At 51.7% G+C, this 141,193-nt stretch overlaps 1 protein-coding gene and 2 long non-coding RNA genes across 6 annotated transcripts; 1 reads left to right on the forward strand and 2 right to left on the reverse strand.

The window, feature by feature from the left end:
* Positions 1–15,090: 15,090 nt before the first annotated feature.
* Positions 15,091–18,101, reverse strand: LOC105065293 (uncharacterized). The gene is made up of 2 exons (XR_012509072.1): positions 17,953–18,101; positions 15,091–16,589 (listed from the first exon to the last, which is right to left on the reverse strand). It is a non-coding gene; the product is annotated as an uncharacterized LOC105065293 (long non-coding RNA).
* On the forward strand, positions 16,957–110,323 carry LRRC8D (leucine rich repeat containing 8 VRAC subunit D). 4 transcript variants are annotated; one of them, XM_074369896.1, is made up of 2 exons: positions 16,957–17,635; positions 106,908–110,323. In XM_074369896.1, the coding sequence occupies exon 2, from the start codon at positions 106,910–106,912 to the stop codon at positions 109,484–109,486; it is 2,577 nt and encodes an 858-aa protein (XP_074225997.1). In that variant the 5' UTR covers positions 16,957–17,635; positions 106,908–106,909; the 3' UTR covers positions 109,487–110,323. The 4 variants fall into 4 exon arrangements, with proteins under 4 accessions (XP_074225997.1, XP_045369109.1, XP_074225996.1 ...); XM_045513153.2 differs by lacking the exon at positions 16,957–17,635 and adding an exon at positions 37,286–37,340; XM_074369895.1 differs by lacking the exon at positions 16,957–17,635 and adding an exon at positions 37,595–37,733.
* Positions 110,324–135,313: 24,990 nt separating this feature from the next.
* On the reverse strand, positions 135,314–137,543 carry LOC141578749 (uncharacterized). Its single transcript, XR_012509406.1, has 3 exons — positions 137,292–137,543; positions 137,077–137,200; positions 135,314–136,953 (listed from the first exon to the last, which is right to left on the reverse strand). It is a non-coding gene; the product is annotated as an uncharacterized LOC141578749 (long non-coding RNA).
* Positions 137,544–141,193: the final 3,650 nt, after the last annotated feature.

A 141,193-nucleotide genomic window follows, 5' to 3' on the forward strand; every position in this document is an offset into this window, starting at 1 on the left:
TGGAGGAAACTAATTCAAAAAGACACATGCGCCCCAGTGTTCACAGCAGCGCTGCTTACAACAGCCAGGGTGTGGAAGCACCTAGATGTCCACTGACCAACGAGTAGATAAAAAAGATGTGGAATACGTATATACAGTGGAATCCCACTTAGCCAGAAAAAGCAATAAATAATGCCATTTGCAGCCACATGGACAGACCTAAAGACCATCACACTAAGTGAAGTAAGTCAGACAGAGAAAGACAAAAATCATATGATATCACTTATATGTGGAATCTAAAAAAATGACACAAATGAACTTATTTACAAAACAGAAACATACTTAGAGACATAGAAAACAAACTACCAAAAGGGAAAGGGGAGGGGGAGGGACAAATTAGGAGTCTGGGATTAGCAAATACAAACTACTGTATATAAAATAGATGAACAACAAAATCCTGGGGTAGAGCACAGGGAACTACATTCTCTATCTTGTAATAACCTATAATGAAAAAGAATATATGTGTGTATAACTGAATCACTATTATGCTGTACACCAGAAGCTAACACAACATTGCAAATCAACTATACTTCAGTAAAAAAAAAAATTAAGTATATACAATTCAAAAAAAAAAAAACCCCGCAGGTCTCTGACCCCTACCTGCAAGGTGCCCACCCCCTGCACAGCCTTACTGCTCCGGCGAAGAGCCACGTGCTGGAAGAGCCCTGAGCATCCGTGCCGTCTGCGTCTCTCATCGCACATTTGCAGGAACTAACTTAGCCGAGGTCACCCAATTAGCCAATAACAGAATTGGCGGAGAAACCGGACTCCTGATCACCGAATGTCCCAACTTAGTGATACTTCCATTCTTTCAAAAAGGAAACTTGTTAAGTAAAATGATCAATAAAAGATCTACCTGTGCGAAACACATTTCAGTCATTTTGGAAGCATGGAGAAACTCTGTCTTTGGTTCTGTCTTCAACTTCACAGAGATTCTGTTTTGAGAAGAAAATCATTCATCGGTCACTGGAATTATAGCTATAAAATTACAAAGTAACTTTCCTTTGGTGTCCGTGTGCAGCATCCTACTAGAGACGTATTTTTATGCAGGTTATCTTAGCTCTAAAGGACAGTTTCTGGCCAAACTAGGAAACACCAGCAGCCGCAGTTCCACACCTGAACGCGCCGTTGTGGCCTCGAGCACCAGGGGGCGCACGTGAGAAGGCTGGCCGCGCGGACCCCGGGAGCCCCGAGCAGCCGCAGGCAGACGCGCGGCGGGAACGCGGGGACGGCGGCGCGGGCGCTGCCGCGGCCAGACGTCGCCCGCCTCACGACGCGTTGGGGAGCTGTGCGCGCTGCGTTTAGTCTTCATTGTTTCCGTGTGGCGTTGGTCCAGAGCGGGACCGGTGTTTCACACGTCGGCCACTCGGCCCTCACAGCCCGGAAGGCAGGCGGCGGTAGCTCGCTTCACGGATGAAGAAGCCGAGCTGCGGTGAAAGTAAGCGAGATGCCCAGGGTCGCAGACGCAGCCGCGTTTTGCCGTCAGCCGCCCTGGCGCCCGCGTGCGCGCTGCGGCGGGAGCGCCCCCTGCGGCCGTTTGCCGTCCTGCCGTCTCGCCACGTGCCTCCCCCTCGCAGAGCTCCTCCCGCAGAGGTCGTTCGGCGACGCCTGTTACCCACAGCCCTGCTCCCGCTCCAGCCAGTCCGGGGTCCTTGCTGCCCCGCGCACACATCTTTTTGGACTCCCTGGTGACTTCGCTCAACCTCACCTGCTAGAAATACCCTCCCATTCGTTGTCCCCCTCTGGGATGACCACGCCGCCATGCCCCAGGGACAGCGCGGCCTCGCTGGGCGTCAGACCGTTCCTCTGCGACAGGCCCAGGAGGTGCCCAGTGCTGGTTCACAGTCTTTCTCAAACCCCCCGGGTGCTCGTTGGACTTGCAGAGGCCCCGCCCCTGCCTCAGACGTCACGGTCCCCGGGGTCTGAGATAACGTCCTTGCATATCTAACCAGCAACCCCGGTGAGTCCGACGCAGGTAGTCCGTGAAGTGCACTTGCACGAAGCACCTCCTCCTGCATTCTCCTGGGTGAGTTCACTCCCTTGTGCATCATCGGAGGTGATGTGCCGTTTGTTGCTGCTACTTCAGGCATGTCCTCAGGTCGCCTCGTTGCTGTGCATTTGGCTTCTCACCAGTGTGAGCCCTGCTCCCCTCTTCCACACCGTCAGGTCCCATTCGATCAGCAGGTTCCCAGCGCGCTGTCGGCGTGAAGCCCGGCTTCCCCGTGTCCCTCGGCTGCGGGCTCTCCTCCCCTGACGACCCAGGGACTCGGTTCCAGCTGCTCCTCGTGAGCAGCCTGCCCGGGTCGCGGCGCGGCGCTCCGGCCGCTCGTTGCCATGGCAGCCCGCGGCTCTCCCACGACGCACGCGTCACCCTGCGTTTCCTTGCCGACTCTGTCCCAGCCTCCTCTGCCGGGTGCTCGCTGCTGGGCATCCCTTTGTGAGGACAGGAGTTTGGTTTTCTTGTTCTTACTGTATCTCGGCACCAAGGGCAGAGCCTGGTACACCAGGCTCTTCATGATTATTTGTAAAATAAGTGAGTGAGAAACAGAGCATAACAACTGAGAAGAAAGAACCGCGGGAGAAGAAATTTCAGAAAACACCTCAATTCACAGTAGGCTGGGAAGTGTGGCGACAATGACGTTTGGGGCCAAATGCGGCAGCCAGGGGGCGACCAAGGGTGAGCTGTAAACCCCTGGTTACTTGGCCAGCTTCGTTCTCCCTGTGGACGCAAGTCAGCTCAGCTCAGCGCGTGTGTGGCGGGTGCCCGCGCCGCGACAGGCATCCTGCTAGACGCCGGGGAAGCAGAAACGTGTAAGCCGCGGCCCCCAACCTGAAGGTGGTGTTTGAAGTGAAACCGTCTCGTGATCTGTCTGGCAGTGTGTTTAACTGTTAGTAGGAAACAAGAAATGACACTGTTCCGCTCTCAGGAGAGTTCAGGTGGTTCTGAGTCTTAGAATTGCCACGCAACGTGAGGGAAGACCTGAAAAGGCATGAGGCATAATGGGGAAAAGACAGGCTTCGACGTCCACGCGCCCAGGTCGGAGAGCGCCGAGTGCACGTGGAAACAGGTCTGACGGCAGGGATCGCCCTCCCGGCCTGTGACAGCGACGGCTGCCGTGACCGAGCACAGTGCTGCGCTCCCTGCGAAGCTCTTTTCGCTCTTTTCATTCATCGAGTCATTCAATCTCCTTGGCAATCTAAGTGCTTTCTTTTCACATTTGGCGACTGGAAGAAACTGGCTCAGAGAGACTGCATAATTTGCCCAAAGGGACACCCGATGACAGATGGCACAGCCGGGACTTGAACCTCGGACTGGCTGATGAGTAAGTGCGATCATACAGGTACAGCCCGGTGTGGTTCCTGGCAGATAATAAGCCTTTGACAAAAGGCTTCTAATGTTCTCACTACATGCAAGAACTCCGGGCCTGTGGAATCGTCGCCGCTGGGCTGAGTTACTCTGTGCAGGGGTCAGCAGATGGGGAGGGGCCTGGGTCCCCGAGTCCGTGGCACAGACTGGAGGCAGGAAAGGAGCCCATCGGCCACCGGTGCTGATGCAAGTCCTCCTGCACTCCGCCTCCCAGACTCAGGAGCCATCGCCCCGGCCCCACCCCTGGGGACACAAAGCATCTTGGGGTTCCCAAGGCCTCCCAGGCCACCCAGCTGCGGTTCCAAGCTGATACGTGCCTCCCGGACCACGCCCCTGCAAACGGCTGTCTCTGCTTCCAGCTCTGCCCCGCCTTCTGCAGGCATCTCCTCATTGCTCTCTGCAGGGATGGCAGGGCCTAGAGCCCAGCCCCGGGAGTCATCGCTGGACAACACTTTCAAGATCTCAGAGGTCAACCCCGCGTGTCCTACCAGTGGCCTGCCTGGAGTGGGGCCTAGGAGGGCAGAGCCTTGGGACAGGCTGGAGCTCTTCCCTCCCTCCAGTAGAATGTGTCATTCTTTGCCATCCCAACCCCACCCTCTTCCATCTCTGTCCCTCCAGGAGGCAGGGAGAAGCAGGGAAGATTCACGTGTCCATGAATCCAAACGAAGATCGGTACAGGCCAGAGAGGTCCTCAGTCCTGGGACCCTGGGGTGATGGAGGGCATCACTGCCGAGGGCAGGAGGCATGGTCAGAGGAAGGTGGCTCTCAGAAGGCCAGGGTCACACCACCTTGCTGCACTGGGTCCAGAAGCCGTCACACACAAGCCCTTGTGAATGCTCTCGGGCCACCAGATGCTCACTGGTGACTAATTTCCATCTTCTCGGCTCTCCTGGCCCTTCCTTTCACGGACAGGAAAACCTGGGGAGGGAGGTGTCAGAAGAGAATTTCCTGCCCCGGGACCCTCCTCACTTAGCTGTCAGCACCAGGACATCAGTGAGGGGCAGAGGATGGAACCCCTTCCCGCTACATCCACACCCAGTGCCTGTTTGTCTTCTCATTTCCGTGCGCACACTGCAGGCAAGGCCAGGCCTTAGCCACCCTTGGTGGGTCAGGACAGCAGTCCTCTTCTAAGGGCTGGTGCCTCCAAATGGGACATCTTTCAGATTCTCCTGTCCCAGCTCTCATGAAACTGTACCAGGATCCTGACCTCCTAGGCAGACATGAGTTAGGAACTTATTATCATTTGGTATTTTGTACATTAACAGGTGTTTGATAAAAGCAAAGCTGAGTAGAATTCGAGTGTGAGTCTATTCTTGGAACCAGTGCCCTGCCCCCAGAGCCCCTCTCTCCCAGCCCCCAGCCTCCCTGTCGTGCTGGGGTCCTGCATTCCCTGCAGAGATTTGAGTTGAGTCTGAAAGCCCTCCCCGGACCTCATCTCCAGTTCTTCCTAACAACCAAAGCTTTCATTGCCTCTAAGACTTGTTCTCAGGCTATTTTTAACTTGTCCTTTCTTTATAAAAAAAATTACACCAAGAGGAGCTTAATGAGCCCCATTTAGCTTTTTGTCGAGAAAGAAAATTTGCAGACATTAACCAGGAAGTGCTCCTGAGCGCCATGGCTGGCTGGCGTGCCTCTTCAAACCAGCCTCTCTCCCCCTCAGCTCAGGCGTTGGGTTTTGGACAGCAGCCTCCACACAGCATCACAAACACGCCACACAGGGCTCATGGTGAACTTGGAAGAAGGTGGAGATTTAGGTGAGAGGTTCAGGAAGAGAACTCGGGGCTGCAGAGGATGGGTGGGGGAAGGAGGGCAGAGTTCCCGTGGGATGGGAAGTCCTGACCTCTTCCAGCACCTCTGGCCGGCATGATTCTGTGCTTCCAGTCGGCCGCAGTATGAAGGAAATGACTGAGGTGGGAGATGGAGACAGACCTTTGTTCACCATGTAAAACTAACACACACACACACACCCCGACAACAACAACAACTAACACACATACACACACACCACCACCAACAACAACTAAAGCAAAAAAAAACTAACAAAAAAGAGCTCACGTGTTCTTGCCGAGAACAAGACACTGTGGCAATACACCTCTCAGCCGTCCACCCACCCAAACCCAAGAGTCCTGCTGGGTCAGAGCAGATTCCAGGGAGAGGTTCTCCGCCGTCCTGCCGGGCAAGAGATCCAACTCACAGGTTACAGTGCTGCCCACTTCAGGGTCACTTCCTCTCTGGATTTTCCAGCTGCAGGATCACAGAGGCCTTTCCGGGTGTGAAAGCACAGCCCAGGCTCCTGGTGCCCACACCGAGCCTCTCCATCCTTCCAAAGCCTGCAGCTGCCCTTCCCAGTCACGGCACTGACGCTCTTCACTGGGGCTTGGCCGTGGCTTTGCCTGGCGGGCTCACAGCGAATGCTCCCCGGGCAGAAGTGTCTGCATGCAGTTAGAGGAACGTAAACTGAGTCTGTCGCTGTTGCTGGTCTACTGAACACCCAGGGCGAAGAGAGGGAGCCACCTGGACATCAGCAAAGGAAGAACTTCCTCCTTGGATAAATAGCCCACTCTCTCTGAACTGTGTTAGTGTCACAAGGCACTAGTCTTTAGAATCCACGTTATTTCAAGCATTCCATGATATCTCAGAAGATAAAACGGCTCACTCAGAGCTGGATAAAGTGCTGTCGGACCATCTTAGCTAAATGAAAAGATTTTTAGGATGCTGAGAAATAAAGGAGAACTCTAGATAACAGGACTCATTTTTTAATTTATTACTGCAAAAAAATTTTTGTGGTCAAAATGAATATGAAGTATCTACTCAAGATGTATACAACATAGGTTAATTAATCACAGCAGACAAGATGAGAAGAGTAGTTCTTTGGAGTTGCCACTCAAGTCTAGTGCTCATAGTGAAGAAGGCAAAGAATCTCATGTTTACAGACTCTTGATGAGGAATTTAAAAATCTGAACAGCCCCATCAAAAAAGCAATTAGCTGAGGGCTTTACTTCCATGCTTGTGAGTGAGGCAAAAGAATAAAGCCATGGTTTTCACTTTTTGCACAGCATAAAAAGAGACTGTGTATTTGTTCTTATTCAAGGACTTGTTGAATTTCAGTGTGGAAGAGGTCTTGTCCCTTGTCCCACGGCTACAGGATAGAGCGGAGAGGACTCAGTCCATCTCTGTGTCTGTGTTCACACTGCTCCCTCCGCCCACGGGACTCTCCCTGCCCTCTCTACCTGCTGAACTCTTATCCATTATTGGGGTCCAGCAAAATGACCACCTCTTCTGTGAAGCCTCCCTTGCTTCATAGAACACCAGGCAGAATACATTTTTCTATTTGCATTTCTGTCTCTCCCCACAAGATTGTGCGCTCTCCAGGGACTGAGAGTATGTTTTATTGATATGGGGTTTCAGCTCCCAGCACAATGCTTGACTCACAGCTAACAAGTTCTCAATAAATGTTATTACTTATAGTGTATAAAAATAAATTCCTGTTCAATGCATGCATGTCTGGCAATGCCAAGGGGAACAAATAATAGAAAGGATTGATGGTAGGCATTAATTCACAAATTAATAACCACTGGCTCATCACTGTTCAAGACAGGGCTCGGAGAGATGGAAGAAACAAAAGACAGAGTCCAGATCCTGGTTGGGAGAGTCAGAGAAACACGAGTGACACAGCAGGGGAAACACACAACAACCTACGGTCACATCCTGCAGTCAACAGTCCAGGGCAGCGGGCGGCGGGGGGCGGTCAGAGCTTGTACATTATGTTCTGTTCCCCCGCCCAAGAGAGTTACACTAAACCAGTGTTCAAATGTCCACTAGCTGTTAGAATCCTTTTTCCGGGTTACTCCTGATTCCACTTGGCACTCACACCTCGTTAAACTTGGCTTATTTTCTGAACCGTCCAGCCCCCTTCTCATCTCCCCAGGCCCCACCCCATTTCTTGCTTTTGCCCTTGAAATCTCTGCAACTCCAGCCCCGACTCTCCTCACCAGCTCCTCGCCCGGGGCCCCTCCCCTCCATCCTGGCTGTCCTGACACCCAGCAGGCGCCCTCCCTGGCAGGACTTCAGGACCTCACTCAGGAGCCAGGGCAGACCTGGCGGGGGTGGGGGTGGCCCAGGGGCTGGCATTCACCCTTCCCTCAGCACCAGAGGGTTTTCTATGAGGATCAGAGTGGTTATGGAAGATCCTTGAAGGGGGAGCTGCCTTAATGACCACACCCTCTGGCTCCACACAAAGGAATGTTCTGCCTCTAACCCAGGGTTTGCAGGCATGGGGTCTGGGCTGTCGGTCCTCGCCCTGCAGTTACTCACCTTTCCTGTGTCCTTTTCTAGCCAATGATTCTGCTTGCTTAACGCCAGTGTAGGCCTCCTGCTGCCCAGCTCTGTGTCCCTGGCTTCTTAGCCTAATTTGTCCCTGGAAACTTCTGAACGTCCCCTTGCCTCCCTGGTGCAGCCCAGGACTACAGCAGTCACGAGACTGTCACCATAGGTTTTAACCAGGCCCCTGGCACCACCCTGGAGAACTATGTCTCCCTTGGGCCCCTCCCCACCATATACCCAGGTGATCTGAAAAGCGGGAGACTTCATGAGAAAGGCATGATGGAGTCCAGTGTAGAAGGGGAACAAGGAAGGTCAGCAGGCGGCGAGAACACCAAGGAGCAGGTCTGAAGAGAGCCAGCTCTCCGTGAGACGGGGGCCTTGGAATCGGCGTTCTGACAGTTTGATCCTGGGACTGGGCCATACTTCTGGGTGGCCGCTGCTGATGCTGCTGTCCAGATTAAGGACATCAAGTGTGCAAAACAGCCACCAAGGCAGCAGCTAGAGGTCAAGAAATCACAGACAGCATCCAATTTGGAGCAAACCAAGTTGGTCACTTAAGTTCTACATCTCTGAGGAGGAAGCTGTGGATTCTGAAGCTTGCAACCCCACGTGTCCTGAATGGCTGGACGTTTAGGAGTTCTGTTTGATTAGTGCACCAACCATTTGGTATTAGGGTCAGATCGTATGGTCATTCTGCTGTGTGCACTAGCAGAATGTTACCAGGTTCTAGATCTCCTGTTGCCCGAAATCCAGAGCCAGCGATCTCTAATTTGAGCACATCTCTGGGACTAAGCTGACACCAAGGGAAATGATAGGTCCAAGTGAAGTGGCTCTAATTCGAAGAGCGGTAGGAAGGCTGTGGACAACAGGCATGCGGTCAGAGCCGCGGGAAGGGAGCCCGCTGCGTGGAGTCAGGGAAGCAGACTGCCTGAGGAGGCTGCACCAGCGCTGTCTCTGGCTGCCTTCTGACAAACAGCTCCGCACTCCCAGAGGCCACGGCAGCAGAGGGTGATCTCTTGCTCATGTGATGTGAGCACGTTATGTAAACAGGAGCCCTCCTACGAGTCTGCATGGCAGTGCCCGAGGATCAGCCGTCATGCGGGCTGTAACCCTGCTCCACATTGTCTTCATTCCCAGATCCAGGCTGAAGGAGCAGCTCTAATCTGGCATGCTGACATTCTCCAGGAAGAGGGAACCGGGAGATGGTGAGAACCTGCATGGCTCTTACGGCTCCTCCTCGGGAGTGGTACATGTCACTGTCACTCAGATTTCACTGGCAAAGCAAGGCATGCGGCCAAGCCGGAGTCACTGGTTGGGGAAGTATAAATCTCCCACAGAGGAGAACAGTGGACATTGGAAACTAAATCCCAGCTGCCACAAAGTTGGACCTTGAACATCAGAGCCAGGGGTTTGGAGCCAACTCACAGGAAATCACCGTACGTTTCTGAGACGAGCAGAGGCACGAGGAAGCTGTGTCCCACGGGCAGACACAGGCGTAAATACAGATGCGGGGAGGGGAGCAGAGAGTGCTGTGCGGGGGCCACAGCTGGAGGCCAGACATTGATTCAAGAGTGAGTCAACGGGGGACAGGGTGCAGCTCAGTGGTAGAGTGTGTGCTTAGCTTGCAGGAGGTTCTGAGTTCAATCCCCAGTCCCTCCATTAAATAAACATATGGATAAACCTAATTAACACCCCCCCACCTCCCAAAAAAAGAATGAATCAATGGATTTGGGTAGAGGAAATGGAGAGAAACATTTGGGTAGAATAGTTATTTTAAAGGCAAAATAGACAGGACCATTTACCTGGATAGATACGGGGGCTGAAGGGGTGTGCATCAAACGTGACTCCAAGATTTCTCCTCACCAGCTGGGCTGGGAGGCACTGACACGAGCTGGTGGTCGAGAGCGTTCTAAAGACTTCTCAACAGCACAGCACACTGATTTTCAGGGGTGACGCGCAGCAGCTACGGTGCAGCTGCTATAAGGAGCGTTGAGCTTGGCCTCAAACATCTGGGCTGGGTGGGCTCCTGGGTCCAGCATTTGTGAGCTGTGTGGCCATGGGCTGAATCCCTTCACTTCTCTGCGCCTCCGGTTTGCACTTGTGAGAAGTGGGGCAGTGAGTGACTCGCACCCCAGGGAACAGCCGAAGGACTACCTTTCTAAGAAAATGACCTGTCACGAGCTCTGTGGTCCGAGCATCAGAGCCCTGGCTGCCAGCGCCTGGTAATGGTCATACACCATCTTGGATTGTTGGGGCTTAAGGCGTGCCACCACCTCATTTTTGAATTCTCTTCAGAGCTTTCCTTGTGGAAAACCTGGGCAGACAGCCAGGTAACATAAACCACGCATCACAGCCTAAAGCACCTGGAAGAGCCAGACAGGTAGTTTAAATGTGGGTCGGGCACAGGGAACACGAAGCACTTGTGGAGGAAAGGTTAGGAGGTGGTACAAAGGAGTGTTCCTCTGTTGCAGACAAAACAATATGCACAAAGTGATAAAGGCCACCCCTCCCCGCGAAACCAGGGACAATCAGGCGTGGCCCCAGGCTTGAGGGCTGCTGAGCGAGAAGCAGCTGAAGGGAGCAGTGCGGTTCGGCCCCAGTGCAACTTTGCTGTGCAGGAGTTACTCCAGCGAAAGTGTTGGAAATCTGGATTTTTCTGTGACATTTCCTGATTATTAAATATTGGCAACTAATTAAAAATAATTTTTTTAAGAAAACATGCTGCAGGTAAAATATATTTGCAGGCTGGAGGTTTACAGGTTGTCACACAGAGAGAAGGGGGACAAACCCAGTTACTCACAAAACTCTCACTGCACGAGAAAGAAAGAAAAGAGCGAAGATTTTAAGAGATGACGCAAACGTCGATGAGGAAGGTGGCGAGAGGAACTCTCAGTGCCCTGGAGATAAACTCCGGGGAATCTCAGGAATGGGAGGGCCCTGGACACCTAGTCTCTGGTATCCAGATTTAGACTCGTGGCCATAGCTCCCACGTGGCTCAGACGCCCCACTGGGCTGAGCAATGGCTCTGACTTGGAGAGTGCCCGGGAACATGATCGTGGACTGTTGCCTCCTCTTATCCGCACGCACTGCCAGGGAGCAACTCGCCCCAGGAGAAAGGGGACTTTCAGTTCCATGACTACCTCTCCATCTCAGCTTTATTTTCAAGTCATCTCCCGGCCACGCTGTTCTGAAGAGTCGTCAGATGAAGTTTAGACAATGGTCAGACATCATAATCTCTCAAACCCAGAAATGCTGGCATCTCACCGGGGAGTAAGGAAACCCCACGAGCTGGCTTCTCTCCTCCTGGGCTCGCCTTCCTCCCTGCAGCCCCAGCCCTGCTCAGACTCATCCTGACAGCTCAGGTGTCTGGCTGTACTCGTCTGCTCTTCCCAGAGACACAGAGCTCGGAGGAGACACCCCAGCAGAGGGAGTTCTGAGCGGATTTTTAAACAGTCAGCTCACTATTTGAAAAGGGCCTTCATTCTTCCTTCCTCTTTTCAAACAACCATACAAATCAGTTTGCTTTGGGAGCTGGTTCTGTTTTCTTTTGTTTCAAAGTATTGCCCAGTTCCTCTTCCCAGTGCGTTTTCTCAGGATTTTTGTGTCATTTCAACTTTTGGTGGCCAAAACTGTAATTAAGATCCCACTTGCTATTCTGTGTCACATTTGTGGTCTTTTATGTCACTTAGACCTTACCTTGTAGCCAGACTAGAATCCATGGCAACTTTGCTACGGAATGTGGCAGTTTTAAAGTCAGTAATGTGTCACGAGGAAGCGAATGTTTAACCTTCTCTAACTTGTTCTCGTCACTGCTGTGTTACGGTGCTTAAATGTTCTCCTCGGTAAGAATGTAATTGAGGACTTTGGAATTATTATTTGGCATTTTCCCTGCTAACTCAGGTCAGCTCGTTTTCCTTTTCCTGTTGGCTAGGGGACTAACAAAAGGGTAGCATTTTCCGCTAAGTTTCTTCTTTTGCCGCACAAACTACTAGGTGTTGTTTTAGCAAAAGGTCTGAATTTGGAGATTCTGAATATGAATGCCTTTTCTCAGTTAACAAACACCTAGAGAACAGAATTACATGAAAAAAATCTCTTCCTAGGAAAGACTTCCCTGCATTTATATTGATTTGAAATCTGCAATAAACTCATTCGTTCTTTAAAACCCAGCTACCGAGTGCCTGCTGTGTGCCCACCACTATTCTGAATGCCTGTGAACACAGCAGTGGGCAGGACAGATACACTTTCCCGTCTCCAAAGGGCTTGTGTTCTAGCACAGAGAGAGATACTGCACAAAATGTATGTAACCAGTAGGTGGTCAGTGCTCAGAGGAAAACGACAAAGCCAGGGAAGAGGAAGGGGAGCAGGCAGGGGGTTCCACTCTTAGACGCGGTTATGCGTCGGGGACGCAGGTCGGGGGAGAGCCGTGCAAGCCGCTGCGAGCACCTGGGCTTTACTCTGAGTGAAGTGAGGCGCTGTCGCAGGGCCCGGGTGAAGGAGTGAGGTGACTAGACTTAACGTGTTAAAAGGGTTACCTGGGCTGCTGCTGAGAGTAGACTGCAGGGAGGGATGGGACAGCGGAGTGGAATGGAAGCACGCAGACTGGTGCAGTGGCTGGTGAGTGCGTCCAGGAGAGAGAACGGCGGATGGAGCCAAGGTGCCGCATGGGAGGTGTGTATTTAGTAAGAAGAGCCAACAGGATTTCCTACAGTTTTGACACAGGTTGTGAGAGAAAGAAGAGCCAAGGGTGATTCCAAGGCTTTTAGCCCAAGCGAGTGGGAAGATGGGCTTGCGATTTGCTGAGAGTGGGAAAGTTGTGTGTGTTGCACAGGTTTTGGAGGGAAACCGGAGTTTGGTTTTGAACTTAATTTTGAGGTATCTATTAGGGGTCTGGTGGGAAAAACAAATAAGCAGTTAGAAACGCAAATTAGCGCTCAGGAGGGGGAACCATGCTGGAGCTGTAAAGGTGCAGTTGTTGGTGTGGAGAGGGAATTCAAAGCTCTGTGATGGGATGAGCTCCTTGGAGGGAAGGCAGGAGAAGACAGCTTACCAAAGAGCAGGGACCGGTGAGCAGTGCTGCTGAGAGGTCAATTAAGGACCAAGAACTGCTTTAACAAAACGGAAGCTGTCAGTGTCCCAGGTAGCATCAATTTCAGTGATGCAATGGGAGTAAGATCGTGATTAGATTGAGTTGAAGAGAAAATGGAAAGAACTAAATTGGAGACAATGAGTATAAACAATTCTTTTGAAATGTTTAGATGAAAAGGAGAGGGAAGTGGAGTGCCTCCTCCCACCTTCCTCTTCTTTTTCTGTTTCTCTAGATGGGTTGAACCCATTTCACTTCTTGGACCTGTTTAAACCTCAGCCTTGGAGGCAGGAAGCACATGGTCTCCCTTCTTCATAGCTGAGGAAACCTAAATGCTGGGGACCGGCTAGAAATGAGCAGGTGGAGGGAGGAGAGCAGGGTGGAGAGGATGGAACCAGGCAGGGAGTGTGGGGTAACTCTCCACAAGTCCTGACGTAACGTAAGGTCCAAAGGGGAAGGGAAATTGCCAGACTGCTGTACTTAGAAACAATATGGCGAAATTGAAACGAGAAAAACTAAGGGGGCATGTCTTAATCAACCACAATGAGAAGAAATAAATGGACCTATGCCTTCTCAGATGGAGTCAGGGAGAGGTCAGATCAGGCTTGCCTGTCTGGTAAGCCAGTGCTTCTTAATCGGTAGCCCTGGACTAAGCAGTCCCTTCACTGGGGAATTTTTTTTTTAAAGCATAAACACCAAATTCAACCACTTGAGAGTCCGCACCACATTCTCTGCCTTCCTGCCTGCTGCTCTTAGGGACGGACTTAGCCATGTTCTTGTCAGAAGCCAGCCCCTTCGCTTTTGCACCAGATCTCATCTAGTCTCAAATGAGAGCTCTGACAGTTGACTCCGGCGTCCTACGACTTCCCCCTCTCCACAGGATGAGGACACTACTGCTTTACCACGTGCCTGGGCTGAGCCCCGACTAGGATGTATATGAGCTCCCAGGTGTTACAATATTACGTTAGCTGTTGCATTTATAATCACAAGAGACTAAGAAATCTGGTCGCACTTACAATATACGGACACACTTGGAATGGGTAACGTTTACTGAGCAAAACCTTTGTTCTAGGCACTTGGTTAAGCCTTTTCATATGTGATTGAATCCTTGGCCTCACAGTAACTGCAGAGATGTGCGATTACGCCCTTTCCAGAACCCAAGAGAGGTGAGAGAAAGAGAGAAGCTCAAATGATTTGAAATCCTGCAGCTCTCCACTCTCCAGCATTACTGCAACTTTCCAAGCCGAATATATTCCACGTGCACTTGTGTGTGGTTAAGCAGGTACACCCAGATTCAGCTCTGTCGCCCTAGGGATGTTCTTCACTCGATGGGGAGGAGTTCATCATGATATTATTCATGAGCTACCCCAGTGTACCTGGGGTCAATTAATAAAGCTTGATTTCTGTACAACTTTTCAAAAACATGTTCACAGATGACTGAAATTCATAGTTTACCACACGTTGGACACACGACTAGGTGACAAACAACGGAACAATGCAAATCACCCCTCCAAGGAGCTCAGATTCTCCTCTAGTTGGAAAGTCAATTGTTCACTCATTCAGTGAGTATTACCGAGTGCCTTAGGGCATGCCAAGTGCTATAATTTAGGTAAACACAAATCAGCTTAGAACTGTAATACTTGGTAGAAAGAGAGGCACGGATAAAGGCCTTTATCTTCCGTGGTTCTGTTCGATGGCACGTTGAGTGTTCGGACCTCTGGAGCCGAGCTGCCAGGCTTAAAGCCCAGCCCTGCACCTCGAGGCTGTGTGGTCTCGCACAGCTTAGACAACCTCTCCAGGCCCGCGTTTCCGCTCCCCAGCACGAGACTGGTAATGGTATTGACGTCACCGGGCGGCTGTGAGGGCTGAGCGCGGACACGTGTGCAGCACTTTGCGCAGCGCCTGGCCTACCACAAGCACCGCGTTAGCTGTTGGCACTATTACTGTGACTCAGCGTCAGCGTGTGCTGGAACAGTTGCTGACGGCTTGTGACCATCACTCAGCAGAGGACAGTAAGTGCTCTGCGAGTCTTTTGACCAGAACTTCCTTGCAGCCTTATCACGTTTCCCCCACCTCATCCCTGTAGTCAAGTCCCGAGTGGCCCCGAGTGCCTCTTCTGTCACATTTCTGCATTTTGAATCCAACGCCACATCAGTTATCGTCCTCTGCTGCCTCCTCTCTGTTTGTTCTCCTGGGGAGCAGGGGAGGCTGACTTTTTTTTGCATCTTAGATCCTCAGAGTGAGCTTCACTATCTGTCTTTGATACAGCTCTTCCCAGTTTTATCTTTAAAATGCTTTATTACTTTTCTTATTATCAAAATAAAAGGTGCTCAACATAAAAACAATTCAAACGGACAGAAGTTTGTAACAGAAAGCACACGGCCCCAGTAACCCCGCGTCCAGAGACAACCACTGGTCATCGCTTTGTGATGTATCTTTCCAGAGTTCCTCTAAACATACTTTTCGGACAGAATATACAAATAAAAATGGGACCACACTATTCATATTGTCCTGCGACTTGCTTTTTTCACTTACAGAGTTTGGACATTCTTCCATGTCAGTACAAATAGATCTCTTATTTTTATAAAATAAGTTAAATTTGTTTAATCAGCTCCCTACTGGGATTTTGTTATTAGGCTTTTACACCATTATGTTTCCTCTATAACAATGTGGCAATGAGCATACTTGAACATATATTTTTATACATTTATGTAAATATCTCTGAAATATATACTTTTTGCACACATATACCCAAAGTATAAAGTCCTAGATGTGTAACTGTCAAAAAAACCACACACATTAATTTTATCCCAATTTGCCAAATTGTCCTCTAAAGGGATTTACCCAATTTGCACTCACATTTATAGTGTATGAGAATGTGTACCAGTTTCTCCACATTTGACTGTTTTTTGAGTATTACTTTCTTTCTTTTCTCAATTTATCCCAATCGTAAAATCACATTTCTCTCAAGTCTAGAATAGCAGCTTTAAACACAAGGGAAGATCAAAACGCGGAACAAAATGTTTTTACAAACAGCAAAACATTTCAAATTAATTACAGGGTAGGGAGGTGTTTTCAATCAGAGTGTCACCCCACTAGATACTAACAATTTTAAAACAGCTCTCACCGCCCAGATCGGCAAACTCGGCACGCGATCAGATCACTTGCCACACAGCTGCTGCCTACACGCCTCCTTCTTGGCTGGGCGTGGGGAGCAGGAGAGGCTGCTGCCAGGAGGGACAGGGCCCAGAAAGTGAGAAAGCAAGAGGTCGGAGGGGCTCAAGGCCTAGTGTCGTCTAGTCAGTCGTCTAGGACGGTCCTCGGAGTGAGCTCTGGCCCTCTGTTCGCGCTCCTCCTCCTCAGGGCGGCTCTTCTTTGTTTCCGGGGCCTGATGAAAACGCGCCCACAGCTAAGGGTCAGTTCTGCCCCCTCCTCTCTGAAGCCTTTCCTGAAGCCCTGGATAACCGCCCTCTTCACTGCCTCACGGGTCTGAGCACACACCTCTCTGAGTACCTGTAACGTTATGCGCAGCGTGCTTGTGGGAAACCAGATGCTGACTGAACATTCACTGACACGGAGAGATCTTGGTAGAAGAGAGATGAGGTTTCCCATTGTTCACAGAAATGGGTGGATTCCGAGTAAAGGCGATGTTGAAGTTCTGGGCTGGAACCAGCTGTCTTGATATAAACCAACAATGCCAAACGCCTCTCCCTCCTGACGTCACTCCTTGACCTCTACTTCTCGCCACCCACGAAGAAGACTGCAATACTCTTTGATCTTAAAGCAAAAACGAGAGGGAAAACCATCAGGTTGGAAAACACCGTTCAGTGGAGGACCTCCTTTCACCTGCCTGCTTCTGATGCAAGACATTTTTGGCAAAAAGTGAGAGGGAAAAAGGGTAGACTCAGATTAACACACGAATCGACTCTCTAGTGTATCTTTACTAGCGGAGACAGAACCAACGAGGCTGGGAAGCTACTCGCGTCGAGAAAGTTGTATGTGCCCCAAGTCCCAGGTAAGTACGTCCTCCTTGGGGTTGGAAGCCGCTGAAATGACTTTTACAAAAATTTCCCCACCATTTCACTGCATCCCCCTCCACGCCCGGTCTTACTGCCAGAGTTCTAATCGCTAGGACAGCCCCGGGAAGGGAGAAGGTGCCCGAGGTGGCCCCGCGCCCTGCCCGGGGGCAGTGTGGCAGGTGAGCGTCCGTTGGGGCGACCGCGACCTTCGGCGGCCGCCCCTCCCCGCCGCGCGCCCCTGCGCGCCGCCCCGCAGCCTCCCGCCGCCCAAGCCCGGCCCTGGGCCCCCGGACTGGCGGACCCGCCACCCCCTCCCACCCCCGGACCCCCGCGCGGGCCAGCCCGCCCGCTCGCCGGGCGGCGGAAGCGCGCGGACCCTCGGCAGGCGCGGGACAGCGGCCGGGAGAGAGCGCGCCGTCACATGGAGGCCCGGGCCCGCGCCATTGGCTGCGGCCGAGCCAGTCGCGGAGCCCGCCGGCTGCGGTTGGTCCCGGGGCTGCGGCGCCTGCACGGGCCCGGAGTCCATGTTACGCTTTGTCTAATTCCCCCCGTTACAGAGTCATGTGCTGCTGCTCCCGCCGCCGCCGCTGCCGCCGCCCGTGGTGCCCCGGCTCCTCCGCCGCGCTTCGAGGTGGCAGCCGCGGGCGGGGCCGCGGGAGCAGGGTCCAGGGCGCCGCGCGCCTCCGCCGCCCCGGCGCGTCCCGGAGCAGCCGCCGCCCGCCGCGGGTGATGCCGCCGCCTCTCGCCTCCGCCTAAGCCGGGGCCCGGCGGCCGAGCTGCCCGGGCTGCACCCGCGCCCCCCAGGTGGGTGCGCGCCTGTCCGGGCCGGGGGCCGCGGGCTGCGCGCGGGGGGGTGGGGGGCGCCGGAGCCCTGCTCCGCGGCGCCTCGGCCCGAGCTGAGGCCGCGGCCGGGACCTCACGGCCGTGGGGGCGGGGGCCAGGGGGCGCGGGCGGCGAGCGGGGCCGGGCCGGACGCCTGCCTCCGCCCGCCCGGGCCCGAGGGCCGTTCCGCTTTCGGCAGTGTGAGCGGCGGGCGCCGCGGCCGCCGGCTGGGCCCTGCGGGAGGACGGTGCCTGCGCCCGCCTCCCGCCGGCTCCCCCCCGCGCGCTCGCTTCTCTCGCCTCCTTCCGCCTCATCGGAAGGGCGGGGAGACCCGGTTGCGGCTCCGCTGGCTCTTCGCGGAGGTGGGTGCTGGGCGTCTGGCCTCGCTGGCCCGCTGCCCGGAAGGTGAGCCCTCCAACTTCTCCAGAAACGCCTCCCCTTCGCCTCCTTCCCGCGCCGGGTGGGCTGGGCGGGGCGGCGAGGGCCCGTCCCGCCCCCGGCGCGAGGGGGAGGGAGCCGGGGCCCGCAGGTGCACCCAGCCCGCCGCGGGCCGTCTCCGGGTTGGGTACCGGTATAATCCGCTTCTAGCTTGTTTGGAAGCGTGGGCCCTTGGGAGCCGGACTTCGGCTCGCATCTCGTGCAGGGGCTTGGAGCGGAGGAGGGTTGGGGGTGGCTGCTCAGAGAATCAAACCCTCCGTTTACCGGAGGGTGGATGGGGCCTTCCTCTTTCCGCCCCCTTTACTTGGGGTATCCCTTCCGGATGCAGAGATGAGGCTTTTTGGTTTCTTAAAAAGCCAGCCGCAGTAAAGAAGAGCTGCCACAGGTCGAGGAAGAGAGGTAGGTCCCTGCTAGGGAGGGAGCGGTGGGGTGCGCGGTCTCTCTGGGACGTGCAGTTGGGGGCGCATGTGGCAGAAGGTGGGGAGGCCGGGTTTCGGGAAAGAAGTGCAAAGGTGAGAGGGTGGGAGCACTTCGGAGGCAGGCAGAAGGGCAGGGCGTGGGCACCGGGGAGCCCTAGCGACCGCGGGCCCAGCTTGCGCCCCTGGGGCTCCTCAGACGTGGCTCCTGCGGATTTCCTCCCTTCCTCCTCCTCGACTTTGGGAAGTACTTCTTGTTGGGCAGAGAAAGCTCCGAGGACATATGCTGAAGGAGATTCAGGAGTAAAGACGGAGAGCTGACTTCTGACAACTCTCCGTAGCAGCTTTGATGATGCAGTTCCGTCCAGGCGGCGTTTACCGAGCACCTATTACGTGTTCCGTGCGGGACCTTGGAAGAGCCTGGACAGGCCGGGACTTCCCGTCTGCAGTAGTGCTGAGGGCTCCTGGTGTCATAAACAGCCAAGGGCGCTTCCAAGTGCCAAGAATGGCAGTGATTCAGCCCCTCCCCGCCGAAGCCTCTGGGACCTCTGCATGGGGCAGGCCTCTGGAGAGAACCTGCATCATAGCCAGTGAAAGGGGTCTTCAGGCAGCGTTTATTTTTACAGTCCGTTAGTACTGACCAGACACGTCCCACCAGCTCCGGGAGGGTGAGAATTGTCTCTCCTCCTGTCTCCTATGTCGGTTGACTAAAGCCCTGTTAAAATGTAAGAGCAAGACAGGGAAACTCCAGCAGTGAAAAGAAGGACCCGGCCAAGCTGGAGTGTTCGGCCCCCATAGGCTAGGAAGGGAACCTCCCATAAAATGATTAGGTAACCCACGCAGCTGGGGGGAAAATCAAAAACCTTGAATTGGCAGGGTTTATGTATATGCTTGGACCTTTTATCTTAGATTTGTCTGGTTTATATTGAGGGCGTATGCGCGAGTGCTTTGTTGATTAAAACTTAACACTTCAGAAGATTGGAGAGGAAACTGTCCTTACGTGACCCAGTTCCCCAGTCTCTTCCATTCCCATGCTGAGTGATGTATGATGCAACGGTTCAAGTATTGAGCCATATTTGTATCTTTTTCTTTCTGCCAAAGTTTACAGAATTTTAAAAACTTGGTCAAAACTTGGCCTTTTAAAAAATTATACTGTGCAGAGCTTTTTTGATTAATTTAAAAATTTTGGTGTGATTTTTATATCCCAATAGCTAAATTATTTTGGCAGCTATTTTAGAAATTAGACTTGGTTTAATCTCAGATTGAAGGTGAATTGGCTATGAAAAAGTCAAAATTTCGTCAAACCTGTGTGCTCGTGATCACATACGTTCTTGAAGTGGCAGTTGCTGAAGGATTTCGTGTATTTTTCATGTATCGTTGGAGCTGATGTTGATGTTCTGAGGAACACCAGTCATTATTTACCGAGTGCCAGCAGTAAGCCGAGAGCAAGAGTGGGCACTGAGGTGCCTTACCAAAGGGCAGGTAAGCCAGGGCCACGCGAGACCACCACCAGAAGCCAGGGAGTGCCTCTGTCTACCGAGGTGGAAAGGGTGTTTGGAACCAGCTGGGAGTGCTGTGTGTGCTTGGAAAGGGGGAAAGAGCACTGTTAGGGGAAGCTTCGAGGTTGGCCATAGGTCAGAAACAGGTCTGCCTGGCTGGCGCAGAGAACATGGCTGATGAAGGGAGGTCGGGGGCATCTGGTTAGTGGGAACCTTGAACCACACAAGTCAGCAGTGTTAATCATTTGCCTCAAGAAAAGTAGTTCTCAACAGGGGGTGATTTTTGTCTCCCAGCAGACTTTTGGCAATGTCTGGAGACATTTTTATTTTTGCTTGTCCTGGCTAGGAGGCAGGTGCTACTGACACCTGGTGCACAGAGGCCAGGGGTCCTGCTAAACACCCTGCGGTGTGCAGGACATGCCCGCGGCAGAGTTGTCCTGCCCAGAGTGTCCCTGTCAGAGCCAGGGCGGAGAAACCCTGCCTCGACAGGGAAGGTAAAGGCTGCTACAAGGTGGACTTACATCTCAGAACAGGTCTTGAAGGAGGAGGTGTTGACAGGTGAGGAAGGATGCTGAGGTTCGGAAGCAGGTCTAGGATGCTTCGCGGTGCTCAGGCCCGAAGTGATTAGGATCTGGGCAAACCCTAGTCAGAGGAAGGGCATTTCTGAGAGATCATGGCAGCAGGGCAGTGTGGCAGGGTCGGGGCGTCCTGGAACCAGACTGGGGTTTTAGAGAAGTCTTGGTCTAGCTTCCTTGCTTTAGTGCCCTTCTTACACTCGCGAGGCAGCCTCTGTTTAAACACCCCCAGGAGCAGGGACCTCTGTACTTGTGAAGACTTGTCATCGTATCTTTGGATTGTGTGTGTGGTGACTATTGGAGCTGAAGGCTGCCTCCTCAAAACTTGGTTCTGTTGACTCCATTCCTCTAGAACTGCCCACTTCCCCAGGACAGCTCTTGGGATGTGCAAAGACAGTGTGACGTCCCCCTCCCCCATTACCGTTCCTCAGTGCAAAATCACCCCTGTCCTTTCCACAGTTCTGCGTGGGGCTTGGCTCCTAGGTGTCATCTCAGCTTGTCGTCCTCTCTCAGGGAGAGCCCCGGCGTCTGGAAGTGAGTGTGGTGATCGAGACCTGATCTGGTCCACGAGGAGGACAGCAGGACAGCTACTGTCTGAGACCAGGGCGCGAGCGTCTGCTCACCGCGGCTCAGTTTACAAAGCTGCCGAGCAGAGATACTTGTGTGAACTGCTCCGTCCTGTGTCCACTGTGCAGACCTGTGTATGTGTATGTGAAGTTGAGTGGATGTTCTCTGTTTTTGACCCTGTTCAGTGCTCTCCTGTTTGTTCTGGTCCAGTCTCCAGGCCTTTTGAGATTTTAAAATCTTAATTCTGCCTTCTTAATCATATGAGAAAGGAGGGAGGGTTGACTTTGCTGAAAGCTTTGTAGTCGCCAGTATTGACACTTCATGGAACCCAGTAGTTGGGCGCTGCTGGTCCTGCTTGAGAGCTGGGGTGCTGGGTGGTGGAGGCGAATTCCAGGGCTTGCTTGGCCCCAGGTTTAGGGGCTTCTGAGAAATTCGTGTTCGTGGCCAAGCTCCATGTTTGCGCCTGGGGGTGCCCTTTGGAAACTGAGTCTGTTGCAAGCTTCTGAAATCTGTGTCCCATCCTCTGGGGTCTTTGCAATTCCGTTTAGACGTCTGGAAGAGAATCTCTAATGTTCTTTGCGAGTCTGAAGCTTCCAGGTCAGAGTTACTTTTGAAATTTGTGAAGAGGTAGACGGGGTAACTGACACTGGCAAAAGCCACTATGTATGAAGGTGGTTCCCACTCGGGCTAAGCTGGGTTTTTTTTTCTTTTTCTTTTTTTGCAAATGTGCCTGAAATTAATCAGTGACAGCTTTACATTTGGGGAAGGAGAGGGGACTGGGGCTTAGAGACGAGCCTTTTTCCCAGAACTGAGCTTTAGCGTGTCGTTGGTATAATGTCATACTTACCAGATTTCATGTCTTCACTGAGAAGACGTTAGAAAATCACCATTCTCAGATGTCCTTTGAAGCAGGCGGGTCAGAGATCCTAGGTAACTTAGTGCCAAGTTCTCCACGTGTTCTAGATCGATCTAACAAGCTGGATCTGAGTAAATTACCTGGCTTGGGTGGTAGCCACGCAGCAGTGTTGAGAGAGCGGGAACAGAAAGCCAGACCTCACAGCAGCGTGGCCTCTGTTGTGACTGCCCATTGTGCCCCAGTCCGTTGCTGGTGTGTGGCCTGTCCAGGTGGTACAGTCTGCTTGTCCTCACTTCTGTGTGGGTCCACGTGGGAAACCTGGCTGTGCCCTCTGGAGATGAAGGATGTTCCTATGAGAAGGGATGCTTTGCTTAAGGGGGGACATACTTGAAAACCCTTAGAGATTGTGCTTTTGCACTTTCAAAGGCTGTGTCAAAGTTAAAGTCACCTTGGAGTTAAGGATGTGGTGTATCATTTTGAGTAGAGAGAGAATTGCATAGATGGGAGTGATCACCACTTGAAGTTGATGAGTTAGGTGAGAAGATTGAGGCACGGGGAGGGGAAGGGAGGACTGCAGCTTAAACATGCAGTGACCGGGCAGGCGTGAGAACCCATCTGCCTTAGAGACCACAAGTCAAGGCTGAGGAGGAAGATTTCTCTGCTTGGAGGCACGTAAACAGTGGGTCCCTTAGGTCTTGTTTACGTAATTGATCCAAAAGCAGGGGCACACAGTGGAATTGCTAGGTTTGCAGATGATGGTAAGCTCTCTCTGAATTACGAAACAGCCAACGGTGGAGGGGGGAGGTTACTGCAGGGAAACCGTACGAGGATGTGTTAATCATCAGAAGACTTGCAGGTGAGTTTCTTTGTGGGCAAATCTGAGGTCAGGTATTAAGTGAGAAATTATGGGACCGTCATAGGGCGGTTTTGGTGGGAACAGCCAGGAAAGGACTTGGAAAGTACTTTCACAATGTTGCCCCAAACTTGTTGCAGGTTAAAAAGGACAGGAAATGCTAAGCTTCTTCAAAAAGAGTTTGGCAACAAAACAGAAAACACTATCTGAACTGACTTTGTACTGTGCTTTGTTCAAAGCATGGGCACCTGACTTTAGGCAAGACACCAGAGCAGGAATGACACTGTGATGGTGCCTAGAAAGTCTGCAGTCCTGCTGGAATGGAAGCTCCCTGAGGACAGGGCCTTGCCCATCTGTTTTTCTGATTGAAAATAGCAGGGTTTCTAGCATCTGGAAAGAAGACGGCTGGGAGGAGATGACAGTGAAGCCTGTGAAGCCGCTCGGGCAGGGACACAGGGGACTGGATGGCTCCCTGCCCCAGCAAGCCTGACACGCTGTTTCGCTCTCCTGCCTCCCTGCCTGCCAGCCCGCTACTTGGCCAGTGCGTGAGGGCAGGGCGGCATCTGTCTTGCGCTCCGCTGGTTTCCTAGCGCCCTGCCCATGGCAGGCCCTCCTTCATATTTGATGTCTGAAGGAACGAGTGAGGAGGTATACCTACCTGAAAGCTTTATAAGGCATAAATTCGGGACAAAATGCAAAAAACAAAAGGGAGGGGCACAGGTTCTTCTTAGCCCTGGGAGGCGTCAGAGCCCGTCTGGGGAGCAGTTTAGAGTCACGTGCGCCCAGACCCTCCCTCACACCTATTGGATCGGAGTCTCTGGGAGTGGAGTTCTGTTTTGAAGAGTTCTTTTCACCCCCAGGTGGTTCTGACGTGCAGTCCAGACCGAGAACCGCCGTCTCACGTGGTGGGTGGCGTCGTCTGTGATACCATCTTACGTACGGAGAGGCTGGTGCTGACTGAAACACCTTCAGAAAAGTTCTGGAACGTCTGTGGCTGACGGGCTCCCAGCTGGTTATTAAGACAAACACTGAGCTTTTAGGTACATCTGTGTCCCTGGAAGGCAGTGGCCGAGACAGCAGAGGGTCCACCGTGTGGCCCTTGGTGCCTCCGTGCGGTGCTGCACCCTCGTTGGATGGCGTGACGGGCCACCCCGCAGGCCTTTCCCGAGTGGGTCCATAGTGACAGTTACACCAGCCTGTGGGAAAATAAGAAAAGGGCCATGCAGCAGGCTTTTCAGGTTTTAGTGCTAAATTTGTTCAGTTTAGGGTTTTTTTGTTGTTTATAAAATCTGGGCTGTCCTTCCTACTCGGAGGGGTTAATCCCCCCCACCCCCCTTTTATGAAAGGATGGTGATGGTTTGCTTTTTAGTATCATTTCTTGGTCACCTAAACCTGGCAACTTTGTAACAGTCTTCTGCAATTTTACTGGCTTGTGACGTGCACAGTCAGGGGGTCACTGCTTCTCTGAGGTGGTCGGGCGGTCTGTGCCCTCCTCCTGCCACCTGCTGCTGGGGAGGGCTCACAGATGCCAGAGTTAGATTCTGTTTGGAAATTTGCTTTCCTAAGTGTTCCTTTTGACTTTCTTTCCCGGCTTGCTGGTAATAGTTAGGAACATGGCCAGAGAAGGCTTCACTTCCCCAGCAACCCATAAATCCCACTGCTGAACCTCAGCCTTGACCGATCACCAGCACTGCAGGGAATTCCGAAGCAGGGAGGAGGAGGGAAGCGAGCGACAACCCTTCTCTTTGAAGGGTGTTGCCACCAGGAGGCCGTCTCTGCAGGCCTCACACAGGGCAGCCAGGCGGATCCGTGCCAATCACACTGGGCTTGAAGCCCCATCAGGCAGAGTCTCTTTTCTCCGATTGTTCCCCTTGGAGTAAGATTTTACAATCAGTTTATTACCAAGTTTAGCTAGTTTTTTTCAAACTCAACTGGTCAAGAAGTAATTGGACAGCGTATGGAACTGTTAATAATAACCATCATTCATGAGGCATTTACGGATTGTCCAAACCTATGCCCTGGACTTTACATGCGTTCTCATTTAATCCTCAAAACAGCCCTACGTGGTGGAGGGATTTGTTCCCACTTTGCAGACGAGGTAACTCTGGCTTGAGGTGTTACGTGATTTGAAAAAAAAAAATCACAAGAAGTTATGGAGGTAGAATTGAAACTAGTCTTGTTTATTTCAAAGCTGATTCTCTGACGTACCGTAATCTTCTCAGGTTTCTCTGTATTTATAGTACAATTTCTGTTAAAATCTGATGTTTTTAAAGATTTTTTTCCTTTTTTCTTGCTTTTTGTCCTTGTTCTTTCCACATAAAGGGGTTTATACCATCCCTGCTATTTGATAGTCCCACTTTAAAAAATTTGGGGGGGGTGTAATTAGGTTTTATTTATTTTTTAATGGAGGTGCTGGGGATTGAACCCAGGACCTTGTGCATGCTAAGCACGCGCTCTACCAGTGTACCTTCCCTCCACCCTGAGAATCTGATTTTGAAGTGTAAAGGGACCTTACAAGTCCTCATTTATGGCTCAGATCCCAGACGTGGGAACACAGCTGAGAAGAGGGGAGCTGCGGTGGCACCCAGCTTTGCAGGTGTCCGGGCCAGTGTCTTCGTCAGTGCACGGTGGTTTTAGAAAAAACCACATGAGTAAAAGTTCACCCTAGAATTTAGAGAGTAATTTAAAATCTCTCGTTTTGGTGCCTTCTCACACCCTGTTCTCTTTTAACGTCAGCATGGGTGACAGGATGCTGCTGGCACTTCGTGCACGCTGAGCGCCCCCCTCCAAGCTAGACCTGCCCCTGCAATACTGCTGTGCACAAAAATACAAAGATGTGGCTAACGTTTGTTAACAGGTTTTGTCCAAAAGTTTGCTGAATAAATGCTATGAAAATATGTGCAATTAAAAACATATCATCATCCATATCCTCTAATTAAAGGGCAAATGAACAGCCGAATATCTATATATTCACAGTCTGTTTTATTTATAGATTTATTATGCTCAGGTATAGTCATTTCAGTGGAGTTAATTCATTCTGTTTGAGTTTCTACTTTAACAGTTTTATTTTTCATATTAATATTTAGCCAGTAATAAAGTCCAAATTGGGGAGTGGTCTGCAGTGTTCACAGCTTACGCAAGTGAACCCGCTTTCTATACACAGACAGAGAGAGACAGAAAGGGGAGAGAGAGGCCTTCCCCTCTCTTTAACTTAGTCCTTTTCAAGTATTTCTCTATTACGGGGCATTTTCCTTACTACTTAGTGCTAAGTCCTTTTCCTTATAAATTTTTTGTACCTGGAAAATTCTGTACCAAGCAGAAACTTTATAAGTACATCTGTTAATTTCTGCACTAACCAGAGATGGAGAGAGAGAGTTAGGGTCGGATACTCGCTGTGGCCTGGGGTTGGAGGCCTCAGACACACACCAAATCCTGCCTGAAGTGGAGAAGATCGATGGCAGCTGGTGCTCAGCCTCGGGGCCAGCTGATCAGGAGGGACTGGGGGGTGGCCCCGGGCTGAACTAGAAAATGCAGGTCCTGCCTAAAGGGGCCTGTTTAACAGATCTGTTCAGTTGTTGCCATATGGAAATGTGGGGCAGTCTTCACAGATCTTCTGATTTTTCACTGTAAGCCAGAAATCTGGATTACTTAAAAATCTCCTGATTTTGAAAGATCAGCTAACTCAACATTTTAAATAAGAACTTCCTGAGCAGACTGAACAAAACAGCTTTGTGGACTGGATGCAGCCTGCGAGTGCAGGCCCTTAGAGGTGGACAGCCCTTCAGCTCGGTAAGCAGAGGCACAGGGTTTGAATAAAAGCAATAGTACACTTTCAAAAGGTTGAAAGAAATCAAACCTTAATGTCATGGTTTTGTGTCCTGCACTCCCCTCCCCCGACACACGCGCTTGTAATGGTAACAATTTCTGCCCTTTAAATGTGGTGCATTGTGACTGGAGTGGATGCATTTGAAGGGGTTTCCTGCCCAAAGGAGTAACGGAATCAGGGAGAGATAGGTGGAGTGTGGAGCATGGGGAAGGAAGCTGGAGGAGAGCACGTGGGTGTGGGCGGCAGGCGGGTGCAGGGACAGAGACCCAAGGTGGGGTGAGGAGAGAGAAGAGGACGACTTCTGTATATATTAAGGGGGATGTGGATGTGGTCGGGAAGAGAAGAGGAGGAAAGAGGAGTCCTTGCATGAGAAGGGAAAATTGTGACCCAATAAATATTTAGAACTAGTGCAGAATCTGTGTGGGTGGGCGCTGGGCTACTGCTTTGCCATCCCTGGTGTGCACGTTAGCTTGTGTTGTGGCTTCTGCAAAAGGAGAATTGGAGCGAGAAGGAAAAGAAAGGGTTTGTGTTGGGAAAGGAGAGTACGGAGTGAGGAAAGGAAGAGGGGACTAGGGAACAGCTGACATCATGCTGAAAATGTTTCCATTGTGCAAACCAACAGCCTTCCCCCGACCGCGCCCCCAACCACAGCATCGTTTGAGGGAGTGTGCGTGTAGCCTCCTACGTGTGGTGGCCCCCAGCTCCCAGGTGGCTCTGGGCACCAGCTTGTTTTGCTTTGGGGGCTGGTGTGCTCAGCACACTTGGAGCCGCGCCCACAGCCCCTCTGGGTGACGTTAGCTGCATCCGCCCCCCCAGGGCGTGCTGCGCTGCTGGGAGAGCTGCGCGGACTGAGTTTGAGCCCCTCTCCTGTCTGGGCGCCCCTGGGAGGGCACGACCGCAGAGCTGTACTGTGACCCTTCCTTCTAGGGCCCTTGTCTTAGTTTTACCTGCCCTCCTGGGGAGAGTCCTTCATTGTCGAGTATAATCTGTCGGCTGTGCGCCCTCTGGAAGAAGAGCGGTGGTGTTTTAGCAGACCGCTGTTACTAGCCGAGTCTAGACTTCTGACCCGAGAGGGGATTTTTAAAACCATTTTTCTCTTAATCATCCCAAGTACGGCACACTGTTTCTGGAATTCCAGCGTTTTCTGGGAAAGAAACCTTTCGATGCATCAGCAGGTCTCATCCCAGTCCTGAGGACTGTCATCCCCGTGCGATTCGAACCCCGTCTTTCTCAGCTGGTGTAACTTTAAATTTCTAACATGTTGGTTGCTCTCAGAATATAAAGTGCATTTAAAGAATGTTCCCCTGTGTTAGTTTACTGCAATAAAGGGTCTTTGTCTTGTTCTGTTTTTCTCAGTATGGAAGCCCGCGTGTAGAATTGAGGGGATGGGTGCACACTTGCTTGCACTGTTACTGGGAAGGAGGAAGATTCTTCAGATTCCACTGTTTGTTCTTCCAGGGACTCCAGTCCACAGATGGAAGTCCTGGAAAATCCTATCAGGAAGTGAAACTTGTAAATAATCTTTGTGCGGGTTTGGGGCATTATGGATTAACACGTACAAGAAGTCTTCTTTAACCTTATAAAATACACTGTAAAAAGAACACAATTGTAGAGACTCATCCAGCCTGGAAATAACAATAGGAGACACTTGCATGTGCCCGGCGCTGCTTGGAGCCCTTTACACGTATAGCTCGGCTGTCCCTCGGCACGGCCCGCTCTGAGCGGGGGACGCAGAGGCCCAGCTCCCGCCACCACGAGCGGCCGAGGGTGTCGGGGCCGCGGAGCTCCCAGGGCAGGGCCGAGGCGGGAGCCCGGGCGGGCGCGGCTCAGAGGCCCTGCTTTGGAGGCTGTGTTTTGGCCTCTGTGCTCTTCTCGCAGCAAGGATCACATGTGGTTTTTAGAAACTTCCTGTGCTTTTCCCATCACCTCAGCTCTAAACTCAGGACCAGAGTTTGATTCAAAAAAAGAAAAAATCCTCCTCCTTCCCTAAGGCCTGCTCCTCAAACCGACCGAACAAACCGCGTTGTCAGGAGACAGCCTCTGTCGGGAGGGGAGAGCCGAGGGGCCCGCTGCCTGGAGCGCTGCCGACACCAGACGGCCCGCCGTTCCTGGGGCTGCAGGCGGGGCCACGACGCCGTGGCGGCCCCACTCTTGGCACCAGGACTGTCTTAGGAGCACGGGCGCTTTACCTCCACCTTCACAGCTGGTGGATTTGGCGAGCCTCTGAGACTCAAGGTGGCCTTTCATGCCTCCCCGAGGGCGGCGGGAGGCCCGCGGGCTGGCGGCGGGAGATCCTGCCTTCTGGGCCGGCTCTCTTCCCTGCCCACCATGTGACCTTGCATTTCTTAAGACCTGGGTTTCGTCCCCTGCAGGTGGTGGAGGGGATGAAACAGGCAGTGGGACTGGTTTGCTGAGAGTCTGGACGAGAAGCTCTTGCACATGACGATGTTTTATGGACGGGGTGGCTGTGTGTGTTGGGCAGCTGGGGACCGGCGTGTCCTTTATGAGTCCGGGCAGTCCTTCCCGTGGGCGAGTGGCGCCTGGGATGCGTGGGGGGCGTCAGGAAGCTTTGCGTCAACCTGAACGTCTCTGATCTCCAGTCCTCTCCTTACCTGCATTGCAGTGTGGACGGTGATGTGGGTGTCGACTCAGTTCTTGGCCCAAACCCCTTTTCCTTGGTTTTCCTCCCTCCTGCTTTGGGCTCGCCTCCAGTTTGCCTACAAAGTGCCATTTGTTGTGAGGGTGAAGCAGGCAATTCTCTGGGCAGCGACACTGTGGCTGCAGGCAGTTACTGTAGTTCAAAGCAAAAAGCCAAGTTGGAGTAGGAGGGACAGACAGGGCTTGTCTGTTAGAATTTTGTACATTGATTTTTGAAGAAAAGAAAGGGGATTAAGAGATGACTTCTCAATAGAAATATTATGAAATGCCCTTCGTAACAGGACAAAATTGGGCAAGGAGAAAGGGCTTTAAGAAAGCACTGTTTATTACTTTGAAATCAAGTGCTTTTTATTTTCCTGAGTGGAAGCAAAGGCTTTTGAGCGCTTAACGTGTCTGCATGTCCGCAGTGCAGCCTCGCAGGCTGGGGAACAGACGGCACTGATAAACGACCCTAACAGCAGCGCCCACGTAGGTGCACTTCGGGTGTCCGCGGTGGGCCAGACGCTTTCTGTGTTTTCGTCCTCACGTCAGTCGTGAAGGTGGGGATCGCTTTTTGAGTGCCTCATTCAAAGATTACAAAATTGAGACTCAAAGCATTGAAATAACCTGCCGAGGGTTACAGTGCGCGTGAGTACCTGGAGGAGCTGTCTCTCATCCACAGTGGGAGAGATGAGTAAGATGGGCCCTGCTTTCTGGCGGAACCAGCATGTAATTCAGTGCAGCGTGCCACGTGTACTGTAATTTCTGCAGGAGCTAAGGTTTTTGGACATTTGGTTTTTTGGACATTTTGACCAGAAAGATCAGAGAAGATTTCACAAAGAAAAATAACTTGGCAGCCTGGCCTTGAAGGATGAGAAAGAGGGTGTGTGGTAGGGAAAGGGTGGGGGAGCTGAGGGAGAGTCGGGAGACATAAAAGCAGCATGTGATGTGTTTGGAGAATGATACTGTGACAGAGTCAGGGATGTGGAGGGGAGGAGGGCAGAAAGTAGTTTGGGACAGATCACAGAGGGCCTCAAGCGTTCTGCTAAGGAATTTGGACTTCATTCCATTGCCTTTGAAGGTTATTCCATTAAAGGTTCTTGGGAAGGGAAATCCTTTGCTCTAGTCTCTGGCGTCCGTTGCTGATTCTGGAGTCAAGAAAGGAGTAGGGTGTCTGCAGCAGAGGTGCCCCGACCAGGCTGCAGCTAGGGTCACCCGGGAGCTTCTTAAACATACAGATTCTGGGAACACCCCACCCCACCTGCACTCCCCAGGAGACACTGTGTTTAAAAGCCCGTGGGTGATTCAGAGTGCCGTCAGATAAGGGAATAGTGCTGTAGGCATTCTGAGGCTGGCTGTGAGTTTGTCCTTGTGCGGATGATTTTTAAACCATAGGAGGGGGGCCGGCAATCAAACCTTGGGGAAGTCTGTCTATTTAGACTTTATCGTTTGCTTTGATTCTCTGTAGATATTAAATAATCTCATAGCACCATCACTTTCACACCCGTGTTCCCGTTCATGTCTGGAATTCAGTATCGCTCTAATTTGTTTGCCTTTGTGCTAAGCACCCCGCTCCCTTTTTTGGAGGGCGTATTTTGAAGGAAACAGAACATAACATGTGGGGCTTCCGTGGTGACTGTCTCTTCATCGACAGCCCCTCATAGAGCACGAGCTGCGGAGTCCGCCGCCCGCAGCGTGGCGGCCGCAGGGCTGGCGGCTCAGGTCTTCAGTCTCTGGGAGCTGCGGGAAACGATGCTCACTTGTGTTTCCTGGGACCCAGCGTGAAGTTAGGCCATTTTTTTTTTCCAGATGTCACAGACCTCTCTTACTCCCGTTTCTTGAGTTCTAAATCAACTACTCAACTTTTAAAGTATAATTTTTGCTGGGAAGGCAAATAGTTCTACCAAGGGAGAAGTGATTTCTCAACATTAAAAAAATTAGAAATTATAATTTATGCTTAAAAAAATAATGTTAGTCCAAGTTTCAGCTCTCTTTGCTCTTCCTTCTCCGCTGTCCTTTATCCTGCCGTGTGTTTGCAAATCATTCTCATGACCTTCTGCCTGTGCGGCATATTTGTAGTGGGGCCAGATTATACATACACCACTGACTTTTTTATCTGATCTCTAAATTCAGCCTTTGAGCCCCTTCATTGCTTTGAGTTTTGCTAACAAAGTCTTCTTGTTGAAAGAAATACTATTTCCCATGGAACTTTACTGCTGGCGTGTGGAATGATAGGATCATGCTTTTTGGAGTTCAGACCGAGGGGCCTAAGGTCGTAAACATTTCCAGTTTGCTACTGCTTACTTCACTTAGCTCAGCCTTGGCATCTCAGGTCCAGAGGCAGTTCCCTCCCAGTGGGCATCCTCAGCCCCTCCCTGAAAATTAAAGGGAGCACAAAAATGAGACCGAACGTCCTGTTTTTCTTCACCACTCTGTTAATTTAACTAAGTCAATTGGCTTGCCCTCATTTGCCCTTTTTCACACCTCCCCAAATTAATGTTTTGTGCAAATTTGATTATAACAATGCGAACAATTTCTAAGTTACTTTTGAATACAGATTGAATACCGTTCCTTGTGGCCCTTTTCTTCATCCACTAGTGGATGTATCCAGTCTGTTTTTTTTTTCCCCCAGCCTGCTTAACTCCTGCGTGGTTCTTACAGCCACGTAAGTTTCAGTGGATTTAGTGATCCTGATTGTCTGGGACACCGTATCAAATGCTTTATCAAGATCAAAGCATGGGGAGTTCATGGCATTCCCTTCCCTTGCCAGTTCAGTTGACCTGAGCCAGGCAAACCTGGAGCCTTGCAGTCGAGGATTCTGGTCAAGGAAAGGCAGCAGCCCTCCTTCCTGACTTTGCAGCAGATCTCTGTTCCTTTCCTTTCAGTATTCGTTTATTCAGCAACATGTAGCAGGACCTGCATCCTTGACCCTGTGCAACCAGTGGTTACATTCTTGCTGCAGACAGGAAAGCGTCTGAGCCTTTCAGGCCTCCCCTCCTGCCGTGTCGTGGGGCTGCTCCCCTTGAACTTGCACGCTGCAGACAGCAAGCCCGGGCCAGCTGTGCGCCGGCGGTGGCGAAGCGCGGGGTCAGGGTGGACTGTGGCCAGCCAGCTGCCGAGTTCGGGGCTTTGCTAGCAGTGCTACTCAGGCAGATTGCTTAAGGGCCTGTGTCTGTTTCCTGATCCGTAAGATGGAGGCAATGGTAGTTCCTGCCTCGTAGAGTTGTTGTCAGGAATAAAGTGGTTGGAATTTGTTTAGCTAGGTTTAGTTTAAAAATTGATGAATAATCTTTTAAAGGTTTGTAATAGCTTTTCTGGATTTTGCAGGCACTTTGTTTTTCTTTCACACTTTTTGCCTTAGTCACTCCACTGCAGGCAAAGGGAAGGAAAGGAAAATCAAACTGTCCATCTTTGCCTCCTCAAATTACTTGTAAATTGCTTTTCTTCCTTAGGACGCCGTTGTGATAGATAATTGAGAATTGATGATGTGCTCAGCGGACAGTGACATGGGACTTACTCCCTATCAGCTCATATATTTTGCCGCCTTCTGATGTGTAATTATACAAAAGTTTATGTATTTTTAAAATTCTTTCAAGAACGTTATTTTCTTAATAATGAACATTTTATTTATTTGACTTGCTACGACAAATTCTTTTAAATTGTTGGATTTTTAATGCATTATTTTTAAATGGATGTCCAAAGAGAATTAAAAACCTTTTTTCACTAAGGAAGCAGAAATACCCACTATAGAAGATGAATAGACAAAACATGCCTTCTTAAGAAAAACGTCTTATAGGACAGTGGTTAGTCTACACAATACACACCTTGATTAACAGTCGGTAAATAACTCAAGACTGTTCATCGCTAGCAGTCTGTGCCGGAACAGTTTGAATGCTCTTAACTTACGTACAGGTTTTGGCATTTAGTCAAATCTTTATGGCTTCTTGCTAACCCTTCATATTTATGCTCACTAAATCACAGTACATCAGTCATCATGGCACACTTTACGTATATATTCATGTACTAACTAAAGAATGAGAGAGGAAACTTGGAAAAACATGTATTAAGATTTTGTCCATCACAGTCTGATTGACCAGTGGATCTGTTTTATTTATTTTATTAACTACTTTTCAGCTGCCACCTAAGAACATTTAATTTTTTATATTTATATAAAATGTATTTTTATTTATAATAAAATAATTTAACAATAATTTATATCCACACATTACTAGGGTTTGAAAATCAGTTGGCCTGTTGCAAATACATGTTTATAGTTCACACGTCACAGAAGCTTGGCCAGGCGATGAAGCGTCATGATGCAGTGAGGGAGAACATTCCAGGTTGTGTTAAAAGTGAGATTCTTCTGAGCGAAAGGTGTGCAGCACAGGGTAGTAACTCCACGGCCAAAATGCACCCACTCACTTCTCTTCAGTTATAGAGGAGGAGCAGACCCAGGGGGAGTTTGAGCTCCAATAGCTGCTGCTTTGAGAGAAGGGACTTGGCAGCCGTGCGCTCCACCCCTAACACAGCGACCACGGCTCCTCCCCGCAGAGGCCGCCCTGGGAACTCGGGGAGGCGGGGCATGTGTGGGTCCTGTGCATGTGTGACCCGCTCTGGCCAGGTGGGTGAGTCGATGTGTGTGTGTGTGTGGAAGCACTGAGCTGAGGGACCTCGGAGCTCAGGCCTGCGGCCGTGCTGGCCTGTGTTTCTGGCGTGTGGCTGGTGCCCAGCGTCATGCTGCAGGCTGCCGCTCTCCGTGCTCTCCTTCTCGACTTGCTCAGGACCAGAACTGCGCCCACAGGGAGCCTGGGCTCGCTCTGCAGGCAGGTTTTCTTGAAAAGGTGATGTGCTTCCCCTTTCTACATGTTTTGCCGTGGGAAACGACATGCTGGCTCCCTGAAGACGGCTAATAGCCCTCTGTGGGTAAATGCCAGTCAAGCCGGCCAGTTGGCTCTGAGGACATCTTCCTTGAAAGCCATGGCCCGAGTTCTGCCGAGGCCAGGAGGGGAGTGTGAGAGCCAGAGCCCTTCACAGAAAAGCCTGGTGCGTGTGCTGCCCTGGAAGTGGGGCTGGAGACAGGGGCGCTGCTGCGAAGGCTGCTGGGACAGAGAGGCAATCTCTTAGGTAACCGATAGCTTGTCATCTTTCTGTTTGTTTGCAGAAATCCTGCTGTAATAATGGCCAAGAATCCTTACACAGAAAAATTGTGTGGCAGACGTTTTTTAATCAACAGAATAAGGTCACTCTCTTTTAAAATGAGGGAAGATGAGCAACAGCATTTTGGGATATGAGTTTATCGTCTCCTCCTCCACACCCGTTAGTCTTCAGGAAAGGTGTCTCTCGACACTTGATTTGGAGCCTCCGAAAGTGCTTTCGCACTGTTGCCGTCTTCATCCGTGGACTGCTGTACTTACGGAGTAGAGACTTGCAAAATGAACCTCCAGTGTTTTTCCTAAATCAGTTTTATTTTTTGTGGCGTCATTTGTGCCATCCTGGGAGCATTTTTTTTCTCTTTTTATGAGGTTGTGATTTTAATGTTTTTTTCTGCTTGACAGTGGTCAGGAAGAAACACTTTTCCATGAAATACAGAAGGGGCGGGGGACTGGCTGAGCCGTGGGAATCACGACGTGGTGCTTAGGCCTTGCGATTGTCAGGATATATGCATGTCGGGGCGGGTGCAACCTAAATGGCGGTGTATTAGCCAAACTACGAATGTTGAGATCCATACAGGTTAGTTACAGCATGTTTCCTTTGCTTTTTCTAAAGAATTTCATTTTTCTTTAGAAGTTTTCCTTCTGAGCTGTTGGATATATAATGAGTAACAGGAATGAAAGCATGGATTCCAAGAGATATTTTAAAACAGAATTGTATCCAAAACATTGTAATTATTGACAGTTCTTTTTTTCCCCTAAATCAGAGACAGGAGAGAAGTTTGAGTTTAATGCCCTCCTCCCTCCCTCCCTCCCTCCCACCAGGCACTTTATGGGGAAGAAACAGCAGTGCTTCTGGAAGAAGTCTGTAAGAGGAAATGAGGAGTCGACAGGTCCAGGGCAGGCAGGGGCCCGGGGAAGGAAAAAGGTGGCAACAGAGGCAGAGCTGGACCTAAAAGGACGCTAAGACCCCTCCCCAGGAGGTCTCTGGTACTGGGCCCTGAGGGACGGGAGTGCGTCCCTGCCCTGGTCCAGCCCAGTCCCTGCTGTCCTCTGGAACTGCCCTCGCCCCTCTCCTGCATGCTCTGCAGCTCCAGAGTCTGCACTGCTGAGTGAGGTGGCGGGACGGGCGAGTGCGATGCAGCTCATCTGGAGACAGGACAGAAGCGCCAGCTTCCTCCTGACACACAGCACTGTGTAGGTTTAGGATGCAGAGCGTTACTCTCTCCCCAAGTGCCTGGGCCCTCACCCTCGCCAAGGTCTTAATCACTTAATGCATGCTTTGTTTCTTGGCTTGTCGGGAAGCTAACAGCAGTGTGCTGCTGACAGGCGAGTGTCAACTAAGCACTAAAGCAGAAGGAAATGGAAAGTGAGAGAATTTCAGGTTTCACTGGAAGCAGAGGCTGTGCATTTTTGTGTGTGTGCAGTTTTTGTCTGTTTATTTTTTCCCTTCTTTTTAAAAAGATCCTGTTAGAGAAAAAGAATTCAGGGAACAAACACTAGTCAGCTGATTAAGAACTGAGCTGGACAGACTTTGTACCTTGGCATGTGAGTGGCTATCCTGGTACCTTCTGAACTGTTGCCACCGAGTTATTCTGAGAAGGCTGCTGGGGCCAGCAGCGGATAGTGGGGAAGAGCACAGTGTCCTCTGCCCGAGCAATCCAGCTGCGCAGGATTCAGGTGGGTTGGGAGCCTCACTAGTTCAGCAGAGTGATAGCGTGGGGCCTGCAGGCTCACCTGTAGATGAAGGAACGGCTCACAGACGGTCGCTGGGCTTGACTTTTCTCAGAGAATTCACTCTTGTTTTGAGAATTAGCAGAGTGTAGAGGAAATGGCCCAGATTTTATGCTCAGGACAGACCTCTTCTTCAGTTCTCCATCTGACCACTTTCTAGCTGAGACATCAGGACAGTTACTTAACTTTTCTGACCCTGTTTCCTCCGTTGGGAATGTGAGAATAGGACTGTTCTCAGGTCTGTTGGGAAATGTAAAGGCTAAGAGGAAGTTAAAATGAGATGCTAACGCTGAGCCAGAGCTTAATGTCCATCAGTTTTTTTCTACTTCAGTCAAAATCTATCTTTCTATGTAGAAGCAGCTTCCTTTACGGCCTAGTCTCCATGTTGAGTTTTGAAACAGGAATAACTCAGGCATCACCTTGATAAGAAAAGGAGCCACTTATCAGAGGCAGTCCTGTGTGAGTGTCGTAACCCGATAGACTCGTGGGCAGGGACCGGCAGGGTGCAGATGAAGCTGTCCACACCTGGAAGCCCAGAAACTTGCTGCACAGGCAGTGTGAGCAAACTCCTAGAGCAGGCATGCTCTGCACGTGGCCGATTCTGAAACCATCTGTCACTGCCTTTTAAACGCTACCCTAAGGTTCACCTAAGTTCTGCATAAACCCAGAACTTTGGAACTGCTGTGTGATTCTTAGAGGCACAGAGGAGTAACTGCTGTCTGGAAGAAGGCAGCATGCCGTCGTCTTTGGGGTGGAGTTGGTATGTAGAAATCTTAGGGCTCTGTGTGGGCAAGCATCCCAGCAGAGACATCCTAGGAGCCCAGAACAGTTTTCTCGTTTTTCTTTTTTCCTTCTCAGTGGCAGTTCGTGGCTACTGTGTGCACGCTCCCCCTTTGAGTCACCCAGGCGCGAGACAAGTCATTTCCCATCCCGAAGCTCTCGGCTGCTGAGCGGTAGTGGGTAACTGGGATGTGGCGCTTAGCTTTAAGTTTTTGCACAAATCCAGCTTCCTCTCCCCTGGAAAGGCGCGATCTTGTCTTTATACCCTCCCTCAGCCTTTCTTTGCTTCCCCCGAGGGCAGGAAGAAGACGAAAGGAGGAAAACCTCGGCAGGCGGACGGCGTGTGGCCGACTTAGGTAGGCGCGGGGCGGGGAGGGCCCGGGCGGGGGCTGGGAGCGGAAGGGCCGCCCGTGCGCGCGGGCGAGGCCGCCGGCAGGGGGAGGCCGGGCCCGGCCGCCGCCTCGCGGGCCCCAGGGCGCGGGCCGCCCGCCGGGACAGCGCCGGGCGCCTGGCCCGCCCTCCCCCGCGGCCCGCGCGCCTCTCCGCCCGGCCAGCGCGCGGGTGGCTCTCGCTCTTTCTCTCGCTGCTGTTGTTTCAAACAGGAAGTGCACGGCTGCCCGTGACGCGCCGCCGGCCCGCGATGGAGGAGTGAAGCCCGCTCGACGCCGCTTCCAGCCCGCGGAGCCCGCCGGAAGCCAGTCCCCGGAGAGGAGCGCGCCCCGAGCGAGCGCGGTGGCCGCCTGGTCCAGGTGCGGGGCGGGCGCCGGGCGGGCGCGCTGCAGCAGCCCGGCTCGCGTGCGCTTCCTTGCTCGCGCCCCGCTCGCTGCGTTCTCCCCCGGGGGTGTCTCCAGGCTCCCCGGGCCGCGAGGCTCAGCGCGGCGCCCGCGGGACCTGCCCGGCTTCGCACCCGCCCCGGGCGGGAGGCTGCCCGAGTCCGCAGCCGCCCTCTCCAGCCGCTGCTCTCCTCCTGCTGCCGCCGAAGTCACGGCTCTTTGTTCCTTTGTTCGCCAGGCCAGGAGTTATCTGCATAAATGGGTGGCTTGGGTGTTACTGAGGGTGAGAGGAGTGGGGACCTGGCGGAGAGAGGATGCGCTGAGGGTGAAGTGTGAGGGAAGGGGAGCGAGAGCCTTGGTGTCCAGGCTCAGAGCTCCCACCTCCTCAGCCGCTGGAGCAGGGATCCCCGCTCTTGGCTTTCTATTCTGGGGGGAGCCGGGCCGTCGGAACTGGGGGAATTGGCGATGCAGACACACACCGGAAAGGTAGTGACCGGGGACAGGGGCAGCTCATTCGGACATGTTTAGTCTGGAGTCTGGCTTGTTACCTTCAGTCGCGGTTTCTTAGCCAGACTCCCTTGCTGAGACAGAGGTTCTTTTAAAGGTAGGAGCCTGACAGCTTTATTCATTTAATGCCCATTTCCATCAGAGTAAAATTGAGAACGACTTTTCTCAAATTCACTAGGGAGATGATGACTCCACAAGCTTATCTTGCTCTATCTCAAAAGTTTATAGGTGGGGAGCAGATTGCTAGAGGCAGAGGCTGGTTTTATGCACAGACTTTCTACTTGCTCGTTTCCCTAGCATCGCCTCTCTCTGCAGACTAAATCAGATGGACGTCCCCCCAGTGAAAGCCTGGCCTTGTTTCTCCACCTCCGTTTGTCCAGCTGGTGGAGGGACACTAGGGGAGGTATGACGGTAAAGGAGAATCAGTTTGTTGGAAAGAGTGTAGCCTCAAAGTAAATGTTTGAATGATGTTCAAGCTGGTAACAACTTCTTTCCTTTTCTTTTGGAGGAAGGGATCTGAGCATATGACCTGAGGGGAGGGAAGTGAGATTCTGCGAAGAAGGGTCTCCTTGTGGAGCAGGGAGGGGATGTGCTCCATCACTGTGCTGTGCGCACTTAGCCCCTCACCTTGTTGGTGCCCAGGGTCCCTCCAGAAGCAGGGTTAGTTGTAGAATTTAAACTCATGGTGTTGTACGCTGACTATACCACTCTAATGCTGAAGGTTTTATTATAAAACAGTTACTACATCATTAATTTTGCTTTGAAAGGAAAATCCTTTGTAGGTACTCAGCCTGGTAAACTTGTATTGCCTCCTCCCTCCCTTCTTTCTCCTGTTGGCAGCATGGAGGTGATTTGAATGATAAGATCCCAGTATTCCAGGAGTCCTTCAGAACTTTAATCTCCCCCAAAATACAGCAGCTTTGAGCATTGTGGTAATATTAGTAACTGGCACAATTGCATTCACCTTAAGTAGGCAAGATACACCATGAGCACCGAGCAGTGAGCTTCATCTTTTCCTAGATAAGTAGATGTGGACTTCTTCTTAAATTTGAGCTTAGTTGTGAGATGTCTGTATTTATACCTCTTCTTGCCAAATGCATCATGGGATTAAAAGTGGAAACAAGCCATTAAGAGAGACTCTTGGAAGGCCTGTGCAGCCGTAGCGTTTTGCCTTTATTTTTATGCCCAGGTGCGCTCCTGGCCCTCTGGTTCACTAATTTACTTGAGGACTCTCGTCAGCACTGTCACTCTTTCAGGATGATACAGAACAGCCTTTGTGACCTCCCAAACTTGTCCCCTGTTTAGGAACAGGATTTACTCCCACCCTAGCAGAATTTGACAATAATTACTTAATAACCCAGGAATAATGGTAACTGGCCTTTGGATCTTCATTTTCTGTTTACAGAACACATCTTCTGTATCTCATTTATAATTTATTACTCCTTTTAACAGCCTGGTAAAATAGGATTCATTTGTTCCATTTTATGGAGGGGAAACTGAGTCTGATAAAATGTGACTTGTCAGCGGTCACGTTAGTAAATGGACATGCTGGGACGTGAACAAGAGTCTTACGATGTAGGCGCGTGCCTCTCGTGACCTGGAAAGCGCTGCTTGCCGAAGAGATGGCAGTGCTGATGCGGGCGGTCTTCGCCGTTGCAGAAGAGAGCTGACCCGTGCTGGTCGAGACGGCCTTTACCTGACTCTCCGGTCTTTTCCCATTGCTCTCTACCCAGAGCTCCAGGGTTTTTGTTGTTTTGTTTTTTTCCATGTTTGAAATTCACGCTTACTCTGTGTTCGTGGCTACATGTAGCTGTGTTGGCGTCATTGTGATTTGTCTCCTGCTGCCAAAATCCTGATGGCGTATTTTAATTTACAGATGTCTGATGTCAGATCTTAGGGAACGGTATCTTTTTGAAGGGTCAGATTAGCAAAGTTTAACTCTTTAGAATAAAAAACAACACTTCTGGTTTACTCCAGGACAGTTTACATGCCAGAAAAGAAATAATAAGTTAACAAATTAATAAATGACGTGTATGACTCTCCCCACATACTGCACGACCACCATACCCAGCCCCCAGCCTCCCCACCCCAGTTCAGGATAACTTACTGAAAAGCTCGTATTATGGAAAGACATGGGAAAACCCATATACATTTTATGTATTAAATATTTTTGTGATACTCCCCAGATGGAAAAAAGTTTATTTTTCTTATTTTTGCAGTGTTTAAAGCTGAGCCTCTCTTTAGCTGGGGTTTTATGTTGCATCGAGACGAATATAAATTAAAATTCAGAGTACATTTTCACCAGGAGATGCTAGATAAAATATTTATTTTCTCTTCGCCGATTGGAGTATCTACAGTGATCTAAAACTTTTCCTGTATAGAACTGTGTTCAAGCATCAGAAGGTTGGGGGGATGGGAAGGGGTAGGAAAGAGAAATAAAATGAGTGATCTTTTCTTCTGTAAATAAGGAATGGAACGACACATGCATATTTTCCTAACACACAGTGCATTGCCGTTTCTGTTCTGAACAGTTGCAGTGGCTTGTGAACTAAGAATGAAAGGGTAACTAGCTTTGATGTTAAATGCCAAGGAAACGTTTATGGTCGGGAGAGGACGAGGAGTGGAGATAAATGTGTGCTGGGATTTTCATTTTTTTCAACCCCCCCTCCCCGCCCTTTTTCCTTCATGTCTATTATGAAATGAAAACTAACTTCAGTTGGAAATTGTAAACTTTAAAGCAGTGATTCTCAACCTTTGCAGAAATCGGTGCACTTTTATTTAATACTGAAAGATTTCAAAGATTTTCTTTTTTGACTTGTTTAGAGTTTCACTTCTTACTTCTGATGATTACTAGTATTTAGTGTCGCGGTTACTATTTAATATTACTCCGCTGGATGTGCACCGTAAACAAGGACCACAGCTTCTTCCCGTGTTTGTCAGTAGTAGGACGTGTGTGTGTGGCGCAAGGGTTCAGCCTGCAGCTCTCTGCCAGGGTCCCGAAGTCCACAGGCTGGGACTCGGGACCAAAGAGAAGCAGCTGCTCCAGGTGAAGATGCAGAGGCGGTGGCGCGGAGGGACACCAGCCACCAGGCCACGAAGGCTGCCGGGTGGAATGCTTCCTCCGCGTTGTGTGTGAAGCGGTTGACGTGTGAAGCCCTGACCTTGGGTCTGATTTTGTTTCCGGGTTCACTGTTGTCATTGTCAGCCTTCAGGTCCTGCAGTTACCTCACTCGGTCGTGGATAACCGAGTTCTTCTAAGAGCGTTCTCCCTGCCGTGTGTGAGCTCCCCTTCCTGATGTTTGTGGAATCAGGACTCCAACGCCCGTCGCAGGGGCACCGCGGTCACGACGGCCACCAGCCGCAGCCTCCTGTGCATTTTCCCGGAGCTAAAAGAGGCTCCCCAGCCTTGACCTTGACAGTTTTCAGTGAGCGCACGGAAGGAGAGAGGTTACTTACCCTGTCCCGCCGAGTGGGAGAGACCGGCGTGTAAGTCCATGCTGAATCTGTCTCTGGTTCCCGCGTCTCTTGCTGTGGCTTTGGTGTTCTGTCTGAGGGGGACTGAGCTCAGCACCAGAATCTGTCTGGGCCAGGGCGTGACGCTCTTACTTATGGTTTAAAAAAAAAAAATCACTTCCATTTACTGGATGCTTTGCATGGATCATCTCTGACCTTCCTGGTGGTGTGCAGGGTGGGTGACAGCCCTGTTTTATAGGTAAAGAAACTGAGGCGCGTGCAGATTGCAACTTACCCGGGCTGCACGGACAGCCGAGGCCGGCCTCGATCCAGGTTTGTCAGTCCCCAAGCTAAACGGTTTCTGGCATTACATCTGCTGCTTTTCAGCGAAGGTTAAGTTAAAACCAGACAGAATATGCAGACTTCAGGAACAGGGACATGGGAAGGCCCACATGTGTGCGAGTGTCTTGGCTTCCGTGCGGTATGTGTGCGCTCTGTCCCCCAGGGAGCACGAGTACCTGGACTCTGCTGCGGAGGGGTTCTCGCGGCGGCGCTGTCCGCGCGCAGTGCTGCCGAGCGCACTCCCGGTCCGGCTGCGGGGACTGTTGCCAGCTTCGCGTGCCCACCAGGACTGCGCGGTGGTTCCGTTTCTTATTAACAAGTTTCCCGATTTTCGCTAATCTGATAGGTGGTCGTTGTGGCTCATAGTTGATTTTGCCCTTTCTTGATGGCAGATGAGGTGAAGCCTCTCTTCATTTACTTGATTTAGTTTCCCTTGTCTGTGACTCCGACCTCCTGCCTTGTTCTTGGGAGCGTTCGTTGAAAGAATTCTCGTGGAACCCTTGTGTGTTCTGTAGATTACCCCTTGTTAGCTGCGGCTGCTGCGAGCACCGTTCCCAAGGATTTCGCTCTTCTGGTAGCTTTGTGGTGCCTTTCATTAGCAACAACGGAATCTTTTCTTCCCCACCAGTTCTTGACATTATTGTGGTCTGTGCATTTTGAGTCACTTAAGAACTCTTCCCCTATTCGGGGCTCACAACATAATCTCTCCTCACATTTTTAGCTTCATGGGTTTGCTCTTTTACATCTTTAAAACAATTTGGAGTTTAAGGTATGAGGCGTAAATTCGTTTTTATTTTTAGAAAACTGTTCCTGTTGTGAGCCAGTTTCCTCGGTACTGTTTACCGAGTGATCTCCTCCTTCGCCGCAGGTTTGTGGTGCCGCCTCCAGCACCTGGGTGCACATTTATGCAGATCTCTTTCTGCGGTCTCTGTTTTGTCCCAGTGGCTTATTTGTGCGTTCCTGGGTCATTGATTCACTTTTTAAATTACTGTGGTTTTGAAATATGCCTTATCTTGTTACACGTACATTTATATGAGTTGATCTTATTAGCATGATTGATACAAATTTAAAAGTTCACAAATACTCTCGGTTATTGTAAGTTGGCTTTCTTGTCCTTTTTTGCATGTGTGTTAACTCTGTACCTGCAGATTTGTTTTCTAGAAATGTGTTTACTCCTCTGGGAACAGTCCTTATTTATTTAGTAACATAATTTACTTTAGTCTTAACATTCCATTTTATTATTATTTTTATCTTTAGCAATTCTGGCTCCCTTTCACGCGCCGCCTCTCTGGAGGGCAGTGGGGGTCTCACTTTGGAGCCCTCTCTTGCTCCTTCAGTGCTCTGCACGTGCCTCTGTAACGGGGGTGTGCACTCCTGGTATATGGCTCTTAAATGAATGTTTTATGAGGTGTGACGCCGTCTTCCAGGGCTGAATACGCTTGAAAGCCTGTTAATTATAGATGTTCCTTTTATTATCGGGAACACATTGCCAGTTTCAGCTTGGTTTTCTCCAAGTTTACTTTGCCTCGCTCCGTTCCCAGTTCCCTGGGTCTCATTCCTGCTCAGTCTCTGATGCTTGCCACACTGGATGCTAGGTTGCTTTATTTGATAAGCGGGCACTTACATGCCTTGGCAGAATACAGTGTACTTTTTCCTTAGTGTGTGGGATGATGGCATGTTGTGCATAACATGGCTTATTATACAAAAATTATTGCAGGGGACAAATTGTGGCCACAAAATAGATACTGCATGACGTGGTTCATCTGGGCCCTCGGTGCTAGGGTTATATGGGCGATGGGCTCTGTTTATTTGTTTTTCTTCTGTCTGCAGTTCTCCAGGAGCTTTATGGGTATAGGAGAGGGCTGCAGGCTAACTACTGACATTTACTGAGCTTGCACAGAGCCTGATAAAGTGATAATGCAGAATGTTCTACAGTCTGCAACTTGCCTCTAAACCAGTGCCCTTGAGGTGTGGGACTTGTTCTCCTGTTAAGCAGGAGCTGTTAGATACTCACCTGGGTTTGCTGGTCACAGCCCTAGGCCTGACTGAACATGTGTCCTCGGAAGAGGACCTGATCGGTGCCATGTTTTCCATCCTTCATTCGGGCTCCTCTGTGCTCACCTCACCAGCTGTCAGGTCCGCCTGTCTCACCAGCCTCCTCTCTCACTCAGTTATTCTAACATAATTGACAGCCACGCTGCCTTATTCACTCAACAGCCATTCGCTGAGCTCCAGACTGTTAAGTCTTAGTTCCCTGATCTCCACCCTCCTACCTGCAGTCCCGGTGCTCAAATCCTGAAGACACTGTGTGAGTGTGACACAGTGCCTGCCCTCAGAAGACAGGCACGTAAATCATTAGCTGGAATTGAGAATGGAAGCACTTTACAGCGATACGTTGTAATCAGTAGTGGTGGAGAGCGGGCACAAAGGAGGGCGCGATTTGCTCTTTTGTTTTGAGGAAACAATACACGGAGCTGGTGCTGGGTGTTTGAGGGTCAGGACTATTTACCAGGCTGAGCAGAAAGGAGAGAACAGAAGAAACAGCCCCCGTTCAGAGCTCGGAAGGGCTCAGCATGAGGAGCACCAAGGAAGAGGGACAGGAGCAGAGACTCGCGGTGCAGAGCGGAGAAGGGGCGGGAGGTGCGTCTTGGTTCAGATTCTTGGTCCAGCCCTGTCGAGGGCCAGGCATGCTGTTTCTGGAAGTGTAGCCCTTTTCCTGGCAGCGTTGTGGCGTCATCAAAGGTGCAATAAATGCTTAAATCACTGTCGTAAGTTATGCAAAAAGCAGGCAGGGAGAAGGCCAAGGGCTGCTAAAATAATCCAGGGGGAGATAATGAGGACCCGAACTAAGTGATGGTGGGACAGGAGGGAGAGGGTGGACTCGAGAATCACTGAGGAGAAAGAACTGGTGCTGGTTTGATGGGAAGCGGGAGAGGGTAAGAGGGAAGAAGAAGGGAGATGGCTCCTGGTGTTTCTGGCTGGGGAGAGTCGCCCTCCGAAGGCAGCACTGATTGGAGGGGAACACAGAGGAGCAGGCTTGGAGGGAGAAGAGCGAGTCCAGCTGGAGGCGTTCCGCTGACCCGGAGCGGCCGAGAGCCCGGAGAGAAGTCAGGGCTGGAGACGTGTCAGGGAGGGACTGGGACTGACGGCTGCAGCCATGCATGTGTGAGGTCCCCAGGGGTGCCCACGGCCCAGAGACCCCGCAGGCATAGGAAGGGGAGGGAGAAAGGGGACCAGGAAGACCCACCCACGCGGACGGTAGTAGTGCCGAGCACCGGGGCGTTGTGCTGTTCCTGTGTATCACATCATAGGATCCTTACAGCAGTGATCCCTGAAGTGCTTATCGCTCTTGTCTTTGCCGGATAAGCCGTCTAAAGATCGGGAGAGCAACTTGCCCCACCGCCCAGGAGCAAGTAGGGAAGAGCTGTCAGGCCTGTCCGAGGGCACGGGAAAGTCAGGTGGAGACTGAAAATGGGAGACTGGATCTGGCAACTAGGTGTTCAGGTGGCAGCCAGAGGGCTCTGGAGGGAGGAGGGAGTGGGGCTTGAGAAGTGGGGGCGCCCCGCGGGCTGCGCGCACAGCCGTCCGTGTGCAGGCGTGGGCTCCGTGTGTCGTGGTGACTGGCGCTTGTGTTTTGGAGGCAGACGGGGGAGGACGTGCTGCGGGTCGGCGAGGGAATAGCTAACGTAGCAAGGCTCCAGAAAGCCAGGCAATGGGTCTGGCTGCCGAGCGCTCGGGGGCCTGCCTCGGGTGGGGGGGGGGGAGGGCACGCTGACGGCATCCCTTCAGGGGCCCCCCTGCCAGGGGAGCCAAGGAGGACAGAGGTGGTGTGACTGGAGATGAGCATGCGGGTAGCGGGGCGGGGGGCGAGAAAGTTCGCTCCCGGTGGCTTGGGTTTTCTCCATGAACGGGGAGCAGACCCGCCGCTGAGCGCGAGCAGGCCTGCAGAAGGCAGCCGAAAGTCAGTAAGAGCCAGCGTGGAAAGACGTCCTCGCTGATGAGGACATGTGATGGGCATGGGCACTGAGGCCCCTCCTGGGGTTCTGTCGCTGGGGACTAGGTGCCGCTGGTGGCTTTTGTTTTTTTCTTTCTTTCTCTTTTCTGGTTGATAAAGACAAGTGCCACGAATGGCCTTTTAGAACAGACCTCACAAGGCCTCGCCTGAAGTGTCTGGTTTAGATGGTGATTTCAGGAAGCTCAAGGCAGAAGGACCCACGCTGAGCTCAGGGAGCCTGCCTTCTGGTCCCGGTTCTCCCACCGACAGGGTGGGCGCGGGGAGGCCGGCCGTCTCCCTGCGCCCCTGTTCTGCCGTCTCTCACTGGGTGAGGGTCTGCGTCACGTCCCCTCAGAACTTCTGTGAGACTTGACATCGTCGCACAAAAACGAGTGGACAAAATAGTAGGAGCAGCCAGACTCCTGTCACTCACTCACCGTCCACGAGTTCTCTGATGGCAGCTCCCACGCCGCACCTTTGGAGCACCGAGGCCCGGACAGCTGCCAGGCGACGGTGCCCAGCTGCCCACCCATGGGCTGCACTGGCCCCGGGGCCGGGGAAGCAAGTCGGGAAAGGGGGAGCAGACACTGGGGGGGCTGTGATGGGGGCTGGGGTGTTGCTGTGCGCCGCACTCGCTGAGGCACCCCGGGTCCTTTCCTGAGGGTGGCCGCGGTCTGCGTTCACTGCTCACGTGGTTTCTTTCCCTCCATCACTGTGTTTGGTTTCTGCCGGGTTCGTTTCTCCCTCTTGGCTGAAAGTGTGCCACGTAGAAGAGAACCCAACAGTTGGTTGAAGGAGCTCAGGCGTTACTTGTAGCGTCTTCCCTTCAGTGTCTTTTCTCCTTCCCAGCTCCGTCATGGCGCCTGATTTTCTTTGCCTGTAGAGAAATCAGAGACAGTCTGAAGCATTTCTTCACTCCTCTCGGCGCACTGTGTTCTTCCCTGAAGATTTATTCTGCAAAGCCATTAAGTGTCTGCCTCCCGTTAGGAACAGCGCAGGAGGGTGTGGCGAGCGCCGAGAGCTGAGTCCGGACCCAGTGGGCGGCTCAGAGGTCACTGTAGTGATTTAACAAGTCTAAGCAGGTGAGAGGCACTGTTTTTAAATTAAGCCTCTGATATTTCTCTGTGCTGTTGCATATTTGAGAGAAACGTGGGCATTTCCTTTTTTCTTCCTTAAGCTGTTGCACAACTTAATGCTTGGAAAATTCTTCACAGGAAGAAACAGGGTGTAACAGTTAGTGTGAGACTTTTTTAAAAAAATTTACCCTTTTAGGTTAAATCTGAAAATATTATTCTCTCCCTCACCCCCCAGCTCTGATTTCCTTCTGAAAGTCTTAATATCACCCCATAGTTAAATATTATTTGAAGTAAGACATAGTTAAAAAATTAAAACCACGTAAACATGAAATTAAAACGTAGTCTATAAATGTGTTCTTCCATTTCCTGAGAAGCAACAGGAAGGGTTTGCTTTCTCAAAATAAACTGAGCAGCCTGACTGTGAACTCAGAGCAGCTGAGATCAAAGATTCCAGCGTCATCACTCAACGGGAAATTTTCAGTCATTTTTCCTAACTTCAGAAAATCAAGTCGAACACTTTTTTTAAGCACAAGGAACCAGGACATGTATGTAGAGCTCAGAACCCTTCCTTTGCATACGTGACGCTGTCGTAGCCCAAGTGCTGACTGTCTGATGCCGAGAAGAGTCCGCTTCCAAGACGCAGCTGATCGGGGCGGGCAGCTAGACACGCGCTGCGGGCGAGTGTCCTTCGGCGTCTCACGTGGAAAGAACAGGGGACAAGAAAGCCAGCCGAGCTTCTACGTCCACGTAGCGTCGGAACGTGAGCTCGGACCTGCTGGGGCAGTGGACTGGTTCGTGGCTCTGCTGGCGGGAGAAGCTCAGCAGCCCCTGTTGGACTTGGGGACGGAGTCTGCGGCGGTGACAGTGTGCATGTGAGCGCTCAGGCAGGAATAGGGACGTTTGTTAGTATTTCTCCACTGCCAGAAACAAGGAGTGAGAGCCCCTCCTAAAGAGAGGAAGTCAGCTGTGTTATGGTTGGCAGGTTTCTGTTTGTGAGCTACAAGCAAGATTAGGGAGAAAAATATGTGGTAAGTATTCATCTATCATTAATTTGTGGGCTCAAAGGTACGCAATTTTAATTTTCTCGAATAGTATAAAGCAGGTCAACATTTTGAAGCCTTGGACAGTGTTTGTATCTATTTGGGAAGGTGTGTACACTGATAACTTTATAGATGTTCTCAGTGGACCAGGTGTTTTCCAGTATTTGTCTTTCAAGAAAGGGTAGAGAAAGCTGTGCACAGCCCGTGACCTCGGTTCCTCTCTTAGTCCCCGTTTTCAGCTTATCTAAGTCTTGATATTTACAGTGGGTCCCTTGTGGATGACAAACACAGGGTCTCAATTTTTAATCCTCTCTGACAATCTGTCTTTTAATTGTTATTTTAGGTGATTCACATGTAAAGTAGTTATTGCTGTGGTTGGACTAGTATCTGCCGTGTTTGTCTGATTGTGTTCTGCTTGTTGCATTGGCTCTGTTTCTTTTTTCCACTTCTTTTTCTGTGGTTTTAAGTGAACATGTTATATAGTTCCATTTTGCCTCCTTTTTAGCACATACTTGCTTTACAAAGGTTTTAGTCCTGGCCCTAGAGCTTACAAATGATCTCACTTGCTTAAAAACAAAACAAAACAACAAAACAAAACACCAAAAACAAAACATGTATGTGTGTGTGCACAGAAAGCAACTTGCAAGGATACACGCCAGGACACTGAGTCCTTACCTCTGAGCGATAGGGTAATAGGTGATTTTTACTTTCTTTTTTATAGTTTTCTGTATTGTCTGAATTTTTAAAAGTACCAATCAAGTACTACTTTTATAATCAGAAACAACAAGGCTCTTTTCATTCTGAAGAAGCGGAAAAGGCAAATCACAGCAAAGCAGGCCAACAGTCGCTCACGGGTCTGGTTTACGCCCTTCTCCTCTGCGCACTGACCCACCACCACCAGCAACCTCTGGAAGCAGGTGGGAGAGGGCTTGGCTGCCGCTCGCCTGCGGCGGGAAGGTGGTCCACTCCTGCCTGCGCCTCCGCCCACAGCAGGAGTGCAGCCTCTGAGTGACTTAGCAGCAATCCACCCTTGGTTTGACAAAGAAAAGGTTTCTGTTTAATACAGAGTAAACCAAACCTCTCTATTTCTGCGTAATTAAGCTTTCCTCTACATAGAAATGTCTTGATGCCGCTTAACTGTCTTTCAAAAAAATAATGAGCAGAATAAGAACACTTGAAGGCTAGTTTAAAGTATAGCCTTCCTCGTAAAACCTGCAGTTCTTTGGTTTCCTGCCGAGAGACCTGCTCCCCCTGGGCGGGGTGGGGACGGGCCTGCTAGGGCTGGCGTCGTGGCCGTGGCCGCAGGCGAAGGCACTGTGACTGCCATGAGGCTGCCGTTCCATCTGGATGTGGGGGAACCGTCCCTCTTGTGAAGTTTAGGGAAGGTCACCGTGACTGTCCTTGCAGGGTTAACGGTGCCTTCTGAGCTCACTTGTGCGCGTAAAGCAGACCTGAGGGAGGTTTGAGAAGGTTGTAGGGCTTAGTGCAAACATGAAATGTGGTTTTTAAAGAACGGTTCTTAGTACCAACTAACCTGCTGGGTGTTTTCAAGAAAGTCGTAAGTTTTATAAACCCTGCAGTTTGTTGGCCTGGATAATTGGGACCATTATCTTTTGCTGCTTAACTGCTGCATTCAAGTAAACAAAAGACAAATGACTTTCTGTGTCTTCTGAAAGAAGTGTCTAAGAAAAGCAAACCACTTTTTTCTCTACTTCCAAGTGAGAGAAGCTCAGTTCTCCACTTTAATACATCTTATTACTGGAGCCAGGCGATTTTACTTAAGGTGAGAAGCAAAGTAGCAGTCTGCTTAAAGCTCACAGAACTGCACGTTCTGATACGCACAGAAACATCCAGAAAAGGGATGAAATAAAAAAATGTCATCACGGTAAATACATGTATTGTTGCAGCTGTGTTCAAACATGTACAAATTCTGAAGGGAGTACAAAATACAAATATTGCTATTCAAGGAATCACGAGTAAAACTGAACAGACTTTCTTTATAATATTTTGACGTTGGATATTTTACAAGAAGTAGAAGTCAGAAGTCCAGTTTCTGGGGTGCTCATTAAGATAAGCCGGAAACGTTGCTGAATTTTTACATTTGCAGTGTGAATGGTGTTAGCAGACTGTTCAGTAGGGTGGGGAGTAGGGTAAGTGAGTTGACTCCTTTTTAAACTCGTTTCTGAAGAGGAGCCGTGGTACGTGGAAGCACCGTGGAGGAACCGTGGCGAGGTCTAGGCCTGTAACTGTTGGCCCGTTTCTCTAGCTCCCTTTGACCTGCTGTCCCTTCACCCTGGTGGTAGTGGGTCAGGGTCTGCACTGCGACGTTCTCTCTGCCTTTCTGCTCCCCAGGCACAGCTGTGAAAATTACTTAAGTGAGGAGTGGTTTGGGGGTTAGAATTGTGAATGGAGGAAAGAAATAATCCTCTCAGTATTTAAATACAGGGAAAGAGGATTATCTGCAACCCTGAGCTTTCGCCCCCAAAGAACTGATAGTGTAATAGGTTATCTTTGCTTTTATAAATGTAAACCATAATGCTTTAATAACTGCCCTTAGGGAAAAGTCAGCAGGCACTAATTTCAAGCTACCTTTTCATCCATCTGTGTGTTTCATAATCAGTTGCTCTTTGGAAGAAGTAGGGGCTTGTGATCTGTCCTGCCACAAATGCCCAGCATGAGATCCACATCCTAGAGCAGAGCTTTGGCAAAGAGGCCGGCTCCCATTTTGTACTTTCAAGGAGGTGGTTGTAAGCAGTGAAGTGAAAATTTAAAAATTGCAAAAATGGTTTTGGCAGTAACTCATAAAAATACTAAAATAATCTTTATATAATTGGCAAATTGGTATGTATTTTATAAATACATATAATGAACAAAATACATGACATACTTTATGTATTTGCTAAAATAGAGTTCTCTGCCTTTTTAGTGTTTAATTCTAGATGAGTAATTGTTGTGTTTTAGGGGGCAGTACCACTAAGGCCGAAAAGCAACGTTTTTACAACAGTCTTAAAATACAATTGACTAAGTAGTGTTCCCACTTTATGGATGGAACCTAAGAGCTGAGTAGTTGAGTTTAAGGGCGCGCGTCAGATGAGGTGTTCCTCCTAGGGGAGCCTCCCTCCGTGCTGGGCGGGGGAGCTCACAGACCTCTTGCTTAAGACGGCTTTTATCTCAGCCATTCCAAGATAAGGGAAATGTACATTTTCAGCCTTTCTGGAAGAAGTAAAAACCTCTGCACTCTGATCTCTTTCAAACTAACAATATTTTAAACTAAATTTGTTATGCTAAAACTTCTTTCTGTGGCCCCTAGAGAGAGAAGCAGACAGAGTGACCAGAACGTGCCCTGTGCAGCGCGCTGTGTGGGTAACGCCGAGCCGTGCGGAGGCAGAGGCGGGGGTGGGGGGTGGCCGGGACCCTCTGCTTCTGTTTGCCTCCTCAGCGGTCCTGGTAACCGGGCACATTAACAAAGGTCTGTCTCCTGCTTTAAAGAGATTAAAAATGATTCTCCCTTTTCAACTCTGCTTCTGGGGAGCCCACAGAAGCCAAGCCTTGTTTATTGGAGGTTTTTCTGGCGGAGGCCGGCCAGACGTGAGTGTCCTCTCGTGTCTCTCAGTTTAGCCTTCCTTTGTTTCCCATGCTTGGCTGTGAGGAAGGGGCCCTGTTCATGAGCCTTGGTGCCTTTCGTGTATGGTGCATTCTTAAACGGATTCCATTTTGCTCCGACCCTTTGAGATTTTTTTAAATTGCTTTGTCCCGGTTCCTAAGCATTTTTGAAATACTAAAAACGTTCACGAGGGGGTGGGCCATGGGAAGACTTTTCCCGGCGTTGTTTGTTCTTCTCCAGTTGTGCGTCCGCAAGGAGAAGTTCAACGCCGGGTTAAATTCCGCCAGGTGCGCTGGTCACTGGGACTGAAGTTCCCAGTTCTTTTGATATTTAAATCCGTGTTTCTAAGGCAGAAAGTGCCGAGTGGGAGCCTCTTAACCCAAGTGTCTGTGCCGAGCTGTTCCCATTGTCCCGTGAAAGAAAGGCCTTAAGTAGTGCCCGGGTTGGCCCTGGAGCACCATGTCAATGGTAAGGATCAAAAGATTCATCTGTTCTCAGATTTTTGTCTTTGAACCAAGACTTTCCAAAAAGAACACAGACTTGTTTGAATCTTGCCGCCTCTGGGTGTGAGTGGTTGTGCAAGGCAGCAGTATTCTTTTTAACTATTCATAATAGACGCAGAGGTATGAAATTGCAAGAAAAACAAAAATACACTGCGAACAACTGTACAAAGCAGACTTTGAACGCAGGTGGTCCTCAGACTGGCGGGCTTGCCGCTCTCCCTCCACCTCGTGGGGAACGCCGTCCGTGCGTTCCCACGTGGCCGTGTTCCACAGCACGGCCTTCTCACTCAGCCCCCATCTCAGTGAGCTGCCAGGTTGTCTCGATTCTATCTTAGACCTAAATTCTTAAATGTTACCTTTTATCTCTTAAAACTCTCCAGCGTGCCGCTCCCACACAGAGCTGCCATGTGGCCTCCGCCCTGTCCGGCCGCCTTCCCTGACTCTGCCCTCTAGCGCCTTTTACACACTGAAGTCTGAGGGCTTTTTACAAAACAAAACTCGCTGTCAGTGACTTTTCGTTGCCCTTGAACTCGTCAGAAGCAGTTAAAAGCTAGGCTCCTTAAGAAGTCTTCAAGGCCTGGCAGGAGGAAGTCCCGGCCTGTCTCCAGTCCACTGCTGTGGCCCTGCCTCACCCCAGCATGCACCTGACCCACGCCCATGCGCAGCCTCACAGCCCTGTTTCTGTTCCTCTAATCTGCCGTGCCTTCCTGGCAACAAGCCTCCAGGGTGTGTCCGAGGCCCAGAACGCTCTCCCCCTCCACCGCTTCATTTTTGTGTAGCCAACTCCTGCTTCTTCCTTTTGCCTTCATTGCAGTGTCGTGCCCTTCAGGACGTCCACGTCACCCTTTGAGCCGAGCTGGGTCCCCGTGCTGTTTGTTTCTGTAGCTGTTTGCCTCCTTAGCAGTCCTGGTAACCGGGCACATTAACAAAGGTCTGTCTCCCACTTCAAAGAGATTAAAAATGATTCTCCCTTTTCAACTCTTTGCTTCTGTGGAGCCCCCTCAGCATCTCACTCATTGCATTCAGGTCCTTTTCTAATAGATTCCAAGCCCCAGGGAGGCGCAGACGTGTCTGCTGTGTTCGTGCTGTGTCCTGGGAGCCGCACACAGTAGGATCGCAGGTGATCTTGGAGGGAATGGACACGTTCCAAATCACCCCCACGTCTTTCATGTTATTACTTACGGCAGCGTTTGTCACACGGCCCACACAGGCATTTCAGACAACTCCTTCCGTTGACTTCATCAGCTCTCTTAATTGTACTTAAGATGTGCAAGCGTGAAGTGAAATATTCCTCCGTGTGCTTATAGCTCTTACACAGCTATTAAAACACTTTCAGACATCACAGATAAATGCAAACAATATTTTAAGCCGTTAAAATTTAAAATGTTGATATGATGGATACTTTTTTGCTGAAACTAAATTAACTGTTGATTTTTAGAAAATGATACAAAGTTGCTGCCTTGGGTTCTCATAGATACTCAGCGCACGTTAGTCTTTGGGTTTTGATGCGGTGACACGAGGAATGCCTGCCGGCAGCAAACTCGTTATGCAGGAGCGCCAGGTGGATGTGAAGGCTTGCTTGCTGTCCTGGGACCACTGGAGCACGACTCTGCCGGCGAGCGGTACTTGAATTACAATTTGAATGACTCACGATTTCCAGTTTTCTTGCTAGCACGGTCAGTGTCTCGCACATTCAGAGATAAGGTTAGCCTTCCAGTCACTGAAATCAGCACCAAACACGTAGCTAATTCAGCAGCTACTGGAATCAGGAACAGGGACATAATGTCTGTTAGTTTCAGTTCTTACAGACGTGGAACGTGCTTATAGTTCAGCGCAGCCTAGTGTCTGACTGCCAGAGGGAGTCGATGGTAGAAATGACCCTTTCCGCACCATTTTGGAAACAACTTAAACATAATTCCTTTTCTTATCATCGCCTCCTCTCTGTATTTTTGAACCTCTAAAATAGACCCTTGTCCTGCCGTACCTTCGGCCATCGTGACAATCCTAGGAACGCCTTGACGCCATTGCACCTTTCTGTGGCATGACTCCCTCGGCGGTGTCTCTGCCCCGTCCTTTCCTCATTAGCCTGTGCTGATTAATACAGCACTGCACTGCTCTGCCTGTCATTCCGTGGTGTCATGAAATCAAAGTCCTGCTCAGCAGCCAATAAGGAAGTGTCTCAGATGGACCCTTATCTCCGTCGCGTGTGCCTGCCCACACGTCAGCGCTGTCTGTTGCTGGCGGGGATCGCTCGGCACCACCGGAACCGTAAGTACAGTCATAAGCGCGCCCAGGTCTGCACTTACGACTGCACTGTGTTTGTAAAGGGCTGGTTCAGACGATCCAGGGTGCACTCACATCCACTTCTTTCAGATCAACACCGACAGGAATGTGCAAAACTGAAAGACGATTCTGGAGACATCACGGATTCTTGAGTATATTCATGGCTCTCTGGGGACCCTGAGACCCTCGTTTGAGACACTTGCTTACAACGTTCACAGCAGGCCATCCTCAGACACACCCCGGATCGCTGTGTCCGCAGAGGTGCTCTGGCTCACGTGGATCATGCCCTCGGTTCTCAGCTCCCTCTAGCCTCCTACCTGTCCCTGCGTCTCACCGAGCCCCTGCTTGGTGAGAGGATGGAGAAGCCTTGTTTTCTGGTCTCTCTCAGACCTCAGGGGCTCCTGTTGGAGTCTCTCTCTCGCTATCTGTGGCTCCCTGGGTAACTGCAGCCCCTTCACCGAGGAGCGCAGAGCAGCTTTTGAGGAGAGAGTGCAGTACGACCAGAGCAGAGGGGTAGGGGAGGCAGCGAGGGTCTCACATTTATCAGACCCTTATACTCAACATTAGGAGGAAAAATTAGGACAAATTTTGCTGACGTAAGACCCCAAAGTTGAAGGCATTTTATTACACAAACATGACACCCATGGCTTTGGCCTAAGGACTTAGCAAGATGGTCAATTGTTTGTATGTATATATTTTAGTGGCTTTATTGAGATATAACTCGTATACATGCAGTTGGCCCATTGAAGCATACGGTTCATGGTGGTAAGTACATTCAGAGTTGTGCATCTTCACGATCAGCTCTAGAATATTTCTCCCCAGAAGAAGCCCTGTGTCCATCATAAGTCGTTTGCATTCCCCCGTGACCGCCCTCCACACACACAGGGATTTATGAGTTTCATGATGCCGGTGAGGCTTGTTGACGTCACTGCATCTCACCTTATCCCCTCACGCGAGGCAGTCGGTTCCTGCGTGATAGCAGTTGTGGGGCTCTCGCCGTGTGCCAGGCGCGGTGCTGGGCCGCGTGCGGCCACTGCGCCGTTTAGCTGACACAGCACCTGAGTGAGGTCTGTCCTGCTCGCGTTCCCACGTTATAATGAAATTCAGGCTCAGCACCGTTAAGCGACTTGCCCAGGGTCACACGAGCCCTAATGTTTAGGAGGGTTCTAAGCTTCTAGCAAGTGCCCTCAGCTGCTGAACTCAATACGAGAAAAGCCTCCCTTACCCCCTGAGGCTTTGCAGCAGGAACTGGGAAGCCATAGAGCGAGAGTTTTATGTGCATGGTGACGCCACGTTATTTGGATGCAGATTTTGTCATTGCTCCCTTGGCCTGCTCTCTGCAGGTGCGGTTGAGTGTGGCGGGAGCCTCGCGGGTGTGTGGCCACTGCTGCCTGAAGCAGTCATTGCAGCCTTGTGTGCACTTAGCAAGGTTGGACGTGATCCATGAGCCAGTGACGTTGCGGAGGCTGGTCTGGAGTAGGTGGAGATGCATGTCGGGGGTTCGGTTTGGGTTAAAGCCCAGATTTAGGCAGTGGGGAAGTGAGAGATTTCTGAGGTGAAACCGTTAGAACTTGGTAACCTTGTGGATGTGAGAGCTGAGAGAGAACCTGAAGATGCTGTAAGAATGCCAGCTCAGAGGACACGGGCCAGGTGCCAGACTGATGCGAACTGGGCGCGAGGTGAGGTAGGGCACGTCAGAGCCGGTGGTAGACTCGGTTCAAGGCTCTGCCCTGACGGTCCGGCAGCCTCTGTGCTCCTCCTGGTCTTGGGAGCTTCAGTCACTTTATTAGAAGAGGAAAGACGTTAAACTGTGTTTGCTTGTCTTTCAGTTTTTCTAGAAAATTGATGGACGTTAACGTTTCTCCTGGTATCAGTCGTGTAAGACAAGCATTTAATTTGCTGTTAGCGCTTTCCCTAGCGTATTCCTACGTTTTTGCAGAATTTTCCTTGAAGTAGGAGTACTCAGAAGGGAAACTCGAGAAACAACCTTTTGTCACCGAGGGGGTGAGAGAGGTTTTAAACTCCGCTCCTCCCCCAGCGGAGTTCTGCCTGCTAATGCAGGTGTTTTCTCAGCTGCAGGCCCCAGCATTCATCCCGTCCTTCGCTACAAGATTTCTCAAGATCAAACTTCAGTTCAAGGGAGACAGATCCTGTAGGGAGCACCCACAGGGAGGAACTAGGCACCCTTCCCAGTTCCGCCTTGGGAACTTGTGAATACTTGCTCAGTTTGATAGCTTTTAAGGGCACTGGTCGTAGTCACAGCATTTTATTCCCGAGCAGTTAAATTTAGACTCATGCTTTCAAATTTGGCCTAGAATTGAGCTTTAATAATTCTGCTTCAAAATCTGCTTGTGAGATGAGATACTTAGTACTAAGAGCATCGTGGTGATAGATGTGAAGTTGCTTCCTCTGTTTCCTGCCTCAAGGTTGCAACGTTATGTAAGTTGTTTACAGATGAACTGCTCGGGAGGAAGAGTTCAACTGCTCCTGCCACAAGGTGCAGGCCCCCAGCGTTTTGTACGAGTCCCTCTGGTCTCTCCCTGTAGCTGACTTCTGCTTGTGGAGTCAGCTTATCCTGCGTACATCTGGGGTTAAATGTCACGGTTTCTGTTCTGTACTTGGTTAAGGAGAGCGAGTAGATGATTGTCTGAGGTTGGACTGGTGTTTCTAGCCTCATTAATGATTAATTAAAAGCACCCAGAAGCACACTTGTCTTCTAAGCGCCTGTACGTAACGGTCTGCGGGAGCTCGAGTGCTTGAGAGGCCCTCTTACCACGCCTAGAGAGATACGTTTGCTCTTGGGCTAAAACACGTGTGAGTACAGCCCAAGCGTGGCATCTGAGCCTGGCTGCCTTCGCGCCGGTTTCCGCGGGCAGGGTTGCTTCTAGGTCCCTGCTGGCTGCAGAGCCCCCGCTTCTCACTGACACTCTTGCCGCTTCCTGCTGCTTCCGGGAGTACTGACGAGAGCGTGCCTAACTGTCACGTGAACAGTTACTCATTTACGTTAAGTGACTGCTTTGTGAAACTTCCTGCTAATTTGCAGTCGGAACACGTGGTGACCCAAATATCTGGTTACCTGTGGTTTGGTGCCGGTGATTTCAGTAACTTCAGTGGCCCTTTTCTGTGGTAGAACACCACTGACAAATACCGTGAGGTGTGTTTTGCACTGTTGTTTTCTTCTCTTTCTGCTCTCCCCTCCACGTGCTTGCTTTCGGCACTGCCTCGCCCTCCTCCGGCTCTGCGCCGGGCACCTGGAGCTTTACCTCCGCGCGCCGGCGGGGCCGCTGTGCTTCTGTTCACCTGGTGAGGCTGTTCCGTGAGCGGTCTTCCCCTCAGTGCCTGCCGATCTCCTGCAGAGTTTGAAGTTTGTATTTCATATGTTGGAATATGGCTTAGGTCTGTGCATAATCACTCACCCTGAGAGCCTGTGGTCTCGCATTTAAATGCAGGTCCTTTGGTGACAAGTCCTGTAGTGGACAGCAGCCAGCATGGTGCTAACTGTACGGTGCTTTCGCGGTCAGAGCTAGTGGAGTGGCCTTGCCCGGGGGCGTGGCGGGCGGCTTGTTGTCTGGTCGCAGAACCCGGAGAGTGTTCTGCTAGCTGCCTTCAGAGATGTTGCGCGTCCATTCCAGGCCAGATCACTCACCGCCAAGACGTGAGGTCTGAAACTGCCCCGAGCCGGTCAGTCAGCTTTCTTTATTCTTTATGGAAGTCCTTGTACTGTAGTGACCAGAGTTTTGTTCTGTTATTTGTTACCAAAGAGGTAAGACATGAACCTACCCAATCATACTGTGTACCAAGCGCATTAGAATCTGTTCTTTTCCCAGTTTCGGTTTCTCCATTCCACGTCTCCAAGAGATTTTCCGTAAGGGTGGCCATATTCTGAGGAACATGTCCAGTTGACGTTGAAGGACCTCAGTGCTGCCCTTGGGGAAGCTGAGTGGGATCTGTATGTAGCTCTTCAGCTGCCCCCGGGTTCTGGCTGCTCACTCAGCACAGCTGCATTTCACCGACGCGAAGGCGTGTGTTCTGTTGCCTTCCCCAGCGTCGCCCCCCGCCCAGAGGAGTGTGCGTCGCTGAGGGCTCCCCGCCACCAGCACTGAGCCGGGCACGTAGCAGGTGCTTGTGAGGCTCATTCAGAGCATACGTGAATGAAAACTTCAGGAGGTTTACCTCTTAACTAACGGTATTTTCCCTAATTTCCCCCAGTTGGGAGAGGGCTGGAGTAGAGCTGAAATTGGGGTGGAATCCTGGGGGTTTTAGGTGGGAGTTGTCTGTGACCCAAGAGGAATAAGGATGGTTTTAGGCTGAAACCGGGCTCCCAGGGCAGAGGACGCGCGTACTCTGTCCAGGATGTGAACAGCTGTCTTGTTCCCACCAGAGGCAATTTTGTTGGAATGTTCTTAGAAACGGCGTGTACAGGCTTCTGCAGCCGTGCAGAGGAGACCACGGAGATCCAGGGAACATCAAGATACTAATTCAGCCTGTCCTCTTTGAAAAATATTTGACCCTTTCCCTCTTAACTCAACAATCCTTCAGGCTGTCAGCACGAAGTTGCAAAATAGGAAAGAAATCAAAATTAGTTCCTATGTTTTAACCTTTCGGGAAGAGGAGGCTAGCAGAAAAAATACATATTTCTGAAAACATAATTATGTATACCCTTCTTAGGTTCCTCTTGTATTTTTTATGACCTAGTATCTTGAGCATTTTTGGTAAGTTCGGTTCCTGCGGAAGAACTGAGCCCCCCCCTCCCCCGCGGAAAGGCAGCTGGAGGCGGTGGGGGGCTGGCTGGCTCCCGGAGCTCGTGGCTCTTTCCGTGGCTTCTGCTTTGCACCTCGCCCCGTGTCTCCACCCAGAGGACGACAGCGCTGTTAGGCTCCAGTGTGCTGGGTGTAGCGGGGGAGGGGTGTCTCTCACACACTGAACAGGGCCCTCTGCAAACCTAAAACTAATAATTGAAGAATTAAAATGTGAAATACAGCTTTGTCGTTGTGTAGGATTGAAAACTACTGTATCAGATTTATGGTGTGGTTCTGACAATCCTAAATTGTATAATCCTGTCCATTAAGTTTGTTAATAAAACCCAAATGTTACCCTTATGTTCCTGAAACAGATTTATAAGGCAGAGCATCAGCTATCCCGTGGCAGACTGAGAGCGCCTCTCAGTGCTGTGAATGACCTGACGGGTTATTAATCTTTTCTGTGGGGAGTGTTTTTTCCTCATCAGCTGTCTGAAGTATTTGGGAAATTATATCTTGTGGGAGTTGCCATTCATCAGGAAATGCTTGTTCATAGATGTAAGCCAGACCACATGGAGCAGTAAATGTTATTAATCACTATGGAAACCAAAAATCACAAATGGGATGGCCTTACGTATAAGGCATTCTGCGTCTTACGGGGGTAAGTCATATGCAGATTTGGCTCAGTCCACTCAAGTATTTATGGGGCACTTAATGGTCAGAAGGTCTGGGGGCACTTAGTCTAATGACTGATTCTCCTTCACGCAGAACCTAGAAGATCGTTAAAGGGAAACGGAGGAGGAAAGAGTGCAGCTGATAGGGATGAGCTCCCTTGTAAATGTGGGACCCGGGCCAGCAGGCAGGACGCTGGGGCTTCCGCTCTGGCCCTCAGAAACCAGCTGTGTGGCTGTAGGCGAGTCTTTTAACTTATTTGTGTTTCGGTTTTCTCATCTGTAACAAGGTGGAGTTGGGCTGTATGACCTCAGGTGACAAATCTGCTTCCTTCGTTGTCCTTCAGAGGCGTGGAGCGCTCTCTGTCTGTTGAGGAGGGGCACTGTGCTGGGGAGGGGCCTGGTGACGTCGCGGGGGGCGAGGATTGTTGTTGCGCTGCTGCAAACACGCCCTCGGGCAGTGAGGACGGGGCCGCCTTCTCTGTCTAACAGTCGTTTGTGGACCCGCCTCTCCCTCCACGCAGCGCGTGTGAGACGGTGTTGGGGTCGTCTCGCAGTGACGTCCGTGGACAGAGGCAGGGGCAGTGCCCTGAGAAGCAGGCTGAGGATGCTAAGAGGCTGGTAGAAGAGGAGGCTGGCGGAGTCGCTAACGAGCGTATTTGTTCTGTAGCCACTTAGTTCTTGGTTCCACTGGACTTTGCCGTGACTGTCGTTTCAGTCGTTTCCATGATGAAGTTTCCTCCTAAGTGGGATTTGAATCATCCGGCCCCAATGACTCAGCAGGGCCTGAGAGAGGGAGAAGGCGTCCCTGTTTCTGGCTCTGTTGCTGAGCGGGTGTGTGGCAGGCGCCTTCTCTGGGCCATTTTCTCACTGCTAAGTGGGGAAGCATTCATCCCGTCCTGGTCCCTCCAGAGCACCGTGAGGATGGCGACGCCCCTGGTTGAAGCTGCAAGCTCACACTGCGTTCGCCCTGAGGAACCACAGAGAGTCTTCTGCATCTGGTTCAGACTCCAGACCTCCTGCCACACTTAGGGCGACCATTTGACTTGTTTAATAAGGAAGGGGCCTACTAGATTCTAAGTTTTAAAATATGCATATGATTAAAAGTGAGAGGCTCCAAAACACTCGACCACCTGGCTTTTACAGACGTCTCACAGGGCAAGAAGGGTCCCTTAGGTTTCTTCACGTCCTGCTACCTCGTGCCATAAGTAGGTTTTGATCACTTGCTGAGCACCAGACTCTGCTTTGGGAGTTGGAGGAAGGTAGTGCTACGACACAGTCCCGATCCTCCCGGAGAGACCGCGCGGTGGGCGGGGCTGGGAAGCGCACGCTCCGTGGAGCTCCCCGGGCCCTCCTGTGACAAGTGTTCATCAGAGAAGTCAGGCAGGACGCGGAGCCGGAGCCGAGGGAGGGGGTGTGTGCTGGTCAGGGGGGCCTTTCTGACTGGCGAAGCTTGAGCAGAGGCCTGGAGGAAGTGAAGGCCCAGGTGGGGGGGGGGGTATCAGGAACATTCTGGTTGGAGGAAACACGAGTGAAGATGCGGCTGAAGGCGGGCACCCTGGCTGAGCCGAGAGCGCGCGGGGCAGAGCAGAGGAGACCCAGAGGAGGGAGCAGGCGTGGGCATCGGCCTGGGGCCTGGGCCACCGGGCACGCTCTCAGCATGTAGGTTTTGTTGTTGTTGGTTGGTTTGTTAGAACAGTGATAATTTTTTTGATTTTTCAATAGGATGACAGATTCTCGTTCCTAGGAAGATACCACCACGTATCACAAAACATACCAACCGCATAAATGCACACGGAAAGTTGTCACTCAAGACTGTTCTTGAAACCATCTTATCATGGAAGCAAATTCAGGGAGCCAAATAGTCAGTTTCCTTTTTAAGGAAAAAAAAAGCTGTTTACTGAGTGATACTTTGTATAATGCGGTATAATGGACATGCAACACTGTATTGGTGTCAGGTATAAAACACTGATTCGATGTTTGTACATATTGCAGAGTGATTACCTCAGCAAGCCTAGTTAACATTCGTCACACACACAGTTACAACTGCTTTCTTACGATGAGAACTTTTAAGATCTCTCAAGTTTCAAATACACAATACTGTTCATTAGCCATAGTTGCAGTTTCACGTGTATGCGGCTGTCACAATAAGACTGTGTTTTGGTTTGGGGGAGGTTTTGGTGGGTTTCCCCCCACAGTCGCTGGAGACTGAACAGCGCACGATGCACAGCGTCAGGCCAGCCGTCGCATCTCCGCGCCCCCTCCCCAGCGTGCGGAATCCAGTCTCCCACTTAGAGGCTGGGTCTCCCTCTACACCGCCTCCTCCAGCCTCTGCCCTGCCCCAGATCAACCAGTCAGCTTTCCTTCCCGTCTCCACACACCCTCCCCTTCACTTTCACTTGTGAATTCTTTATTGTTGTGGTGAAAAGCACGTAGCATGGACTTGCCGTCCTAACCAAGTGCACGGGGCGGTGGCAGGAGCTACGGGGGAGCGGCTCTCTAGGCCGTCCTCTCTCAAGTCCCCGGAGCTCTCTGTTCCGTGTACACATCGCGGAGGACAGTGTTTCCGCTTCCGTCTCCTCTGAGCTGCTCTTTATGTTTGTGTCTTTACATCTAACACTGTACCTGATGCGTAGGAGGTGGTTGTTAGATGTTAAATGGCATTTTATCTCTTTAACACTTAAGAAAGCTTTTACTCTATGCCAAGCAGTGTTCTAAGGGTTTTGCAAATATTAATTCGATTTTCACAAGAACTACTTTTGTACGCTTTGTCTGGTCTTGCGAGGAAACTGAGGCACTAAGATGTCCAGGAGCTTACACAAGGCCACAGCTAACGATGAACGAACCCACTGCTAAAGGGAGGGAAACTAGTGTGAGGAAAGGTAGGTGCGTGAAGACTCTTTGTGCCGCCTCTGGGCTCCAGGAACAGCAGGCAGGGTGGGTCTGCACCGGCTGGGAGCGGGGTGGCGCGGGGCCTGTCGGCTCCTGAGGTCCTTGTGAAAAGCGTCTTTGTCCCCTGCCTTCTTCCCCAGGCCTCCTCCCCCGGGCTCTCTCGCCGCCTCTGCCCTCTCACCTGCTCAGCCGCCGCCTGGGCTTCCCTGGGCCCGCTGTGGTGAGGTGACGGCTTTCTGTCTGTGGTTTGGGGATCACAGCTTGGGGAGACGGATTTACCCGCCAGTTCTTCGTCCCTCCTCCCACCAGGCGTTTCAGAGGCTGATGGTGTTTGTTCTTCGGACTGCGGTCCACAGACCACCAGGATTCACACCGCGTGGGGGCTCCTGGACCGTGCAGGGCCCTGGGCTCCACCTTAGACCCACTCAGTCTTGGCAGGGGGGGCTCCCCTTCTGTATTCTCAGCTTATGAAGAACAACTGGGCTGGGGGTGCACACTTGCCGCGCGTGAGGGGAAGAGATGAAGTAAGGAGGGACTTAGGGGACGCGAGTTTCTCTCGTCGGAGAGCTCAGGGAGGTTCTGTAGTCCGACCACAGCTCTTTGCTGTGCTGCTTCAGGAGGAGAAGGCGCAGGGCTGTGAGGGCAGAGATGGGGGTGTGCACCTGGGAGCTCTGCTCTCCTGGAGTGCGGGTCGGTCCCTGCGGCCCGTGGGCCAGCTGCCCGCTCTGGGGGCGCACACCCGTGTTCATTTGTCTGCGCCTGGCTCTGCAAGGGTGGGTGGAGTGGCGGCTGCAAAGCCCCATACAGCCTGCAAAGCCTAAGGTACTGACTGGCCCTTTACAGAGAAGGCTTGTCAGGAAGCTGGGCTAGCCGGGGGAGCTTCCTCCAGAGAGAGAAATGCTGCTTCTCTCTGCTCGCCAGTGGGGTCACCACTGGAACTGAAGTTTGGGTATCAAACACCTGAAGAGTGGGTAATGTGACTGAGTTACTGAAGTTTTCATTTCATTTAGCTTTAATTTAATATTAAAAGTTAATTCAAATTTAAGTAGCCACATTTGGCTCCTGGCTACTGTCCCAGATTGTGCAGGACCAGTGAGGGCCAGGGTTCCAGACTGGAGCTGGCTGTGGGCTGTCAGCTAAATGTTTACTGACAGGGCCGCCGAGAAGAGGGAGACTGGAGCAGGGAGCGTCCGGAAGGCCTGCATTCTGGAAGAGCTCTGCGTTTGCCCCATCGTGGTCCTTACGCGTCACCTGCGCAGGGCCCTCCCCTGCCACTTACTGGCTTTCTGAGCTTGGTCAGGTTACTTAGCTTCTCCCCGCCTCAGTGTCATCGTTTGTACGACGTGGATAGTGAGAGTTGAAGTGCTTGAGCAGTGCCTTGTGTATAGTAAAAGAATGCTGAGTGTTTCCTGCTCTTGCCATTATTTCATAATTTTTTTGTGGTCCTTGTTACTGACTCCCCTCCTTTTTGTGTTTAAGGAGCCCGGATTCTGAGTGTCAGGATGACATTGTGCTGGCCTGGCTCAGGCCGTCTGTCCTGAACTTGGAGGCTGTGCTCTGTCCCCCTCCATGCAGGCTCACGGCAGCTCACCCAGTTGGGTTCAGCATGTGACGTGTCGTCTGCGGCCTCCTGCCGGTCACTGTGGACGCTGGTGGACGGCCACGTTGCTCCGCAGAGACTCCACAGTGAACTGGGCGTGTGTGATTAGGGGCCAGGCATCTCCTAGCGCTCGCGCTCCTTCCTGAGCTGAAGAAGCCCTAGTGATGTTTGAAAGGAAGTATGTTTCCATCTTATCAGAGCCTCCTAACGTGAGTAAGCTTGACGTCTTCCCTTTTATGGAGGCGTGAGCAGGGCTGGCAGGAACGTACTGGGGGGTGGGAGTTGCAATTTGGTAAATGATAACAGTAACAGAAATCCAGAAGTGAAAATATTCTGAACGGTGTCGCTATAGGGTTTGAAACTGAGTGATGATGTGTTAGCCTTCTCGTCTTCGGTGGCGTCTGCCGGTAACCCAGAGCTGCCCCTGTCGCAGCCGCACAATATTGACTTTAACGAACGTGGCCTCTTGAAAATCTACTTCTAGGTTTTCCGAGACAGTCACAATGTAAGTCCTTTCCAGTCCTTAGATCTGTCCTCCAAGGATGGGACGACAGGGTGCCCAGCAGATCTCCTGTGCCCAGCAGTTGCTCTCCAAGGCTGCCTTTTTGATCTATAGGACCGTGTTGCAACACCCCTTGGTGAGCAAATCCTGTAGGTAGAAAGCTGGCCCAGACGGTGGGGGCTGCTTCACTTGCAAGTCCGTCCTTTGGTCCGGAGTGTTCTGCTTGTTTTTTGTTTCCAGATTCTGGTTTGTGTTTGAGTGCATCTGACTTACACTGAACCCGCTGAGAGTTTTCGCGGGCTCGTTTTACACGTGGTCAACTGTTAGCATCCTCTAGCTTGAAGCCGTGTGCAGCCTGAAGCTGCACGGAGGGAGGACGTGGACGTGTGGCGGTCTGGCGGGATGAGCCCGTGGGGGATCGGGCTGTCCAGGAGGCACAGCTGCTGGGCGACAGGCCTGTTTTTCCGTGCACGTCGGTGCGTCTCACTGCTCTGGTCATCACTGCCGGCTGGACTTCATCTCCTGCCCTTCCCGCACATCTGCCTACGGCCCAGCGACACCCGTTTCCAGCGCTTCAGCTGAGAGAAAGGAAGCAATGCGAACTTCTCTCCTGCTCTGAATTCGATGGTTTCTCCTCTCTTCCTGTTTGAATGTAGAGAGAGGATGCAGCTTGCAATTTAGAAGACTCTAGTTCCAGTTATAGATTTCCTTGGGGCACAAGCCTTATTAATATAAATTGAAGAGCTAGAACGAATGAGTAGAAGTTATGAGAAGACCGATTTAAACTCAGCATAGGGAGCACTTGCTAAGCAGCAGGGCTGGCCGGCAGTCCGCTGTCACAGACCGTGGGCGCACTCGGTCAGGCGGCTCCGCTGGGGAGGTGGGAGTGGACGGGAAGCTGATGGCACGGCGTTGTGGGCCGTGATAGAGTGTGCTTCACAGATGTCATAACAAACCCTTTTTTATTAAATCCATGGTGTTACCTTATTTACAGTGTTATGTTCAAGGAATTATTTCTTTTTTCCTAAGTCATAGTTGAGTGAGACTAACTAATGTAGCACTAACAGATGTGTTTGTTCTACTGATGTGTGTGTACAATCATCTTCCCTGCAAATTTATTTTAAAATTAATTAGCGATTGACAGCGAGAGTGTTCGGCAGTGAATTCAGCAGTTACTTATTTGGGACCAACTATACCCATCACACTGTGCTAACGTCATGGAGGGTAGAGTATAAATGAAACACTGCTTTTGCATTCTAATTGGAGCAAGAGACGTGTACTTTAGCCAGAACATCAATGAGACTATGAAAAAAATGTTAAAATCAGGTTACAAATAAAATGAAGAGGAAGCCATTCAGCTCTTCCTGGAGCAGTCCGTGGCGTCGACGTGGCCTGGGCTTTACAAGAAGGGGAAGGTTGGAAGGGACAGGTGCAGTTAGCCAACGTGGATTTGGTGTCTGCTGTCTGTGAGGCAGCGTCTGTGTGCTTCGCACGTCTCTGTGTGGTTTGGTGCTGTCGCCCTCGTTCTGCAGACGGGGAAACTGGTTAAGGGCCAGGAGGGAGTTTACTTAGGGTCTGTACGGGGGGAGTGTTGAGTCGCTGGCGTGGGTGTGTGGGGACGGGGAGCTGGGTAACAGACGGGAAAGGTTTACTGCCGTCACATGATCTGATCCGAATGAGGAAGTTTACTCTCCAGAGCCACTTCTAGGACCATCAGAGACAAAGCGAACTGCACTGGCGTTGGCGAGACGAGATTTAGACTCCAGTTCTGGATCGTCATACACAGAAATCTCATTAGGCCGAACGTTTGTCACAAACCAAGAAGAGCGCCATAGCTAAGAGACCTGACTTTGATTTTTTTTTTTTTCCTACCACTTACTTGCTGAGGAGACAGTCTCTTCACTCGTAACTTGAGGGGCAAAAATACTGCCCCTTGAGCACGTGACAGTCCCGGTCTCGGTGGCATATACACGTGGGAAGAACCTAATTCCAGCTGAATCTAAGTAGCAGCCAGACACCCTGAATGTACCCCCACCCCCGCCAGCCTCCTGGAGCAGCTCCGTAGTTTTTCCTGCATGGACTGTGGCAGTATCTCTGAACCGCTTTCCGCACTCGCTAGCCGCAAGGTAGAGTGTCAGATTAACGTTTCCAAGTTGTAATATGTGTGATGTTCCTTCCCTGTTTGAAGATCTTCAGCAGCGCCGCAGCCCACAGGATGACAGGCGGGGTCCTACGGGCTCCAGCTGTTCCAGCGTTAACCTCACCTTCTCACCTGCCCACCTGACGGCTTTTCTCATTTCCTTCTCCGTCTCTGTCCCTGACCCTGCTGGTCCCAGTGGATTTCTCCTTCCTTTATTGCTCTTTATAATCTCTTGTGAGTCATCTATTCAGCCAATGTTTACTGAGCAACTGATGATGGTGATGCACTGCCAGGCGGTGAGAACGCACAGGTAGGTAAGAGGGTGTTGCACGCCGATTTTAGTCGCCCGGTGATACTCACAGCTGTGTACATATCACCATTTCCAGACCACAAGCTCCCCGAGGACACAGGGAGCAGAATAGGACCTGGAGGAGGAAGTGAGGTGAAGGCGGGTTTTTTGTTTTTTATTTTTTTAAGATAGGCAAGTCATAGTGTGCATTTGCTGACAGGTAGGACCCGTGGCAAGGGGAAGCAGGGTAACGGAGGAGAGGAGGAGACGGCTGCTGGAGGAGTGATGGAGCAGAGGCTAGAGGTGGGATGGAGGGTGCAGGTGCAGGAGTGGCTGTGAGGGGGCAGATGGTCCCTCCACAGAAACGGGGCCGAGAGTGCAGGTATGAACGCGGGAAGGCTAGCGAAGGTGGAAGCGGCCGTGTGTGGAAGCTCTCCTATCACTTCTGTTTCTCAGTGAAACACAAGCGCACAGTTCTGCACTGCAGGTCGGGAGGAGATTTGTAAAGAGAGGGCAGCGTGCGAAAGAGACGTCCAGGCAAGGGGCAGGGTGGTGGACGAGGGGTGTGCAGTAGGGTTGCCAAGGCCGACCCGAGGACCCACCCGAGATGAGCGGTCACAGGTGACAGCGGATCGTGGGGTCCCCGTGGGTCCGGCAGCCCCGGCACGGGTGCGGGGTAAGCGGAGATCGGCTTTCTAACCAGAACTGCGGTTTGTCCGATGAGCAGGATGAAGAAAGAAGGAGGGGCGAGGGGAGCACAGGTGGATGGGAAGGAAGGAGGTGTTCACGAGCGGAGGCACGTGGAGTGAGGGCATGAGGGGCTGAGTGGCAGTGGAAAGCAGAGGATCCCTGGGGTGCAGTCCGGTGCCCTCGGCGGGTTGTGAGACGAGCATCGAGGCAGTGACTGGGGAGAGTAAGCGCTTCAGGGATGTTTCGAAGGTCAGTAGAACTTTCTGATTGATTCGACGCAGGGAGCGGGGGAGAGAGAAGTCGGGGATGCTGCCAGGGCACAGCTTGGGTTGGCTCAATAAATACGGTCCCCGAGCTCACAGGCCAGGCAGGTAAGAGTGTCAGAAATACAGAGTGGGCGGGGGCTGCGAGTCGGGCAGGCGTGGGTCTTCTGAAGGGGGCAGCTCCGCTGTGGCTGTCATTACTGTGGGGGTGAGGGTCCGGGCTGCGTGAACTTTCAGTTTCAGAAAAACGAGAGTCAGGATTTTAACGCGCAGTCTCCCAGCTCGTGGAGCTGACGACTTTTGTTCTCAACCAACCACGGCGGCAGTTGCATCCAGGCCTCCAGGCCACCGCCTTTTCCCTTGAGGGTTTTCCTTTCTGTCGGGGAGATAAAACTTACCTCCATGAAACTTCATCTGTATCTTGTCTTATTCAAGAAAGAATCTGAAGCCTCATGAGGTGGAGGCAGGTGAAGTGCTGAGTTGTGCGGCGTGGCCCCCACACACAGGGCAGCTCTGAGAGGCACAGGGCTGCGGCCTCCTGCTGAGTCAGCGCGCCTCCCCACCCGGGGGCCTTGCCCTCAGGCCCAGTTCTTTGTGGTTTCCGTCCCATTAACCTTGAACAGTTTCAGTGAACTTTATTTTTAGCTTCTGCTTTTAATTTCCAAATTGGTAACGAGCTCAGTGGTCCTTGGCCCAGTGGTCCTCGGTCCAGAGCGGCCAGGCCCGGGGAGGGTACCTCTGGCCGTGAACTGGCCCTGGTGGTCACTTTATGCCTTCCTGTGAGCTGTTCACGAGGCTCCGTCCGCGCCCTGTCCGGGTGCTGGGGTGGCGTCTTGGGAGCCGGGGGCTCCGCTCTGCCCAGCAGCTGCCGGGAGGGGAGGCCGGGCTGAGGAGGGGAGGAGCACTGGGGAGTCTCATCCTCAGCCTGCCCGCAAAGGTTCCTCCGGCTGCGCTGAGAGAGACGAGAAACCCGCCAGTCGGTTGAGAGACGGGTTCCTCAAGTGGCCGTAGTTACTTGCTCCGTGTTTGTTGTGTTCCCATGATGGGCCAAACCCTGTCCTGCGCCCGGGGACACAAGGCGACGAGGCAAGCGTCCCCGCTGTCGTGCTGGTTGCTTCTTGCTTCTCTCCTTCCTCGCATTCGTCCCTCGACTGACTGACCGCGGCATGCCGCGCACCGGGCTGGCTGTTGGGAGTGTGGAGAGATGAATGTCAGCCTGCTCCAGGGGAAGCAGGCAAGTGACCGTTGTGTTTACTGAGATGAACTGAGATAGCTTGAGAGTCCACAGGGGCGTTCAGTGATGAGGAGGACGCTGAGGAAAGGGGCTCAGCCCCTGCCCTACTCGGGGGTCGGGGTGGGGAGGAGGCCACGGTCCTGTACCTCCAGAAGCACCCGCCGCTGTTTAAATGGTTCGCTGATCGTTTGTATCTCGGACTCCAAGTGTCTTTGTGTTCCCGGCAGAGTCCCTGGTGCCCAGGTCCTGAACAAATGTTGGTTGAATCATGAAGACGCGACATCTGCGCCAGGCCTGGGACAATAGGTGGCAGTCCCACACAAGAAGGGAGGAGGTGGCCCGAGCCACTCACAGAGCCCAGCCCACCGTGGGGTTGTGTCCGGTGCTGAGCCCCGGGCGTGTGGGGAGCGTGGGGAGCTGAGGAAGGGCGGAGGCGGATAGTGGAGGGGCTTCGATGCTGGCAGGGGAGTTTAGACTTTACCTAGTAAGCAGCAGAGCTTTTAAAGGGCTGTTCCAGAGGGTGCCTTCAGAACCTACCTTTGATGCAGTGTGATGGTAGATTGGAAGCGTTACAGGATCAAAAATAGGTATTTTCCCCCCAGTTTACTGACATATAAGAGCTTTATTTTTTAAACTGGGTGGGGAGCACGACTGGAGGTTGGGGGACCAGTAGGAGAAGGGGGGTGCTTCTGAGGAGCGCGGTCACTCTGAGACGGTGAGAGAGGGCGATCTGGGGGCCTGCTCAGCGCAGGGCAGGGCCCGTGAGCAGGGCCCTGCTGGAGGGAGGTGCTCGCGGTGGAGCTGGCCGAGGCTGCGCGTTCTGGGCCTCGAGGCCACTGTTCAAACAGCTGAGCGAGAGGTTTCAGCTGGGCAAGGGGACAGGCAAGGAGAACCGGAAGGGGCTGACGCTGCTCTCCTCGTCTGCTCCACATCTGACTTGTACCAGCGCTGTGACGGGGACACCGAGCCGCGCAGGAGGTGCGCCCGGGCGCGTTACCCTCTGTCAGCTAACGCCTCAGGGCCCGTTTGGCACTGGCCGCCTGTGAACCTGTCAGCGGAGACACGAGGGCTTTAGAAAAGCCAGGTGCCTTCAGAAAGCCGGCTGCCACCCCGCCAGCATCCGGCTCAGCGAGGGCGCCCGGGCCTGGCCGGGGCGTGGCTGCTTCGGTCCATTTCTTGCTTACTCGTCATTGCTAATACGTTGGAGGTAAAGTGTGTGGGAAAGCAGGCCAGCTAGTTAGAGTGTGCTCCAGGTCGACCTTTCTTGCTTTGTCCTTGCTGAAGAAAGCAGGGCGTGCTGCGTGAACGCATCTGGTCGGCCTGCAGGCTGTACCTGAAGCTGCGGACGGGCCTTCGGCAGGAATCCCAGACGCGTGGACAGACACAGCTCGCCCCGTGTGTTTTGGTGGAGAGGAGACTGACCTCACCGTGAGCCTCGCGGGCTCGTCTTCGGGGCGGGCTGGGGCGAGGGACTCTGTGCGGAGCCCTTCCTGCTTCCTGACGTTAGTCACTGAAGGAAGACGCCCACGGGACAGTGAAAATAAGCCCTGCCATCTGCTCAGCTCCCAGAGCCCCAGGTGCCGTCAGTCTGCACATCCACGTCCCAGAAGTCACAGGCACGATGCTCTGCTGCAGACTGCGGAGAGCGGCGTGGGTACAGGTGTCCAGGGGACGGTGTTGGCTTAGGTAAGAGTTTGTGGTGACGAGCGGCTGCTCTGTTGCTCAGGCCTTGATGCCGGGGAGGCAACAGCACGGGGTTGGACAGACATGGGTTCAAATCCCAGCCCTTTCATCTGGGTGACCGTCAGCGAGTCCTGGAGCGCCCCAGACAGTCCCTCTCAGAGCTGGTGTGGTAACGGGAGAAACTGGGCTCGCGACCTGCAGACACGGCCTGAACCAGCGAGGCCAGGCGGCTCACGATCGCTGGCGCGGCTCCCTCACTGAGGCCTGTGCTGTCGGATCCTGGCGTCGCTGAGCTTCCCTTCCCTGCGTTCCCTGCGTCAGGCCGTCACAGTTCCCACCAAGGGTCTCCTTTTTTTGTTTGTTTATTTATTTTAAAAATTTTCCCCCCTTGATGGAGGCCTAGAGGATTGAACCCAGGCCCTCGTGCACGCCGAGCACACGCTCTACCACGGAGCTGTACCCCCGACTCCCGGTCTCCTCGTGGGCCGAGAGGCCTACGCTCTCTGCCTCCGTCTGCTGATACCGTGCTCACTGCGCTCGGCCTCTCCCAGCTGAGGCGCGGCAGCCCCCTCCCGGCCAGTCCTTGACCCCCTCCCCTCTGCCCACCGCCCGCTCTGCGTCGCCCTCCCCAGGCCCAGGTGGTCACGCGCATGGTGCGACTGCCTTCTAAAGGCCAATTTCATGTTCCTGTGAATTTGTACTGCTCTCTGTTGCCTCCTGAGTAAAACCAAACTCTGGAATCCAGTGTCGTCCTCGGAAATCTAGCCAACCCTTAACCTTTGCCTTTATTTTGTGTGACGCGCAGTACAAGTTGTTTGCTGCAGTCACACCAGGCGTCTTGACCTCAGGCGTCCAGCGGGCTCAGCGTCGCCTCCGCGCCCTTGCGCGTGCTGGTCTCCGCACAGCGTTGTTTATGTTCTAAGGTGCACGTGTACGTGTGTGTGTCTGTGGTCATGAAAGAAACACGAGGGCCCAGAAACACACCTTTCGTCTAAAGCTTGAGGAGGAACTTTCTGTCTTGGCACACATCTCTCCGCCTCCCGTCTCGTCTCTGCCTTGATGGTCGCTCTTCTGACAGTGCTGGGATGCGTCTCTTTCCTGGGGGTCACTGCCGCCCGGCGAGGGGGGTACCAGGGCGTCAGACTGCAGAGGAAGGGGATTTGGAAGGGCAGGAGGCAAAGAGTTTCCAGCTGACGTGCGCTAGGAAGCGTTTTTCTAGACCCCTCAGAGAATCCTTCCTTTGCTGTTGCTGGATTCACTGTCTCTCTGTGGAATAAATGCATCCTGCTTAGGCGTGAGGGCAGGGCACCGTCTGTCTCTGCTGGGGACCGCAGCTCCTCAGACCAAGGCTTCGGACCACGGGCTGTGGAGGCGGAACAGGCAGGAGGCGCTGGAGTCCCCTCCTCGGGCTCCGTCCCGTCACTCTCCTTCAGGCGTCGCCAGGGGCTTCTTGGACATGTGGACAGATGCGGTGTTGCTTGGTCCTCACGGCTGAAATCACGCTGATTGTTGGGATGCGTGGCCTCGCTGACTTCGTCCTTCCCTCCGTCCCTCTGCCTCGGAGGACAAGCTGAGAGGGACGTTAGTGGGGAGGTCTGTTCTGTGTCGCACTCCCCCCAATGAATTTCGTTCATCTTTCGAGTTCTCTCCCACCTTCTGGAGCCTGATGCCCCACCGCCGGCAGGTGGGAGCATCTCAAACGTCCCAGGATCCTCTCTTCTTGCCAATTCATTTCTTCTCCGAAGAGTGGGAGGGACAGCCCTTCCTCAAGAGGCCTGGGCCGCTGGCCTCTGTAGCTGCCGAGGGCGCGGCCGTCAGAGTCAGGGTCTCCTTTTTTGTCTGAGTTTCTTCTTAAAGGTGCACGATGTGGGGCGGGGGGCTCTGGTAGCGCTGGGCTAGCTCACCCAGTAAAACTTCTCCTTATTCAATGAGGTAAGTGCTCCTTAAATCATGGCGACGATTAAAAGGCTGCGTTCACTTACAGAGACAGCAGCGTCTTTTTAGAATCCTTACAGCGATCGGCTGGTAACAAGTGATTCAAAACGGGCGGAGGAGGAAGCATCTTCCTTGGTGTTGTCTTGAAACATACGGCATATTCACAGCCCACAAACCGACAGCAACACAGCTCATTTAGTACAAGGGGAAAATGCTCGTCAGGTTAACCAGGTCGAGTACAAATGCGTGTATGCAGTTACGATAGCTTCACTGTGAGACGGAACCCACGCGTGTATTCACAGCAAAAAGTGGAGGCGAAACACCGCAGATGGATGCAGCGGTCGGAAGATTACCTGCTTTGTTTCGTTTCTTCCTCTTCCCTCTCTGTGTCTGAATTCTCCGGTTTCTCTTTGTTGAGTGTTACTAACTTTGTAATCAAAAAGTCACTTTTAAAAAGTTATGCCAGGTAATGACAGGTGTGTACCAATTTGGTGTTTAATTACTTAAACATTTTGAAAAAAGAAAAACAGGGGGAAAAGCACGTGGCATAAACTGTAGAATAGTTGATTAAATACAGCCTGTTGAGTATAGTGACTGTTCCCTCGTGGGCAGAAACGTGGGAGCCTCAGATACCTGGACAACTTGCCAAGAAGCAAAGTAAGTTACCTGGTTAAATTAATTAACGTATAGAAAGTGCTCCGAGCAACACGTGGGACGTGGTAAGCTGGTTATTTTCTTTGTTGTTATTGTCGTCACTACCACGCCTGGATTCTAGCACATTTTGCAACACCTTGAATAGGTCACGATACTCACTGAATGCTTGGTGGGTTAGTGTCCCCAGGCCCTTCACGACGCTGGTTCATCTAGCAGTTGTGTTGGCGGGACGCGGCGCGGCAGGCGTGATCTGAAGAGCGCAGGGATGAGGGGGACTGTCTCCTCCCCGTCCCGGTCACTGTCCTCCTGGTGATGTTTGTTCGGTGGCCACATCTCATCTTTGCTTCACGCTGAGCCCTCAGTCTATGAAAACGTCGACGTCTTTCTCATAGGTGCAGTTGGCAAGCCGGTTTCCTTACCCGATCTGTGCTCTTGAACTGTTTGAACTAAATTATTTAACTTGATCCCTGCTGAGTCTAACCTCTTTTGGCCCACCTCCCAGACTGCTGATATGTTTTTACTCCCAATTCTTTTTCTGTACCATTCGCTATCCTCTTAGGCTTAATGCAATCCAAACTTCTTCTGCAACAACATCATTGACTTAAGAAGTGGGACAGGACAGAGAGCCCTGAGCAGTGGCGTGCCAGGACCCCCCGTAGGCTGGCGTAGAGGAACATCTCAGGCCCTCGTGCACTACCTGCTTATTCTTGTTTTATTTATAATGCTAGCAGAACGCATCTATTTGGTGGGGTTTGTTTGTTTGTTTGTTTGGCTAATGACAGATTAGGAGCCACAAGTTGACGAGGGAAAGAATTCTTAGGGATGAGTGGACTGACCATAGCCTGAGATGATGGTCTGATGCTTCTGGAGGAGACAGAAGGATGAGGCCCAAGGGACACGTGACATTTAGGGGTTTGGAGGATCTCAGGATGGAATTCAGACTGTGACTGAGGAATCTGTGTTACAAACGTATGAAATACACCCACTGAAGGGCGCGGGTGAGAAGGCTGCTGACCTGCATCACTCAGGAGAGAGTGGAGACGGCAAGACTAAAGCGAAGGAGCTGCACACAAGCGCTTCATCAAGCCTGTTTGAAAAGTCACTTCCCATGCGGGTGAGCGTTCAGGTTAATGAGTCTGGAGCTACTGTATATATACTAGACTAGAAAAATGAAGTAACTGGAGAGTGGGCGGTGGAGCCAGGGGTGGGAGGTGAGGTAAGTGAGAGGAGTGGTCCGTGTGGTCCACGCGGAAATGGGTTACAGTTGGAGCCATCAGTGGGGATTCACGTAACACAGCATTAAGCTAAACTACAGATAAAGCTGTACGGGAGTATGTGTCGACAAGTGTGCAGGATGCGTTACTGTAGCAACGTGTTCTTTGCTCTGTCAGCTGAGGGCCTGGCGGCAGCGACTCCCCGGAGCGAGAGCACACCTTGCACCCGGACTGTGGCTTCTCATGCCTTTCTCTAGCGAAAGGAACCGGGCCCTCTGCAGAACGGCAGGCTTCAGGGCTGGGGCAGGGAATCAGCAGAACCCAGAGCTCCTTGGTGCCCTGGGAAGTAAAGAAGTGCTCACGAAACCCACAATGGTGGGGTTTCGCCAAAGGTGCACAGGAGTTAATTGAAACAGGTCCAGTGGCCAAAGATGAAACAATTTGAGCAACAAAAAAAGTAGTAATGAGTTATGACCCAAAGTATAAGATAAATACTCATGAATCCATCCTGGGTAAGGAAGTGACTGAATAAACAGGGAGCATAAACAGATCTGTGCAGGAAGATCGCAAATGGTTTAACCAGACCCTCTGCCCCTGAGGAGGTGGAGCGTAATTTCCACCCCCAGGTGTGGGATTTGCACAGTGACTGCCCTCCAAGGAGAACAGCACGAAAAGCAGGCAGAGCTCACAGTAACCACCTCGGCCAGCTGGGCACGGTCCACGCCAACACAGGGACGAATGGCAGTACTTTTCCGCCATACGACGTAATGAAAACGGCACTTTACCTCTGGGGTCTTCCTCCCCCAAACCCGTAATTCAGACTAATCATGAGAAAAGCATGAGACAAATCTCAGCTGGGGGACGCGCTGTACGCACCTGACCAGCACTCCTCCCACTGTCAGGGTCATCAAAACACAGGGACGGTCTGAGCCACGGTCGCAGCCCAGAGGAGCCTGAGGAGCCAGAACTGCTAAACGTAGTGCGAGGTCCTGGGACAGGAGGAGGACGCGACGCAAACGGCAGGAAATCCGCAAAAAGCATAAACTTTAATGAATGACAATGTACTGGCATTGGATCGTTAATTGTGGCAAACGTGACGCCAAGGCAAGGCGCTAATAGCCGGGAAAGCCAGGCGTGAGGGCTGCTCTGACTCTCGGCAGCGGTCTCACGGCTTTCCTGTGAATCTGAAACCGTTTCAGAGTAAAAGGCTGAAGGGGGAAGAAGGTACCAGGACCTCAGAAGCATCGCAGGGTTCCTTGCACACCACACCCCAGGAGCCCGCGGGCCTCCCTGCCACCGAGCTGTGCCGGCTGAAGTTCGTGTTGGAGCTGAGTCACCCAGAACAGGTCCAGCTCTTCCCCGTGTTCCACTTAACGCAGAGCGGCTCTCTCCGCATTCTCCTGCTCAGGGCCGGCTTTTTGGTATTTCTAGCCCCAGGCTCTGTATGTGCTCTGTCCTCCGTTCCATCTTCCTGACGTCGTTTGGCCTGGGAGTCCCAGGATTCAAGATTCAGGTCCCTCCTCATTCCTTTTTGTCTCCTGGCAGAGTCTCTGGCTCCGGGCTCAGGTACATCCACTTTTTCTTAACATTTTATTTTGAAATATTTTTAGACTTTCAAGGAAAAGTCACAAAAATTGACTCGGAAAGTTCTCAAATACTCTGTGCCCAGCTTCCCCCAATGCCAGTGTCTTACCTAACATAGCACAATGACAGAAACCCGGAAATTAACACTCACAGTACGATTAAGCTGCAGACCTTATTTGAATGTTGCCAGCTTTTCTTGGATTGATCCCTTGAGTGCTACGTAGTGTCCCTTGTCTTTTATAACAGTCTTTATTTTAAAGACAGTTTTGTCTGATTTAAGAACTGCTGCTCCAGCTTTCTTTTGCTTTCCGTTTGCGTGGAATATTTTTCCCGTCCCCTCACGTTGAGCCTGCATGTGTCTTCAGCTCTGGAGTGGGTCTCTTGCAGACAGCATATTTACTTGTTTTTGTATCCATTCAGCCAGTCTGTGTCTGTTGGGTGGAGTGTTTAATCCATTTACATTTAAGGTAATTACTGATACACCAGTTGTTCTGTGAATGTCCTTTTTTTGTTTTGGATCCAGCCCCAGATCCGTCACCCCCATTCTGTGATAGCGCCTCCGTTTTTCTTTTTGTCTTTCATGGCACTTAAAGCGTATCGACCGGTTATTTTACACACTGTCCTTGAATTGGAGTTTTGACTGTTTTCTCATGTTTAGAGCACGGTTGTGTATTTTTGGCAGGAGTGTCACAGAAGGGGTGTGCCCTTCCCAGTCCGTCATGGCACAGGGCACGTGGTGTTGATTGTCTCATCACTGGGGATGTGAACTTCGACCTCTTGGTCAGGGTGGTGTCTGCCAGGTTTCCCTACTGTAAAGTTACTACTTTTCCTTCTGTAACAGGCATCTCAGTGATACTTTGAGACCACGCAAATACCCCGTTTCTCGTCATACTTTTGCCCGCCAGTTGTAGGTCCGTCAGCGATTCTGGCCCGCAGCAGTTACCAGGCGATGGCAGCAGCAGTGCCCGGCGTTGTTGCTGCGACGTGCCGCGTGCCTGGCGCTGCGCTGAGCTCTGGGTTTCACTTGCTTTCACAGCAGCCACTGAATTAGGTACTTTGTCCCCAAGAGTTTTCTTTTCTGCGGAACCTTCTGCAGCCTATCTGTGTGGACTGAGTAACTCTTTGCTCCTGTAACTTACAGTCTGCCCTTCTGCCATCGTCCTTCCCGCCCTCTGTGGTCATTCCGGGTTTTCTCTCTCCCGCACTAGACCTGTGGTCTCTTACCCCTGTATCTCCACTTCTGTGTGTAATGCCAGTCACGTCATAAGTGCTCAGAAATGTGAACGAAATAATTTGGTTTTAGAGTCTCTGTAACCCTGGTTCATCCCTCCTGATCGTGCCACGTTGTTCTGTTTCACTTGCTGATCGTGGCTCTTCGATAGCCAGGCCATGTTCCTGCCCCATATAAAGCTCACAGCCAAAGATCAAAACTGGGCTTTTTCACAGCTGCTGTAGCTCTTAAGCTAGGTGTCCCGAACGCCATCTCTCTACTCTTGAATTTTTCAGTTAAGTTCTAGGCTTTAGACTGATCCCTATTAAATACCATCTTGTTTGTTTAGCCTGTCTTTTCAACAACGGAGATCTTTCCGGGACCTAATTCTGTTCTCTAGCCCGTTTGCTATCTTTTCAGCTTAGTGCAATCTATACATTTTCTTTCTCCCTCCAAATGATTGATGACAGTGTGAGATAAGCCAGGACCAAGCACACCAGGAAGGCTCCTGACGCTGATCAGCACTCTTCAGATGCAGTGGAAGACTTTTCTGAAAATAAGGTGGACTGTCTCTGGTATTCTTTACCACGGCGCAGAACAGTGAGATTCGACGAGACAAAGCTGATTTAAAATTACATGTTCTTTGTGACCTTTCACTGACATCTGTGTAATTTTTTCTCTCACTCATTCATTCATTAATCTTATTGAACATCTACTATATGACGGACACTGTTCCAAGTGTATAGTGTGAACAAAATACATGAGTTCCTGGCTTATAGGCAAACAAAAATGTAAATGAGAGCATGTTTCAAATAATTTTAGAAGCTATGAAGATGCAAAGTAGGGTGGTGACTAATCAGGAAAGGCCTCAGTGAAGAGCTGATAGTGGAGCTAGGGTCTGAATGATACGACGAAGGAGGTATGAGAAGATCGGGGGAGGAACAGTCCTGCAGAGGGAAGTGCAAGTCCAAAGGGCCTGAGGCATGTGAGTTTAACATGTTCAAAGACCAGAAGGGTGGCCAGTCAGCTGGAACATGGCTGTAACTTCCAGTTACTTGACAGAGATACTTGTTGCTTTTTATTCTAGAAATTGTCTAATTTTATACTTAAAATTTGACATTGTTTCTCAGATACTAGAAAAAAAGTTGGAACAGAATTGCAGGCAGAGAACTAGCACATTTCCCCAGGAACAAAATCTCATCTGAAAACAAAAGAAAATATTGGAAGTTCTGGATGCTCGAGGGTTGGTAAGAACACTCCTGTTGTTCCCAGTGCGCGCCTCTCCCCAGGCTGGATACGGTGATGCGTCCTAAGTAGAAAGCCATCTGTACTATAATGGGTTATTGTTTTGGATGCGTTAATAGCTAGTGTGAAACACTGCCTTGAAGCGTGCACTTGGTTTGTAAACTGAAGACCTGATGACTGCGGACTTGGCGTAAATGAGGCGACGGAAGCTGTTTCCCAAGCCTTTTCAGGGGCGCGCAATGGAAAGCGAGAGCTTTGTTAGAAGGCGTTCACATTTGTTTGTTTTTCTTACTTGACAGGAGTTCTGAATCTCTCTGCATTTACACACTTGACAGGCTTGGTATGTTTTCTCAAACAAGCGAACAGCTTAGAAGAATTCACAGCTAGGTAATCTTGCCCCAAGTATCTGCTTAAGTTTCAAAGGCAACTTGAGTCTGGGCGAGCTCTGAAAGCCGTGTGAACGTGTGTGCTCCGCAGACCCTTTTCTCTGTACGGCGCACGCATCTCCTGAGTGGCGTCTGTGCTGACGCGAAGGGCTTTCACACGAAGACGCACCTGCTGTTTCTCCAGCTTGTCTGTAGTTTCTTTTAGTTTAGTTTGACGTGAACAGGTCTGAACTGTGCAGTTTAGGTTGTGTTGTCTGAGGCCGTCATTAGAAGGGGAACAGAGATCCGAAAGGTCCGTGTGGCTGGCCCAAGGTCACATGGCGGGTGGCCAAGCAGGACCTAGAACCCAGGTCTGAATGGCAGCTCGCTTCAGGCAGGTGCTGACGGGAAGCCCACAGCCCGGGGCTTGGAGGGAGGGAGGCAGTGAGGAAGGGCCGGGCGGGGGAAGCCCCGGCCCCAGGGCGGGGTTTTACCTTTCCTGGAGGACGGAGGTGGCAGGAACGGGGCAGGTAGGTCAGGCTCCTCGTGGAGCAGATCAGCGTTCAGGACAGAGGCCGGCCTGAGGGGGAAACTGCCACCCGCAGCGGTGACGGTGGCGCTTGTAACTTCTGCCTTCAGGACAGCGAGCACGCACTGGGCGTTGGCTTGTGCGTCTGAGGTAACGTTTGATTTCGTCGTAACCCTGGCAGGAAGGTGCCGTGTTCCCATTTTCACAGAGGAGGACGCTGATACTCAGAGCGTTAATGCCGTGCCCGCAATCACGCGGCTTGCCCTGAGAGAGCGCGCGGTGCTTTGACGCTGTCTGCCTTTGCCAGGTCTCTGATTTCTGCAGTTTTACGCTGCCAAGTCAGAATCGTAGGTAAGAAAGGGCTGGGCACACGTGCCGAGGTCAGGGATGGGGTAAGGCGCAGCGCGGCGTGTGCCCGGCCCTGAGGGCATAGGGCAGAGGAGCAGCACGGAGGCCCTCCTGCGCAGCAGGTGACGGAAGGAGCCCCAGCAGCTCTCACGCTTCCCCCTGCGGCGCTGACGCGTGATGACTCCCTGCCTCTGAAATGCGGCTGGACCTCTGTGGGTGGTGTGGTGCCCACAGGCAACTGATACCGAGAAGGAACTGATACTGGGCTCGGAGAACATTTAACAGCAGCCGGTGAGCAGCAGCTCACCGTGCCGGACTCCGCTGGTGCTGCGGGAGAGAGGCCGCCGCAGATGCTGTCAGATCTAACGAGTGCCGAGGAGGAGAACTGGGGTGGTGAGGAGGGAAACCACGTGCCCGTGAGGAATCACCGAGTGCCTGTGCGTTGCTGAGCCTCGTGGGTGTTCAGCCTGAGGAAGGAGAACTTGGGGGAAGACCGGCAGGCCACTTTTATGGGGAAGGGAAGGAAGGGTTCTTCCCTGAGCATCTTACGGTGATCCAGTCCTAGCAGCCCCGCAGAGGAAACACGCCCGCTCCCTGTGGGTCAGGAAATGAAGCTGAGAGAGAGCATTTGCTGTGGGTACTTAGCTAGTAAATGGACCCAAGCCCTGTTGTCCCCGAATGCAAAGCCCAGTGGAAGAGGAGTTAGCCTTCAGGCTGAGTGGCCCGTAGCAAAGCCAGAACCCGCGGTTATGACGTAGTGAGGCTAATTTCACAGCTTAATCCAAAAGCACTTTCCTGTAACAAACACTGTTCCTTCCCCAAATAAAACGCGGTGCCATGAAAGCACACTCACGACGGCTTTGCTGAGACGTAATTTATAAACTGTAACACTCGCCTGCTCTAAGCATACAATTCCAAAGCGCCTGTAAGGCAGCAGGTTTCCTGTCGTTGGAGCTGCTTAAGTAGAAGAGGCCGGGCGTCTTTCAGACGAGGATACAGGAAGAGGAAGGTCCCGCTTCTATCTCTAGAAAAGCTGGTTTTAAGTCTGTTACATGTGGTTTCAATACCCCTGGAGCACTGAGCAGCTTCCCACCTCAGTGTTCTAAACTTCGGTGGCTACACAGGAATGAAGGGGCCCAGGATTTGCTCCAGTTTGTGCTTGTCACAGTGTTGGCCGCACACCAGAATCACAGAGGAAGTTTTAAACACTTCAGATGCAGATCTGAAGACCACGCCCCAGGGCAGCTAAGTCAGCACCTCCGGGGTGGGGCCCAGCATCTGACCCCCGTTAGCGTTAGCGGCAGCTGTGCTGGAAGCTGCCTTCCTTGGTGGGGTGTTCCCAGAGGGTCACAAAGGGTCAAAGCCCCAAACCAGCCCTGTCCTGCCAGCTGCCCCCAGTTCCTGCCTGTTGTTGCTTCTCTGCGCCCAGTGGTGAATCAGCCACATTCGAGTTGCTTCTGGTCTCACAACAGCTGCCGCTGCCCCCTGTGCAGCTCCTCCAAGACGTCCAAGGCAGTGCTGACAGTTTAACCCCAGACAGTCTGTCTCATGACCTTTCAGCCAGCAGAACTCTTGTCTGTATCTCAGTCGTGCCCTCAGTCCTCATTTCTGCAGGATGGAAAGGCCCTTGAGAGAGGAGTTCGTGGTAACTCTGTCTCCACCCCTGGCCAGCGCTCCAGCTTTCCGAACAGTGAGTTCACCCGTATTTCCAAGTTTCTGTGCATCTTTTCTTCAGTTGTGCGGGTCACTGCATGTGTGCCTGCATCGGAGCATCAGTGCTTTGACTTGAACAGTTAAACTGATTGTAATGTGGTCCCATGATAATCTGGCCTGGGAGCCAGAAAGCATCAAAACTGGTGGCCTTGGGGAACCTTGAGACCTCTCTGAGCCTTGATCTCTTTGTAAAATGAGGCTAACGGTTCCGGCCTAAGTGTTCCTCTAATGCGTGTGATCACGCCTGACAACTTGTCGGGCTGCGCTCCTGCTGTGTGCCAAGCGCTGCACAGCTCCCTGCGGAAACCAGCATGAGCAAGTTTTGATTCCTGCCCCGGAGAACCTTCCAGCTTAGTGAAGGAGATACACTCAAAACCAGGTCGTTGTGGAAGGCTGTGGTGGGTCAGAAATGTCTAGGATGCTCCGGGAGCATCAAGGAAGGGTCAGAAGGACTGAGCTGTCGGCGTGGAGATCTCAGGAAAGGCTTCCCACGGGTGCTGATGGAAGACAAAGGGGAGGTTAGCAAGGAGAACCAGAGAAAGAGGGGGCAGAGGACGTAGGTGAGAGCACGGAGGAGGGCTGCCGTGCTGCTGATGCCGATGGGGTTGTGTTCAGTCCTCACGCGTTTCCCTTGGGAGAAGTGACTTGTCACTGGGTGGGGTGCACGGATGAGGGTTCAAAGGAGGAAAGCAAGACATACAGGTTCAAATGATCGTCTGTTTTCCTCTTCACTTGCCTGACTCTGTGCGGGTTTATGGGACGTGGAATAGGAGTGAGTCTGAGTGATTTACACGCATCATCACAACCTCGTGGTTAAAGGAGTGCTTTGCCCAGGTCGGGTGCAGTATACGTTTAACACTTTAGGTAATTAAACCCAGAGATGGTCCCCAGACCACGCAGAGCACTGAGAACGGGCTTCCGTTGAGCCGCCCAGGAATTTCCTGTGTCTGCCCCAGCTCTACAGCCAGCAGAACCACAGCGCATCCCTTCAGGGGTGTCCTTAAAGCAGCTGCCTCCGTCAGACGGTGTGTCTCACCTTCCCGCGTCCTCCACAGTGGTGCTCTCTTAGGAATCAAGAAATCACAAAGCCGCTCCCCAGTGGTGATCTCCTTGCTTCTGCAGCCGCCAGTGGAGGCAGCAGTGGGCCGGCAGTGTGAGGGGTGCGGCTTCCTTGTGCTGTATGCTTTCCTCGTGCCGCAGACCATCAGGCCGGAGCCTGGTCCAGCCAGACTTCCTCCTGGCCGAGGGACGGACGTTTCTAGTTCAGTGCATCCTATCGGTGCCAAATGGTGTCATCAGAAGCCACGTGACAGCCAGGAGCCTGATCTCTCCTGCCTCTTCTGTTGCCTCTCAGCGTGTGGTGCTGAGGTGGGGGAGACTGCAAGGCTTTCTCGGGGCTGCCTGAGTTCTGAGCCATTTGCCGAGCCCGAGTGCCCTGGCCCAGGGAGCGTAAAGCAGGGATGCGCCGAGTAGAAAGAGCTCCGAGCAGGCGGCCCTGAGACCCAGATTCCAGTTCTGGCCTCAGACCAGCAGCTTTGGCCTTGACTGAGCCATCGGTGGGTTGTAACTCCTCTCCTGTGAAGGAGCAGGTTGGGTTTAGGTAGACTCTGAAGTTCTGTCTAGACCGAAGCTGGCAGGAGCAGAAGGCGCTCCCTGGCTCACTGCTGCACCCCACCCTCTCCATCTGGGCCCCATCCCCCAGCCCTCTCGTCGCGGCCCCCCCGCAGCTCCCCCGCCTCCCTCCCTCTCCCCGCCGCCTGCCTGGCTCCCTTCCTTCACGCCCGCCTCTGTATCTGGAGGGAACCCTTTGGTGCACAGGCAGGGCTAGATTAGCAGACAGGCAGACTAGACGTGTGTTCGGGGCACCTGCAAAGCAAAGGCACCACTAGAAAATGTTTTAAGAAGACTTTGGTATACACTGCTTAAAAAAAAATCAGAGCAGTCATCATGGGGAAGAACACAGACTTTCGCTGGACTTCCTTAGTCTTTCTTCATGGTGTGTTATTTTATTTTTATGTGGAGGAGCACTAAAATCCGTTCAGCACTTGGGGCTGCTGAAGGTGTAACCGGCCAGCTCTGCACTCCTTGGACTCCGGCTTCGCACCGAAGCCTCGGGGAGGTCGGGGAGCACCTCGCATCGCTCTGCGCCCTCTGTGCCAGCCGCATGCGCTCACTGTGTGCGGCAGCATGTGTCTGCAGCATCGGCTGCTCAGAGCCTCCCACGTCATGGTGTGCTTTCTGGTTGCACATGTCCACGGTGGGTGTTAGGCCCTGGGACAGAGGTGGGCCGGGAAGAGGGACTCAAGACTGCAAGACACACTCGCCCACCTCCAGAGGTTTTAATCTCGTTGAGACACGTTATTCCCCAGAACAACTCAACGCTGCAGGCACCCATACGTGTTGGAAGGGCTGCTACAGAAGCTTGGCGGCAGAGCCGTCTCTAGACGATGCTCCCTGCCAGAGGGGCCTTGAAGGGAAAATGGTGGAGAGCTTTCCGTGGTAACAAGAGAGGCAATCTGAAGGGCTTGTTACTTTATTTCTAAGTTTGAAATCCCGTGATTGTGGACTCTTGGCTGCGACCCATTCTCAGACTGCCCCAGTCAGCTTCCCCCAGACCCAGGCTTCTCCGTCTCTGTTTCCGCCTCTCTCCGGCCCTGGCTCTGGTCCTCTGAGGCTGTCCCTTCCGATCCGCTGCTGGAGCCACTGAGAAGAGCAGCCACGCTGAGTCCCGCAGGGTCGGAGGGCTTTTTTCTAGCCGACTCTGTGCGTTGCCAGGAGAACACTCGGCTTTTGCAGAGGCCCTGAGTGGCCCCCAGCCCCTACTTCGCCGCAGCCTGTGTAAGCCCATGTCATTGTCATCATCAGAGGCAGACGTGCTGAGCCATAGCGCGTGCCGGGGCCCGGTGCTCGGGGCAGGGCACGTGCGGATCCAGTGACTCCTCACCGCAGCCTGCGAGGTGAGCGCCAGTTTTCTGTCTTCCTGATGTGCACAGGGAAGGACGCGGGTGTTAAGCACCTGCCTGAAGGTCCCGCAGCTGGCAGGTGGCAGAGCCATGAGATGCCCGAGCCCCTTCTCAGCCATGACGTCGCACTGCGGGTTCAGAGGAGGAGGAGGTGGGCGGCCGCAGGCTGGGGGGAGCGTGGGCCAGGGAGCAGCACTTTGAGGAGAGGAAGAGCCCGCTCTTAGTGTCTTCCCATCAAGATGGAAGTGGTCTGAGTGGTGAAGCCAGAGGAAATTCCAGGAAGTGCTTCCTGTTGAATATGCTAGGCTGCCTTTTCTCTTTAATTTCAATTCTCTTTATCTTTTTTTTTAACCCACTATTTGGTCAAAATAAGAGTTGTTTGATGGGGGTGCCTTCTCAGTGAGGGGCCCAGTATCACATTGCTGAGCGTAGTTCCCGCTCAGGCGACACCGTTCTCCCCACTGAGGAGAACAGCAGGTTGGCCAGAGAGCGCGCGGTCAGGTGTCTTGTCCCCCGCTCGACAAGAAACACAGTGACACGCAGTGCGATGTGTCTTTTCAGGATTCTGGAGGTGTCGATTCCTTTGTTTTAAGGAGGAGGGTTTCCTTCAGAAAGTCCAACATTGTTCCCTCTGCTTCTTTACCACATTGGCTTTGGTGGTAACTGTGCTGATACCCATGGTTCATAGCAGGAATCTCTTATAAACTTCTCCGGCAGCTACTTCCCTTGAATGGAGTTCTTAAGACTAATTTGATGTCTCAAGGTGAGCCCAGCAGCTTTATAGTTAGCTTTGAATTGATTTCTCCCAAACCAGAAATAGATCTTTAAGATTCTCTTAATAGCTCTGGCATCTAACACCCACCTGTCACCTTATTTAATGGTTAGTGGCTCTGGAGGGCCTGGTTACTCTCTGTTCTTGCCCCTGAGCTTAATGATCCTTACGGAATCCCCAGTTCAGCCCGAAACCGCACACCTGCCCCCAACTCAGGACTCAAGCCTGGGGCTGTTACTCCAGGGACAAACCAGAGAACGTGGGGCCGAAGGATTGAAGTGAGGAGACAGGATGAAAACTCAGCAACAGCCGTGCCTTTCTGAGCACCCTGGGAGGATCCCTCTCCCTGCCCCATACTTGGAGCAAAGCCGAAGGCACTTCACCCTTAGCTGGGTTGGCTCCGTCAGGAGTCCCCAGCCTCAGGTGTGCATCGTGCCTGCGAGTGACCGTCTGACCACTGGGGAGTTCCAGAGAGTCGGACTTTCAGGTTCCCTTTGGAGTTAATGGAGCATCTGTGAGAACCTGTTTTTAGAGCCACCAGCTGCCTACTGGACTGTGTCTTTGTGGGTCAGGCCCGGGGGAAGGAAGGAGATGAAATGAGTTCACTCACTCTTCTTCCTTAAAAGGACTCTGCAGCGACACAAAGAGGGGCCTGAACTCAGGAACTGGCTGGCTCTTCCCTCTGTGCAGAGCTGCTGCTTCTGATTTTGCAGGCGTGCTCTGCCTGGAGCTCTGTTTACCACTCCTGCCGTGCCCAGGGCTCTGCCAGGCTGCAGGGAAGGATGTGGCCCCCTTAGAATCCCTGTTGCATAATCGAGACTTCGTGGAAAGCACTTCTGTCCTGTTACCAGAAAACCCAGGTTTGAGTCCCGGTGCCATGACTGTTAATTAGCCGAGTAATCTGGGCAAGGGGTTGAAGGCCTCAAACACAGTTTTCTCCCTGGTTTGAGGTTGATAAGAGCATTTATTTCACAGGGTGGCCTGAGGACGACTGAAGAAGATGACACGTTAGAGTCACATTGTCAGCCGCCCCGTATCCGTGCTGTTAGGTTTCTGCCTGTGGAGACTGTTGCAGTTGCAGGAGGGTGGCTGGCTACACGAACTTTTACATGGAAGCACTTCACTTGAAGGGTTTAAATAACCCTTCAATGGGGGACTGACAGAGTGTAAAGTATCTGGCTGTGAAAACGAGGAAGCACTTGGGAGGACGCTCTGTGGGCCGTCAGGCCTAGCTCCGCACGTGCCAGGACGGCGACCGTGGGGTGAGTTTCTCCTGGGCCACTCTGGCTTGCACGGCTTTTGGAGGAAAGTCCCCACACGGTTAGCACTCCTCGGCGCTCAGAGCCAGGTCCGTGCCTGAGCCACCAGCGCTGTTTAGGGCTGGTTCTCCGCCGGGTGTATCTTTAGGTGAGCAGTTCCCCCCTAAGAGCTCACGCAGACGCCGATGCCACGTTTGGACCATCTCCCCGGTGCCGGTGGGACGGGGTGTGGTCCCAGAGCCGCCACGAGCAGAAAGGCCACGCAGATTGTCTGGTTGTCCTTCCCGCCACGTGTCTGCACATGTGCCTTCAGTCAGTAGTTGCCAAAACCTGTGAGGTGCATGAGGCAAGGAGGCTGCCCACTCTGGAGGTCTGAGGAGGGCCCATAAGGGCCCCTCCTCCATGAATTAAAAAGCAGGCGAGAGAGATAAAGGAGCCAAGTGAATGGACAGCAAAGCACCGTCCTTATTGCTGAAAATGCTTTTTGGAGAATGTGGCTTTGGGTCTGCAGCCAAGTGGGCCTTCTGAAGTTTCATCCTTGAGTTAGATGATTTACCCACCCTTTTCCCTGGCACAGCAGGGCAGCGGAAGTCGGCAACCAGCAGGGAAAGCCTCACCAGCTGGAGAAGAGTCCCGAATTCACTACTTCTGCAGGCAGGCAGGTCCCAAAGGAAAGGGGACGGAGGAGCTGGGGGGGAGGCCAGGTCTGTCACTGGGGGCAGTTCTCTCCGGGTAACGGCATGAGGAGAGGGAATAAAAGCCCCCCGTAGCACCGCAGTGGGGCCCTCAGAGGATGCTCAGTCCGGGCCCCTCTCCCGGGACGTCGGCAGGGAAGGGCGCTGTGGCATCTGCGCAGCCGGTCTGAGCCCGAGGTCGCGCTCCTTTGCTGAAGCTGAAGCTTTAAAAGTGGAGGAGGAGCACTTTTTTGTGGCTGCCATTTCTGGCATTTTAACTGGCCTTCTCCCGACGTCTGACGGTTCTTTCAAGCACCTCTTTTAGGCTAAAAAAAAAGTTCATCCTTACTTGACTGAAAAACGATGGGAGGAACAGTTCCTCTTCGTGACGTGCCCTCTGGCCACCTGGCGGCGCACACGATGCATCCTGATGTGACCGTCCCCTGTAATGTGCGTGGGAGGCGGAGTACCTTGCATGACAGCGCTGGGCTCAAACGGAAGCAAGTGCATTGCAGCTGCCCAAGGACAGAAAAAAGAAGTCACTGTCATCCCTGAAGGGAATTCATTCTTATTATCCTCAGCATGGTTAGCTTCCGAGCTTTGGAATTGAATTTGTAGAGCTGAACTGAACAGGACCCCGCAGTCCCACCCCCCACGCAGCTTCTCTCTCCTCAGCTTCTTTCTAAAGAACAGAGCTTTGCAGACCGTAGGGTGGGCCAGGGCTTTTTGGTGGGCGTGCTCAGCTGGTGGTCAGCCAGGACCTGGGCTGGCTTTCCGCGGGAACGCCTGCCGTGGGTGGTGCCCGCTGCGGTGGCCACTCCGCGATGCTCTCGGATGGGCTCTGGAGTAAGGCCGACCCGTGCGTGTGCATTTGCAGTAGCCACTGGATGAGAACCAGAATGAGGACTCCGGAAGGAACGGGTCACGGCTCTAACCTGCTGAGTCATCTCAGCTCCGCCTGGCTGGCAGGGGCGTTCCAGCCTGCAAGGGCTCTTTTGCAGATCAGTGGAGGCTCCTGTGAAAAGGGTAGGTCCGGGTGGAGCCCAGGAATCTGAATTTAGAGTATGTACCCCCAGCTCATCTTGATTCAGGTGTTAACTTTGGAAGAAACACAAAAGAGTGGGTAACGCAAGCTCCTCCAGACGAACCTTTCTGCGTTGACTCATGCAGAGGGGCTGCTGTGACTGGTCACGTTCCCAGCACAAGGATCCCAGAGGGCTTCCCAGCCGTCCTGCGGGTGCTGGGCTGCCTGCCTCCCACTGGGCCTTTGTGCACAGGTGCCAGCAGCCTGCACTCCCTTTTGTTCCTAATCACAAGGGATGTGCATGAACAAGAAAAATAAATACCAAAGGACAGACAAGTACTCCATGAAATTTTTCCTTGGAACTTGAAAGCTAAACAGTGTCAGGCCAAAAATCATATATCTTTTCTTCTTTTCTTTTCCCTGCCCCGGCCTGATGTAACCTCACTCTTAACTTACACTACCCCAGGGAAAGTTTTTGTTAACCTTTTCTAAACTTTTTCTTTTGCTTATCTTCAAGTGTTTTAGTCATTTCCACCTCTGAATCAGTCTTTCTCTTTTGAGGTCACTTTTTCTCCCAAATAATTGAATCATTAAAAACAATCACAATGCAGATTCATGCTCCTAAAGTAGAAGGGGAATAGCGGCAAAGCGGTAAAGCCTTGCAAGGCGGGTCACAAAATGTTAAGTCATCAAAGATCTTCGCTCTTAAACTCCAAGAGCACATCTTTTCCCATAGAACTGGCTTCAGCTTTTGAGTTAAAAGCACTAAACTTGGGTTATTATTCATCATCACATGTGACTGCCCTGTTTCTAAACTGCGGATGCTTTAAGGTAGGTGCCTTGACGCATCGCCAGGATGTGGTCTGGGACACAAACAGAAAAGTACCCAATGCGTGCTTGATAGGGCAATTTGAAGAGTACCTTCTGAAAAGGGTTGCTGCGTGTCTTTTGTATACCAGGCGACTAAGATCTAACTGTTAGGTGACAAATACACAATGATCAGTGAGACACAGCCTCTCCCCCAGAGTAACTCACAGACCGCTGGGTAAACAAGTCACTGTATCCTAATGGTGGCGCTAACGACTGTGAATGAAGTAGACTCGGCTCTTCCGAGTAGCCAGCTCTGCTTGGGGTGTGGATAGGAGGCAAATGGCTTTCCCTGAAGGATGCAATTGAGTTTGGGTTTTAAGTGTGAACTGGCTCTTGGAATTTTACATCCGGAAGGAAGAAACGATCTAATACAGTCTTCTTGTTTCACAGACCAGGAACTGGAGACCTAGAGATTTAACTGCCGTTGCTAGGGTCCAGTAGCCAGTCCCTATCAGGCCTGAGTTCCACTAGAAACAGGACTTGAGGTAACCAAGGAAATCATTGTTTTGGGAAAATGGGGTCCACTTTGAATGTAGTTTCTCCTGGAACAGCCTGTCGCTTCTAAGAGTCGTATTGATCCTACAGCTGCCTTAGAAGGACTGATTAACTGTTTTGTATGAGTCTGAGGTAACAGCCCTCCTGCTACACGGGCTGGCTGCATTGCTTTAGCATTTCATTACAAAAACAGTAGAAGACAGGGCTGTCTGGAAACTTGCTAGCTGGAATAGTCTGTGGCCCCCAGGGATCTAGGAGCTGTAAGTCATTGCACCAAATGTATCAGAAACAGTAAATGGCACGGATTTTCTAAATGTTGAATCCTACCTGAAATAAACCTTTTCTATAAAATTACTAAAATACCACCATACTCCTTTTTGTTTTTGATTAATTCTGATTATAAGGATTGGTTGGATAAGCATTACAGTAGCCTTTTTGACCTTACAGAGGTGCCTAAAATTTCTGTCTCTGTAAGGTTTTTTCCCAAATTTTTGGTCATATATCCACAAAGCTCTTATAAGTTTGTTTTATCATATCATTTATAATTCCTGATGAGTAGAATTAAATAGACTTATCTACCCTCACCAGGAATCATTTGAATTCTTTCCTTCCTTATATTTCTCTAAAGTGATGGCCAACCTGCAAGACTGTGTGTGTGTGTGTGTTTAGTTTTACCTCCTGGTCTGTCAGTCTTTAGCTCTGTAACTTTATGAGAATGCTACCTAACATTTCCAAGCTTTATCTTTTTTTTCACCTGTAAAATTAGAGAAATAATTTGCCTCGAGAACTTGCATTAATTAAATGAAATAGTCTTTGTAAAATCCGTGCCCCAGTGTGCCCAGCATACACTTGAATCTCAGTGAATTGTAGCTTGAATGACTTGGCTTCACTTCCTATGACTGTGCTACAGAGCAGTAAGAATCGCAGAGCAACCCTGTTTTTTATTGAGAAAAATTAGCCCATTCTTTTCAGAACATAATAAGAATATGATAAATATCCAGCCTCTCTACTCTTTTGGAGTTCTGGTGAACATTTTTTGCAGCAGCAAGTTTTAATGTTTAATTTTAAGGCCTGAACCTCCTAAGCATTATTGACTAAGATAAAAACCACAGGCCTCAAGAGTCTGTAAGTATTGATGTTGGTTGAGAGCCATTGGATGAATGATGCTTAGTATATTAAATATTAAAGGCAGAATCTTTTGGTTTGGTGAGTGTTGCTAATGCTGCCAATGAAAACATCCAGTTTGATTTACAGAAGTTTAATTTTATCTGGATACAATCCATTTCACCTGATAGTTACTATATAGGAATAATGAAATACCGTTAACAGCCCAGATAATTTCCTAAAATTCTGTGTGAAGTCAATGAGAAAAACAAAAATAACGGTTATTTAAATGCTTATATTTTTCAGTGGGTGGCTAAGTTTGCATCTTTAATATTCCCTTGATTGCTTATCATTTTAAAGGACTATAAATTGTATTTTAAATATAAAATGAAAACAGTAGGAAAAAAGGAAACTTTGCGGGGTTATGGGCATCATTCCTCCTTTACTTCTGCTTCTCTGTAATTTCCAAAATATCATTCAAAGTCATACTTACTGTGTTACATTCCCCCAAATTCTGCTTAAGTGTCGTTCTGCAGCAGACAACCTACACTTCGTCCTGGATTCACTGAACTTCCCGTACAGTTCTGCAAAGTGGAAATTGCAGATTGAGACCAAATTAGAAACTTCCAGGCTTACGGGGGTACTTTCAGAGGAGCAACCAAAAACGCTAGTTACTGCACTTTGGCAAATCACAACAGCAGCTGATTCACGTGGCCTTTACTTTGTGCCGAGAACTGTTCTAAGTGCTTGTGTATATTAGCTCGTTTAATTCTCACAGCAGCCCTCTGAGGGAGGCGGTGGCACCATCTTCACCACCATCATCTTCACCACCATCACCATCCTCACCATCCTCACCATCTTCCCCATCTTCCCCATCATCACCATCCTCATTCCTCCTCCTCCTCCTCTTTCTCCTCCTCTCCCCCCAGCACACTACTCCTGCCACCACTACCATTTCACAGGTGAGATAACTAAAGCACAGAGAGATCAAATAACTTGCCTAGTAGCAAAACTAGTAACCAGTAGAGTCAAGAGTTTGACCCAGACCGTCTGGCCCTAGGATCTAGTGTCATAGTTGCTGCACATCAGGGTGACTGTAGACCCAGCTCCCACGAGCTTCCACGGACATACAAGCATGATTTGTATTTCAGTCATATTCTGCAAAATCTTATTTTTCATCATTTTCTGAAATACAGTTGTCTATCACTTGAGGTATCTTGGTTATCTTAAATGCTGTGTTGGCTCTGAGTGGACGTGGAAGAGGAGTGGTGCTGTGTGTTAACATTGCTGGCGATCTCTCTAGGCCTAATTTTCTCAGAGTTTAGCCACAAAAGGGACGTTGATAAGTACGCAGTCTGATGCCCTTCGTTTCCCAGTCACAGAGGAGCGGGTTCCCCCACGAGTCCCCCAGACAGAGTTAGTCACTTCCTGCTTTGCGATCCCAAGGCACTTTGTTCATTCTCTGTATTTTAAGTAAATACTATTTTGTAATTAATCTGTTTATATGTCACTTCTTTCCACCTCCTACCCTTGCCTCTGAGTGACTTCTTCAAGTGCTGGGACCAGGTCTAATTTACTTTTGTCTCCCACTGGCCTGGTGACAGATGGATGAATCATTGCCCGGAGGGACTTGCCCAGAGTAGCAGACCTGAAACCAGATCGGCTTGCGTGACTCCCAGTCTTATACTTCACCACTCATGCGCTGCCAGAAGTGTTTTCAGATGATTTGGATGCTTTGCTGAAGGAGCGGGGACACAGCTTTCCTGTTACGTGTCCTAGACTGGCTCATTTATCAGACAGTGATAATGGCGGTGCCGCCGCCACCATTGCTACGGATCCCAGGGTGTCATCTGGAGGACGAAACGAAATGATGTTCCTGAAAGCTTTGGAACCGGCAAAGCCCCTTCCGGAGGATGTGTGTCACTGTTCTAGTCTGTTGTTATTTAAGTGTGATTTACAAAGTGTTTTCAATCTCCTGGTCCCTTTACTGTTCACTGTACTTTGGTGAAATAGATGGTGTCTCCTTGGCGATTCACCCGCGAGAGGGTGAGGCTGAGAAAGTTGAAGTCCTTCAGCCACAAACACAAGTGGCTGACGGGAGCTGGCACCCCGCCCCCTTGCCCTTGCAGCGCAGCCACCAGTCAGCGCGAGGCGCAGAGGCCCCCGGGCGAGGTGGTGTCCTAGAGCTCGGGGAGACAGCCCAGGAGAGGCGGATGCAGGGCTCTCCTAGGACCTGGACGGTTACAGATGTGTGTTTAGATTCCAGTCTGATGTTTCACTTTCTCAAGAGGCAGGGCCTGGGCACAGAAGGCTTTGTAAGACCAAGTGAGCAGGGTGGTTTGGAAGAGGCCAGCCAGCACTGTCAGCAGCAGCCACGCAGGGTGGGGCGTCCAGCGGGAGGAGGCGGCCCCCGCCATTGCTTTGACCTTGATGGGGAGTTCCTCGCTGCAGCTCTCAGGAAATGAAGGGTGATAAATCCAGCTGCTGCTTCCTGTTTCTAGAATTCTGAGATTTATTTTTTTGTAGGGTAGAATGCTTTATTTTTAAACCAGTGGAAAATACCCTCAACCTGTTCCTTGTTAGTGTCTTCTTAAAAACTTTTTGTCCTCACTTGGGCTTTAAGGGGTGTGTGTCTGTCTGTCTGTCTGTCTGTCTGTGTCTGAAATCCCCATGATGCCCTGGGCTGGCTCACTTTCTGTTTTTCAACAACAACAACAGAAAGGAAACCAATGAAGGCAGATTTCACCAGGCAGGAGCCCTGTGAGGTTGATAACGGTCTGACTGAGCGGAGGCCTGTGATTGACGCACGTGGTGTGTTACTGTCTCTCAGTTAGCTTGTGCCATTCAGGCCTGGTCTTGCTTCTCCTTGTGGTTGTGTTATTAGTGAGTAAAGGCCTGAGTCATTTAGCAAGCACACCGCTTCCTCACATGCCGCCAGTTTATGGAAGGCAGCCGGGAGGTGTAGATCACCAGGATGCAGCTTGGTGGCTTCGGCTGTGGAGCCAGTGACTCCACAACTAAAAGCAATGGGTGGGAAGATGTTCTCTAATGGCATTTTTTATTGCCTGATTTGAGAGGCAGAGAATGTGTGTGGAGACCCCAGCAGTTCTCTTCTCAGAAGTACTGAAGGAGGTTCATCTGGCAAAGCAGAATAGAGGCAGACAGCGAGCACAGCCCGTCCGCTCGCGGAGGGAGTCTCAGCTCTGATCGCAGCCCTTGGCCGGCCCCCCACTGGCCCTAAGGCACAGCTGTGGCGGTGGGCCGCTCTCAGTGGGACCCAGGACATGCTGCCTTGAAGGACTGCCCGGCCAGGTGACTTCGTTACTCTTATAGAATTATAGTTGCAGTTTATGTTGGATGAATTCAGAATAAAAAGGGAATGTCCGTAACTCAGACAAGCTTACACAGGGTGCGCGGTCTGGCTTTGCTAGCAGCGCCTTCTGAAGGCAAGCGCGGTGAGGCCGACGCCGGGTGGAGGCTGTGCGGTGCCCACGGCTGCGTGTGCTCCGGGCCTCAGCCCCGCGGCGCCGCTGCCTCGTTGCCGCAGTTTCTCAGCCAAGAAATGAAGCTGACGCTGTTCCTTTGTCTCTCAGTAGCTTGTGAGGATCAGGTTAGTTGGAATCCAAGCCAGCGCCTTTAAAACCTGAGGTGGTAAAGACGTGAAGGGAGCCTCTCGTTCAATGGAGCTCGAGCTGTAAATTGTAATTTCACTTTTCAAACTTTGCTCCTTGTGTCCCGAGGCAGCCTTTGAACCCCAGGGTTTCGTCTCCTCCACTTCAGATTTCTGTCTAATAGCTTGTAAATTTGAGGGGTAGGGGGGATTTAATTTAATTTGAGCTAATCTCTGATTTAAAACCAGCTGACAGGGGCAGGTGTGGGCTTGGGAGGGTCAGTCAGATCTGGGTTTGGACCCTGGTTAGCGATACTTTAGCTCTGTGATCTTGGCTGCACTTTTTCTCCAGAACTAGGACAGTGACACTCCTGCTCAGGGAGGATGGGGCGGTGGAACAAGGTCAGGTGTGTGAGCACGTGGTCACTCGGTAGGCCTGGAGCTCTGTCTCCTTCTGTGCGCCTGAGGAAGTCTCAGTGATGTGGCCAAGGATGGCGGCTCAACACACAGCAGCTCTCCTTCACCTCCTCTGCCCTCCGTGCTGCGGCCAGGGAAACGGGCAGAGAATGAAGCCGCTTTAGGTCACTAACACCCTCCGTAGGAATAATAAATATTTCTGTTCCCACCTTCTTCCTTTCAGTATAATCTGACTTGAGTTCTTTTAATGCTCAACCTTCAAAGGGAGTTTCAGTGGGTGAGAAATCCTGACCCCGTATGGATCGCGGGAACGCGTACAGAGCTCCTCAGTCATATGACCACGCGCTGTGTTTTCTTTTCAAACTTATATGAGTTGTGCAATTATTTTTGCAAGGCACCTTTTTTTTTTTTGCCTTTAGACTTTCCCCAAAAAGGACCTTCTAAAGTTTTACGACTGGCTAGGTAACACAGTGGTTGGCAAGGTTAATGTTTACCAGCTCACCGAAGGGAAAAGCAAACAAGATACAGCCAGACTCTGTTGAAGAATTTCCATCAAATTATGAATTCCTTAATCTTGACACCGTCACGTAGTCAGGACAGCATGCTCCCTCCTGGAGTCAGACCGCCCCGTAGAGATGTGTTTATGGTGCACAATTTACCTTTATGCTCCGAATAAGAGACAGCGTATGAAAACCATCTCCGTGCTTCCTCATGCTGTTATTTTTATCTTCCAACTCCCTGCTCTTTTCCATCCAGCAACCCAGCCTCCCCTCTCACTGCTTTCCCAGGTTTGGTTTTTCTCCCCAGCCAACTTCCGAGACGCCAACATTCCCTTTCCCACTTGCTCCCGCCCGCGGTGGCCGGGCTTCTTCCGGGGCCTGCGTGGCCGAGGGGCACTCCGGCTTTACTCCTCAGCTCCCTCCCCCGGGTAAGTGATGCTGCTTTCCATTCGCTCCTTGAAGTGCCGCCTCGTTTGGCTTCCAGTACGAAGTTCTCTTCCTCCTTCTGACCCTGTCTTCTCCCTACGGTGCTGAGCCCTCTTTTCCTCCACGTCCCCTGAGTGGTAGTGACCCCTGGGCCCTTTGACCTTTCTCTCTGTCGACTCCTGTGGGTGGTCTCATCCTCCGTGGACGGATGAGCCACAACATGTAATTCCACCCCAGGTCCTTCTCTTGAGATGCAGGGCGACTGACTGCTGGACATCCCCACTTAAATTTTTTGTACCAGTTCTGGCTCCTTAAGCTGAAAAATTGAATTTACTTGGAAATCATCTTGATAAACAAAGCTTTCTCATTCGTTTCCCATCCTCCAGTCTCGCCTCCCTCCAGCCCGCCTTCTGTACTCCGGGGAGAACCCTTTCTGAGCTGGCGTGCTGGCCTCGTGGCCGGCCCTGTTCAGGCCCTGTGGGGACTCCTTGCTGCCTCTGTAACTTAGACCTGATGGTGTTGCCGTCCCCTGAGCCCTGCTGGCAGGGAGCCCTCCCCTGTGTGTCCTGGGAAGGCACCCGGAGCACTCACAGGTCAGTCTGCCCTAATCTTTCTATTTCTAGATGCTTTTATTTAAGAGGCACTTTTTTAGTGATTCAAAAAGGTTTTAAATGATGGCACATGCTAAGTTGCTGTAACAGAGACCCCGGGTGGAGCGGTTTAAACAGGACAGATACTTCCTTCTCATGTAACAGCCCAGTGAGAGCAGCCGGGGGCTGGCAGGACGGCTCTGCCTTGAGCCCATGGTTCCCACGGCTGTGCCCGCTTGCCTGCTTCTAGCCGGCAGGAGAGGGGGCAGGAGGGCGGGCAGGGTAGCCTGGTCCTCCTGGAGGTGGCCAGGAAGCGGGCGGCCACTGCTCACACCCGTTCGCTCAGCGTGGTCACGAGCCGTCACTGGAAGATGAGGCTGCGCAGTATTCTCTCTGGCTGGGCAGCGGGGCACCAGCTCAGCTGACTGCTGTGGCCAGGACGTAGGCGGGAGAGTGACTTCTGGGAAGGACTTGGTTGTCCTTATCACGGGAACAAAGAACTATGTTGACTGGAAAGTCAAGCTGGGAGAAAATGAGTGGGTTTTTTTAGCTCATCTGGACCTACTCTGGAAGGTTTCGGCAGTTGCAACACGTAGGTCATAGGATTCAATGCTTTTTTTCCTTCCGCTCCCAAAAAAGGCACGTCACCCAGGGTTAAGGGTGTATAAACACAAAGGGCAGCTTGTAGCTCTTACCCTCAGCTCAGGCTTTTGTGGTGACAATCGGTGGCACCTGATGTGTGAGCGCATGCGCAGGTTAGCGCTCGCGGCGTGGAGCTTCCCTCTGCTTCTCTGCCACACTGTTCATGGGCTCACGTTCGGCACAACTCTTGGAAGCATTTTATCACCATCTTCAGAACATTCTCTGAAAGGCGGTGTTGACATATTCGCTTTCTAAGTGGAGTTGCCATTCCTCCTGCCATCTTGTGTTCTTCACTCTCAGATGTGAAAATAAACTTCACCTGTTGGGGCGTTGCATAATTTGGGTCGGTTTCTCAGGGCTGTGGCCCGCAGGTCACAGCGTAAGTACCCGTGTGCCGAAATACAAAGCGTCTTAGCCCACGTGCAGGGCACTCCCGCTGGGACTAGCTTCAGCAGCTTTCCGTTTTGTACAAAGACCATTATTTCCCGCCTACATGCTGATGGGCGCAAGGGTGAGAAATGCTGTTCAGATGTCTGTTTCTAGAATTTTTTAATTCTAGATTTCTTGCTAAAAAATAATTACACTGTGTAACATGCTTCCGTGATAAAAGGCCAGTCCCCATTCGCGAAGGAGTAAAGACGGTCCTGAGGCTGCTCTGCACTGACTGCGGCGGGAGGCACCTAAGCCAGGGTGCGTCTGCAGGTGAGCTGCCTGAGGAGCATCTAGACAGCCTCACGGAACGGTGAAGGATATTTCTAGCCTGCGCTTCGGGCGACAGCAGCTCTGGCTTTCCTGGGAGCGTCCCAGTGACGCCTCCTCCTGGCACCTCCCCTTGTCTGGAGTCTGTCGCTGTGAACAGGTTTCCAGTTGAGAAGGTGAATCGCGTCTGCGTCCCTTGCCCGTTGCTGGTCCCACTGTCGCAGCTTTCTTGGCGGTCATACACTTGCTCTGCCCTCGCTTCGGGGTAGGCTGCTTCAGGACCACTCACCCGAAGTAGTCCTGGGCAGGATGGCGCGGTGGTGCGCGCTTCAGAAGCACTTTTCCAGAGCACTGAAGGCAGGCGTGGGCAGGGCCTGAGCTCCGGGGGTGGAAGGACTACCCCCGCTGCTCTGTTACGTGCACATTCTCAGCGCTGTCACATCACCTCAGCCAAATACGTGGTGAAAATGGAACGGTGTGGGATTGATGGCCTCGGGACAGCACAGGTCTCCTGAAGCCTCTGACGGGCGAGGTGAGCTGTCTTCGCCTCAGGCCCCCCCTGCCGCCAAGTGTGCGTGTTTGAGCGTTGGGCAGCTACTCGCGGCCTCTGCGTTAGCGGCCTCTGCCCGACGGTGCCGGCCCAGCGAGGCGGGGGCGTCACTGCTACAGTTCTCCTGCGCTGCATGTAAAACGGCACAAATGAGCCACTGGTTTCTTGGTTGTAAAGATCTGTTTTTACTGTTTGGGGCTCTCGTGAGGAAGAAAGGAAGGTGATATTTAATCACTCCCAAATGATCACGCTGCAGGATGAAGTCTAGACGTAATTCTGTTGTATTTGTGGGCGGGGATGAGCCGTGAGTCTCTGCTCCGCCATCTTTGCTCCCGCCTAATAAATCCTGTCACTTAGAAGATGTAGACCTTGGTTTACATCCAGTATCTGATACTTTTTTCTGGAATTCCCAACGACAGCGCCAGGAATGGGCACCAGGTGGCCGCGGCACCAGTTCACGTGGGCGGAGCCGAAGGCCTGGGCCTGCCTGGCTCACCGGCTTTCTTCTCCCAGGGCGTGTCCAGACGCCCCCTCCTCTGTGGGCCACGACCCGAACGGGGCCGGGAAGCACCATGGCGACCTCTGCAAGCGGGACAGCAGAGGCGTAAACAAACGTGCTGCCCCGCTGGCACCCAAGTGTTCACACGTTGTTTCAGAAGTGTCATCTTGGGCCGTTGTTTTCAGAGTCACATAGATGCCATACTTTAGCGGAAAGTAAATATCCAAAAATCTCCAAAGTCAAAGATCTTCGTGTAATCTTCAAAACAGCAGCTCATCTGAAATAAGTCACAGAGTACCGAATTAGAAATTTTACTTTTTTATAACTGAAGTGATTACGTACAAGCAAAGTAATCGTGTGCCTCCCCAGTACGAAAGGGTTTAGGGATTTTTACAGACTGTGGGCTGCCCAGCCGTGGTCCAGGTTTACAGCCCCAGTAATTCTTCATAACTGGAGGAAATGTGATAAATTATACCATGGTGACGGTGGCTGTCTGTCACATCTCCGCTGGTCCGCTGTAATTTAGGGAAGAGGAGAAGCACGCGAACGCCACGCGCACCGTGGCTGGTGAAGGGCTTCCCGCTGAACGTCCTATCAGACCTGCTTTTCTAAACATCATTTGCAGTTTTCACAAGAGCTGCACAAAGAGACGCTAAGTCCTGAGAAACAAGACTGAGTGAACAGTACGCACAGCGCTTTCCCGTGAAGCAGGACAACGGTGCGGCTCTGCCAGGTCTGCCGATCTCCCACGGCTAATCCCAGACGAAGGCTCTGGTTGTGTTCCGCTGAAAGGCTAGCCCTTTGCGGGTTTTCAGTCAACCCTGAGGTGGTTTCTGGCGTTCACGATGCGTCGCGTCCCACTGTGGTCAGCCGTGTTGTCAGAGGCGTTAACGGTCTTCAGGAGTTGCGATTGCCCTTCATCTCTGCGGCATTTGTCTGATTCATACCTTTGTTCTCTTTGACGTCAACTCCTTGTCTTCGTTTTCTTGATTTTCTTTTCTCTTCTTTTTTCTTCATTTTTTTTTTCACCCGCAAAGCCTTCACGGTCGTCTTTCCTCTCTGCTTCCACCACATTTCAATCCTGGGTTTTCCTCAGGCGCTCCCCCTCCCCCAGTGTTTTGGACACCCAGGGCCAATCTTGGAGAGTACTTGGGGTGGGAGCGCCCGGTGAGCACACCTGTGGGCTTGACATTACAGAGGGTGACGCGTGTATCTTGTCACAGTGGTGTTTTATCCCCATTTCACTGATAAGGAAAACAAAGGCCCAGGTTTTCATGGTGAGTCATGTGAGACGTTATCTGTGTCCCCGTTTCACAGGTGAATCGGTAGGAGGTGGAGATGGGTGAAATCTCAGGCAGCCTCACGCCTTAAGCCGCGTTCCTATCCAGTACGTGACTGACGTTTCAAGAACTGAATTCTAGTTCAAATGGTCAGCTCAGTAAAAGGCGACTGGAGATGATGTGTGCGTAGGTTACGCCATTTCTCGGTTATCTTTGTACAGGTTTAAAGTATTTGGTTTTCTTTTTCCCACTCCGTTACCCCTTGTATCTTTGCCCCCCCTTTACTGCTGCCCCGCCGTTTGGCTGTTGTTCACCTATAAAATGTAAACTCACTTTAATACTGACCTAAAGAGAACTCAGTGAATGGTGAGACTACGCTTCCTTTCCCTGGTTTTGTTTTTTTTTTTTACTGTTCTCTCCTTTAGTTCATCCCAGAAACCAGATTTTGTTAGCAGAGGCTTAGGCTGTTGGATTCTTACAGCCGGCTCCCTTCTGAGTGCGCGGCATATACATCACTGTGCGACACATCGTGTGCGTGTGGTCTCCAGAGACAGATGAGGACAGGCTGTTTTTGGCTTTAAAATTGTGCTTCACTCCAGAAGTGTTATGCAAAGACAGCCGTCCGTCATCTGTATGTTGATAGCACTAAAGCAATGGTTTTCAGACTAAGCTTATAGATTTCATGCCCAACCATGTGAGGGCTTATATAAATAAATATGTATTTATTACATGTAATCTGCCTACTTTTTCAAAGGACTTGAAAAAATAAAATAAAGGATTCTGGAAGGTGTGTGAGGGGAAAAAAGGACTTGAAGGGCTTATGAAAAAAATCCAGGTGCAATAAAATCATGTAAATGGATATGAAAGAAGAAGGGTATGGAGCAGTGAAGTGGAGGATTGAAGAAATCTGAGAGCCATCCTGGACGCCTTGCTCTCCTTCACCCTCCCCTGCAGTCATTAAGTCCTGTTGTTGCTTCTTTGGCCTGCCAGCGCATACATCCGCGCATTTTTCCCTCTCAGTTCTCCACCAGTCACAGCCCCGTCTTTCCCTCCATCCTTTGCCCGGACAGCTGCCTTCCTCATCTCACGTCGCCCCTCACTAACTGGCACCCTAGGCCTGCAGTGACCTTTTAAGAGACACGAGTCTGATGTCACCCACCTCCAGCTAAAAGCGCATCAGAGGCGTCCGCCTGCCCTGAGGTGGGAGCCGCCAGAATGGCTCCCGTGGCGTCATCTCCACCCACGCCCTGCTCTCACGCCCTGAGCTCCAGGCTCTAGCTTCTTCCAGTTGCTCTGATGTTTTCTGCTCTCCTGCTCTCTCTCCACGGGGCCTTTGCACGTTCTGGTCCAGCCCGCCCTGCACTTGTTCTTCACCCCTCACTTCAGTCACAACTTCCTCCTCGATCTTGCCACCTGGAGGAAAATCCCTGTTAATCCGCCTTCATGATTCCAGGCAAGCAGGGAAGGTCCAGGTTTTCTGGAATCTGAAATGGAGCCGGGAGTGGAGGGGGCTCTTTAAGAAAAAGAACACAAAGTTAGAGATACAAACAGAGGTGCAGGGCCCTGTAAAGGGCCTGGGGGTGGGGTGGGTTCCTGAAGCTGGGGTTGTGCCTGCACGGCGGGCCTGCCGCTGCCTCTCCTCTCCAGGTCGCTGTCCTCAGCTGGCCGTTTTATCTGCCTGGTGACACGGACGCTTCTCTCCGTGGGGAAGGAAGTGGGTCTGAATTTGCTCAGCAAGGTTTCTCCAGGGGTGTGCCTCGTGGTGACATTTGACGACGCAGCCTGTATTTCATGGATGGAAGGATGAGCGAGTGAGTGATTAAATGAAGATTCAGGCTACAAGTTAATGCTTATAATGTGTATGTAAAATGCAGCTGAGTTTCTTGGAATCCGCCGCTCAGTGGAGAGCATCGGACCCCACAGTGCTCAGCATCAGTCGTCATGAAAGACGGACCTCTGTCTGCACCTGGGGGTAAAGATGTCTTTCTGCAGCGTTCTCTACTGAGACACCTTATGCAACACGGTGAATAATAACAGTGGCTACTTGTATCAAGCACTTCCCACGTTCTGGGCACTCACTCCTCGTTTGGACACGGCATTCTGACTTAAGTGTTCATTGACTCCGGTAAGCGGTGCACACGCAGTTAGATGCAGTCAGGACTTCTGCGTCCGTTGCCTGTGGGGACAGGTAGCAAACCCCCGTGCGGACAGGGAGAAGGAAGACCCGAGGCCCTGGCAGCTTCCCGCGTCCGCGAGCCTGCCCCTGGGCGCTCCGGCCTCCCGGCCTCCTACGGCCCCTGGCTGTGGGCCAGACTGACGTTCGCCTGCCTCGGCCCTGGGGGTCACGCTGGCTTGTCACCTGCTCTCCCTCGGGGATCACACCTGGGTCTTCTGTCCTGGTGAGGGGATGCCCGTGTTTGTCTTTGCCTTTTTGTTTTCCTGTGGAATGTTTAATTACCAGCTGAACTGGCATGCAGATGGCCTATCAGAATGAGTTACCTTCAGGGTAACCTGTTCAAAGGACTGTGTAGGGCTGCCCATCTGGACACTGAAGAACGCCTGTCAGAGCTGACCATTTGCCTTTGGCGTAGTTAGTAGTGACCTTGTATGTCACTGTAATTGGCAGCGACAGCACTTGGCTCCCAGGTACAGGGCCTTCTGAGCCGTCTCCTAGAATGCTGTCGCAGGCCTGTGTGGTTCATTCAGTCACAGACCGTCATTCGGTGCCTGAACTGGGCCCTGCCCGGGGGACATGCAGGCAACAGGAACTCCTCTCCCTTTAGGTTGGGGATTCAGACCCAGGTGGAGGGAGAAAAGGAGACAGACAGACAGGTGGAGCTCACGGTGAGACGGGCCCTGAGTGGCCGCTGTCTGGCTCTGCATTCGCTGTTAGTCCTGACGGCCAAGGTTTCCTGATAAACTGCCAAGTTGTTGTTTGTTTTTTTTTTTTTTTACTAAATACGCTCCCTACTCAAGGTGTGCTGTGTCAGTATGTGAGTGTCTTTTCCTAACTTCGAGACGTGTTTTGAGGGTTAGTAAGATGGCCCCAGGGCAAGGTACTCAAGTACTTTCTAGCAGTTTTTACCAAACCAGAAATAAAAACGGGCGGGCTCCCAGCTGCCCAAGCCCAGAGCCGATGCCCGTGGGCTTGGGGCCAGAGGGGCCTTCTGTCCCAGAGGCAGCTGGAGGAGATCGTGGCGAACGTCCCGGACCTTGGAAAGCTGCTCGGGGTGGCGGGGGGCCCCTCCTCACTTCCCTTTGCCCACTTACAGGCGTGTGCCAGTGGCACTCCCCGGAAGCAGGGCTAAGAGGGAAACGCTCAGTTTGGGTCGAAGACATCTATCTCGCAAATGGAAAGAAGCAGGGAACTTAGAAATACAAGCAGAGCTCCCCTTAGAAACCCCACTGGTGAACTGGATGAAGCTACGGCTGTAAAGGCCTCGGAACCATGCGGTCCTCACGCACGGCACCAGCTCGGGAGGGCCTTCTCCGGGTCCTTCATCGAGGTCTCCCGGCCGGGGCTCTCTGTCAGGGCTACTCAGGCCCTTTGCCCAGGACCTATTCCTGTCTGTTTCCTCCAGGCGGCCTTCTCGGGAGGGACAGCGACTCATGTTGTTGTTGTTGTTCCTGTTTTTATCTCTAGACGCTCTGTCCAGTGCACGGAGTTTACTCACCCTGTAACTATTTGTTGAATGAAGTGCAGTTCGCAGTAGAGGGTACACTGAGTGAGGCCTGTAGGGACTGAAGCGTTTCTGCAGTTCCGTTGGCCTGAGCTCCTGGTCAGGGGAACGTAGCATTAACCTGTAGAAGGACCTCTGATGCTGTGTGGGACAAAATGCGGAGCCGGCGATTTAGAGGCCTTTCCATGCCGTTCCACGAGTGAGGCCTCGTGTCCGGCTCCCACACGTGGGCCCTGACTTTCAGAACTGAGCGCTAAGCGGGGGCGGGGGGCATAGCTCACGCGGTGGAGCCCCTGCTTAGCATACACAGGTCCTGGGTGCGTTCCCTGGTCCCTCTAATTACCTGCCTCCCCAAAATTAATTAATTAATTAAAAAAATAAAGAGCTAAAGGAAGAGGCAAGAGTGCCGACCACCGTGCATTAGCACGTCTCTGCCGTTCCCTGCGATGTTTACTTCAGGCCTGCAGTACGTACTTGGGGTTGTGTTCCTTGGCTTCGAAGTACATTCTCTCTGTGAGTAGCTGCTCTAGGACGAGCCCCAGCAGGTGGTAAAGGACACTCTGTCAGGCAGTTCATGGACGTCCCATGTTTGAGGCCAGAGCTTGCCAGGGCAGTGCTGGTTTCCTGCCTCGCGGCCCAGGCACGTCCTGAAAACCGAGTTAAACCATCAACGCCTTGGCATCCGTCTTGTGACTTAGCCATCAAGTGTGGTGTCTGTACGGGGCATGATGGACAGACAATGGGGTAACTTTTAATAATCACTTGTAGTTTCTGTAACACCGTTTCTCCATGCCTCTGTGCCTTTGACGTCCTATTTCTTCTGCTGGAACTGCTTCCACTCCACACCATCCCGTGACGGCCCCCTTCCTTCCAGTCTCATCTTAAAAACCTCCTCTCTGTGATGTCCTCTCACCTACCAAATGCAGGCGTGCGTTTCCCCCATCAGAGCCATTTTCTTCCGTGTTGTAATAGCACACTTATCGCTTATTGTTCCACGCAGACCAGGAGCTCCTTGAGGGCAAGGGCCAGGTTGCACCGTTCCTGTACTCCCCTCCGTGGCACCTGGCTCCTGGCTTTCTTGAATGCTGAGCGAATGTCACGAGAGGTTGTTTTAGGGACGGTGGTGGTTCCATAATTTCATTCCTCTCATCAAAGCCAAGGACAATGGTGAGAAGGCCCCTTCTTCAGCAGCCAGCCCTTGGATGACAGCGTGATGGAGAAGGAGACTTGAAGATGAAAGGTTCTGTTAGCGCTCTCCCCTGACTAGCTCAGGAAGGTCACTTACGTTTCTTGTGCCTCAGTTTCCTCACTCGTCCCTGGACGACAGTACTGCCTGGCTTCCTGGGTTACGGTGAGAGTCAGTGCAGATGTTCTATAGAAAAGCAGTCTGCAGACTGTAAAGCCAGCACCAGAAGGAAAGGAGAGTGGCGGTGGAATCCGGTAGGAAGAACACGCGGCTTGGCCTTGGGCGAGATTTTAAACCCAGGCTCCACCGCTGTTCCTTTGACTAACACAACTCAGCTCCCGCGAGCCAGTTTCGTTACTTGTCCGGGGGACGCAGTAGCGCTTCGGGCAAGGCTGTGAAGGGCGATGGAGCCCGGGCCGTGTTCCATCTGTGTACGCCCTGCTGTGGCTGGCCAGAGCCACTGCACCCTGTGTGCTCATACCTCTGCACTCTCTTTTCCGTGGCAGACTCAGTCCTCTACCCCAGGGAGAGCGTGCCGCTTCTCTCAGGCTGGGGAGATGGAGCAGGCAGAGGTGAGAGGTGAGGACGGTTAGGATTTCCCTGGCCTGTGACCCCAGCCTGGATGTGCCTTGGGACAGTGCTGAGGCCAAGCCTCAGTGTGGTGTCCCAGCGCATTCCCAGGGCAGCGACAGAAAGAAAGAAAAGGTAATGAGCTGGAGGACACGGCAGGCGCACAGAGCCCTGGATGGGCAGTGTGGATGGCATGCTGTGGGCAGAGCCATCCGAGGCTGGGGTCGTTGCGTGCTGGCGTTGCCGGGAGGGGCAAGGCCGAGCTGGTTGCCGTGCAGGCTCAGAGTGAATGCTGTGTTCTCCACCCCCTACCTCTGAACTTTGCTCACTCCCCGAGGAGAGCAGCCAGCCCCCTCTCCTCTCTCCTGGGATCCAAGCCCGTCCCGAGCACAGGGTGCGTGACAGCCACCACTGAAGCTGCCGTTGGTTACGAGGATCCCACAGGTTCTTGGCCGTGTGGGCCTTAGCTATTTGTTTTTATGGAGAGGGCTGGCTTAGAGTTTTTATTTTTGCATGGGCCCAAATGCTTTGTGGTGGCAATTAAGTTTACTAAGATGCTCTTCTGCCCGGCACCCCGTGTGGGCAGTGAGTAAACGTGCGTGAGGAGTTTTGATGGTGACGATGACGACGATGGTGCTCAGCAGCCCACATGGTCTTCCACTGACTGAGTGTCAGTGTTGTGCCAGGCCTTGGCTGTGTCGCAGTAAGGAAGAGGGGCAGGGTCGCTGTTCCCATGGAATTTATAACCCCACGAGGGAGCAGACGAGTGAACAGCCGCTCTCCCACGGCGTGATAAGGGCAGAGTCCTGTGGGAACCCATCAGAGAGGCACCTCACCCAGACTCAGGGTGCGCTTCCTGGGAAAGGCAGCAGATGCCCGATGGCCTGGTGAAGGCCGGTGGGGAGGAAGTGCTCCAGGTAGAGGAAACCGTGTTGGCTGGAGAAACTGGAAGAAGCAGCCAGAAGAAGAAAGCATTTCCTCATCTGGTGTTTTCGCTTGCATCTCTGTAATAATGTCTTTCGTTTCCTCGTTTTCTAGGAATGTTTACCCTTGCGGAGGTTGCTTCGCTCAATGACATCCAGCCGACTTACCGGATCCTGAAACCATGGTGGGATGTGTTTATGGATTACCTGGCTGTCGTCATGCTGATGGTAGCCATCTTTGCGGGAACCATGCAGCTTACCAAAGATCAGGTGGTCTGCTTGCCGGTACTGCCGTCTCCTATAAATTCAAAGGCACACACGCCCCCGGGAAGTGCCGACGTCACCACCCACATCCCGAGGGCGGAATCTGCCACAGAGCAAGGCCGAGACGGGCGCACGGCGAAGGAGATTTCCTTTGGCGCAGCTGCTGTGACACCCGACATGCCTCTCCGAGCCACGCACCCTCACGCAGACGCCACAGCTCCCGGTCAGGAGGCGAAGAAAGAGAAGAAGGACCCCGCAGGCCGAAAAACAAACCTGGACTTCCAGCAGTACGTGTTCATTAACCAGATGTGCTACCACCTGGCGCTGCCCTGGTACTCCAAGTACTTCCCGTACCTTGCCCTCATCCACACGATCATTCTCATGGTCAGCAGCAACTTCTGGTTCAAGTATCCCAAAACATGCTCGAAAGTGGAACATTTTGTTTCAATACTAGGCAAGTGCTTCGAATCTCCCTGGACGACCAAAGCGCTGTCAGAGACAGCGTGCGAAGACTCGGAGGAGAACAAGCAGAGGATGGCAGGTGCCCAGACTCTGCCCAAGCACGTGTCTACCAGCAGCGACGAGGGGAGCCCCAGCGCCAGCACCCCGATGATCAGCAAGGCGGGCTTGAAGTTTTCAGCCGAGAAGCCGGTGATCGAAGTCCCCAGCATGACCATCCTGGATAAAAAGGACGGGGAACAGGCCAAAGCCCTGTTTGAGAAAGTGAGGAAGTTCCGCGCGCACGTGGAAGACAGCGACTTGATCTATAAACTCTACGTGGTCCAGACCGTTGTCAAAACGGCCAAGTTCATCTTCATCCTGTGCTACACCGCGAACTTCGTCAACGCCATCAGCTTCGAGCACGTCTGCAAGCCCGAAGTAGAGCACCTGACAGGCTACGAGGAGTTCGAGTGCACCCACAACATGGCCTACATGCTGAAGAAGCTGCTCGTCAGCTACATCTCCATCATCTGCGTCTACGGCTCCATCTGCCTCTACACTCTCTTCTGGCTGTTCCGGATCCCTCTAAAGGAGTACTCCTTTGAGAAGGTCCGAGAGGAGAGCAGTTTCAGTGACATCCCCGATGTCAAGAATGACTTCGCGTTCCTCCTGCACATGGTGGACCAGTACGACCAGCTCTACTCCAAGCGTTTCGGGGTGTTCCTGTCGGAAGTCAGTGAAAATAAACTTAGGGAGATTAGCTTGAACCACGAGTGGACCTTCGAGAAGCTGAGGCAGCACGTGTCGCGCAATGCACAGGACAAGCAGGAGCTGCACCTGTTCATGCTGTCGGGGGTGCCCGACGCCGTCTTTGACCTCACGGACCTGGACGTGCTGAAGCTTGAGCTGATTCCAGAGGCTAAAATCCCTGCGAAGATTTCTCAGATGACTAACCTCCAAGAGCTTCACCTCTGCCACTGCCCTGCAAAAGTGGAGCAGACTGCTTTCAGCTTTCTGCGCGATCACTTGCGATGCCTTCACGTGAAGTTCACGGATGTGGCTGAAATCCCCGCCTGGGTGTATCTGCTCAAAAACCTCCGGGAGTTGTACTTGATCGGCAACTTGAACTCCGAAAACAACAAGATGATCGGGCTTGAATCCCTCCGGGAGCTGCGGCACCTGAAGATCCTCCACGTGAAGAGCAACTTGACCAAAGTTCCCTCCAACATTACCGACGTGGCCCCACACCTTACCAAGCTGGTCATCCATAATGACGGCACGAAACTCTTGGTACTGAACAGCCTTAAGAAAATGATGAACGTGGCCGAGCTCGAACTCCAGAGCTGTGAGCTCGAGAGGATTCCACATGCGATTTTCAGCCTCTCCAACTTACAGGAACTAGATTTAAAGTCAAACAACATCCGCACAATTGAGGAAATCATCAGTTTCCAGCATTTGAAACGACTGACTTGCTTGAAATTATGGCATAATAAAATTGTCACCATTCCTCCCTCCATCACCCACGTCAAAAACCTCGAGTCACTTTATTTCTCTAACAACAAGCTCGAGTCATTACCCGTGGCAGTGTTCAGTTTACAGAAACTCCGATGTTTAGATGTAAGCTACAACAACATTTCCATGATTCCTGTAGAAATAGGGTTGCTTCAGAACCTGCAGCATTTGCATGTCACGGGGAACAAAGTGGACGTTCTGCCAAAGCAGTTGTTCAAATGCGTCAAGTTGAGGACTTTGAACCTGGGGCAGAACTGCATCACGTCCCTCCCAGAGAAGATCGGGCAGCTCTCCCAGCTCACGCAGCTGGAGCTGAAGGGGAACTGCTTGGACCGCCTGCCAGCCCAGCTGGGCCAGTGCCGCCTGCTCAAGAAAAGCGGGCTTGTTGTGGAAGATCACCTTTTTGACACCCTGCCCCTGGAAGTCAAAGAAGCATTGAATCAAGACATAAACGTTCCCTTTGCAAACGGGATTTAACCCGAGACGACGCACGCGCTCCCGCGTGCGGGAGCAGCTTCCTGGACTGCAGGCGCTCATGTGCCAGTTACCGCAAGACATGCGTTTTAGGAGTAGGTGCATCTTTGAACGTAAAACGCAGAGAGGATGCATAGAAGCTGGTAGAAGACGTCACTGAATGTTCAATGTTTGTAGTGTTTTAAGGTGTTCACTTCCAAATCTTTTCTCGCTCTCTTTTTTTTTCTTTTGGGGAAAGGGAAGGAAAAATTGTAATCACTAATCTTGGTTTCTTTTTAAATTGTTTGTAACTTGGATGCTGCCGCTACTAAATGTTTACAAATTGCTTGCCTGCTAAAGTACATGATTAAATTGACATTTTCTTACTCTGCCACTTTTTTTTTTTTGAGGTGTCTTGATTTACTTTGCTTAATTGGTGCAATATTGCTTTAATTCAGACCACTGACGACACATCAGGTCCAATCGTGTAAATTTAGGTTTGCTGAAATGTCGATTTATTTTTTGTTCTAATTTAAAGCACCTCAAACAAGCACTTCTTAGCATATTTAACTGGTGCTACTGCTTCTGAGAATCCCATTTTACAGATTTTACACTCTTGAAGGCCTGGAATGCAGTTAAGGTGTGTAGATCATTGAGGGAGTTTTGTTTGTTTGTTTTTTAAGAATAAATAACAAGAAAAAATAAAATAATGCTCTCCTAACTAATAGCTGTTTTCCCATAGTCTGGAGTTGTGATTATATGATACATCTTTCTGTCAACACTGTAGGGTTGCCAATAAATAGAAAATGTTATTTTAAAATAAATTTAATTACAACCAAAATAAAAATTTTAATGCCTTAATGATTAGCATCCTCCCAGTGTATCGCCGTGTGGAAGGCAACGCAACGTCAAAGCAAGTGTCACTGCATCACTTGCCCTCTTCACTGTCGCGGACAGAAAGTAGGACTCGTAGTTCAGTGAGTTGAAAACCAGACTACCTCTGCTCATTTTAGTGGCAGGCTGTACTTGCTGTGCGTGCCTGCAGTGGGGAGGGGGCGTGCCCAGGAAAACGCGGGCAGAATGTGCTTTTTAGATGATGCTTTTTCCTTCTTTAGCTGACAAAGTGTCTAAATCCATTTCAGAAAATCAAAAACTTCCCTTCCATCGGTTCGGGTGTTGGTTGGCAGGTACTTATAGGCCTTTCTACAGGAGTGCCTTTTTCAGGAGAAGAGACTGTCTGGCCCTCTGGTTGAGAAGGTGGTATCCTCTCCTTACAAGACTGGACTCATTCAGTGAAGCACTGGGCGGTCTCTCGCCACATCTTAGCATAGCTTGAAGGAGAACGCGAAGAGATGAGCTCGCATCCTTGCTCCTCCCCCCCAGGCTGACCCCTGGGGCTGCTGGCCGGCAGTAGGTGGGGGGCTGCCTGCCCTAGGGCCCCTGAGCGCCTCCAGAGGTGTTGTCACTGACGGGAAGGGCTGCGGCCACTGCGGCTGAGTTAGGGACTCACCCAGCTCCAGAGTCCTGGCCACGCCCTCTCCTCCTAAAAGACGTGAGGTAGAAAGAAGACCAGCTCATAGAAGCCCGGGCGTAGGAAGTCGGAGGACAGTGGCAGGTGTTCGGTGTCGGCCAGTTCTCTCCCGTGTACGCCTCTCCCGTTTCCCTCCGCACCCACGGATACATCCGCTGGCATTGATGTTGCACCTGCTGTGTGCCTCACTACTTCAGGGGACGGGGGATTGATTCTCTGTTGCAGTAAGTCACAGCCGCTGACTACAAGGCGGTTTACCACACAGTGTGGGAGAGAATATCAATTAGGCAAAAAATACAAATGATTGTGGCAGAGAAGGTGTACAGAATCCGTGCGCGAATCATGGCTGGGGAGGGGGGATACGTCTAGTTAAGGCGGAGCGTCAGGGAGGCCCTGCACTTAGGAGCTCTGCGTGTAAACGCTCTGGCATGTCTCCGCCCCACCAGCCACACCGAGCACCGTTCTCCCTGCCCAGCGACGCCACCACCAGAAATCAGCACAGCCTTTGTGGAAGGATGGCACAGTGTCTTGCTTGTGAGAAAGACAGGCCAGATCTTAGGATCCTGGTTTTGTGGACTAGGAAGCTTGCTTCTTTCCTTAAAACAGGTGCGTGTTGTTGTTGACGGGCACGAGTGTCAGCACACCCACGACCCGCCTTGTTGCCAGAGGGGAGGCCTGTGGGAGCCAGTGTCTGGCCCACAGCCTCACCGCAGCCGCCCCGGCACCTGTTTCCTTATCAGTACTCGGGGCTCGGTCACCTAGACCTGATCGGTGCTGCGTGCCATCAGATAGCACCAGGGTGGCGTTGCTCTTACCCAGACTTCTGTGGACTTTACCAGCCTTTGATGGTTTCCTTGAACCCTTCAGAGGTCACGGTCAGTTGGTTCAAAGGCTACATTCCTTGCCACTGCTTGCAAACAGCCCTGTTTTAAAAGAAGCTTCCCAAGAAATGCTGACTCATCTAACAGATTTTAAATACCCGGGTCTTGGAGTCTCCACAAAACAGCAGATGAAATATGGGCCCAAATGCACTGCCAACCCACGTGCCTTCACAGGTTTATGTCGGCACTACACGCTCGAGACATGGAAACACAAGTCGGAGTGTGCAAGTTTGGCTTGCTAGCATTTTCATTTCTTTTTTCTAAACTCCCTTGAGCACCATTTGAAGACAGTTATTTTAAAGTGTCTTTAAATGCTCCACGTCTGTGCGAGTCCCACAAAGTCAGAGAGAACCAGCTAGCTCACTTTTGGCTGACTTTTTTCCCACCAACACTCAGCTGGCTCAGCAGAGATGATCGATCGGCTTTTTCACAGGTTCAGAAAGATGAGCTGAGATTGCTCCTGGGCCCTCACTCTCAGCAGAGGAGATTTAGCAGTTTAATAAGAGGTAGGAAGAGCTCGTTCTCCGTAGGTCCTGGAGAGCAGTGCAGATACTTGAGGCTTTTCATCCACTGAGGAGAACGTCACGTTTTATTAACAGCTTTGCTAGTACTTTCTCTGACTGCCTCCCCTGGGCTCGGCTTCAACCAGCAACTAAACTCTTAAGTTGCTGTTGGAGCAGACTCTGAAGTGCCCTTGACGCCAGCGCCCACTGGCCGTCCCATTCACCTTGCTGAACAGAAGCCAGAGGGCTGTCCTCCCACGAAGACGTCTGGCAGCACTTACGTCAGTAATTCGTTTCAGTAAAATGGTCCCTTTATCAACTGAATCCTCAAAGGCTGCGCTAACAAAAAGCCCCTTTCATGAAAAGAAGGGTAAGAAAAGTACCCTGGAAAACAGTTTTCAAGTGTCCTCTAACTTGTGACTGGGACACAAAGAAGTGGCCCCGTCGGGTCGTGGCCGGCGGTGGCTCTTCTGGGACACGTGCACCAGGTATTCAGAGCGGTGTTTGCCGCGAGCAGGTGGCAGGGGGAGGAGGCAGCAGGACAGCAGGCCACAGCCATCGCCCCCCAAGTCTGGCCCAGCCTGGGGGGACGGTCATGCCAACAACAGCAGTGGAATAAGCCCCTTAACTTGCCAACCTTAAAACGCCAGAGGACAGCTGTCCTGCCTGCACCCCTCTGCCTCTGGGAACATCACGTATAAATCGTCCCAGGTAAGCGTGGACTTGCTCGTGGAAATGTGTAAGGTGTCTAGCTCGGTCCACCCTGCAGGTTTCGTTTCTGACCCGTGACCCACCGCCCTGCTGCTGTGGGACCCCTGATGCTGGAAGCTGCTCCTGTCCTGCCTGCTGACTGTACCATCAGTTCTTTCTTTATCCTAAGACTTCAGGCTCTGGAGTGAGTGCCGCAACTTGAATCCTGCCTCTGCCTCAGTCTCACGACCATAGCGAGTGACTTAATCTCTCTAAGCCTCAGTTTCTTTATCTGTAAATGGGGATAATAGCAGTGCCTACCAATGGCATTTTGGGGGATGATTTAAGGCACTGAGCCTGGCAGGAGTGAGCGCTCAGTAACAGCCCGCTGTTATTCCGTCCCCAGCTGGCAGAGACTTCTCCTCCCCTAACGCATTCTCTCTTCCTGGGCCATGGGGTTTTCAGTGGACACCTGGGAACACAGAATAAAATGTGTGTAAAATAAAATATGTCCCAACCTTCCTTGGGTCTAGATGTGGCCAAGTGACTAAATTCTAGCCAAAAAAGTGGGAATGAAAGTGAAGCGTGCAATTTCTGGAGCGGCCCGTAAGGAGATGGGCGGGCCTCCCCCTCCCCCAGGCCTGCTGGTTAACCCGCGGGGACAGAGCCGCGTCCAGGAAAGGCTGTCCCGAGCAGGACAGCAAACCGGCCACGTCCGAGCCGCAGGGCAGGAGAAGCCCGGGCCCCGGCAACTCCGAGAAGCAGGGCTGCAGAAAGGAGGAATCAGCTCTGCTTTGTCTGAACCTCTGCCAATGGGGCTCTGGCACGTGCGGCAGGACCTAAAGACCTACCAAGTCAGAATCTACATTTTAACAGGATGGTACCCGGGCGGTACAGCTCAGAGGGGGAGGGCATGCTCAGCACTCTTGGGTTCAATCTCCAGCACCTTCATTGAATACATAGACAGATAAATGGATAAATCTAATTCCTCCCCCCGAAGAAACATAACAAGGAAACATAACACAAGGATATCCGAGCGACTTACAGGCACGTACAGATGTGGGCAGGATTGTCCTCAGTAGCAGCTGGGAAGAGGAGGGTGCTGGCGACCAAAGGTTCTACCACCGCCGGCTTCTGCCTCTGCCGTCAGCCCCTGCGGGGCTCTAGCTGGGAAGGAATCGGGGTTTTGGTGGTGCTGATGGTTTATACCAACTTCCACGCCCCCCGCTTGCTTCCGCTGGCGGCCGTGCCATGGGTGTCACCACAGCAGCCCCAGGAAGGGAGGCTGATGGGATTATAGCCAGTTACACGTCATCCTCACAGGAGGCTGAGGTCCTGAAGGTCCTGGAGGTCCTGAAGGTCCTGAAGTTCCTACCGCTGCTCTATGACGTGCGCACTGGTGCTCAGCCGCGGACGGCCTCCGCGAGCCCAGGCAGCTCGACAGACCCACTGCACCATCCAGCCTCCAGGCGAGGCCTGGGGTAGCGGCTCGAGGTCACCCAGCCCGGGCGACCTGCTCACTCTGAGCCTTGTCAGGACGCCCCCGGGGAACTGCAAACAGCTTGCTGTGAGGAGCGGCTGGAGTAGTTTCCGGGGAGACCTGCCCAAAGGGATCACCCAGGTGTTAAGGCAAATCGTGTACCTGCTGTAAAGAAACGTGACCTTCACTTTGCCCCTGGAAAACTATACATAGTAGCCACATAAAATGTGTGTAAAATAAAATAAAATAAAGCAAAACATGTCCCAGTCTCCTTGCGGGCTGCTCCAGAAACCGCACGCTTCGCTTTCATTCCCACCTTTCTGGCTAGAATTTGGTCACTTGGCCACATCTAGGCCCAAGGAGGGCTGGGACACATTTTACTTTACACACAGTTCTTTGAAATCAAGTCCTGCCTGGATGAAGACCTCTTTAAGATGTATCCCCAAGGGTTTAACTCAACTCTTCCCTGCAGGTTAGGCCTGCTGGCTCTGTATCTGGCGTTGGTTGTGGTGGAAGCAGCTGGTACCCCTCCAGATGATAACCCTCCATCTTGCTGAAGACGGTGATTGAACCCCCCTGCCCTCTTCCCCAGGACGTTGTGCAGACTGTGGCAGCGCGGTGCCTGCAGCTCCCTAGAGATTAACGATGCCTCAATACAGTTTGCTCTGAATTCATCAGCATGGTAGGCAGGAAATTCCTCTGAAGACAACATTTTCATCTCTGGCCTGCACCTTCCACTTATCAGCTCTCAGCATCTGCTGCTCTTGAGGGGGTTCTGTCTCTCAAGTTTCCATTTCCTCAGGTGGAAGAAGACATTGGGAAGTGGGCTGGAGGACTGGACGACGGAAGTAGTCACCATAGTAGCTCGACTCTCTGCTAGATGAACACTTGGCTGACTCTGGCTGACTGGCCACAGCAGACCTGGGAAGTGAGAATTATCCCCGTTTTAGAGATGAAGAACCTGAAGTTAGGCAACCTGCCCAAGGTCACCTAGCCAGCAGGTGACAGGTACGCTACGAAATCAGACAGCGTGCATGTCTGATCTCATTTGGTCCTCATAAGACCTCTACGAGAAAGGCATTGCCCCCATTTAAGAGATGAACAAACCGTGACTCAGAGAGGCTAACTTGCCTCTGGTTCCACTTCACAGGGCGCAGACACTAGTCACAGACTCAGGCGTGCCTAAAACCAGAGCTCAGCTCGGCTCGTCCCCCAAACCCCACGGCAGGCGTCTGGTGCCCTGTCAGCAGTTCCAAAGGAGGTTTTGCAACGTGTTGACATCCAGTGACATAAATCTGCCCCAAGCTAGGATCCTCCTTCGTTGCTTAGTGTTAGAGAAAGGGTTTGACGTTTCTCTGCATCTGCCCTCAGCGTTCCGACTTGCTTCCTCCGTGAGGCTGCCTGGCGGCGGTGAAAGGGCCAGGCCCCGAGGTGAGGGAATTACTTCCCCTCGCCGGCTGTTCGCGGCGGCGGCGCGGCCGTCCTGGCTCACGGTCGTTTACTCGGAGATGAGAAAGCTCTGTCTGGGTCACGTGACGCAGACTAGATGTGGTGGAGAGTGACATGCGCCAGGTCCAGAAAGGCGGGTGCACCCGGGCACGGTCACGTCTGCCGGGCCCTCCGGGCAGGTGTGACTTTCCAGCGCGACGTTTCAGACATGACTCGCGCGCGGCTGCCAGCCCAGGTGGCTCCGGTGCCTGCGTCGCCCTGACCTTTGTTTTCGCTGGGCCTCTTTCTTCCGCTGCTGGCAGGCCCCTGTACTCCACCGTCTGGGCTGGGACGAGTCAGGTATTTGTGGTCCGTGGAGAGAAGGAACCCACTTTGACAGGGAAGAAGCTGCTTAGAAGAAAGGAAGGATGAAGGAAGTTAAAGAAACTAACGTTCCCAGCCCTGCGGGCGCCTCTGCACGCCCCCTCCCCTCCAGACTTGTATTCTGGTGTTTTGTTTGGCCTTCCTTCCTTCCTTCCTTCCTTCCCATTCAGATTTGTTCTAATATCTTACCCAATGTGAGCTCAGTTTGGTGGAGCGAATTTTAACCAAGACATGAACTGCCATTTGAAAGCCTGTATGTGTATTTTATACCTTTGACCCCTTGTAAAGTACGTAGAGCTTTTATGAGCCAACGCAACTCGTGGACAATCAAGCCCAGGAATCTCCTCGCCCCCCACGACCACAGTTCAAGCCAGTGGTGCCCGAGAAAGTCTGTGGCTGGAGCAGTAAGAAGGAACTCAGACTCAGCCTGGGAAAGGTAGACATGCTCTGAAATATTGTAATCAGTTATTCTGTTTACAGGATGACATTAGCGCAAGGATACACACCAAGTATGGCCTCAGCTCTCCCACCAGCCAGAGCTGAGGACACAGTAAGTAACACGTGTGCTCCGTGGCAGTGAATCAGACCGATGGCATTTGTTTTGGGGGAGTAAGTTAACGCTACTCATGCTGAGCCTTAGCTGCTAAAATCTAATTGTGTGAAATCAAATTAACTTCCTGTGTGTAAACAGAGCCCCGTACCAACATCTCCGCTGCCTGCTCTCTGTCACTGGACCTGAGAAGCTGCAGTCTAGTCTGGTGGCCAGAGTTCACGCTGCTGGAACCGTCTCACGGGCAGCTCGTTTCCCACCGGTGTGCCTTTGCATCCGCGTCTGTGAAGTGGGGTTAATGAGTGTCGACCTTACAGCACTGCTGTGTGGACTCAGTGAGTCAGCGCGCACGAAGCACTCGGGGCAATGTCTAGCACGCTGCGTGCTTGGTGTATTTTAATGGTTTTCATTGATGATGAAATAAAATGTTTCTAAAATATTTGGAAGATCTGTCCGGAAGCAAGCGCGCGCGCGCACACACACGCACACCGGGAGGCCAAGCTATCTGGATGCAGTGCTGTGGTAGCCAGAGCCCCGCGAGTGGACGCGGCCTGAGTAGGACCTAGCTGTGCTCTTCTCTCCTTTCAAAAGCCAGCAAAGACGAGTCGCTGGGGACTTAGTGTCTCACAAGCAGCTTTTCATACATTTATTAATCTGTTTATTTCACTTAGCAAATCAGAGAAACCAGACTTTGTATTATTAAGAAGCCTCTTTGGTTGGTTATGAATGTTTCTAAGTAGTTCTCTCAACTTGGGTCAGACCCAGTGACCCATCTGGCCAAAAGCCTGAAGACCGGTTTCCAAAGACAGCTGCAAGGAACTCTGTCTTGGGCTAATTTATCGGGTCCTCATAAGGCATGTTCACTATTTTAGTTGCACAGGGGATAAGGGATTGATGGCTGGTACAGCAAAGGGAAAAAATTGTTTTCTCTCTACCCATCTTAGGCTCACTGGCGGAGCCCTGTAAATGAGACAGACAAGACATTAACGAGAGAAAATCAAGCAGGCGTTGTGTTATTAACAAGCGCATCGCGCTTACCCCCAGAGGCGAGTAACTCAAAGGAGTGGTCAGGACCTGGGCTTACGCAGCATTATAACCACCACAACAAACCACAGGGAACTGACAAAACAGAGGAAAAGGACTCTGAGCTTCCAGGGACGGCAAATTGTGGGGAGGCAAAGGAGTGGGGAACAGAAGGCAGGGAAGGGCTGGTTTCAGCCAAGCAAGTTGTGTAGGTCCTCTGGGGCCATCTCTAGCCGAGAAGGGTCCAGCGTCGTCTCCAGCGATGAACTTCTGTGCTTTCTGGTGGAGAGGAGAGACAGGAAACTTGCAAACGTGTGTCCTGCTTACGGGCAAATGGGGGGAGGGCGGAGAGCGTTTCTTGTATCTGCTGCTTCTCAGTTGCCTTTAGCTCAAAATAACCCTCACGCCAAAGTAGCACATCTGGGGGAGACGTACTCTGCTCCACTTCGCTGAGCTGGGCAGTGTTTTGCACTTCTTTTCGGTTAGCTTGAAACTTGTACTCAGACTGGCCGCCGGGGCTGAATGTGTTCAACGCTTTCTAGTCCACTCAGGCGGGTGAAAAGTCACTTTTGTGATCACAAATAGCTGGTCATCGATTCCTTTAAATAATTCATCTGAGACATATTGTGTGTACCCTATTTTTAAAATACCTGATCTCCAAATGCCAAGTCTATAGAACAGATGGCTAAGGGGGCGATCACTCAAGAAGCACAAAGAGCCTTTCCTGCCATTTATCAAGGTTAGCGCCTCTGAAACTCACAAAAAAAGAGGCTAACCACGCCGTTTGGGAAATGCACCTGCTGGTTATAGCAAAGCACACTTGCACTTTGAACAGAATGCTCATTTAAAAAGGACTTGCCGACATGGATGGACCTGGAGAGCATCACTCTAAGTGAAGTAAGCCAGAAAGAGAAAGAATAGTGCCGTACGATATCGCTTATATGTGGAATCTAAAAAGAGGACACAAATGAACTTATCTACAAAATAGAAACAGACTCAGAGGCATGGAGAACAAACTTACTGTCGCCCGGGGGGAAAAGGAGGTGGGAAGGGATAGACGGCATTCACACCTGCACCTCCTGGGGAGGGACGGAGGTGGTAGCTGTCCTGACTGTGGTGGTGGTTTCCTGGGTGTGTACGTCCTTCAAAGTTCTCACCGTCCAGGCTTGCACTAAGCATCTCTGGTTATTCTTCTGTCACTTTGTTAACTAGAGAAGAAGAAAGAGTGAGGGGAGCTTTTGCAAGATAACACAACTCAGGCAGCCTTTCCACGGCACATTTAACGCTGCGGGTCCCCGTCCACACGTAGGCACAAATGATGATTCTGCGTAAAGGGCCGTCTGAGAGCCCGTGAGGCCTCAGCCCGACTTGAAGGTTCAGCTCCACTTACTGCGTTTTAAACTCGAGACAGCCATGTGCCGGGCTTGAACACAGCAGGTTTCACGGCTTTATTACGTCAAACACCAACCCTCCACCACACGCACTCTTTGTTTCAAAGATCCCCTTTGGAATTCAGTTGAACCAACAAGGAAGGGGGTGAGGACAGGGAATGTGGGGTGCAGAGTAAGTTAGGGAGACTGCTCAGGCCAGTTCATTCATTTCTTCAAGGAACAGTCCAGCCCCCTCCCCGCGCAAGCTGGGCAGTGGGCTAAATGCCGCGGTGGATCAGATGTCCTTGATCCTACCCAGCAAGAGTTCAGTCTGGGTTTTGTCTTCTGTGCTGGCCCTGCCCTGCCTCTCACCCGGTGCCGTTCCGCAGGCGTGCGACTGCCGCAGCAGGACAGTCAGAGGACAGGACAGGTCCTCGGAATCCCAGGGCAGAGGCAGAGCGTGACGCCACGTGCAGCCAGCTGTGGTCTCGCCCTGCCCTGCGGTCTCCTCCCCTCCCCTCGCGCCTCTTGTCCCGTGTGCTGGCCCTAAAGGACGCGGCTTGCGCTGTTCGCTTACCCTTTAGTCTAAGTGTCCTGATTACAGAAGCAGCACATGCTCACCGTTACATAAAAGTCAAATATTACAGAAATGCATGCCCTTGAAAACATACCACTCCGCCCCTCAGCACTGCACTGACTGTGGTTTGCTTTTAACTCTCCATAAAAGGCAAAGCTCTGCCGCAGCCCGCTGGTGTGCGCGCCCCCTCCCCTCTGATCGCCGTCCTCCCATCGGCCTCGTTTCCCGCGGGCCTGCACTTCAGGGCCTCTTCCGCGCCATGCTCTCCCCGGATGCCGCGTGGCTCCTGTCCGGGTCCGCTCGGGCTGCCAGAGCCAGATGCCGCAGACTGGGCGGCTTCACCAGCGGGCCCCGGTTTCTCACGGTGCTGGGGGCAGAAGTGCAGAGCGAGGTTCTCGCCAGCTTGGTTTCTGGGGAGAACTCTCTTCCTGCCTTGCAGTCAACCTCCTCTTGCTCTGTCCCCACCTGCCTTTCCTCAGTGCTGCCTCATGGCCTCACGTAGCCTCAGTCTCTTCCTTAGAGGCCCCACCTTCAGATCCAGCCTTTCAAGGTGAGGGCCTCACACGTGAACCTGGGGAGGACACAGACACCTGGGCCATAGCCGCTTCCTTCCGCTGCTCCTGGTTACACATCGCCCTCTCGGCGAGGCTCTCTGGCCTCTTCTTAAGAACACTGACTTGTTATTTCTCTCAGCCTGTGAGCCCACTGGCCTCGCTGGGGTCACTCTGGGCTGCGGCCATCTGTCTGCTCTGCCGAGGCGGGAGCGGGCGAGCCGCCTCACCTCGTGGCTGGGCCCCGGGGCTGCTGACCACAGGGCATCTCTCTTCGTGGGGCGTCTTGTTCTTTTACAGCCTGGGCCAGGCCCCTCACACAGCAGCATGGACGTTTCAAAGGGGCAAGACGGAAGCGTCAAGGCTCCTCCGGGCCTGGGCCCCGACAAGCAAGTCAGGAAAAGCAGAGCCCAGTGCAAGGGGCTGCGGGCCCAGCGCAGCACGCTTCGCCCGGGTCATCTTGGTGACAGCCCGCCCCACGGTCCTATCTACAATTACACTCCGCCCTTGCTGGCTTTGACACTTACTACCCTTGGCCAACAAATGACCGATTCTGCCTGAGAAGCGTGTGCTCACAGATGTATCTCCGTCTCCTGGGACAGAGGCTGGAATGGGGGACACGCAATAAAGATTTGTTAAGTAACAACAAGCGTTCATTTGAAAATGTCTCCCAGAATCCTGCGTATGTAATATGTTTACAACGTCGGTCACGCTTTTACTGTGCAAGAGCACTTTCCCGTAAAATGGTCCCAGTGCACCTTTCACACAACCTCGTGAGGCAGGCGGGCACTGGCAGCGCGCCCAGGGACACGCAGCTGACAAGGAGAGAGCTTCCTTTATTTTTGTTTAAATAATTTGCTCTTTTTTGGGGGGGGGGGTGGGCGGAGGGGAGGTAATTAGGTTTATTTATTTATTTTTAAATGGAGATTCTGGGGATTGAACCCAGGACCTCGTGCATACTAAGCACACACTCTACCACTGAGCTGCACCCTCCCCTCAGAAAGAGAGCTTCTGACTTCACGTCCCAGGCTCTCTACCCACCACCGTGCAGCCCTGCAGGTGAAACGCACCTCCTGCTTCTTGCATTTCCCTCCCCAGGGCTTCATGCACGGGGAGCTCTGCAGAGTAGGTCATTTTGGTTACCCAGCTGACTACAGGCATGCGGCCAAGAGAAGCAACGTTATCTCTCTGAAACCTCCCCCACAGAGGCCAGAACTTAAAGGCCTGGATGATCCAGAGCCATCAAGACCCTGAAAGGGAAGGGTGTCGGGACCTGTCTTTATGGACCCTGCCCTGGACTGCAGGCACTGTTGGTGTCAAGTCAGACTTAAAGTCGTGTTTCTAACCAGTGGTTGCCAGGTTGTCCTGGTCTGGATGAGCCTTGGTTTGAGCCTGTCGGGAGCAGACAGCAGTCTCCTCTCAAGCTTTGAGTGGCAATCCCACCCAGAGAAGGTCCAGGTAATGGGTAAATCGTAACATTACGAGGGAATGATACTGGACGGAGCAAGTACTCAACTCTGCACATTCAAAAAAGGCTGGGATGCTTTTCGAGGGTGGAGAGCAAGGCTTGCCAACTTTCAGAAAATCCCCTTGAGAGACTGCTTGCAGACTGGTGCGAGAAGCAAGTTGGAGGTGAGAGAAGTCATTTTTAAGATAGAAAGTTTTATACTTTCTGCCTCATTCTTTCCACTTGTCACGGCGTTTTTATTTGCTATTGAACGTCATTCTAAGTAAAGAAAATTTTAAAATGTAGACAATTAGCATCAATTTTACCATTCATCTCTATGTTGTGCTATGTCCATTTTCAATGCAGCTCTAAGAGCATTAGATGTGTATGCGGAGCAGTGAAAAGACACAGTTTGTATATTGCAGCTCAGACATGCACACGATTTGGTTCTTACCAGAACAGTGGAAACGCTGCACAGAACTAGCTCAGCTGCTTTACTTCAGGTGTTGGCGCACGCGTTCTCCCATCACTCTACCTGTGGTTTGCTGACGAGGAAGCAAAGACTTGCAGGGAAAGGAACCTTTGGGTTGCCACCTTTCCCTTTCTTCCTGCGTCGTCATTTTTGAGGTAAGCGGTTGGCTGATTCAGGGGAGTGACATGGGTCAGGCAGGGTCTAATGGGTTCTTTAGTCAACGGTGGAATAACACTGGCATTTAGAGCGCCATCCCTTCTTTCAGCATTCAATTCAGGTTCTGGTTCACAGAGCAAGTCCTCTCCGGTCTGTGAGTGCCCCTCCCCGTTCCTCCCTCCCAGGAGCTGGAACTCACCTGCCTCATTCTTGCCTCGAGTCTCACTGGACTCCCAGGCATCCTGGGATCCGTGGGAGTTCTGTGCCCATGGGACCCGGAATGGCACCTGCAAGCGGAACAGCAAGAAGGAGCAGACGCTCACGTGATACCCGCCGCCTCGGCCCACCGCGTGCTCCTGTCCCACCAGCGCAGCTTGTAAAATCCAACTTCAAAGATACAATGACTTAAAGTTCCAGAATGGTAACAGCAAAGCATTAAATCAAGTGTGGCCTGACCGGACAGCTCTCGCTGTCTTAAAGCAGGCCCTGCTCTTGCTCCTTGCCCCAGGGGGAGGGACAGCTTGCCCCCAGGGCTGTGCACACGCCCCTCCAACCATGCTCTCCATCGCTCTCAGCACGCAGCCGCCCCCCGTGGCCAGGAGGGCGAGCGCTGGTGTGTGGAGCCACCGCCCCCAAGGTGAGCGGACAGGATCTGTTCTCTCCCTTCAGTCGGCGCAGAGTATGGATTCACCTGCTGTGTGCAAAGTGCAAATTCTCGATATTTAATTGTTCAGTAGACGTCAAATAGAGTCAGCTGTTACGTTTCAGACGTCATAAAAACAGAGGCCACCTACCCCTATGGTCCCTGCAGGTTCAGATTTTCGTGCAAATACCCATCTCCAGGGTGTGCCGGGTGGGACTTGCCTGAGCGTAATTAATGAACTTCAATGAGCATCTTGTCCTTAACATCTGTCATACTTCAACAAGGTGTTCCTTTCTAGTTAGCTGCCTTTGTATGTTAACTTGTCTTGTGTGTGCCTGCTTTTCATTACGGAAGCTTGCAAGAATATGTCAAAGGAGAAAAATACTATAATAAACCCTAAGAGCGCCTCGTCTGACTTAACTGCATCAACTGCTGGTTAATGTGTTTTTCATTCTTCTGCAAATTTCTCCTGATTACGTTTTTACTTTTTCCCCGAAGTTTTATTTGGAAAAATTTCACATCAGTAGAAAAGTTGCAAGAATAGTGTAAGAATACCCATGTATTCTTCACCTCAGTTGCCGCATTTTTAACATTTGCCTCATTTGCTTCCTCCCTCTATGTGCATAAATATATGTGTGTGTGTAAGTGTATGTATGTGTGTGTGTGCGCACGTGTGCACATAGCGATGTGCTGGTCACTGTACCAACAGGCCCCGGGGCCGAGGTGGGGAGCAGGAGGCCTGGTCGGGAGCGTTTGCTGTCGTCCGCGGTGTGCAGATGCCCCCGCCGTGGCTGATTTCAAGCTACCGACAGTTCAACAATATATTTAATAGTTACATATGCATGTTAACGATGTAAAAAACACACATGGTGTTTAAGCTGTTTTTGTTTGTGGTTGTTTTTGTTCAACCCTTTGAGAGTAAACTGTGGACATTCTGACATTTCACCCTAAACACCTTAGCACGTTTCTCCTAAGAACAAGGACGTCATAGCGATCACACTCAGGGAATCTAAATTAATAGAAAGTGCTCTCTAACGTAACATCTGAGCCAGCCAGCCCCCGAGATGGCACCAGTCATCGGCCCACGATAGTCACACCTTTATGCGGTTCCCTCCCACGTCGAATCAGGGTTGGTCCCTCTAAAGAACGGAATAAAACAGGGTGGAGGTGCTGGTTTGTGACTTCTAAGTCTAGATCCCGAGGGGCGTTACCGTTCCCACCGTGGCCCCCAGATTGCTCCCTCGGGGGAAGCCAGCTGCCGTGGGTTGAGGATGTCCAGGCAGCCCCGTGAAGAGGAGCCATCGCGCCAGCACAGACCTAACAGACACTGGAGTGACTCCCCTTAGAAGTGGAAGCTGCAGCCCGAGCTGAACCTTCAGACGGCTGCAGCCCCAGCCAGCCTGCGAGCCGGAACTGCCCAGCCCAGCCACTCCCAGCCTCCTAAGCAAAGAAACTGTGAGAAATTAAATGATTACTAGTCTCTTAAGCCATTTCAGTTTTGAATGATTTGTTACACAATAATTAATACACAATTTGTATTCAAACTTTCTCCAAACATCCCCAAAATAGTCTTTATTTTCTTGAACCAGGATCTAGTCAAGGATCTTGCGTTGCATCAAGTTGTCACATGATTATTTTTCTTAACTGGATGTTGTGAGGTAACAGAAAAGATACATATTGGTCTCTGCCCCTGGGCTCCTAAGGCGCTTGTAAATTCTTGAGCCATAAGAGCACTAAGGGCATCTTTTGATCTGGTGAGGGGACTCTGGGTGGGCTCCATGGTGGGGCTGGTTACCAGAAAGGCCAAGCCATGGTTTCCCCGCCTGACATGCCCCAGGGAGGAGACAGAGGCTGGCAGCGGAGCTAGTTACTGATCCTGCCTACGTGAGGAAGCCCCATAAAGTCCCCAGAGTGTGGGGTCTGGGGAGCTCCCAGGTGGACCAACACATCCACTTATGGGGGAGTGTGATGCACTCCCTCTCCATGGGGACAGAAGCACCTACGCTCAGGACCCTCCCAGACCTCGCCTGTGTACCTCTTCATCTGAGTGTTTATCTGTATCCTTTGTCATATCTCCTAATAAACTGGTAAGCGTAGTATTTCCCTGGGTTCTGTGAGCTGTTCTAGCGAATAATCAAATCCAAGGAGGCGGAGGCCGTCGCGGGAACCTCCGGTCTGTAGCTGGAACAGAAGCTGTGGGTGACCCGGGGGCCCCCCACCGGCAGCGGGTACTTGCAGCAGGGAGCCGTCTCCTGGGACCGAGCCTCTAAGCTCTGGAATCTGACGCGGCCTCCAGGTGACAGTGTCAGAACTGAGTTAGGTGGCAGGACACCCAGGGGACTCGGGACGGAAACGCAGCGGCAACAGCAAAGCTCACGCGTCTGGTGTCAGAGGTCACGTGCGTGAGTGTGAAGGGGAGACCAGGACCGCGGTTTTCACCACACAGATGCCGCTGAAACACTTCTCCCTTCTTATTTTATTGTATTTTTTAAAATTTTGTATTGAAGTGTAGTTTATTTACAATGTTAACTTCAGGTGTACAGCAGAGATTCGATTGTACATATAGATACATTTTTTTCAGATTTTCCATTATATGCTATTACAAGAAATACATAGTAATGTGTACTGTTAATATGGTTAATATATATATTTAGCAGTGTGTATCTGTTAATCCCAACTTTTGCCTTCTCAGCAGCTGCTAATTGGTAATGCGCCCCAGGCAGCGAGACAGGAAACACAAAGGTTCGACGCTCAGAGTGTTACAAGCTCTAGGAAGGGAGAGGCTGGCGTAATTCGCACCACGCTGGGGAGCCGGCCAGGATCTTCTGTCTCTTGCCGCTGCGTGCCTGTCCTTTGCGGGGCCGCTGCATTCATGACCGTGTCATCTTTCAAGGCCAGCCTTCTCTCTTTCCTTCCTTCCTTCCTTCCTTAAATCCAATTAGGGTGTCACAAGTGATTTGTACCAAAACACTGATATGACTCATAGTATTTCTGGCTGGTAATTAGGTCAGAAAAAGTCAGATAAACAGAAATCAAAAACTTGTTCTGTTCCACCATTGCTTTGAACATTAAGATGAAATGTGTGTTTTAATATTCGTTCGTCTATCAAGTATCTATTGATGGAGCGGGCTAGGTGGTAACACAGTAGTGGGTAATGTGAACACGTCCCTGCCTTCATACAGCCTACACGCCAGTGGGGAAACACAGGAAAGAAATTAGTTAACAAGTGGGGTATTTTCATCTAAAGTTAATTGCTGTGAGAAAAATCAGATACACGGTGCAAGAGAGAATGATTTGGGGGCTGGGTTAGACTCAGGGCTAGGTTAGACTGAGATCTAAGGATCTCGCAGCTAAGCTAGACCTCCTCAGACTGTGGCTGGCATACGAATTACCCGGCGGTCTTGTTTAAATGCAGGTTCTGATTTAGTGGCTGAGGCATTTTCCCCAAACTCTGCATTTCTTACGAGGTCTCAAGTGATACTTCTGCTGGGAGTCCGTGAGCACTTGTTGGCTAGAGAGGGGCACGTCAGAGCCTAGAGTTCCAGGAAGAGGAAACAGTGATCGCGTAAGTGCCGAGGTGAGAAGAGGTTTGAGATTTGGGCTATAGACACCGTTTCATTGACGCTGGGAGCAGTGAGTGAGGGACGAGGGCTTAGGATGAGAGCAAAGAAGCAGGCAAGCCATGCGGCCAAAAGGCCTGCAGTCTGCGCTCTGTCTCAGCGTGACGGAAGACCCTGGAAGACTTCAAGGGGTGAGGAGCAACACGATCAGATTCAAGCTCTTGAAGATCAACCTGGCTGTGAGAAGAATGAATTTCAGAGAAGCAAGAGGGGAAGGAGTAGAGGCCTGGGGAGGCCGGAGTAGCAGTCCTCGTGCAAGGAGCTGGCGGCTTGGACCAGTGGCCACAGAGAGGAGGGAAAGCCTGATTGTGACCTAATGGCAGAGCCAGTAAGACACACAATGGGTCGGATACCGCAGCGGCGGGAGAGAGAAATCAAGGGTGCCAACTAGGTTTACGTCTGGATCAACAAGTAGCAGGTGACATCGTTTCCTGGGATGTGAGACCCAAACCCCCCAAAACTTGTGTTTCTGGGAGATGGATGGCTCTCATGCCTACAGCGCCTGTTAGAGTGCGTGCTGTTGCACATTGCATTCAGGCCGGACTCAGGATGAAGGCAGAGGGCAAATGCACCTCAGAGTTCAGAATCACTGGGTAACGGATCACTCGGAGGAGGGGGGGGAGGAGGAGAAGGAGGGGGAGACCTGGCACTTGTGGCGAGTGACGGACGCTCTCTGACAAGCAGCGTCTACATTATGCTGCAAGCTGAAGACGCCTTTGCCCAAGTCTGGAATTTTGCAGTGGAAGGAGATGATTTCCTAGGGCAGGGATGGATAGGAAGTCAGGATATTTCTGAAGCCCCACTAGTAAAACAGTGGTGTTTCGCCCTCAGAGACTGTTCCCTTTTGGATTCCCATGAGTGACTTCTGTCATTTGAAAGAGTCAAAGAAAAAGATAGATTTTTTTTTTTCCAGTTGAGCCTCTAACAGGTTTCTCTGATGCCGTTAATATGCTCATGTTTCCAGCTGAAGGAACGATTAAGGCTGAAGTGTCGCTCAAGCCCTGTCTTGCCTCTCAGAGTTGCCTTCCCCTGAACTGGCTTCTTGTCCCTGTTGGGGCTGAGTGGAGCCAGCACTGAAGGGAAGAGCAGCGGAATCTGGGATCTTTTCTGTGAGCTGTGGCCCCAGCGACCTGCCCCATGGAGGTCCCGGCGCGGCTCAGGCTTCTGGGACCAATCGTTCTGGAAGGTGTCTTCTCCCTTTGCTGCCAGGCTGACGTGGCAGAATTAACACTCTGGGTCAAGCTTTGTACTAGCATCGTTTCTCAAAGCGAGATTGCGGAAACCACGGGAATTTCTCCCTGGGTGACACAGAACTGCGTTTCGCTGCCCAGTGCTGCACAGAGAAGATGTAGACGCTCGCAGATGTTAACTGAATTGCATTTGGATTTCAAGCATCTTCTAGAAATCCTAGATTGGTTTCTTTCATCTTGCAGATAGTGAGTTGGAAGTGGAGGGGGAGGAGATGGGAGTCTAGCTCCTAGGCAAAAAGACACATGTCGGTCAGGAACCTCACTATTTCCTTTGAAACTGAAGCCGCCAGTTTGTTAAGAACCCTTTACAGATCAAGGCCCTGAATCCATAAACATTCCATTTGCAATTATCTTGCTGATTGTGCATGTGAACTTCTGAGTCACTATTTACTGCTGTGGCAGGATGAGCAGAGATCCTCCCCACCCCCACTCCATCTGGGGAGCGCTTTGGGGACCAACAGGAAGCGAACAAACATTCTCAACTAATGAGGGAAGTTTCTAATGAAGGAAACAAACATGCCTTTATCCCAGTAATGCCAGAAGTTTAATAATAGAGTCAGGCGAAAAATGTCTTAAAATGCTGAGAAATAATTTGCTCCTGTATTACTGACCCACATTGTCTTTGGAAGAAGAGTTATTCTGACCTGGGGGACATCGGCCCTTAGGTAAGGCAGGAAGAGACTCGCCCCCGCCAGCAGCCTTCACTGCCTGGGAGTGAGATGCACTTAAGGTACACGCCGTGTCCCGCCACAAAACCAGCCCACGCTCCCCCCACTTCAGAGCGAGCTGCAGGCGGGCAGAGGAATCTTCCATTGACATCCAGCTGAAGCTCAAGGCCTTAATTTTTGCACCTAACAGGTAGAGTCAGCAGCAACTGGGGACCACTTGCTCTTGTTCAGAACAGGGCAGAATGGGGCAGTTTTCTGCGGCCAAGGGATGGGGACGTTCCCTAGGGAACTTGGGGGGAGACTCCAAGGGAAAGACAGCAGGAGCCTGAGGGAGAGAATTGAGAGCCAGGTAGCATCCATTTGGGGTAGCTCCTGAAGGCCTGGATTGTGAGTCCTGGTCCCGTCTGCCCACCCCTCCTTTCCCCATGGGTGGTAGGGAGCAGGTTACTAAGACAGGGCTATGACTACCAGTCCTTCTACTAGGAGTGATTTTGCAATAGTAACCGAACTTTTCTGGTTACTCCTTCATCCATGTTTGGAAGGTGTTTGGATTCAGGGAAGTGGGTGTGGACGTTTTGAGAAAGACAACAAACTTCCCGATTGCCTGGTGGGCCCTGGTGGAGGTGGGTCTCAGAGGACACAGGGCCAGACTCTCCCTCGTGATTAAGATAAAGAGAAGTTTGCAGGCCAGCAGGCGCCTCCCTAAAATAGGGGACAACATGCTTACTTTGCCATGATCCCCCCTCAACTGCTGGCAAAGGTCACGCACACAGCAGGATAGAAGGGATTCCTGGGACACCTGGGTCACGTGACACTTGATCGTTGTTGTTGTTGTTGTTGTTGTTGTTGTTACAAAGGCTTTTCTTACAGGATTTGTAAACGCTGCGCAGACACCACACTGTTCCCCCCGCGAGTGCTCGTTTAACCCCTTCCGACGGCAGACTCCAATCCAGTTCTAGGGAAATGAATCCTTTTTGGTCTCTGAACTTGGTGACCTCAGTGACCCCAGAACCTGCTGGGGACGACAACCATGAAGAGACAGCTCGCTGCCACTCCGTCAGGCTGGAGAAGACACTGCCACAAGAGTCCAGTTAGTTCGCCCCGAGACGATGTGGATCTGGACAGACGCAGCAGCAGGAAGCGTGAAACAGGAGAGGGAGGCTGGTCCCAGAGGTCTCTGAGCTGCTTCAGACGGATCTGACGGGCAGCTGGAGACAGTGGGAAGGGGGATGTCAAGCCCTGGACCACCACAACCAAGAGAAGATGGCGCGGTGAGGTGGGGCGGGCAGGGAGCCACTGCAGCCGTGGCATCAGGGCCTTCAGGATCCTGTGTCGGGAGCGAGGGTGTTGTTTCGCCTTTTTGGACGGGTGTGTGTGTGTGTTGGAGGGTTTGCAGATTCTGGCCGTCCCAGAAAGGGTGGGGCAGAAGGCTCGCCTCCGGGAAGGGAAGGGAACGGAGAACATGGGCAGAGTGACTTGTCCAACACCAACAGCAGACGCACCACTTTTCCCAGGGAGAGCTCACCGAGCTAGCTGGTGGCGGGAGCCGCTCAAGACCCGAGCTCCCGGGATCTAACCCAGAGTCTGCTCACGGTGCTGCGTGGCTCTCCGATGAAATCGGGCTTCTGAAAGCTGGGAGTTTGAGCCAACTTGGAGCCGACTTGGGTTTTCTTATTTTCCCAATGTTTGGCAGCGACATTGTAACATGACACTGTGTTCCACGTAGGCAAGGCATTTGCCTGCCTTACCTGAAACTGAAAAAACACAGTGCTGGTAATGTTTATGAGACACTTTAAAAGAAGGTTTTCCTGGCCTTTCTTCTTATCTATTCACTGCGCAAGCATTCACTGAGAGTCTCTCATGTTAGAGATTCTCTCTCTGAAGAGTAATCATAAGAAACAGGAAAAACAATCCTTGCCTTCACAGCAATTATCTTGTAATTTTATTTTTGTATTTGGAGTGGACTTCAAGGGAACTGAGAGAATTCTTGCCTGCTTCCTGTGGCAGCCAGCCTCCAAGGCAGCCTCCAGCGATGCTTGCCTCCTGCCAGCAGACACGTGGGTAAGGCCCCCTCTGCTGCCCTGCGGGCCCGTAGGACACCGCGGAAGGGACGGTGTGTGACTTTCAGCTTCACTCATGAAAAGCATTGCAGCCTCTGTGTTTGCCTCCCTTGGGTCACTCACACGGGGGAGCCTCGTGGAGGGGCCGTGCGTAGGGAGGAGCTGAGGCCTCCTGCCGATAGCCAGCACAACTTTGCAGCCGTGTGAGTGAGCCTTGGAGGTAACTCAGAACTGGGTCTTTGGTGCTGTCCCAGGACCAGACCCTCTGTCAGGCCTTCAGGGCACTGCAGCCTCGGCTGACATCGTGACGGCGGCCTTGTGAGAGGCTCGAGCCCGGACTGCCAACTGAGCTGCTCTAGGGATTCGGGCCCACAAACATGATGAGAAGTAGGCGTTATCTGTCACTCTCTGATGCCACTAAGCACTGGGGCAGTCTGCTGTGCAGCAGTGGGGGACTGACACGCCCCTGAGTTTTAGGGGGCCTCCCTACAGAAGACATACAGGCTCCCTGCTGAAGAAATTTGCAGGCGTTTCCTGGGAAAAACTGGAAAAGAAGCAATATTTTCCTGCGCTTCTGGGTCACAATAAAAGAGAGTGAACTCTTAGTGGGAAAGGCGCCGTCGAGCATTGGCCATTTCAAACTTATGGTTACTGACAAAGTGTTCCATGGTTTTGGTGCCATCAGAAATTCGGAGTTTCAAAAGGTGATTAGGAAGAGTATAAAGGAAGTACATATTTATTACATGGGAGAGAAGAGAGCCACTGGTGGAGAGAAGGCAGTCTTCTTGCCCGTAAAGAAGAAGACTGAAGAAGTTAACTGAGGGCGGATAAACTCAGCAGAGCGACTGAAAATTTTGCAAGAAGCGCAATGACTGGGCAAGACTATTTGCTAATAATTTATTTTCATCAGGAGAAGAAAAACATATTTTGGTAATGTGCCAGCTCTCAACAAGCTGACTCGTGGCAAGTCTTTCTTCGGGAAAAGAGGTCACTGGGTCTCTCTGGAGTCTCTGCTCCCTCACCACGGCAGCGCTGGGGCTGCTCGGCTCACAAGCCCACTTGTTCTCTTTCCCTGCCGGCACGTGGTGGGCTGTACTTCCCCCCCACGGGAAGGTGTCACCACGCGACTTGCTTTGGCCAACGAAGTGAGTGGGAGCCTTGAAAGTCAGGATCCTTCACCGTCTATCTGTTTCCCTGTCCTGGCAGCCAGCAGTGCTCCTGCTGGTGGCTGCTCCATTGGCCTGGGGCCTGGGGCCTGGAGTGAGGAGGACGATGGTGTGAGTAGAGCCTCCATCCAACAGTGGTCGAGCGTAGGGTGCCTATGAAAGAAATCTTCCAATTTAAGTCACGGAAAATGCAGCGTTACCCATAACTACAGCATAATCTAACCTCTGCTGGCTGAAATGCTGCCAGGTGGCTGTGGTTCAGGCTCGCCAGTCCTGCTTGGTCAGATGCTGCCTCAGCTGCTCTCCACTGGTGAAGAAGAGCTCCTGTGCGTGTGAGTCTCGCTGGGAGCCAGGCACCCTCCATCTTGCATCCCAGTGCATTTTCACAACAGCCCTGAAAGCCAGGTATTGTTGACTGCGTTTGACCTATGAGAACTGAGAAGGGACGTGACTTGCCCCAGCTCACGGGCAAGCAGCAGAGCTGGGACAGGAAGCCGGGTTTTCTGAATATAAAACCCAAGTGGAGTCACAAAGCTGTGCTGGGGCCTCCGGTTACTGACTGGGAACCAAGGTAATTTTAGCTTCCTTGATAACTCAGCTGTGACCTCTTCCTGTGTTAGTCACCTCTGCATCCTCCCCCTGTCTTCGCTTTTCTATGTCCTCCGGGAACCCGAGCTGTGGGAAGCTTTCCTTCACCACGTGCCCCCACTTAGAGGTAATCGTCACCCTCCCACTGAATGGTGAGGAAAGAAACCCTTGGCGTGCAGCCCCTGAGAGGTACGCCGAGCATTTTATGTACATTGCGATTTTACTTAGTCCTTATCTGAGCCCCGTAGCAGAAGGATTATTAACTCCAGGCTAACAGAGGGAAAGTGGGCACGGACAGGCTACGGACATCGTCTAAGGCTTTAGTGAGCAGTCGTTGGTGGGTGGGTTTCAAATGTGTGTCCACCCGACTCCAAACTTCTTGCTCTTTCTAGTGCCTTTTCCCACAGTGATATTACCTGCCTCTCAGTCCTTGAGGGAAAAAACAAAACAAACAAACAAACAAAACCAGTTGGAGAGGATTAAGGCATCCTCACCCTGTTTGGTTGGACTTTTCCCTCTGAGGTGTAGCCTTTTTGTGGTCCAGAGTCTGCAAAGATCGAGACCCTATCATCACGAAAGAACAGGGCCCTCCAAACTCCTCGGGGTAAATCCAGGACTGAAGGCGTGAAAGCAGCCAGAAATGGTTATTTAATTTCCATTTTTTGGATTCACATATAGAAAGTGCCCGGTATGTATTTGTTCCTAAATTTCACTTCTCCAGGCCCTTTGTCAAAGTCAGCAGCAGACAAACGAGGCTTGCACAGCTGCTGGCTGCCAGGCGGGCTCAGGGATCTGGCTGGGCCTCCCGATGGGCACCTCTGGCCTCTGCACTTTCCTGGCAGCCTTTTCACACTTTGTTTGCACTACCACGGACTGGGTACCAACTTCTTAACCTTGGCTCTATTTCTGTGCCTGTTTCACTTCTCTGTAAATTAATTGCGCAGATCCCTGGAAGGAATGGACAGCGTCATGCTCCTGGGTATTCAGACTGAAAACGCGAGCAGTTATTTACTGCTCCTCTTGGGCTCAGCTGCCTGGGGGTGGATTTGATGTGGTCAGGTCTTAAGTAAGTAAGTAAGATGCTTCAGTAAGAAAGAGGGCCCACACAACAAAGAATGGTCCCTCATCATGTGTGATTCTCGAGTGTCCCACCATTCAAAGTCCAAGCAGGTGAAAAATCTGTTTGTTTATAACCTGAGACCTAATTCCATTTGTATACACATACGAAGCTATGAAATAATAGAAACCATGTGTGTTGGTTTCGGCTCCCAGTTCCTGGCACAGAGTTCCTTAAACACTTGGGATTTTCTGGGTGGTAGATGTGGCTTTTGTTCTAATGAGGTGCCTCATGGTGGACTCCCGTGTTGCTTCAGGATGGGCTGGTCACCAGAAAGGTCAAGCCATATTAGAATCTTGGAAACTTCACTCACATCCTCCATCCTCTGCAAAGGGGAGAGGGGCTGGGGATTGAGTTAGTGATTGACCATGCACATGTGGTGAAGCCTCCATAAAAATCCCCAAAGTGGGGGAGTTGGAGAGCTTCTGCACTGGTAAACATGTGGGGGTGCCGTGTAGAGTGGGGGGCGGCCCAGAGGGGGCGTGGAAACGCCACACCCATTCCCAGGTAGCTCGCCCCGTGTATCTCTTCATCTGCCTGTTCGTCTACTTCCTTCATCACTTCCTTTATTATAAAGTAAACCAGTTTCCCTGAGTTCTGTGAACTGTTCTAGCAGGTGATGTAGCCCCAGGAGGGCATCCTGAGAACCTCTGGTTTGCAGCCAAGTTGGACAGCAGTGTGGGTAACCTCAGGCCCCACTACTTGCAGGTGGCACCCCACGTGGGGCGGGGGCGGGGTTGTGGGGCTGAGCCCTTAACCTGCGGGTCTGTGTTAACTTCAGGTGGTGTCAGAATTGCACTGAGTTGCAGGTACCCAGGTGGTGCTGGAGAACTGGTTGGTGTGGGAGAAGCAGTTGGGAATGCAATTACCAACTAAAGGGAGGGAAGGTCATATTCTGTTTTATTTGGAATTTTATCAAGAAATGTTCACCGTTTCAGAAGATCACAAATCCTACTGCAAAGCTTGCTGCTTATGGTATGTGAGTCACCAGAATGACACAACTGTGTCAGTCTGCCTTTGTAGCTGTCATGTGCAAATATGTCACATAGGAGATTTGACATTCCTTTCCATAGACTTCAGATCCAGCATTTCTAAGCCAACGGAGGCACATAAAATGCGTTCGTTTCTTAACGCACTCATTGTAAGTAAGTAAGTGCAACTGACGACTGCAGTGTGTCTTCTGATATAACGTGGTCCAAGCAAAGTCTTCTAATGCATGTAACTTTATTCTCAATTACTCACCTTTCATTTTTCCTACATATGATAATCAAGGATTAGGGCTGAAAATCCCGTGTCCCAGAAAACCCCCGTCTTAGGCAAATCAGGACAGTTGGTCACCCTAGATAGTGTCATTTTTTTTCCCTGAAATTATGAGTAGGTGTGTTTTATTATATAAGAATTTAATTCCATGACCACAAAGGACAGGTTACAAAACATTCGTTGTAAGAAAAGAGTACTGGGTCTGGTAGGGTGGAAAACCATTGCCCTGGAGATAGCCCTGACTCACGGAGCAGTTTAAGAATAGGATGTTCCCGCAGGCTGCCCAAAACGGGGCGCACCGGGGCTGAGGCCAGCCCCCTCCCCCCCCCCCCCCCGCAGAGGTAAGGGCTGCGCCTGCAGAGCTGGGCTGCTGTGCCCGGACGGGGAGGCGAGTCACAGGGCACTGGACCGCCATATTCCTCGCCTGGCAGCCTCCAGCACAGTGTCCAAATTGATGCACACAATTATAATTTTTATAATTTTTGGAAAATTGTAGAGCAGGAGACCTTTGTTTTTGCAGTCCTCCTTCCTCTTTATGACACTCCCATGCTCGCGTTCCCAACGTCCCCATGTTGTATACTGTCCCCAAACAGTCTGCAGGCAGAAGTGTGGGTTTTGACCTCAGACAGACCCTGATTCGGATCCCTGCTCTGACCTAATGGTTCTGCAGCCACACTGCCTTTCTTGTGAAGTGAGGACGATGATAACCTACCTGCCTCGGAGAGTTAATGTCAGACTGAATGAGTAAATACAGGAAGCGGGCTACAGTCATTCATTCTCTGCATGACACGCGGTAGATGTCTAACAGAGTTTATTTGCTATTATGCTTAGGCCTACCCAGCTCTGCCCTTCCTGGCAGCAACCTGTGAGCCAAAAGCTGCTTATTTCTCATTTCTGGCCCCTCCTCTCTCACATGCGTCACCGATTCTGTATGGTTGGTAGGAAACCATTCCACTTAACGAAGCAACTCATATTAAGGTGTAAAAGGCCAATGGACCATCCTCTTAGTAGGCTGCCTGCATTTTAAAATTTACTAACCTCCACCAGAGGATTGTGCATAAGATATTTTTTGAATTGAGGGTGATGGCAGGTTTTCAAGTGTCCCCTGTTAAGGGCTGAAGCCTGAACCTCTAATACCTGAGAATGTGAATGAGTTTGTAGGTAGGGTCTTTGACGTGGTCATTGAGGTCATTGGGGTGGGCCCTCATTTAATATGATTGGTGTCCTTACAAGAAAAGGAGGTTAGATTGCAGACACGCACAGAGAGACCACGTGAAGACACAGAGAGAAGACGGCCACCTGCAAGGCAAGGAGGGAAGCCTCAGAAGAAGCCATCGCTGCTGACACCTTGACCTTGGACTTCTAGCCTCTAGAACTGTGCGAACATCGATTCCTGCCTTTGAGTCAGTCACCCTGTGGTAGGCGGCCTGGCAAACGATTGCAGTCCCTTACTCCTGCCTTCAGCCTCCTGCAGATTACAGTTCTGGGGCCCAAATCCCAGATGAACTCCTAGAATTCCCTGCTCTCCTTTTTTGTCCTGAGAGCAAACCCCAGAGACCCAGTCTGTGGGCTGGCGGCAGGGAGGAAAGGAACGGTTGTCTTCGAGTTCCCCACGTGCCAGGCGTTTAATCACCAGGGTAACATACGGGGGTTATCGTCGCCGACCAGGACGCCGGGGACCAGAGAGGTTACGCGTCTTCACTAATCACTCATTCCACAAGTGCCTGTGGACAAGCCCGCGCCCGCACACCCGGCAACTCCGAGGGTGCGGGGCTGTGTCAGCGACTCACACTGACTTACCCCTGCTCTCACAGGGCCGACAGGTAAGTGGGAAAAACAAACTTTATACAAACAATCACACAAAACCTGTATAATTATAACTGTGACAGCGTATGAAGGAGCACGGCATCTTAGCAGGAGAGCCTTTCAGCTTAGTTCCATGCAGTAAAGACTCGCTGAGCACCTGTTCTTTGCCGAAGTGCTGGGTGCTCGGGAAACAGCGGTGAACACGGCAGACACGGACTTCGTCCTCTTCGAACTCCCATGTCCAGTGGGAAAAGCAGACACTAAGCAAGGCTGACAAATGAGAGAAAGGGATCTTGTGAGAGAGAACTTCAAGGCTACCTGGAAGCATTTAGCAAAGGCATTTGATCCAGTATAAGAAACCAGGGCAGGCCTGTGGGGAACGGCTGTCCTTACTGAGGCTTAAAGAATCAGGCAACATTCAGCCGGGCAGAGGTGTGCAAAGCCGTCCCCAGTCAGCCCATCTCCAGCTCAGGTAGTGCCTTCTGCCCCGGAGAGTCTTTGTCTGAAGGCATATTCTCTGTTGGGCATAAACACGGTGTTCAGATCGAAGGCCGGGCACTAAGCGAAGAGCCTTCTCCACGCTGCCCTGCCTCGAACGGGACACTGACCTTGGAGGGGACGAGCTGGGAGCTTCCCGTCTCAGTGGGTGACGTCGGGGCACTTCCCTTCCCCTGCTGTTCTGTCTGTGGCATCGCTGGGGGTTGGATTAGCAAAAGCCTTTTTCCTTACAGCTGTCATAAAAAAGGCAGGAAACAAAACCGTGTTTACCCAGACCCCCTTGCTGGAATGGTTGGGCATGTGGCCCCGTTCTGGCCAATAAGCGGACGATACTGGGCAGGCTTTCCGGAAGAACATCTTTAAAGGGACAGATCGGCCCCTTTCTTCCTTCTTGCCTTGGATGGCGAGGAATGCACCGGAAGCCCAGCAGCCACCTGGTGAGCTTGGGGAGGAAAGCCGCTTGCCCGGGATGTGGAATCCAGAAGAAAGGGCCTGGCCCTCTACGGTCCACGTCAAGCTGCCACGAAGGCGCTGCTTCTGCCGACGTGACTGTTCTGAGAGGCTGCTGAGCGTCTCACTCTGAAGTGTTTCAGGTGTTTTTCCTCCTGCTGCCTTTATCTGCTACCAACATCCGTGCGATGCACTTAAGCTGTAATTCAAGCTGAATCACATTTGTTTAACTTTTGGTGCTCAGCACGGCAGGGCCAGCTGCCTTTTGAAACGCCTTGATTTGAACACCTGGGGGTCCGGCAGCCTAGACTCCACGTTAAAACAGGTGAGAAGTATTCAGGGAGTGGCTCCACCCCAAAGTCTGAACACAATAAAAATGACGTGGATTAACTTTTTTAAAAGCGTGGCTGAAGGAAAAATAGAAAAAGAAAACACGAAGAGCAAAAAAGACAAGGGCACGAACCCGGTCTCAGTGGCGTGCCTTCAGCAGCGCCTTCCGTGAGGTCTGCACGGGGAGGCGCTTCCTCCTGAGGGAAGTCTTTCTTTAGGATCGAGGATTCCTCCCTTTGCCCGCATGTCACATCGTCTAGTCACAGGGACATGTTTACGAGGCAGACGTCCTGAGGCGATCATACGTCCTCTGCAGTGTGATTTCAAAGTATTTTCTTACTGGAAAGAACCTGCCCCTTTCGTTGCCCCCGGAACACAATCCGGGGTTTGTAAGTCAAAGCTGCGCATTGACCGTATCGCAGAGTGCTTTCTCTGATTCAGAAATGGTGGCCCTTGTAAAGCTGATCTTCAAGGAACCAGACTCTTCTGGGTTCAGGGGTGTTGTGTATGCTGTCTGCCTCGCCAGCTGAGCCGGAGAGAAGGCAGTGGACTGACTCGGTTGGCTTGGCCGGACCCTGGGCTTGACAGAGGGGCGAGGCGAGCAGCAGAGAATCTGGAGGTAAGACCAGCCACCTCCCACGTGGGATTTGAGACACCTGCTTGCCCCGCCTCTCCTCCTTTTGAGCACCTGACGGGGTCACTACTTTGGGGTAAGTCCACCACAATCAGAGCAGGGTGCAAAGCAGAAAGGCTTCCTTGGTTTCAAGGAGCAGAGAAACATGGAGGCCAACTTGGAAAAAGAGGATTTATCACGTATGTAAAACTGGAACCAGAAAGCCGGTCGGGGGTCGAGGCTGCTGCGGGAACTGGCCGTTCCTCTTGTCTCTCGTGGTCGGTGCCGTCTCCCTCCGTGATCTCCCTCTGCCTCTCTTTCCAGATGTGGCTGCTCTATTTTCCTCTCCTTATCAACAAGCCATTTCCTCAATCCAAACACCAGAAAGAGCTAGTCCAAATGACTTTGTGCACTGACATCGCCCCTTTGGCAGTGTTCTTTGCCAAAGGCATTGTCATGAGCCGTTAGGCAGCTCACGGACAGGCTGCCACAGGCCAGGTGCCGCCTCAGTCCGTTCAGTGCTCACTGATGCGCAGACGCCAGCCTGACGTGACTGTCCTGACCCAGGGGTCTGTGGACGGGGCAGTTCACACTGGCAGCAGGTGTTAGGCAACACAGTCCTGGGACTTGCATTCAGACCGAGTTCAATGTCACCACATGGTAATTTGCTTGACCAGCGACACTCAGATTTCCTCATCCGTAAGTAGAGGATAATAATAAACCTGTTTCCCAGGGTCGTGGTGAGGCTTCAACAGGAAAATGTGTAGGTGAAAGGGCTTTGTAAACACATCAGACTAATGGTATTATTATCAGAAAGGAACAAACTCAAGCCATTTTGACCCATTTAGCTTCTCGGGAAGGCTAGCCATTGATCTAAAAGAGAAGAGTGACAGGGAACACGGAACAGGTGGGAAGTGCCAGGGGCCAGAATCTCTTGCTCCCCGGAGTGAAGCGGTGTCCGGGGTAGCCGGCCAGGAGTCCTGTCGCCCGGGCCCCACAAGGCTCTGGGTGCGTGCGTGTGTCTGTGTGTCTGTGTGCAACATGAGTGACAGGGAGCAGGCGAACCCTCCCCTCCTACTTGCTCGGTGCCCCTCCTCCCCTCTGCGGGTGGCCTCCTTTTCACCACTAATGTCTCCATGTTCCTTTTAAGACAAAGAGAGAAAAGTAGACAGGAAATTTTTAAAACTCAGAGTTGATAAGTGAGGTGGCAGTGAGTGGGCAGAAGTAATGAGATACTGGGTGTGAGTTCCCCAGAAGGGCTGGGCGGTTCGGCCCACAGAACCGAACTCTGGGGAATTTCGACTCACAGCTAAACATTCTGTAGCTGCTGGTAAGTATCAGGCCCTTTGTGTGAAATGTGGTCCCCACCTTGGGCAGAGCTGCGTCTGGGCACCCTGGGAGCTCCCAGACTTAGTGCAGAGGTGGGTGGCTTTGGGCGGGCACTGGACCAAGGGCAGTGGTTTGCTGTTGTGCTCAGCACACGAGTCCTTAAAACACAGGAGGCAAGGGACACCTCTTTCGCAGGCCTTCTGTCCCAGACCAGACATCAGGGCCCTGTGTGAGTAGGCTAAGGTTGGTCACATTTAAGTGGTCAAGTAAAAATGTCCTAACACATACTGAAAATAAAATTCATACAGTATTCACAAAGACAAATTTTCCAAAGCACACTGCAACGTGGAAAATCTCGATCAGGCAGAGACAGTCTGCTGAATTCTGCAGAAGGTGCAGAGCCCCGTAGGGTGGAAGGATTACAGAGGGGAGCAGGGAAAGTAGAAGCAGGTTTGATATGCTCTTTTGAGAAGAATCCAGGAAGGGCAAGCAGGGGGAGACGGGGAAGTGAAGGGCGATTTGGCTAGTTCCCTCGCTGGCGGTGGCAGATACAACTGCCGGATCCAAGTCCTGGGGATCCGGCTTTCTTCACCCAGGGCTTTTCGTTCTCTGCTCATTAGGACACTGGAGAAACTGTCCTGATAATTATAGTGTCTGGACTTGGGGAGCTATGGGGAGCAGTCAGAGAATATTTAATTGCAGAGTTGAGAAGACACAGGAAGACGGCAGGATTGTGCAAGTCTCTTCTGAGAACAAGGGTACGCTGAGCTGGGTTTTTCGGGATTGCCCTGACATTGTCTGTTATGTAAGGGGAATCTTGGGTGTTTTGTCTGAGCATTTAAGGTTGTCAAAATGTTTATTTCCTCAAGAAGATTCCAAGGCTATGTACAGAAAGCCGTGCTGGGTGCTCTGATCTTTATCAGTTTTCATCTCAGAGCGAGTCATCCTGAAGGACCAGGGGCGGATGCCCCCAGAGTTTGTTGCCACACTAAAAGATGTTGACAGATTCTTTTGGAAAGATAGGAAAGATAGGGAATGGAAACCTTCTACCTTGCCAAGTTTGGTCATCACGTTTTCCCTTCCACAGATTCAGTGACATGCTTGCTTTAGCCTGTTGGGGGAAGAACTGAGCAGAATGTTTTCCTTCCCGACACACACTAAGCCCATGCTTCTCCATGTCCAGTTAACTAGAATCCCTGTTAGTCAGCATTTCCCCGCTTGGAAAGGACAAAATGATTGGTGTTCGTAATGATGCCTGGAAGGTTCCAGTCCATTGCCCAGTGCCTTTTG

Source organism: Camelus bactrianus, chromosome 9 (genome assembly GCF_048773025.1).
Source record: "Camelus bactrianus isolate YW-2024 breed Bactrian camel chromosome 9, ASM4877302v1, whole genome shotgun sequence".
Taxonomy (NCBI): domain Eukaryota; kingdom Metazoa; phylum Chordata; class Mammalia; order Artiodactyla; family Camelidae; genus Camelus; species Camelus bactrianus.

Excerpts from the sequence above, each read along its gene's own strand:
- LRRC8D (XM_074369896.1), top strand. The coding sequence starts at position 106,910 with ATGTTTACCCTTGCGGAGGTTGCTTCGCTCAATGACATCCAGCCGACT.